The sequence below is a fragment of the Miscanthus floridulus genome, chromosome 15 (assembly GCF_019320115.1).
Source record: "Miscanthus floridulus cultivar M001 chromosome 15, ASM1932011v1, whole genome shotgun sequence".
Taxonomy (NCBI): domain Eukaryota; kingdom Viridiplantae; phylum Streptophyta; class Magnoliopsida; order Poales; family Poaceae; genus Miscanthus; species Miscanthus floridulus.
Window position 1 is genome coordinate 17966113 of NC_089594.1, and position 144179 is coordinate 18110291.

General features: G+C 44.6%; 1 protein-coding gene and 4 pseudogenes across 15 annotated transcripts; 3 read left to right on the forward strand and 2 right to left on the reverse strand.

Moving 5' to 3' along the window:
• Positions 1-451: 451 nt before the first annotated feature.
• Positions 452-3153, reverse strand: LOC136509110 (uncharacterized; annotated as a pseudogene).
• Positions 3154-27680: 24527 nt separating this feature from the next.
• Positions 27681-28467, forward strand: LOC136509028 (uncharacterized; annotated as a pseudogene).
• Positions 28468-29126: 659 nt separating this feature from the next.
• Positions 29127-45829, forward strand: LOC136506499 (putative disease resistance RPP13-like protein 2; annotated as a pseudogene).
• An 866-nt stretch (positions 45830-46695) lies between these two features.
• LOC136507114 (uncharacterized) lies at positions 46696-83249 on the reverse strand (annotated as a pseudogene).
• A 31237-nt stretch (positions 83250-114486) lies between these two features.
• Positions 114487-119406, forward strand: LOC136508600 (uncharacterized). Of its 15 annotated transcripts, none has more exons than XM_066503319.1 (7): positions 114487-115522; positions 115656-115718; positions 117688-117736; positions 117815-117917; positions 118845-118962; positions 119042-119122; positions 119227-119406. In XM_066503319.1, exons 1-6 carry the CDS (start codon positions 115470-115472, stop codon positions 119064-119066), a joined length of 411 nt encoding a protein of 136 aa, XP_066359416.1. In that variant the 5' UTR covers positions 114487-115469; the 3' UTR covers positions 119067-119122; positions 119227-119406. The 15 variants fall into 15 exon arrangements, 9 of the variants coding, with proteins under 9 accessions (XP_066359416.1, XP_066359413.1, XP_066359414.1 ...); XM_066503316.1 differs by having other exon boundaries at positions 114487-115356; positions 115449-115522; positions 118845-119122; XM_066503317.1 differs by having other exon boundaries at positions 114487-115201; positions 115449-115522; positions 118845-119122.
• Positions 119407-144179: the final 24773 nt, after the last annotated feature.

Sequence of the window (144179 nt, forward strand, 5' to 3'; positions counted from 1 at the left end):
AAAACATCACATAAATGATGTGCGATAATTCCACCGGAAGATTGAATTTGGGAAAAAAAATGTGTCAATTTCTACCTACTCCACTGCTGCCAGTTCCTTGCTTGCTGCCATATCCTCAGCTGTGACAAGGCTTTGGTTATCATGTACTGTTATATTCTTCTCATCTACACAATCTTCTCATACTGGACCAAATACTGCTGTCCCATTTCACAATGCATAACTTACATCAAAGGAATCTTTTACCTCAGCAGACCATACACGCACAGTTTTATTCACACAACTCAAGTCTGTTGATTTCTGAATCACAGCACTTGATCCAAACTGGCCCTTGTCTAATCACTGCCAAGTCAAAGGAAAGCAGCAATTTGCACCCAAAAGGGAAGCTATACTAAAAAATAATAATAATAAATATAAATAAATAAATTTAAACAACAACAGGAGAAGTATTTGCAGTTCACATCATATCTATGACACTATGACCAGTAAGTTCTAAAACGGCATCAGCCCAGCCCTAAAACCGTTATGTCAGAGGGCAACTCTTAAGCAACAATTCCAGTGCCACTTTCTTTTGCCTCAGGGGATCAATGCAAATGGGGGGAAAGACAAGTCTAACTACTACACAGAACCAGGAAGAGTTAAACAGCTCAGACCAAACCAAGGAGTCATCACAAAACCCTCATGCCTATTCTACAATTTTTCTAACCGTGACAACGGTCCTGCCTCTCTTGCAGGGCCAGTCACGTATAAGTTCGATACTAGGTGATTATTGTTTAATGTACAAAAGTTAGCACAAGGTGCTGCCTTTATAGCCTGATGAATGCCATGCCACCATCGAGTCATTGTCGTTGGGCAGACGGAGACTGCTGCACCTGCACTGGTGGGATGAACCCCATGCCTGCTGATGATTGGAAGAATCCTGCTGATGTGGGTGATTGCTGTAGTGCCTGAGGAGACTGCTGCTGCTGCTGGGGTTGGTTCTGAGCCGGTGGAAGCGGAGGTGGAGGTGGTGGACCACTTGGTCCTGGAAAACCTGCCGGCATAATGTGGGACATTGGAGGCGGAGGTGGCAGAGCTGGCCGTCATCCCGAAAGGTCCCATTCCCATCATTCCTCCAGTACTTTGACCAAATTGTTGCAGAAGCGGTGGCAAAAATGGCGGTGGAGGTGGTGCAAATGGACCTGGTACTTGGTTGATCTGCGCTGGTAGTTGCGTGGGCACTGCTCCAATCTGTTGTTGCATCTGTGGCACTTGCACAGAAAAGGGAGGAGCACCCATGTCACTGCCCTGTGCGGTTTTCTCAAGCCTAGGCCTCTTTTCAATCTGGAAGCCCGGCAGTCCTCCAGAGAGTTCTCCAGAAGGCGATCCACTATTCATGGAAGATAGTGAAGCGCCATGTTCAGCAACAAAAGATGATAAAATGGAGCTCAGAACCTGCACAGGTGCTGACAAAGATGCCAGCTTATCTGCCATTGCTGCTGCCGTTCTCTTGGGCTCATCTCCCACTGCACTGACTGTAGGGGCAAGTGAGGTTGCTGGATTCAGTGACTGTAACTGGGGAGACATCTGCCTTACTCCAGAACCCTGTATCATAGCAGCTGCTTGTTCTGTTGGGGTAATCATTAGCAGACTAGAACTAGATCCTGTGCCATTTGCGACAACGGCACCATCAAATCTTTGCCTAAGTTGAATGGCATGTTCAGCCTCTGCTCGAGCAACCTGTTATGGCAATCAGATAAGGGATTACCAATAATGTCATAAGACAGCTAAAAGATTGTTACACCATAAATATATTTCAGAAAAAAAAGAAAGGAGCTAATTGAGAAGCAGCAACTGGAATCAAGACATGCATGTCGGCATCACCCAAGGCACAAAACAGAGAAATGCAAAGGCCAGACTAGAAGGATGTGAAGACCACTCTGAAAGGTGATCAAACATCTCAAGTTGCTATGGAAGCAGTTTAGGTGGGCTTTTTCAATATAACTGGCTTAATCTCAAGGTGCTAAGAAAGAACTCTAGGTGGGTTTTCTCAACATAACAGACTTAAAGTTGTAATCAATAAATAAATAGTTCAAGTGAGCAGTGGAATTAATAAATAGTTTTAAGTGAACATGGGTTTGGCCAGGTAGGAATCAGAACTGGCAAGAGACATACTTGTGCCATAAAGGTGCTAGATGGCTCAGACAACACACATGCTCATGGCTTACTAGTGCAGGTGCCATTTATGAAAACAAGAATTCAGTTGGGAATGAACGGATTAGGTCTCTCCACTTGAAGTTCTACACATATCCTCTAATAGTACCCACTTTCAAAGCTGTGGACGGACATGATTGCAAGGAACAATAACAGATGAAAAGCCAACATGCAATAGGGCATAAAGAATAATTCTTACTTGCAACTGGCTGCGAAGAATTTCTGACTTTGACTCCTGTTATAGAAATAAGAAAGACAATTTTGAAAAGCATGAGTCATATGTAACTGAGATGGAACATTTGGAAGATAATGAAAGTGTGCATAAGACCTGTTCAATGAGAGCTTCTTTTAATTGATTTATCAGCGATATCCTCGCCACATCTACACTTTCAAGTTGTGAAATGCACTGCTTCAGGATAGTTTCCTGTTCTTGAAGATCAGAAATCATTGTTGAGGCAGGCTGATCACCTTATGAAAAACCATGCAGACCAAAAAAAAAGCAGAACAGATAAGAATGGTGTCAAACTTTCTTCCACAGCAGATATCCACAATGTTAATAACCAGTGAGCAAGATAAATCCTTACCTTTGGTACTAGCATCGTCTATATTTTTCTTTATCTTTTCTAGAACACTAACAGTACTCTTATATTTGTTCAAAGCTGTGTCTTTATCAAAATGTTGATCAAGCACAGCTTGGTATGCAGTCACAATCTTTTCAGGCATACCACCAACAGTCAGTTTCTACAGAAGAATTCAACAAGTTAATACTCTCATATCCAATTCAATATGTTTTCACCAAAAAAGGAGAGTGGTATAGGATAACTAGCAACTTACTTTTAGTACTGTACTGGAATCCTTCCTTGCAACTTTGGAATTTAAGGGCTTAGAGCTAGGATTTGAATTATTCTTATTCCCATTGTTATCGAATATAGGAAGGTTGTCACCAAAAATGCTGTCTTTCAAACTTTCAATATGGGTTCCAAAAACTTTGCGTTCATCCCAAATTCCTATCTGTAATTCCAAAAGATAAGTTAGAAACAATCTTTTTATTCTGGATTTCCAAGAAAAAATGAAGCAAATCAAATTAGCCATCAGTTATCCAGTATTTAGTCTAGTTTCAATAAAGTATCATGTCCTATTGGTGCACATTATCCCGGCAGATTTTGCAGCAAATTTCTTTACACAGTATTAATGAAGGACCAAGAAAACTATGATTAAAATTGAACGACCCTTCCAAATATTTATAACATCAGAAACACCAGTGGAAGAAAACCTGAATCACTGCTTCTGGCAGATGAGTAGCAACTTACGAAGCAAGACAGTGTTTAAGAAAACAAGATATTCATTAAACCCAACACTATTGGAAATGGAGGAAATTAGGCTACAAACTAAAAGGCTAAATGCTTTACTAATTGATTCTGTTCTAGTTAATTTAAGCTCTCAATTTCTGTACATACAATTATATATACCAAAATCGAATGCACCATGGACATGACCATGATCATAGCTTCAAAAGACATCAGAGCAAACAAGTACTATCTGGAATCCAGAAAAGTGCGCCAGGAGAGTAATAAGGATATTTGAATTACATAAAGCAACTAATAGCATATAACTCCAATAGTTTGCTACAATTAAACTGAATTGACCTTTGATTCAATGGTACTATAGTACTTTAATTGTACTAAAACATTTAGGTCCTCCTGCATTCTTGGACAAGGCTCTAGAACAACTCTAGGAGCTGCTGCACTGCTGAAGGACCGTAAACGGCGACCAGAGGGGGGGTGAATGGGAGCCGTAAAGACTGATGCTAGAATTACAGTCCGGAAATTCTCAAGCCTTCAACCGGAAATTCTGGGCTACAGAAAGAGCCAGATAGAGGGAGTTATCCGCACCACACCAGTGTCCTAGCAGAGCTCGGCTGGTGGTTCAACATACGCATGGTGTTGAAACATTCACCTCCTAGGTGCTGTGCACTCATGCCTACACCCTGCCGCAAATGAAAGGAACCAGTCGAGTTGCCAGTTGAAAATGAAATTAAATAATCCAACCACTATTGCTTGGTAGTGACAACTCAAGATTTGGAGAAGCAAATCACGTTCAAGCAAACACTTGCAGCTGTTGTGTTCATAACTTCATGGACTAGCATCGGCTAGAACTGGGAGGCGCTTGGCGCTGCAGCACTGCTGCTGGTTCTCCTACGTTTGGGCACGAGCGCGAACTGACGAATAGAAGAACAGAAGTTCGACAGCTCGACGAATCGAAAAACGTGGCCGCAAAGTAGACTAGAAATCGACCAATCAAAAGGAAAGGAGCAAACTGCTGCACTTGACGGTCATAGCACTGATGTGCTTGGAAGCCCTTTGCCCAAGTCGACACAGCGCACACAGAGAGAAATTGACGAGCGGAGCTGGGACGAACAGAGATACGACAGGCTACTAGCAGTCAAGACCGAGCGCCCAAAAATCGATGAAAGCGCAGCCATATCAAAAGCTCTTGACCCCAAATTTCACACAGGGGATCTTCATGATGTTGGTGAGCTATCCCTAAAGAATCATGGCTCGAACCCAACTAAATCTTCATGAGTTTCAGATCGTGGCCCAAAACGGAAAAAGGGAAAAAACTGAAGAACACGAAGAACGAAAATCACAGCTTGAAATGAGGAATTCCGGAGGACACGAGGAGGATTCGGGCCTCCATTCCCATACCAAAAATCCCAGAAAACAATCACGAATTTTTCCAGTACATGGACCTCTCTCTCAAGTGCAAAGGGAAGAAGAAAACCTAGCCTAAAAGGAAAAACGAAAAATGGGAGAGGTGAGGGAGATGGGGCTCCCTCATCCTATTTAACAGGGCTATTACACATTCCCAGTTTTGCCCCTGGATACAAATGAGTTGAACCGCTAAGCCCAAGGGCGTTGTTGTCCAACCCGGTATAATCTTGATCCGACGGCCACCGCGTCTTCTCACCGGTAGCTTCGCCTCGACGCGAACTCCCCGATGCCGCCACGTGCCATCCACCCCTCCTCGGAACCTCTGCCCGGGTTTTGAGGCCCAAACCCGTAAACCGTCCGCGGGTAGCGTACTCCATACGCGTTCCCCGCCATCCGACGCGTGTCACCGCCGTCCTCGATCGACCGGCCCGCCAAGTCCTCCTGAGCCTCGCTCGACTCATGTGTCCGCCGTCTTGACCCGGTCAACACCGTCACTCCATGTCTTCTTGCACTTGTTGATGTTCCAAGTGTCAGCCACCGTGGCTAGTCGCCCGGCCTCCCGGTCCCTCGGTCCAAGCCTCACATCCGTCCTTCACTGCTCCTGGTCTGTCGGCACGGCACGTCCTCCTTGACCTTCACCTCACCGTCAACTACCGACTCTGTGCTCCACACCTGCACACCACGAGCCAAGAGACATGCACACATAGCTTTCGCCATGGTAGAGTTAGTAACCGACTCAACCTATTCGTGGATCACGTTGATCAATCACTCATCACACAAAAACGAACACACAAGGGTACTTGTCAACCTTGTGTTCGCAATCTCCCCCTTGATGAGTGCATTGTCAACACCACCACACGAATAGCTTGAGCAAAAAAAGAAGAAAAGAAGGAAGAAGAGGAGAACTCATCCAAATGACCAAAAGCCAAAAAAAACAAAACGGGGTCATTTGAAATGAGCAAAGCTTGGTCCCCAAAGACATGGGCAATGGCTCAACACAACCAAGCAAAACACAGCTAGCCCTCAAGAAGAGGCAACGGACTCAACACCACTAGCAAAGCTCAAAAAAAATGGGAAAATTGCTAGACCCTCAAGAAGAGGCAAAGGCTCAACACTAGCAAAAGCAACTCGAAGTGCAACTCCCCCTGAACAGGTGCAATCTCACAAATGAAAGCATCTCTCAACTTTGGGTGGATTTTTAAAAATTTCTCCCCTTTGCTCAATATTTCTCCCCCTTGTTGACATATGCACTTATCAAGCTAGTGCCCAAAGATTGCATCTCCCCCTCAAATCATGCTATGAATGCAGAAATGCACGAATGCAGAAGCTTCAAGATTATAGCAAGTAGATTGAAAGGATGCTCTAGTTGATGCTATCATGTATATATATAGCAACACATACAAGTGCTAGCAAATGCTCAAAGTGACCAAATGAGACGAAATATGGCATTTAAGCAAGTTTGATCAAGTTTGAGCAATTTTAAAAGAAGGTTCACCACCAAAGGAGCACATAGCAAAAATAGACAGGAGATCGACCTTGTTCTACACATGTATGCAAAGTGAACTACCCCAAACAAAGTTCACACATCATGTCATGAGACAAACTTGTGGTTTGATCAAATTTTAGATACCAATTGAAATTTATCGGAGTTATGCAACTTATTACCAAAGTTTGTCAGACAAGTGTGTGCGGGAGGTTATCTGTGCCATCAAAACCTGATTTAGCGACCATGTCAAGCCTATGCCAAAGGCAATCAGGAGCTTAAGACAATGATCTCGGTATCCATTACAGAGCTCAAGTTCACCAATAAGTGCAATTTGGAGCTATCTCGATACTCTGACATAGGATAGTACAGACCCATCCTGATCTTTTCAATTCACTTAGTTTGTTTTTCAAGTTTTAGCACAAATTCAAGTTTCTCAAGCAAGTGTGTAACTCAAGGTATGAGCCGTAGCAACTAAGCATATATATGAAGCAAAGAAGATCTCGACACATTCTACACATGCTAGTTGCCACAAGTAGTGGTGAACACATTTCATGTTCCAATAAGTTTTAATCAAGTTCACAGTTTGGAAAAACAAGCTTAGCTCATAACATGCATCAATTGATCAAAAGGAGACTAAGCCAAAAGCACATCATGTATATTCATAACAACCCCAACAAGAGCATAGTGTCAATCTAGCTACGATAAGGATGAAGCTCAGGATGCAATATGATACATGATGATATGATATGCAAGTATGATATAAAAACAAAAACAAAGGCTAAACTACAAAGAAAAGCAAAACTAGAATACAACAACCAAAGTTCCCTTCCTCTAAAAAGGGAAACAAACTCCAAGCTCCCCTCGCAAGCGAGCAAACTGGGCTTAGTCAAGAGGCTTTGTAAAGATATCTGCAAGCTGGTTTTGGGTGGTTACATGGATGAGATCAATGTCGCCTTTTTCATAGTGGTCTCAGAGAAAGTGGAAACGGACCTCGATGTGTTTGGTTTTGGAGTGAAGCACTGGATTCTTTGCAACACTAATGGCACTCGTGCTATCACAGAAAAGTGGCACTCTCCTATACTTAAGTCTGAAATCTCTCAAAGTGGTAACCATCCATAGGAGCTGTGAGCAGCAAGCGGCAGCAGCAATGTATTTGGCTTCGATGGTGGATTGGGCTACACTGGATTGTTTGCGAGAAGACCATGACACCAAAGAAGAGTCGATAAATTGACAAGTCCTGGAGGTGGACTTGCGCTCAACTCGGCAACCAGCATAGTCGGCGTCCGAGTAACCACAGAGAGAAAGCAAAGAAGAAGCGGAAAACCAAAGACTAAATTCAGGAGTAAACCGGAGATACCTGAAAATCCGCTTGACGGCCTGCCGATGTGAAGTGCGCGGAGAAGCCTGGAAACGGGCGCACAAGCACACGGTGAACTGGATGTCGGGTCGTGTTGCTATCAAGTAGAGGAGGGAGCCAATCATGCTCCTGTACTCCTTCTGTCCACCGCCTCGCCTTCCTTGTCTTCATCCAAGGCTGTAGTCGTTGACATGGGTGTTGAGAGGGGCTTCGCCTCACCCATGTCAAACTTCCTCAACAAGTCTTTCGTGTACTTGCCTTGATGGATGAAGGTTCCTTCTTGCATCTGCTTGATCTGAAGTCCAAGGAAGAATGTGAGCTCGCCCATCATGCTCATTTTGAACTCCCTGCTCATCATTTCAGAAAACTTTGCAACAAGACCGTGAGAGGAGCCGCCAAAAATAATATCATCCACGTAAATTTGTACCAAGAGCATGTCAGTGCCATGCCTGAGGAGAAAAAGCGTCTTGTCTACAGAACCCATCTCAAACCCCTTAGCTAATAGGATCGACTTTAACCTCTCATACCATGCTCTGGGGGCTTGCTTCAGGCCATAAAGGGCTTTGTGTAGCTTGTAAACATGGTTTGGGTATTTGGGGTTTTCAAAGCCTGGAGGCTGCTTCACATACACCTCTTCTTCTATGTAGCCATTTAGGAAAGCACTCTTCACATCCATTTGGTAGAGTTTAAAGCCTTTGGATGCTGCAAAGGCGAGGAGGATCCTAATGGCCTCAATGTGGGCCACAGGAGCAAATGTCTCCTCAAAGTCTACTCCCTCTTTTTGGCTAAACCCCTGCGCTACCAGCCTAGCCTTGTTCCTCACCACAACTCCATCCTCACTTTGCTTGTTCTTGTACACCCACTTGGTTCCTATGGGATGACACTCGGGTGGTGGTGGAACTAAGACCCAAACTTGATTCCGCTCAAAGTTCTCTAACTCCTCGTGCATAGCATTGACCCAATCGGGATCAGAGAGTGCGTGTCCAGTACTTTTGGGCTCAAAGTTAGCGACAAAAGCTGAATGTGCGAAATGGGAAATATGATAAGACTTGGAACGCGTTACCCTTTCGTCAATGTCGCCGATCATGGTCTGAGGAGGATGGCATCGCTGGATGTGTTGAGGTGCACCCAAAGACGAAGTCGCCTCTCCCTCATCCACAGCTAGGGCCTCCTCAGTTGATTGAGGAAGCGGCTCGCACGGACCCCATGAAGTAGAGGTGGAGGGCTCGGGGCCGTGAGCCGAAGTGGTCGAAGCTGGCTCGATCGAGGCAGCCGGTTGAGATGGCTTGGGATCATCCCAATCGGCATCATCGTCGTCCTCAACGAAAATGTTGTCACCCATCTCTTCATCACATGCACATTCAAAGACAGAAATAGAAGAGGGCATGGTTTCGTCAAAGGTGACTTCACAAGTCTCCACGACACGGTTCGTCTCAAGATTAAGCACACGGTACGCATGCGAATGAGAAGCGTAATCGAGAAATATACCGTCTGAAGATCTAGATTCAAACTTGTCAAGATTACCTTGCTTAAGAATGAAGCACCTGCAACCGAAGACTCGAAAATGACTCACCTTAGGTGGACGCCCAAACTGCAACTCGTAGGATGTCTTCTTCAAGAAAGCACAAAGAAAAATGCGGTTTGAAACATGGCAGGCAGTGTTGATGGCTTCAGCCCAGTAATGCCTAGGAGTCCTATGCTCATCGAGCATCGTCCTGGCCATTTCAACCAAAGTCCGATTTTTGCGCTCGACAACACCATTCTGCTAAGGGACATAGGGCGAAGAAAACTGATGTTCAAGACCCAACGAAGCACAGAAGGTGTCAAACTATGAGTTTTTGAACTCAGTGCCATTGTCACTGCGGACAGCTCGTATGGCATTCTTTGGTAACTTAGTTTGCAACCTCAAGATCAAGTCACGAGCATGAGAAAACGCTTCATCCTTGCCCTCCATGAAAAACACCCAAGAATAGCGAGAAAAATCATCCACAATCACAAGAACGTACCACTTCCCTCCCTCTGACCGAACCCGAGCCGGACCAATAGTGTCCATATGGAGTAGCTCACCGGGTCTCGTGGTCATGACCTGAGTCACTGGAGGATGGGAAGCAGCCACCATCTTCCCATGGCGACAGGGATGGCATACCACATCCTTCTCAAACTTAAGTTTGGGCAATCCTCGGATCATGTCAAGAGAACTCAACCTCACTAGGAGATCGAAGCTCAAGTGACCAAGTCTCCTATGCCACTTCCACAAATCAGAAGAAGATCCGGCAACCAAACAGCGAGAAGAACCGAAAGACTGAGAGAAATCAGCTCTGAAAACTCGGCCAAAAGGAACGATCTGACAAACTAGATGTCCCTGAGAATCGAGCACATGAGAAAGTCCAGTCTTAAAGCGCACCTCAAACCCATCTTGAAGGAGTTGCGAAACAGAGAGCAAATTGAAATGCAGGCTTGAAACCAAAGCAACGTCCTTCAAGATAAAAGACTCATTGACCCGAATGGTCCCACGAGACAGAACCTTACCTTTGCTATTGTCCCCAAATGTGATGTACTCCTTGTATTGCATGGGGTCAAGGCTGGAGAACCATTGGGAACTTCCGATCATGTGGCGCGAACAGCCGGAATCAACAAGCCACGTGTTCTCCAGGCCTCCGCTCTGCATCAATAGAAAGATAGGGGGTGAGCAAATGGCACAACACTGGGGTTAACGAAATGAGGAGAATACCAGTGTTGAGTCATTTGCCCTGGAAAAGTGTTAGGAAAAACACCATACATGCCATGTCCCATTGAAGAGAAGCGATCACCACGTGGGGGAAAACGTGGTCCGCTAGGAGTGTGGGACTGAAAGCCACCGTCGTGAGGTCCAGAGTCATATTGATCATGACTTGGGCCACGCCGGGCACGACCACCTCGTGGTCTCGCCACCTGAGGCCTAGCACCTTGAGGCATTGCACCTCTAGGCCTAACACTGCGCCTCTGAACAGGTGGTACATGTACGCCATGGGGAGGATGGTACATGTTCCGGTTGTTCAACTCGTACTCACGCCGCTCATCTCTCTTCCTCCTAAAGCAAAACTCAGCCAAATGACCATCTCTATGGCAATAGTCACAGTGGTACCTCACCTCTCTCTTGGGTGGTGGTTGACTCACTCTCTTGTGGGTGTGGTTCACTCTCTAAGGCTTTTTGGCTTTAGGAAGGGGTGCACTAGAGATGTTGGGTAGAGTATCGAGTGAGTTCCGAAAGTGGTTTGGTTTGGGAACCCAAACTTGCTTGGATGGTGGAGCTTTTGGTGGTTCTTCAAACACACCATCTTTGATCATAGGCTTGGTAGGCTCTGGTGGAGGGATCTTGATCAATTTGGGAGTGTTGGTGGGTTTCTCACTTGGGTTCAAACCACTATGTTCACCAACTTTGCCATAGACATGCTCACCCTTCCCACCTATAGCAAAGCCTACTCCCGATGAGTCAGTTCCCCGCCTGAACTGGCTCACCATCATGCCCAACTGGGGCTCACTGCACGACACCTAGCTCAAGATGGACCGAAGGTGTGTGTTTTCCTCCTCGGTTCCCATCTTGTCGTGCCTGCAGGACTCAAGCTCCAACACCAAAGCTTCACATCAAACACATGTAGTGGTGGTGCTATCTGAGTTGACCTTCTCAAGCTCAGCAAGTTTGGCAACCTTCTCTGCCAACTCAGATTGCAAGCCTGAGCAGGACTTGCACGCACCGAGCAACCCAGAACGAGACTTCAGCTCATCACATTCATCAAGCAAAACAGCATACTTGGATTGCAAGTCAGAGAGGTTAGACATGTGTATAGCACACTCATTGCACTCCTCCTCCTCTGACACCACTACACCACTCTTGGCAAGCTCCAACTCCTTCAAAGCAACCTCTAGCTGGTCCTTAAACTCTTTTCTCTCATGGGCAGCACGCTTAAGCAACTTATCTTGACTCATCAATGTATCATTCATAGTATCAAGCTCAAGCATAAGTGAGTCAAGTGTGGGCGGTACCTCGTTTTCGTCGTCGTCGACGTCGACGTCCTTTTTGAGCTTTGCTCCACCATCAACCGCCATAGTGCAAAACCCACCACGGTTTGCACCGGCGACAAAGCAAAGACCGTTGAGCTTGTCCTCGTGCTTCTTCTCGGACTCATCGTCGGTCGAAGGAGAAGAAGAGTGATCATCGTCAGAGTCGTCGTCGAGGTCACTGAGGGAGGCGAGGAAGGCACATTCTTGAGCTTTGGCCTTCCTGCGGTACGCCTTCTTGATCGCCTCCTTGTCGAAGCCGCCCTTGGCCTTGTGCTTGCCGGAGGTGTAGTCGCGCTTATCCTTGCGCTTGCCGGAGTTGTACTTGTTGGTGAAGGGCTTCTTCTTGGGGCAGCGCGCGACAAAGTGGTCCGGATCTCCACATCCATAGCATCCCTCCTTCGGGCCACCACTGCGTCGGCGGTTCAAACGGTTGTTGTGAAACCAAGAGAACCGACTGATGACGAGTGCCAACTCATCATCCCCAAGAGACTCCAGCTGCTCCTCTGTGACTGACATCAAGCACGACAAAGAGAAAGAAGCTTGTGAAGGGTTAGTCAATGAACTTGAACCACTACCTGAGACCAAAGCCATGGTTGGTGTAGAAGGATTCTTGAGCTTGGCTTGGGTTTGGTAGTCGATCTCTGTGGACTTGAGCTTGCTGAAAAGCTCGTCGACGGTGAGGGTGCCGTAGTTGGCCGACTCGATGATCGCCGACACCTTCACATCCCATACCTTTTGATCAGGGGCATAGAGAAGCTTGAGCGCCCTCTCATGATCACTATAAGGTAGGTTGGCCTTGTTCCCTTTCATTTTGTTGACGATAGTCTGAAAGCGGGAAAACATGGCATCGATGGACTCGCCATCAAGCTGAGAGAAATTCTCGTACTCGTGCTTGTACGTCTCGTAGAGTCTGGTCTTGACCTGTGCGGTCCCCATGTGATAGCTCTGAAGCCTCACCCAGATCTCTCGAGCTGTAGTACAATCGGAGACACGCTCGAACTCAGAAAGCGAAAGGCTCGAGAAAAGCACACTGCGAGCTTTGCTATTTGCGTTGTGCCGATCCTTGTGATCCTGGGTGGTACGGGCCGCGACAGGGAGCACAACGTAAGTAGCATCCTCGCAAATTTCCTAGATGAGCCAATCAATCCCCTGGAGATGCGCAGACATGCGGATCTTCCAATAAGGATAGTGGGACCCATCGAAGTGCGGTGGTTTGCCAGAACCACGCTCTATGTCGCCTTCATGGATCACGGACCGATTAAGGTGGAATGATCCTTAACCGGCTCTGATACCAATTGAAGGACCGTAAACGGCGACCAGAGGGGGGGTGAATGGGAGCCATAAAATTTCTTTCGAAATATTTGGCCGTTGTCCCAACTTCACCGCCAAACGCGCAAATAAAACACCGTGATGTCCACAACCCAAATGAGTGGGTGGATGTTCCCTAGGAACACAGCGGAATACCACAAAACCATCACAGCAAACGGAAATCAGATCGGAGTTCAAATGTGCTAACCACAGACGAAAAGACTGATGCTAGAATTACAGTCCGAAAATTCCCAAGCCTTCAACCGGAAATTCTGGGCTACAGAAAGAGCCAGACAGAGGGAGTTATCCGCACCACACCAGTGTCCTAGCAGAGCTCGGCTGGTGGTTCAACATACGCATGGTGTTGAAACATTCACCTCCGAGGTGCTGTGCACTCATGCCTACACCCTGCGGCAAATGAAAGGAACCAGTCGAATTGCCAATTGAAAATGAAATTAAATAATCCAACCACTATTGCTTGATAGTGACAACTCAAGATTTGGAGAAGCAAATCATGTTCAAGCAAACACTTGCAGCTGTTGTGTTCATAACTTCATGGACTAGCATCGGCTAGAACTGGGAGGCGCTTGGCGCTGCAACACTGCTGCTGGTTCTCCTACGTTTGGGCACGAGCGCGAATTGACGAATAGAAGAACAGAAGTTCGACAGCTCGACGAATCGAAAAACGTGGCCGCAAAGTAGACTAGAAATCGACCAATCAAAAGGAAAGGAGCAAACTGCTGCACTTGCCGGTCATAGCACTGATGTGCTTGGAAGCCCTTTGCCCAAGCCGACACAGCGCACACAGAGAGAAATTGACGAGCGGAGCTGGGACGAACAGAGATACGACAGGCTACTAGCAGTCAAGACCGAGCGCCCAAAAATCGATGAAAGTGCAGCCATATCAAAAGCTCTTGACCCCAAATTTCACATAGGGGATCTTCATGATGTTGGTGAGCTATCCCTAAAGAATCATGGCTCGAACCCAACTAAATCTTCGTGAGTTTCAGATCGTGGCCCAAAACGGAAAAAGGGAAAAAACTGAGGAACACGAAGGAACGAAAATCACAGCTTGAAATGAGGAATTCCGGAGGACACGAGGAGGATTCAGGCCTCCATTCCCATACCAAAAATCCCAGAAAACAATCACGAATTTTTCCAGTACATGGACCTCTCTCTCAAGTGCAAAGGGAAGAAGAAAACCTAGCCTAAAAGGAAAAACGAAAAATGGGAGAGGTGAGGGAGATGGGGCTCCCTCATCCTATTTAACAGGGCTATTACACATTCCCAGTTTTGCTCCTGGATACAAATGAGTTGAACCACTAAGCCCAAGGGCGTTGTTGTCCAACCCGGTATAATCTTGATCCGACGGCCACCGCTCCTTCTCATCGGTAGCTTCGCCTCGACGCGAACTCCCCGATGCCGCCACGTGCCGTCCACCCCTCCTCGGAACCTCCGCCCGGGTTTTGAGGCCCAAACCCGTAAACCGTCCACGGGTAGCGTACTCCATACGCGTTCCCCGCCATCCGACGCGTGTCACCGCCGTCCTCGACCGACCGCCCGCCAAGTCCTCCTGAGCCTCGCTCGACTCACGCGTCCGCCGTCTTGACCCGGTCAACACCGTCACTCCATGTCCTCTTGCACTTGTTGATGTTCCAAGTGTCAGCCACCGCGGCTAGTCACCCGGCCTCACGTCCGTCCTTCACCGCTCCCGGTCCGTCGGCACGGCACGTCCTCCTTGACCTTCACCTCGCCGTCAACTACCGACTCCGTGCTCCACACCTGCACACCACGAGCCAAGAGACATGCACACATAGCTTTCGCCATGGTAGAGTTAGTAACCGACTCAACCTATTCGTGGATCATGTTGATCAATCACTCATCATACAAAAACGAACACACAAGGGTACTTGTCAACCTTGTGTTCGCAACTGCGAAGAATTAATCTCATCATAGTGAAACAAGATAATACTTACTAGTCTCGCCACTAGTTTCATTCCTTCTTCTCCCCCATTTTCATAGACATGTTTCAACGATCTGGGTAAAACCCTCCAGAACTCATGCACATAATCTCCTCCTTTGCGCTTACTGTTTTGCAAGATATCATTTGATAGAAATAGGAATGATATTTTCTTATCCTCTGTTGCACTACTGAACTGCTTTTCCCATGTGTCTACAACCCTTCTGGCCCTCTTGCGGTGAAAAATGCACCCTTGTGAAAGTGCTGCATAAGGGTTAAGGAATACAAGAAAGAACTGCTAATGCAATATTTAGATGCAAACTTACATAGGAAAAATATAAATTTCTAATTAAATTTGACATATGCACAGATAGAGGAAATGAGGAAATAAATAACCAAGTTGGCTATTTATTACTTAAAGCACACAAGGTATATAAACCACAAATTGAGTCCACCAACCATCAACATGAAAAAAAGGGGGAACATAGATACTAGGTATTATATAGGTGCCATCTATGAACTCTACCTACCCTGTAGACCATGGACATGACCATGATCATAGCTTCAAAAGACATCAGAGCAAACAAGTACTATCTGGAATCCAGAAAAGTGCGCCAGGAGAGTAATAAGGATATTTGAATAACATAAAGCAACTAATAGCATATAACTCCAATAGTTTGCTACAATTAAACTGAATTGGCCATTGACCTATGATGAATTTCCGGTAAGGATTTTGGAGACGGCAGAAAGGGTTACAAGGAGTCGAGTTATAAAGATGTGTAGTTGAGGCTACTTGGGAAAGAGAAGATGATTTGAGGAAAACATAACTGCAGCTTTTTGAGTAAGCACCGTCCGAATCTCGAGGACCAGATTCATTTTAAGGGGGTAGAATTGTAACACCCTAAAAATTGCATGATTTTAAAACAGGAGAAAATGATTTATTTATGTATTTTGTGAGCATTTAAATTTAGAAAAATAATAACTTTGTTAAAATTAAAATCAAATATAAGGTCCACATATATATATGTGCATACATGCTGCTGCATATTTTATTTGTGATGCTTTGATTTGGTCAAAATTTGCAAAAGGATTTAAGGTTGAATTCAAATTGGATTTGAAATGGTGTTTAAGAAAATAGAAAAGGAGTTTTATTTTTTTTCTCCCTCTCTTGAATTTGGCCGGAGCAGCTCAGCTCGGCTTGGCTTTCTGCGCGGTCGTTTTCCCCCTCCGGCCCAGATTTTCCCCGCCGCAGGCCGCTTCGGCCCATGTCTCCGCGCGGCCTGCTCTCTCTCTCTCTCCGCAGCGGCCCAGCATCGCCGCTCCGTCTCTCTCTCTCGCTGACTGGTGGGGCCCGCTGGACAGTCGTCTTCTTTCTCCCACGCTATCTGCGCCAGACACTGCCGCCGAGCCTGACTCCACACCGCCCCGGAGTCCACGACCACCACGTCTCCTTTGCCATGCGCGCCAAGGCTCCCCTCCCTCATAAATACCTAGCACCGTACCTCTCCGTTTCCATCCCAAGCCTCGGAGCCACAGCCACCTCGCCGAATCATCGCGCCGCCACGAAACCTAGTGCTGCCATGCTCGCTGTCCGCTCCACCACATCTCGCGTCGCCTCCGTGTCGTCTCTGACCGCTAAAACTGCCTTGGTGAGTTCGCCCTCCTTTTCTCTCTCTCTTGGTGCCCTCGCTGTTGTGGACCGTAGACCAAAAACCAAGAACTCCGGCGAGTTCTCTTTGCATGGCCATGGCGCCGCTGTGGGGGGTACAACCCCGGATACCCACGGCAGACCACATGGGCTGCGCCCCCAGGGGCGGCCCAGCCCACAAGACAAAGCCTTGCGGGGCACGATTCTGGTCGGCGCCTCCCGCAAGACACCGGGAAGATATCCTGAAGATACTATGAGATCTGTTAGGATACGTATGATCCCATGATTTCCGTAATCTGTTATTACTTTCTGGTTATCTCTCAGATCTAACCGACTTGTAACCCTGCCCCCCGGACTATATAAGGCGGGCAGGGACCCCCTCCAAACACACGCAATATCATATGATAGCCAATACAAACCAACAGAGCACAGGAGTATGGTATTATGTCATACTGACGGCCTAAACCTGTCTAACTCGTGTGTCTTTATTGCCTTCTTGTTCTTGATCTCACGCTCCTCTGCCGATCAATCTACCTTCGTGGGATACCCCTCGGAGGACTGCCGACGATATTCTGTCGACAGTTGGCGCGCCAGGTAGGGGTTTGCATGCTATTTCCTTGTCGAACAAGATGGCTTTTTTCGCAAGCTATTTGTCCCTTCTGTAGCCCGGCCAGATCTTCACGATCGGATCCATCTCGTGGGTTATCAACGCTGACGGAGTTACAGAGCTCATCGAGCCGGTGCAGATCGGTTCTATGCTGACCACCCCCGCACCTGCAACTGTAGATCCGATCTTGGAACCACTTCTGAGGTCGCCTTCATCAACGACCCGACGCCCGCTTCCTCGCTATTAGAGTAGGCAGATCAACAATGACGATCTGATCGAATCCATCGATCGGGTCGGTCTAAAGCTTGCCGATTGCCTCTCCGTCGCTGAGTCGGCTCTAGACACTTTCGTTCAGTGCCGACCACCCTCCGATCCGGATCTATCGGGGGCTGCTCGACAAACTCCAGGGGTTACGGCCCTACCCTTCGGGCTCACCAACGCCGCCGCTAACTACCAAGACGCCCTGAGGGGCAAATTCGCCGACCAAGTGGGGGATATTCATCCTCTCACCGACCAGATCGCCGACCAGCTCCCGCCGACGGTCAACATGCTGCACGCTAGCCGACGCCCCGGAGCATCCCTCTAGACCATCCTAGAGGAAAATCCGAACTCTGAGTCCCAGGGCTCTACGGAGACCCTCGCCGAAACCTTCACCGAGCAACCCCCTCTCCTACCTTTCTGGGGTGGCGCGATCTTCAACGTCAGCATCGATAGCCCCCCTCGGAACGGCGAAACCGATGAGGAACGCGCCGCTCGTGAGAACCGGAACGTCAACCGCGCACAGCGCCGTGCAAATGAGCATGCCCTTGCGATGGCCGAGGCTGCTCGCAACAACCAGTTCGACTCGCAAGGAAGGCCGCTCCATTGCAACCTCGACGAAGAGTTCCTCCGCATTGACGGCCATGACGTCTTCAAGACTCCAAGTGCCAATCTGGTAGTAGCCGCCAACGAGCTCGCCCGCCTCCCGCGGACGCCCGAGCTCGCCAAGGTCGCCGCCATGCTTAAAGCGGCACACTGTCAAGTCAATGAGATCCGCGAGGATCAGAGACCAGAAAGATATCCTGAAGATACTATGAGATCTGTTAGGATACGTATGATCCCATGATTTTCGTAATCTGTTATTACTTTCCGGTTATCTCTCAGATCTAACCGACTTGTAACCCTGCCCCCCGGACTATATAAGGCGGACAGGGACCCCCTCCAAACACACGCAATATCATACGATAGCCAATACAAACCAACAGACCACATGAGTAGGGTATTACGTCATACTGATGGTCTGAACCTGTCTAACTCGTGTGTCTCTGTTGCCTTCTTGTTCTTGATCTCACGCTCCTCTGTCGATCAATCTACCTTCATAGGATACCCCTCGGAGGACTGCCGATGATATTCTATCGACAGCCGCCGCCATTCAACTCGCCGCCGGCCACCCATCCCCTCTCGATCTATTCAGCACCGTCCGTCGTCAATCCGACGGCTTAAATTTGAAGATATCGCTTCGGCCGGCCTTTTTGCGAACAAGCCCCTGAAGTTTTCTATGTGTTGACCCACGGTCCAAAGAGTATTCCTAGAATACGTTTTCTTTTTTAGAAAGCGTAGTTTCTTTGATTAGATCTAAAATTCATTTTTATCTATTTACAGTTTTGCCACTAATCTTGTTTTAGCCCTAAAATCTTCGTTTTAATTCCGATTTGATCCGTTCAAGTTGCGTTAGATTCATAATTGCATAATCTACATGTTCGTCCTACTGTTAAGTATGTTTCCAACTTTTGAAATTCAATGTTAGATTTAATCTATTATTTTAATAAAGTAAATCTTGTTTAATTCATAACTTCTTTGTTTCAGCTCCGATTTTCGTGATCTTCGCGTTTGTGTGTTCGTAGCAAGACGTAGATTTGTTTTACAAAGTTTTTATCTTGATTTTATGCTGATTGGTGTACTGTTCTAATTTATAGCCTTAGTTTGCTATGCATGATTGCTTCTGGATGCTTGTATGTTGTTGTGATTATCGAGTATAGACGGTGAGCCATCCGTGGATGATCAAGAGTACTACTTTGACGAGCAGGATCAACAGAAACACTTTGTTCAAGGCAAGTATAGCATGAAATCATTCTTGTTTCCTATCAACTTTAATACATTTAATTCATGTTGCATGTGTCACCTTGATAGGGATTCCCTAGAGTTGAACTTATACCTTGTCTCCTATGGGATTTGCATTGGCTAGCTTTGCTAGTGCTCAATTAAACCATGATCTTATAACTTGACTAATGGTATATGCAATAAACATTAAAACATGACTTTTTAGCAACTTGGAAACAGGGGGCTGGAGTGTTTAGCTACTTTCTAAATACTTCAGATTCATCTCCCTAAGGACTTATCTGTAAGCGAACATTCAGGACTTACAGTACAGCTGTGAGGGCTACATGGCTCTGGCTTTAGCTCAGTATGAGGACCTTTTTCTAGTTTGTTAGAGGTTACCTTTATGGCGTAAGAATGGCTTGCCGAATCGGGTATAGTGCAGCCTTTGTCCCCTTGTGTATAGGCTGCGCGTCAATGTGCCATCGGGAAGGGGGGCTCTACATCTGTTTGCCGAGTGAATCTAATGGCCCTAACTTGTTAGACAACCCTTTGAAAGGCTTCATAGTGAACCATGCCTGCTCACCTTGGAATTGTTTTGGGAGTAACTAACCCGGGCATATGGGTATCACGGCTCACAGTGAAAGTGTACAACCTCTACAAAGTGTAAAACTGGTATATCAGTCGTGCTCACGGTCACGAGCGGCCTTGGGCCCTTATGGAATAGATGATCACTAAGAATTATCCGTTTATGCTATTAATTATTCATGTTTACATTGATCATGTGTTTACTATGGGATTAAAACAACTTGTTGCTACTCTTATGCTAAAATTGTGACAACAAAAAGCTGAATACTGTTGAACCTGTGTCAAGCCTTTTGAGCCTCATGAACCCCATGTTACACTTGTTGAGTACAACACGTACTTACGCTTGTTTATTTTCATTATTTGGATAAAAATCTCGGATGGGTAACAGATGGCTATGATAATGATGATTTTCTTGAGGATTACTAGACTTGTGGTCAACCAGTTGACGTCCTGTGATATGGAGCTTCCGCGAGAGATTTTTATTTATACTTCCGCTACATTTATGTGAAGACTCTGTCTTATTATACGTGATGTAATAAACACTTGTGATGATACTATTTATAATTTATCGGCTTATGTGTGTGACTGATCTCTGGGCGCATATAAGATTATGCATCCCATTTTATTCTTAAAATCGGGTGTGACAATAAACCAGAGGGAGTAGCACAGAGGAGGCAGAGGGTCCCATAGGATGAAAGGAAACAAGGGTTGTGCTGAGGATAACGGAACGAGACAGCAATAAATTTAGTAGTAAATAGTCAATAATTCATGATCATCATTGTAGTGCCCACCAGATATTTATTGGCCATACCCTGGGGCACGGTAGAATTACAATTAACCCGGTTGCAACTAAAGGCCCTCTTACATGGACACAGGGGCATTAAAGACATTTTATCCCCCGCTCTCAACTACCCATCTAATGTCCCAGGCTCCGCCCGATGGAACCGTCTTCTTCCATCTGTGGCAGTCCTGGCAAAGTTGGGAGGGTCACCTCTGACCTGTTGATTTCACGGACTGTGCCTGATCCTGCAAGGGCAGAGAATCGAAGCACTCCCAGCCACGGGCGTTTGTGAGGACGAGGCTTAAGATTGTGTCGAAGTTGGATGCTATATATGAGAGCATGAAGGGCCATCCTAGCATTCTCTCTAATATTTTGCCTGATCTGTTTGGTGATCGCAGCACAACAGTGGATGCCAATTTAACCAGTAAGAAGGTTTGTGGAATTGAATTTCATTTCATATTCAATTATACAACCAATCTGCATGTTTATTGTATACTATTCATGATGTTCTGTTCTTTTGATAGATTCGAGCACATCTAAGATCATTGAAACGTAGAGATAATGCCTGCAAACTTCTTGGAGAATTTAGTATCTGCATAGAAACTAAGTGCTCGAGACTGCATGTACATGTTGTTCCACGGTGCTTTCTCATTGGAATTTTGTAATTATGTATTTTGCCCTTTTTGTTGATGTCTCCCCAGATATTGTAGTAGCACAGAACTTGTATTGCGCTGGATATGCTGCAGCACAAGTGTGCTCGAGAGAGAGCTGATGAAGACTCATGTAATGGCGACGATTGGCTACAAAACAAAACGTTACAGACATCGCATTCAAAATAACATTTTTCTAGTCATAGCACAACACATGTTTAAACCTAAATTGTCATGGTATTATTTTATTCCAAAGAAAAAAAAAAGAAAACATAGGAGGGGCGTGACTCCCATTTTGTTCCGTTTTGGATTCCTACTAGGCATTGTAGTAGATAGGATACGTGGTCCGTGTTGTCTCTACGCTTCAGCATGTGGTACGGATATATAGGATCCATGAGTCTCGCGAGGCAAAGTGCATCATAAGAAAGGGTGTGGACTCAGCGTAATTAAGTTGTACACCTCCCTCAAGTTCACCATCAACGGCAACCATGGCGCTCTATATGACCACAAGGGGTGCATGCTTCAAGTCCTGCACCATCAAAGGCACCATTGACTTCATCTTCGGCTCCGCTAGGTTGCTTGATGGTGTAGAACTTGAAGTCGACGGTGCTCTTGATGGTGCAGACTTAAAGTATATATGCATCCCCTTGTGGTCATACAGCGCGCCTTGGCCGCCGTCGATAGATGGTGCACTTGAGGGAGGAGTAAACTTAATTATGTTGAGGCCACGCCCTTTCTCGGGACGCACTTTACCTCGAGACTCATGGATCCTATCCATACCACTTGCTAAAGAGTAGCGACAAGCCAGAGCACCTATCCTATCTACTATGATGCCTAGTAGGAATCTAAAAGGGAACAAGATGGGAGTCATGTCCCTCCTATTTTTTTCTTTTTTTTTTCTTTAAAACAAAATAATACCACGACAATTTAATTTTAAATATGGGTTGTGCTATTACTAAAAACATGTTATTTTTAGCATGATATCTGCAACATTTTGTTATGTAACCAATCGTCACTATTACCTTGGATCGCAGCACCCGCAGTGCAGGTGCCTCAGCCTCGCCATCCCATCTGTGGATCTCACCTTGTGCATTCAGCTTGGGTACCATGACCATAGAATCAGACTACTTCATCGCCTACAGGGTCGTTCCTGAACATGACGCCGCTGGCGATGAAGTAGTCGGACTCCACGGTCACAGTACTGCTGCCCTCCGTGCCGAGGGGATTGCTGTCGTCCTTGCCCGGGCATGGGCAGCGACGCGTCGATCCTGCTGCTGGCACAATGATGCATGGCGCCGGCAGCCAGGGCAGCACCAGGAGCAGGGACGACAAGAGTAGTTACTTCTTGTGTTGTCTACTCACCACCAGCATGGTCGACACATATATATATCATCCACTGGATCGATCTATATGTCGCTTTTTTGTGTAATTCCCTGCTTCTTCATTTCATTCCTCGATCAGCACCCTCCTTATATAGATAGATCCAGCGACGAGCAAATGCAAGCAAGCAGTGGTGCTCCAAAAGGAGCGGAAGGTATATATGGTCATTTTATTAGTGGCTATCCCTGATCGATATAATAATAACCTAACTAATTTTAGAACAATCCCAGCCAGTCCGCACGCATGGCGATGCTGCTGCATGCTCTCTTGAGTCTTGACGCGTGCCACCTACTCCCTCCGTCCCAGAATATCTGTCGTTCTCGCTTTCCGAGAAACAACTTTAACAAAATATATATTAAAAAATATTATTATTTATGATACATAATTAACATCATTGGAAAGATCTTTGAATCTAGTTTTTTAACAAATTTATTTGGAGACACAAATGTTGCACATATTTTATACAAATTAAGTCAAAGTCGTGGCACGGACACCGAAAACGATAGATAAATTGGAACGGAGGGAGTAGTACCTGAAAAATTCCCGTTCAATCTCTTGACGTCAACCAGGCGGACCGACACCCCGCCTGCGATGGTCTGCCTCCCGGCGTTTGAATTTGGGTTGCGGTTGTCCCGATTTTCTGCCGAAAACAGGGCTCACGTTCACCAAATGATACCCCTATGAGTGAGGGGGTAGAGGGTTTAGCTGAATTGAGGAAATAGACGTCTTAATAGGATAATCTCTGAAAGACCAACTATAAGAAGACTAGAAGACCAACTATAAATATCCATTTTCAGAGGGTGTCGAGACTGTTCGCATTTAGGTGATTCAAAATATGTACCTCTTAACATAAAAATCACAGTCTTCTATAAAATTATTTTGCAAAAAAAATTATTTTTATAGTAGACAAAATATCTACCCGGCTACCCCTTATAACATCAAAATCACGGTCTTCTAAATTTTTTTTATAGTACTGAGTTGATAGTGTATTGAAAAAAAAAGTTAAATGGAGATGCGAGGAGTTGAACCCCGATCCTTTAGAAAGCTTATCATAATGCTCTACCAATTGAGGTACATCCCCAATTTATATTTATATTTATCCTTTGGTTAAGTATTTTATTTATTTAGAATTACACGGTACAACACAGACGCTCATAACGCACGCACACTCACCACCTAGCTGTCGACCGGAACATTGCCTACCCACTGAAAGCACAACGTCATTAAAACCTAGAAAATTCTGGATTATTCAAACCCAGGAACTAAGGTGCTACTAAGACTCTTATAATCATTAGACTATATGCCCTTTCGCAGTATTTTCTTTTTTTTTACTTGCACTCCTAACGTCAAATTTATATAGTGCCCACCGAAAATACAACGTCTTTAAATCCTAGAATATTCAAACCTAAAAATTATGGTGCTACTAAGACTGATATAATCATTAGGTTACATATCCTTTCGTAGTATTTTCTTTTTTACCTGCACTCCTAACGTCAATATTATATAGTGAGTTTTTTTGTCGCAATTTTATATAGTGAGGCCTGGTTTAGTTCCCAAAAATTTTCACCCTAAAATATCACATCAAATCTTGCGGCACATGCATGGAGTATTAAATATAGACGAAACTAAAACTAATTGCACGGTTTGGTTGAAAATCGCGAGACGAATGTTTTAAGACTAATTAGTCCATGATTAGCCATAAGTGCTACAGTAACTAACATGCGCTAATGATGGATTAATTAGGCTTAATAAATTCGTCTCGCAGTTTCCAGGCGAGCTATGTAATTAGTTTTTTTATTAGTATCCGAAAACCCCTTCCGACATCCTCGAAAATCCAATGTGACATACAAAAATTTTCATTTCGCGAACTAAACATAGCCTGAGTTGATAGTGTATTTTTTACTTGCACCGCTAACATCAATTTTATAGTGAGTTGACAGTGTATTTAACAAAAAAAAAGTTACTAAATGGAGATGCAAGGAGTTTCACCCCAAACCATTGGAAGGCTTATCATAATGCTCTACCAATTGAGCCACATCCCAAATTTATTTACTTATTCACTATAAATATTTTTATAGTTAACTATTTTCTTTTTTACTTGCACTCCTAACGTCTTTACACAGTGAGTTGATAGTGTACCGAATAAAATATAGTTATTAATTGAAGATGCGAGGAATTGAACCCCTAAGCTGCTACATCTCCAATTGTTATTTACTTATATTTACTATAAATATATTTATAGTTAATTGCTAGCTTTCTTACTCGCACTCCTACCTTCAAATTTATATTGTCGTTAATTAGACATCGATATGAAGTCATCAATGAGATTGTGATCCAATAAAAGGAGTTGTAATTGTATTTAACAAAAAATAAATTAATTGGAGATACAAGGAGTTAGAACCCTGAACCATTAGATAGAAAGCTTATCATAATGCTCTACCAGTTGAGCTACATTCCCGATTTTATATTTAATTATTCATTAAAATATATTTTCTTTTTTACTTGCAGTTGTAACTTATAAGAATGGACAACCTCACAATTGTTGTCATGTTATTACACTAGATCATTAGTCAATTTGAAAAGAGGTTGAGCGAGTGATTAAATCGAAATAGTTCATTGGACATGCGAGGTATTGAACCCCAACTACTAACATGGCAACATTCCCTATTTTAGGTACTTTTGCACTATTATATAATTGATTTTCTAATCAAATACTTTTTATTGCACTCATTACTCATAAGGGTCGACAATATTGGAACAAGCGGCTTCAATTTTGTGCTCTAGATTATTAGAGAATATAAAAACAGATCGAGATGGTGATTAAATACACAAATAGCTCTTATTTCAAATGAAAAGAGTCGTTAATGTACTAACCAAAAAAGAATTTAATTAGATATGCGAGGAATTGAATCCCAATAGAAAGCTTGTCACAATGGTCCACTGATTGAACTGCATCCCAATTCTACTTATCTTTGCACTGTACAAATAATTTTATATCCAAAAACCCTAAACCCTAAACCCTAAAAAAATCACCACAGCTCGAGCGGACGCGCTCCGCTGTGACCGCGCTCTGCCGCGCCGCCTCGCCGTTCTCCACGGCGGCCGGGGACCCGACGGCTAGCATCTCCACCGTGCCCGAGCGCGACCACCCGCCTTCCTCCCTCTCCATCGCTCCTCCCAGCCGCCCGTCTTCCTTCCTCTCCACCACGCCTCCGGCCCGCCGTGGCCTTCTCTATCTCGCCAGCCACCTTCTCCACCGGAGCAGCGACAGCTCACGCGCAGCACAAGAGATTGGGAGCGCCAACATCCAGCGCCACCCCCCATCCACCTCGCCGGTCACGGAAGGGGATGTAGGGGAGGCTTGCGCCTACACCTGCGCCTGTGCCTGGGGAGGCTTGCGCCTGCACCTACGCCCCCATCCACCTCACATCGTCGGCAGGAATGGGAGGCCTGAGACACCGCAGTTACCCACTAGGTAGGCCATGGCCGCCGACGACGCTGTGTTTCAAGTGTTTCAGGGCATTTTTAGACATGTTGCAGGTCGATGTTACAAATATTTCAGTTGTTTCAGATGTATGTTTTAAGTGTTTAATACGGATATTGCAAAAGTAGATCGAAATATTGCATATTTTGCAATGGTTGTGCACTTATGTTGCAAGCATATGTTCCCAATGTTTCATCTGTCTTTCAGACGTATGTTGCAAGTGTGTTTATCTGGATGTTGCATATGTTTCACACATATGTTGCAAGTGTTTTATCTGGATGTTGCGTAATATTTGCAATGGTTTTCAAGTGTTTTTGGGTGCTTTTGCAAGTGTTTCAGACGCATGTTTCAAGTATTTCATCTCTCTTCTTTTGTATGTTGCAAGTGTTGCATCTGAATGTTTCAAAAGTAGATCGAGGTGTTGCACATGAAATGCGCGCATGAAAAGCGGGAGGGTCTAGTGGCGCGGGCAACGTCCGGGGCACGCGTGGGCCCGCTACTAGGGCGCTCGCTCGCAAGTCGAACGCTCCTAGGTCCGCTTGCTCGCTTGTTGCGCGGGCACCGTTCGACGCTACCACCCTGGATCGGACGTCCGGGCGCTAGCAAGGAATTGACAATGGAACAACTGGTGTCAGTTTTATAGTAGATTGTTAGTCTACATGAAAAGAGATAATTATAGTGATTGAACAGAAATACTAATTTTGATAATGTATTAAATAAAATAGAAGATGATTGGAGAGAGGCGAGATAGAGTAACTGAACACCAAAACTTTAGAAAGCCTATCATAGTAGCTATACACCCTCTATTTCCTTACTTTTGCAATCATTAAATTTATAATTGCTTATTTTGTACTTGCACTCGTGAATCATAAGAATCGATAATGGAAATGGTGATGTCAATTTTATACTTTAGATCATTATATTAGTCAACATGAAAAGAGGCTGAGATGGTGATTAAATAGAAAGATTTTCTTTCTTATAATTCAAATAAAAAGAGCTTCTGATAACATATATATATTAAACAAAAAAGAAGTTATATAGAGATGCGAGGAATTTAACCCAGAACCTTAAAAAAAGCTAACATAATGTGTAACAGCTCAGAACGGCAGGATCATCCTAGGGCTCTCTATTGGTGCAGTGCTTACAATGATCCCTGTATATTTTCTTTTTATATACACTTGGGGTCGCTATGGTTCTAAAAGAGATGTCCTCTAGTATTTGCTAGCTATGCATTACTGCTACTCCATTCGTGGAAGAAACTGTGTTGAAGGAAGAAGACAAGAAAGCAAAATCCACAGGGTTTATTGTCGCCACTCCCCCAATGGCTGCTAGCCTGCGACCGCATCATCCTGTTTGTTTTGGACGCGGCAAACAGCAGCCATTCCTTCCTCATCCGGGCATCAACGGATGCATCCTTCCCCTGCCTTAGCCGCGCGGCTAGTTATTTGAACCACTGCCGCCATGGCAGAAGGCCGGCCTCACACAAACTCACAAGAGTCGTCACAACCTAGAAGGAGGCAGTACAGTACACATGGCTCCCTCCGTGATGGCCACATGGCGTCGTCGGCCACCGACGCCGCTCCGTTCCAGGGGCTCAAGTCCACCGCCGGACTCCCCGTCGCCCGCCGCTCCACCAACGGCTTCGGCGACGTCAGCAACGGCGAAAGGATCAGGTGCATGCAGGTAACCTCGCTCGCTCTTTATATATTTGTTAAATGTCAGTACTATCCGTTGCTCATGCTGTCATGCAACACAACAATGCAACGACACGTGTGGCCGATCGAGGGCATCAAGAGGTTCGAGGCGCTGTCGTACGTGCCGCCATTGTCTACACAGCTGCTGAAGCAGATCTAACAACACAGCTGCTGAAGCAGATCGACTACCTGCTGCACTCCAACTGGGTGCCCTGCCTCGAGTTCAGCAAGGTCGGCTTGGTGCACCACGAGAGCGCGAGGTCTCCCGGGTACTACGACGGCAGACACTGCAAAAGATATTCTATTTTTTGACATTGTATATTTCTCGTAACATAGACAACTGATCTCATAGCTCACTATTTATGACATCTGTTTGACATGAACAGTCACGTCAAAAAATGGGTGTCGCGAATAACATTTTTTGACTTTTGTATTTTTCATGTTACTAATTTATAACATTGGTTTTTACGTCAGAAAAATATATGACATTGATTTTTACGTCACGGATACTTAGACCCTGCCACATGGATGCTGACATGACGCTGTGTTGTTAGATCATGAAAATGTCACAAAATTGAAATGTGGCCTATTAAAGCCCATATGACAAGCATGCTTGAAATGGGCCACAAATATATTTGAGCGATTTTTTTATCGTGGTCCATTATTGTATTAGACTTTTTGACCCATTTTGTTTCTCAGATCAGATCAGCCCATGCCACAATTTGAACTAGGCCCACGCCATAATTTTTTGGCCCATACAGTTTTTTAATATTATTTTCAACGCAATATTCAATATATACAGAACAACCCACTCAAGCGATTCCAAAAGGTGGTTACGCTCACAATTTGAGCTAGCTAGATGCATCCTTGGTTACGCTGCGTGTAGAAGCCCGGCTGTGCACGCAAAGAAAGGTATCATCGGCTAGCTTTGCCGCTCTTTCACCTCCGATTAGCAATGCCTATCTGAGCAGCGAAATTAAAGAATCAAATCAATCCCTATCTGAGCAGCGACTCAAAGCCCGAGATCAAGCATTTTGTTTCCACGCATGCACGCCACCGTAGCATATATACACACACACACACAAATGTGTACCTGCGTGTTGTCGAGCTCGTCCCAGGCAGCCAGCTGAGCTACGTACGTTCCCAGCAGACGCGTAGTAGCTAGCAGCTGGGTTTAGAAGGATGGCGGAGGCGATCATCGGGCCTCTGGTTGGGAGGCTGCAGGAGGTGGCCGTCGGCGAGGCCCGGGCGCTGGTGGGGGTGAACGCCGACATCCACCGGCTCCGGGACAAGCTCATGTGGCTGCAGGCCTTCCTCCGCGAGGCCGACACCAGGCGCCGGGCCGTCACCGACGAAGTCACCAGGGTCTGGACGCTGCAGACGCGGGACGCCGTCTTCGACGCCGAGGACGCCCTCGATCATTACCATCTCCATGTGGACATGTCCAGGTACCCACCCATCTTTAGTCAGTCGATCCGCAGCACACACTAGTACACTACTACGTAAAAACTTTTTTTTTTTGAGAAATACATAAAAACTTAACCAATCCGTTTGGTTTTTGGGCTCCGAGACAGTTGGGCCGGTTGCCCGTCTCGGTTATTCGTGGACGGATAGCCGGCCCAGCAACCGTCTCGGTTAATCATTAACCGAGGCGGACACCGTAAGCCAACCGTCTCAGTTAATCCACGATTAACCGAGACAGTTGCCTTATGACAACGGCCTCTGTTAATTGATTATTTTTTGAGACGGTCATTATAAGCACCCGTCTCCGTAAATTGATTTACGGAGGCGGACGTAGCAAGATGTTCGCCTCACTTAATGATTATAACAAAAAATAATTCATAACTTTTTCATATGAATTTGGATGAAGACAAATTTTATATCAAAATTATAGCTCTCGATGAGATCTATAATTTTGTAGTTGAAAAGTTTTCGAATTGAAACTGTTTAGGGTCCCAAAATATTGTTGTAAGTGCACAGATTTTGAAATTTAAAATTTAAAATTATCAAACGATCTCGGATGTTGACATGGTCTATACAAAAGTTATAGTTCTCAATAGAATCTACAACTTTGTAGTTGAAAAGTTTTTAATTTGAAGATGTTTAGAGTCCTAAATATGTGTTCGAATGTTATAGATTTTGAAATTTAAAATTTTGAATTCCTAAACGATCTCAAATGTTCACATAGTTAATAACAAAGTTCTAATGGCCTGACCTGCTCTACATGTTTGATATTGACAAGTTTTTGTTTTAAAGTCATTTAGTATCTCAAATATGTTTATCACAAGTTTATCACAAGCCCATAAACACATGATCAGGTAAACATGAACAATGAATAGCATAAACAGTAATCATTAATGAGCATCTTCATCATCCATATCATTAGTGATCATCTATTCCGTAAATGTTCCAAGGCCGCTCGTGACCGTGAGCACGGCTGATATACCAGTTTTACACTCTGTAGAGGTTGTACACTTTCACTGTGAGTCGTGATTTACCCTTTCGCCCGAGGTAGCTAATCTCTTGACCCACTTCCAAGGAAGGTCGGCAGGGTTCACTATGAAGCCTTTCAAAGGTTCGTCTAACAAGTTAGGGCCATTAGATTCACTCGGCAAACAGATGTAGGAACCCCCCTGTCGAATGGCACAATTCCATCACGGCTATACACATAAGAGTAGAGGCTGTCCTATACCCGATTCGTCAAGCCATTCTTACACCAATAAAGGTAACCACTAACAAGCTAGAAAAGGTCCTCATACTGAGCTAAAGCCAGAGCCATGTAGCCCTCACAGCTGTACTGTAAGTCCCAGATGATCACTTACAGATAAGTCCTTAGGGAGAGGAATCTAGAGCACCATAAAACAGCCCAATGCTCTAGCCCCCTTGTTCCATGTTGCTAAAAAGCATCTTTTAGTGTTTATTGCATATACCATTAGTCAAGTTACAAGATCATGGTTGTAGTTGAGCAGTGGCATCAAACTACCCAATGCAATACCCCATAGGTGACAAGGTACAAGTACAAAAGACTAGGATATCCTTAGTGGTAGTCAAGGTAGACACATGCAGTATGAATTGAATGATTAAAGGTGAATAGGACAACAAGGAAGATCCCATGCTATACTTTCCTTAAAACACCGATCCTTCGGTAAGCTTTAATCTTCAATGTTCTTCTTCTTCTTCTTGATCACCACGTATACCTCACCGACTGGACTTAATCATAAAGCACCACACAAGCATCCATACAATCATACACGAAGCAAACAATAGATCTAAATTAGAACAATACACCAATCATAAAATCAAGATGAAAAGTTTGTAAAACGAATCTACGTCTCGCTACGAATACACAGACGCGAAAAGCACACTAATCGGAAATGCGGTGAAAAAGATACATCTACCGAAAGATTTGCTCATAGGAGAAAATATAAAACTATTAGCTTCATGTGTTTTAAATATATAAAAACGTATATAAGATATTTCATAGAGATTATAATTTAAGTCAAATTTAGATTTGATTTATAAAACTAAAGTGAAACAAACCATATTCTATTTATAAAATCTAGTTGCATAATTGTTATTTAAGATATGATTCAAACCATGAAATTCTAGTATTAGTGACATGATAAACACTATTACTAACGCATAGATCTTAATGCTATGAATCTAACGCAACTTGAATGGACTAAAACGGATCTAGGACGCAGAAGATATGATGTAAACAAGATTTCTTTTAATCGAATAATAGATTAAATCTAATCACGAATTTTTAAAGTTAAAAACATACTGAACAGTAGTATGAACATGTAGATTATGAAATTACGAACCTAACGCAATTTGAACGGATCAAATCGGAGTTAAAACAGAAAAGTTATGGCCAAAACAAAATCAGTGGTAAATCTGTAAATAAGTGAAAACGTATTTTGGATCTAAACCGACGAAACTAAGCTTTCCAAAGAGGAAAACAGATTCTGAAAAAGTGCTATGGGCTGTGGGTTTGAAAATAGAAAACTGGAGGGGCTCTTTTAAAACAAACCAGCGACGGCGGCGACGGTGATGGCGACGGTGACGGCGACGGCGACGGTGACGGCGAGAGAAAGAGGAGAAAAATATAATTTACTACACGAGGGATTTCCCAAACTAGGGGGCTCCCCATACGGTAGTTTTGGTGTGCTTTGCCCAAGGGGTTGGTTGATATATATAGGAAGAAAAACTCTCCACATCCACGTCAACTAGCGATATGGTACTAATTGATGTTACCCTTATTTGTAGCTATATGTGAGATTTGACTTCCTGGGCTCACATATGGTGTGTATCTGGTTTTGTTCTTAAAACCGGGTGCTACACCCAGCAACCGCCTCGGTTAATCACTAACCGAGGCGGACACCGTAAGCCAACCGTCTCAGTTAATCCACGATTAACCGAGGCAGTTGCCTTATGACAACCGCATCCGTTAATGGATTAACCGAGGCGGGCACCCTCGGTTAATTGATTATTTTTGGAGATGGTCATTATGAGCACCCGTCTCCATAAATTGATTTACGGAGACGGCGTAACAAGATGTCCGGCCCACTTAATGATTATAACAAAAAATAATTCATAACTTTTATATATGAACTCGGATGAAGACAAATTTTATATCAAAATTGTAGCTCTCGACGAGATCTACATTTCGAATGGAAACTGTTTAGGGTCCCAAAATATTGTTGTAAGTGCACAGATTTTGAAATTTAAAATATAAAATTATCAAACGATCTCGAATGTTGACATGGTCCATACAAAAATTATCGTTCTCAATAGAATCTACAATTTTGTAGTTGAAAAGTTTTTAATTTGAAGATGTTTAGAGTCCCAAATATGTGTTCGAAGGTTATAGATTTTGAAATTTAAAATTTTGAATTCCTAAACGATCTCAAATGTTCACATAGTTAATAACAAAGTTCTAATGGCCTGACCTGCTCTACATGTTTGATATTGACAAGTTTTTGTTTTAAAGTCATTTAGTATCTCAAATATGTGTTTGAAATTCATATGTTTTGAGACTTAATTTTTGAATTTTTCAAAATATCTCTGATTTAGATACATCCTATACCAAAGTTGTATTACTTCACAAGATTTAAAACGTTGTAGTTAAAAGTTTTTTCATTTGAGTTCATTTAGTAGCTAAAATATCAAATATAAGATTACGGAATATTGATATAAAAAGATGGCATATTATATATATAGACATGAATGAGTGTGTGGTGCTGTGGTATTAACGGAGACGGGCATTTTAAGACGCCCACATCGGTTAATGGGATTAACGGAGTTGGACACCTTAATGCGCCCACCTCTATTAATTGATTAACCGAGGCGGGCAAAGCAACCGCCTCTGTTAATCCACGATTAACCGTGACCTTCGGATAGAGGTGGTTGCAATGCTCGCCTCAGTAATAAAAAATATCTGCCTCGGAAAAGATTTGTGTAGTAGTGATAGAGCTTTAAGTACCAACAAGTGATAGTACTCCCCAAACCCCAATGCAAGTATGTTAGTCCCAACCAAGGTCGTGAAATATTTCCTCAGTTCCAAATATAAGACGTTTTAGCTTTCTTAACTACTACATAGCTTTCTCTGTGGAGTCAAAACATCTTATAATTTGAAATGGATGAAGTAGATTTGCAATACACTACCAGAAAAACGATTCTAGAAGACTGCCTCTCTAATTAACATGAAAGGGCTATGCAAAACAATTACAGTAGACAATCATATAGAGCAGTCTGATCATGACCCTACAATCCACAAAATTGATGGCCGAATGGTTGCAACAGATCAGACAATTGATGTGGAGCAAATCTGGAATAATGTATCCTTAGTTTTTTCATTGTAATATCTCTACATTTTTTTGTTATGAACAGTGCTTCTTTTATATTTGCTCCAGCTCCACATAGGTTCACAAGAGTCTTCTCTAATTTATAATATGCCATATATGCATTCTGAATGTACCCAAGGTGGGCTCGTCCTACTATGATATATCTTGAAACATTCACAATTCAAGTACGGATGAGACGCGGCCTATCTAGAAAAATTAGAGCCATCAACATGAGCCTTGATGGCATCATTGAAAACAAAGATAAATACAAGATAGAGGATTCCAACAAGAAGACAGATGTGACATGGAAACCTTCTAACTCAACATCTATAAATTACACTCATAGGAAGTTGTAAGTAGAAAGAATTACCTTTTGTACTTAACTATATTCTATCGCTGATTTCACTTATGTCATTTCTAGGGTAGGGAGTAAGAAATCACTAATTTTGAGACAAGATCACTAGACTATAGATTTCTTGTCTATGAATAATCCAAAAGAGATGAATTATTTGCCTTCCAACTTCCATCCTCTTGCTTTTTTTAGTAAAAAGAAATGAAGAATGAAATGGGTGAATGCCGATTACACTTGCATTTGAGGATAATTTTGTGCCTTACTTGATTGATAGGGCACATTAATTATGTTGTCCTGGTCAATGGGATAGATAGATAAAAAATCTCATTTGATTAAATTGAGTTTAACTTCCCATCTAAGGATACACACCATAGCTGCCTTGGTGAGTACAAATGGAGGACCTTACTCTTCGGGTGGGTTATAACTCCAACATATTGTCTTAAGTACATTGGTATCATCTTATAGTCGGTGTGATGTTGTGCCACATAGTCTTGAGATGACTCAACAGGCAACTCATATAATGTGTAGTCTTTTAGGTTGTTTTGTGTTAATTCCAAACAACCGCCTCTTTCCCTCACCCCCTCCCGTTGTCTCTCATCCGCATCATCCAAAATCCAATGTGGCATTGGATAGGCATGAGCATAATTAACTAAAACCAAAAAACCGAACCGAAAGAACCAGAACTGAAAAATTCAGTTCCTGATATTGAGGAACCTAAATAGCCGAAGAAAATTCGGTTCCTACTCTCGGATAATTGATTAATCGAAAGAACAAAATTACATGAATTATACTTCCTTCACTTGCATTTTATAAGATTATGTTTGGTTTATGTGTGATGTTTCATATTTGAACTGCTATATATTTATGTTCTTATATTGCTATTGTTCCATTTTAAATTATTATTATCGAAAATGGATGCAGTGTTGCATAAATTTGCTTTAGAACACACATACTTATTGTTATCTTAACCTCTCCTGAAAAAGTTTGGTTAGTTTGGCTAGAACCGGAACCAAACCAAAATATCCAAAAACCAATCGAAATGGCCAGTTCTGATAATTTTTTAGAACAAATCGATTCTCATTTTCTAAGAACCGAATGTTGGTATTTTATAGTGTAAGTAAGAAATTAAGAATTTTGCAAGCGCACAGATATACCATTATAGCATTTCACTAGGAGTAATCCGGGTATCATTATTTATATTTTACCACTAGGAGGAAAGATGGCAAGGATGGTATTGATAAATATTTATTCATGATAAAATCATTAACTTAAACACTTACTCTTATACAGGGGTAAGTTTAAGATATTCAGTAATATAAGTTCATAACAATTCAGAGAGAAGTAGATACTGATAAAATATTATATATAGCTAAGAAAGATTTCTCATTTATTTCTAATTAACAAGTCACAAAAATATACACACTAAAACAATAATCAACTTCTTATTTATATATAAGGGACATCATTAAAGAGAGATATAATAATATAACTACTCAATTAATGACTACGGTACTACTAAACCTACATGCCGAGCTTGGACTACAGAGAATCAATGAGAAAATATCACACACATTGATCTACCAAGTCTCAGAATATAAGTAGTATCCATAGGCAAAACTATGTCTAAGCACCATGCTCACAAAGTTCGGCTACTCAACTCACTCGAGTACTGAATTGAGCGCTCTATGAACTCATGTATAAACTCAAAGGTAACTAAAACTATACCATGCATATACTTGAAATAAACTAAAAACATAATAAAGAGAAACACAATATAAATTAAGATCAAAGTCACAATAAGAGATAAAGGATACATTAACTTTACCAAGTCTTCCGGAGACAAATCCGGAACCCCGAGTAATAGCACTAATCTACTTGAATCTTACTTATGCTAACTAATGATATCTGGAGTTGTACTTTCCTCTTCTGAATTGGATCTCTGAATGAATCAGGATGCTCTCCAGGAGGGGTCTTGGGCTCCTTTTATAGGAGGGTTTGAGTAGGGAGCAAGTAATCACCATGTCATCGATCCTCACCAATTCTAACGCCCACCATTGGATCAAACCGACTTGAATAAAGGGTGGAGATTGATCCTCAAAGTCGGTGGAGGAACGCGGCGCCGACAAGTGGGTCCAGGGGGGTCGCTCGACCTATAGGTGGGGTCAGCCGACCACACCATGGCCCCGTCCACGTGGAATTTTATCTCTATCCCATGAAGGGGATGGTTTGGGGTCAGTATAGTTGGTTTCGTCGCGATTGGATCTGATCTCTTGTGATATTATGGTCTGCTTTATCTTATTTTTTGAGTAAATTCACCTGTAATTATAAAATCAGCAAAACTCATGGAAATAGTTAATTTAAATCACTACACCTATGTTGGTGATTAATTTTAAGAATGAATTAATGGTAAATTGATGGTTTATAATCATCAATATTGACCGTCAACACCGAATTTCTTCAAAAAGCCGAGAAACCGAACCAAAACGGAACCGTAAACCGAATGCCCAGCACTAGCATTGGATGAGACAACATATATATAAGACTGCTTACGTGTACTAATCACCAATGTACTTGCCCTTAGGTGGTAACAACCTAATTCTTGTGTGGTGGTTGAGTTGTGAGGGTGTGACTTAACCACTATGGTTGAAATTGAATGGTTTTAGGAGTTTATTTGTAGGCATGTGATAGTAGCATCCGTGAGTATGAGATTGTGGTATGCCATGTGGGGAGGAGATTATTACGAGAAATGTCACCATTGTAACTGCAAGAGGAAACAATTGTTCTTTGGTGCATGCGCAGCAACAGTTTTCTTATAAAGGAACGACTTAACTATACTTTTAGAACATTAATGAGTTTTGAGAACTCTAACATGATTCAAGTTTTAGAGATGTTAGACTAATTGTTTTAGTTCATTTTAAAGTTGAAACTTCAAGAATTCAAAAATATGATTCTTCTGTTTCAAATATAAGATTTCAAGTCTTAGAAAGTGTCAATGATTAAAAAGTTTACAATGCAAAATATTTTTATTAAGTAGGGATTTCTTGTCACCAAAATAGTGTATCGAACATGAAAACACAATAAGTTATGTAGATTTAGGATTCCCAAGTGGTAATATCCCTACATCTAGTATTTTTCTTCATTATATCAAAAGAAGATTATTGCAACATGTATGTTTTAGATCTAATCATATGACCTCATGTAAAGTCCTAAATGTGTAGTCAGAAGGTTCTTGATTTGGATATGATATGGTGTCTTATCGGCTAGCTTCTAGTCTTTTATGCAATCTAACTGTGACCTCCCTGTAATGCACCCCACCTAATGCTTTTATAGTTGGGTTAAGGGGAGATATGTTATACATGGAGTTCCAAGTGAAATAGTTTGGATCATACTTTTTAGAATATTTAGGAATATTTCTTTGTCTAAGGATATCTTTTGTATAACATGAATAATAGCAAAACTACCTACATGTACCTTGTTTTTTTCTACCATTATAGTTGGCAATTACTAGTAATAATGAACATATGAGGGTATGCCCAATAATTATTAGGTTGGTTATATATGCTTTGGATCTAGAGCTAGATAGTAACACAAAAGACACAAATTTAGACAGGTTCGGGCCCTCAGAATGGTAATACCTTATGTCTTGTGTTTGGTGGTTTATATTGCTTGTTTTCATATGTAGATGTGGATGTTTTGTGGCCTCTATTGGCTCAGTCCTGACCTAGGGACCCTACGTGCCTTATTTAGCTTGGGGGTAGGGTTATATGGTCGATTTTCTTTCTTAGTCGGATAAGGTATGCTTCCTATTGATATAGAATCCATTTCTCAAAGTAATGGAGTCATTCTCTTATAGGAAATGGTTCAAAAATCGATATTCACTACTACACAAACGAATATGCGCAGCATTGCACTTTTGCACTCCGTGGCGGGCAACTATTTTTGCCCGTTGCGGTAAATCCCACGATTTACCGCGGCGGGCATTTTTTATTTACCGCAGCGGGCTCTTTTGCCCGCCACGGTAAATCGATTTACCATGGCAGACATATTATGATGCCCGCCACGGTAAATACCCTATTTACCGTGGCGGACAACGTTAAAAGCCCGCCATGGAAAAGGCCTAGGCCCATCAGGCCCAAGCTGGCCCGATATTCGTCTACACGTATATATAGGTATACTTAGGGTTTCAGGGGGCGCAGTCAGCCTCCCCACTCTGTTCCTGTCGCGCAGTCGGCCTCTCTTCCTCCCCACTCTCTTCCTCCCCACGTGCTCCAGGTCAGGCCGCCCCGACGGTGGCGGTGGAGGCCCCGACGACGCCCCTTCCTCTCCCTCCTTCAGCCGGCAGTGGAGGCCCCGACGGCGCCCCTTCCTCTCCCTCCTCCGGCCGGCGTGGAGGCCCCGACGCCGGCATGGAGGCCCCGGCGGTGGCGGCGGATCCGGCGCAAGGTGTGGAGCCCTCTTTCATCTCTCTCAGATCAATGGTGGATCTTGTCCCTCTCACACTCGCACCCTTGCAGATCCCCGACGACGGTGGCGAGCAGCGGCGACGGGTGCTCCTCCACGCACGGTGGCGAGCAGCGGCGTGGCCCGTCCGGCGCGGATCCACGGCGGGGTGGTGCCAACCTGCCGCGATGGCATGGATCCACGGAGGGGCGGCCCCAACCCGCCACGATGGCACGGATCCACGGAGGGGCGGCCCCAACCCACCACGACGTCGCGGATCCACGACGGGGCGTCATCTCCCTCCCACCCAATCGACGGCGGCGCAGATCCGGTGGGCGTGGCGCCCACCCCAGCCCTTCCTCTCCCTCCGGCGGTGCAGCGGGTTGGAGCTGCAGCGGATCCAATCGACAGCGGTGGATCGACGGCGGCGGTGGGATCTAGGTTCAGTGCGGCCCGGATCCAAGCCCGTGTGGGCTTTTTTTTCCTGAACGATTTGTCGCGGCGGGCGTTCTTATGTGGCCGCCGCGGTAAATCGATTAAATGCGGCGGGCAAAGCTGTCCGCCGCGGGAAGCCACGATTTACCGTGGCCTTTCGGTGGCGGCGGACCGGTTTGCCCGCCGCGGGAAACCCAAAACGCCCGACACGGATAAATATTCTGTAGTAGTGATTCCACCTTTTAGGTTAAGGTATCATGAAAAGTGATACATGTGAAGATCGTGTATTTTAGTCACATTCAGATCTATTTTTTGAGTCCATGATATCACTACATTGGATGGATCTTCCACCTATTTAGCTAAGAAAGAATAGACGCAGAGGTGGATAATATATGATATGAAGATCATGAGTTGGCGCATAATGAAGATGCCAGTAGTCGTGACTATCTCCTTCATTCCCTAATCCAAGATTAGAAAAGAAGACTAAGAGGGGCCTATCGAGAACAAATAGTTAATTAAGTTTAGAAGGCTATTCCATAATTCAATTCCCATTAAAAAATACTTAGTCTCTTAAACAAGACATTCTCAAACTTAGAGAATTCAAGTCATTAGGATTTCCTTTTATATGAAGTAAGCGATATTTGAGAATTTCCTATAAGCATTGGTTTTATTTGGAATTCAATCAATCAATCAACTACGAAACAAGAGAGCTCTTTTATTTTAACAGAAAGAAACACAAATTAACAAAAATAGATACAAAATTATTATAAACTAAAATGAATCAAACTTGTTTTATATTTTAATATTTTTAACCAAATTCTTTGATTAACCTTTTGAATTTAAGCAACTAAACTCATTCTCAATTTTGGAACATGAAGAGATATACATGCTAGTTATCTCAACGACGACTTGAGGTGTTCTAGGTGGCACTATGACCCTAGACCAGCCCTAGGTCCGATAGCCACAACATAGTCCCTTCGGGGTAATCGTTCACAGGTTTTCATGATTATAAGTGAAAATTGAATAGTCCAGTTTTATAAAAGAAAAAGTAGCATTCAGTTTCTACAGGAAGAGCCACAAGTTTGTCGGTTATGATTTATCCATACATTGATGTGTGCTCAAATTTTGCGCCAACACATGGGTTCTTAAAGGCAACCAGCCCATCACTACTAAAAAAGGATTTTCGAGAGTCCTCCAATTATTCGTAGATAGCGTTTAACTTCCATTCAATGGGTCCAAGGACCCATCCACCTCTGTAAATCGATTTATAGAGGTAGTGTGGCAGCAGTCTTAAGATGCATGCGTCTGTATTGTGCATGTGGTATTATAGTGGTATCCCTTCTCACTTTTATTGGCTGATTGAGGCATATATTGACTGAAAGAAATGGAAGATTATTTTCACCTTTTCTGAAAAAATATCGATGGGCAATGGATAGATTATATTTGGCACTATGTTTGATCAACTTACTCTTCAGACTAATCTTACTGGTACTAACCACTATACAATGGTTGAATCTCAGGGATGATGTTGTCACACCCAATTTTAAGGATAAAATTGAATGCACTAAACTCGTGTGTGCCCAGGAATCAATCACACACACAAGCTGACAAATTACAATAGTATCATCACAGTGTCTCATACATCAGAGTTATAATAGAACTTAGTATCATACATCACAGCGGAATAATAAAATAGAATGCACTCTCGTGGCCGTCATCACAGGGAAGGTCAACTGGTTGACCACAAGCCTAATAATCCTCCGGGAAATCCTCATACCCGATGTCATCTGTTACCCATCCGGGATTTTTATCCAAGTAAAGAAAATAAACAAGTGTAAGTACATTCCGTACTTAGCAAGCTAACATGGGGTTATGAAGCTCAAAAGGATAGACTCTGGTTTACTGCAGTTAGCATTTTTAATGGGTCAAACTTTTATTCTCAAGTATTATCAAGTTATGCTTAAGCTCCCATTTAATTCCCATGAGAACAAATATCAAGGTCAGGTGTACCATATGTCATCATAGAACAACTTAATTGATCATCATCAAGTATCCAGTTATTCTGTGAGTTTTCCGGGCCGCTCGTAACCGTGAGCACGGCTGTTATAACAGTTTGTTACCCTCTGCAGAGGTGGTGCACATTCACCGCGAGTCGTGATCCCCATATGCCCGGGTTAATTACTCCCATGTCACTTCCAAGGTGAACGGGCAGGGTACACTATGAAGCCATTTCATAGGTTTCCCTAACAAGTTAGGGCCGCTAGGTTTCCTTGGCAGGCAGATGTAGGGACCCCCCTTTCCTATGGCACAAATCCATCACGGCTATACTCATAGGAACAGAGGCAGCCCTATACCCAAAGTGGCAAGCCCCATTTGCGCCAAAAAGGTAACCTCTAACTAGTTAGGAAAGATCCTATTACTGAGCTAAAGTCAGAGCCATATGACTCTCCCGGTTGCACTGTCAGTCCCAGCTTTTGCCGACAGATAAGTCCTTATGGAGGGCCGGGAGCAAAATGAACAAAGGTCATTTGCACTTTCGCCCTATGGAACAGTTGTTATAATTCATGTTACTCACTTTGTTCCATAGTATCATTCATCAATATGTATATCAAGTTCAGTTAGAGCACTAGCAATCTACCCATATGCATTTAACCCATAGGAGACAAGAAACAGGATAACAATCACTAGGATGTCCTTACGGGTATCAAATTTAGACACATGCAAATGAGTAATTGCTTAAAGTGAAATAGGACAACAAGGAAGGCCCATGTTATACTTGCCTTGGTTCACAAACTCGTGCTGGTCCTGCTGGTCGTCGAAGAGTTCTTGGTCTCCAACGTTTTCCTCACCGTCTGAACGCGTCCAACACGGCAACATACAACATTCCAAAAGCATTCATGCAAAGCAAACACTCCTATCATTAGAACAGTACACCAACAGTATTGAAATAAAAATAAAATGTTTGTAAAACTAATCTACGTTTCGCTACGATCACGTCAACGCGAAGTTCACGAAAAACGGAGCTACAATGCGAAAGTTATGATTAAAACGGGTTTTCCAATAGCCCTATATTTAATTAATTCTAATCATGAAATTAAAAAGTTCCAAACTTGACTAACAGTAGCTCCAACATGTAGCTTATGAAATTACGAAGCTAACGCGATTTGAATGGATCAATTCGGAGTTAAAACGACAATTCTATAAGCGAAACAGTTCGAATGGCATTTCTGTAAATACTGAAAGCGTACTTTTGACTTAAACAGCGAAGTTTACGCTTTCTAAACGGGTTTGCGCATTCGGGGAAATACGCTAAGGACGGCGGGTTAGGACTTAGAAAAATCCATGGACTCTTTAGCAAATTTACCCCCGAAGGGGTATCTTCTATTTTCGGCCGTTAGATCCAGATCGGACGGTTCGGATTAGCCTGGGGGGTTTTGGCCGGCCGGAACAGTGACTCAGGCGAGGCATGCCATGGCCGGCGGCGTGAAGCACACTGGCGCGCGCGGTTCCGGGGCTAGGGGCCACGGTTCGGAAATCCGGAAGCACCGGGAGAAAGCTGGGGAGGAGGGGAACTCGCCCAGGCCATCACGACGGCCGGAGGAGAAGGTTGGAGCGGCGGCCGCCATGGCCGACGGCCAAGAGCTCACGGCGCTCGCGGATTGGGCGATACAAATCACGAAACGCAAAATGAATCGCATGGGGAGAGAGAGGGGGCCACGGCGAGCTCACCACGGGCGAGAAACGGAGGTGGGGACGGCTCGGAGACGACGGCGACGCGGACGGCGAGGTCGGAGATCGGCGGGGCTCCTCCGTGCGGCAGTTTCGGCCGGGACGAGGCGAAAACGGAGCGGAGCAGCAGGGGGCGCGCGAGGGGGGGGGCTCGGATGCCTTTTAACGAGGCCGAGGCAACGGGAGGACTCCCACGACGCGCGACGTGGGCGCGGTTGCGCAGCGGCTTGAGCGGGCGGTTGCCGAAGGAAGGGGGCGGAGCTGATGCGTGGGGCCGTGCGGTCAGCGACTAAGGGAAGGAGGAGGGCACGGCGGCAGTTGCCAGGCCGACGCGGAGCGCGCGGCTGCTGGGCTGGGCTGAGCGCGTGGCTGGGCCGAGCGGGGGAGGAAATCAGCGCGGCTGGGCTGGTGGGCTGGCGCGGAAAGAAAGGCCTGCGGGCCGAAACCGAGGAAGGGAGGGATGGAAGGAAATTTTTCTTTTTCTTTTTATAAATAAAATTTTCAAACTCAATTTCAAAAGGTTTTTAAGATCTTTTAGCATTTGAATAAAACACCCGTCACAGAAATAAATACGCAATAGCATGAATGCATCACATGTTTCTATTCTTGCATTTTCTTTTAATTTTATAAAAGAATTATTACTTCCTAATTTGAATTGCACATATAATTGCATATTTAAATCAAATTTACTATTTTAAAAAGAATTCAAATTTTTGGGTGTTACAGATGTCCATGATTCAGATGCGGTGATATATGTGGAGGAGCACAAACAATTAGAGGATGCCCTTGTTAATAACCTAACTGAACACCAAGTGGGCAAAGAACACTATCCAGTCATGATCACTGTGTTAGGAGAAAGTGGTATTGGGAAGACAACTCTTGTGAGACATATACAAAAAAATGGAAAAGAAGAAAGTGTTTCAAGTGCAAGCCATGGAAAGTTTTGCACCTTATTTGACTGCTGCTAACATCCTTCAACAAATTACTCAGCAACAGAAGACGACACGAATTTCCCTAAAGAAATGGCACAGAAGATGCTGCAAAATAAATTGAAAAATAAGAAATACTTGCTCGCGATAGATGGTGAAGTCAGTGGTACTGAGTGGAAGCACTTTTTGACTAGCATCCCAGTTGGCACTAGGGGTAGTAGAGTAGTGCATATCACACAAGGTAAACCAGAAGAGCCACCTAGCAGCTACCATCATGTCACCATTCAGTTAAAAAAACTTACAGAAGATGCTTCCATGTCATTGTTTCGTTAGAGGCTACCTAAGGAACTGCAAGATAAAAACCTTAAGAAGTACCAAAAGAGTATTTTCAAAATCACCCAAGGGTTACCTTTGGTGGTTGTTCTTTTATCAGGTCTTGTGCAAACCAAGGTGTTCCCAAGTGAGTGGGTGAAGGTTTTTCAGTACCTTAAGTCCAAGCCATCAGCGAATCTTGAAAACATGTTGTCAGTTTGCTTTGATGATCTTCCACATGAGCTAAAATGTTGCTTCCTCTACCTTGCTGCGTTGCCAACCAACACTACAATTGAGGCACGCAGCTTGGTATTTATGTGGGTTGCAGAGGGATTTATAAGTTCAAAGGGAGGGAAGACAATGGAGAAGATTGGCTACATCTACCTATCTGAGTTGATTAATCGGAATCTTGTCAACCGAGTGAAAATGGATGATGATTCCAGTTTCGGCAGTATGTCGGTCACAATCCAAACCAAAGTCCATGACATTTTGCAGATAGAAGCACATGAAGCAAGCTTCGTGGAGGTCCATAGCCATGATGCTATCCCTACATTAACTAGTGCTCGCCGCCTCTCTCTGTAGAACTACACTGACAAATATGCTGTCCTAGCCCATCCATTGCCAAAGCTACGATCCATCTTCTCTCAGTATGAGCAAGAGCCTAATAAAGGTGATCAGGGGCACAGGTCCAAAGGAAGTCAGGCATATATGTTTCATTTATCTCAACGAAGGGCAATCTCTAAGATGAAGAAAGACATCAGATCTCACATCAAGGAACTGTTTCATGGATCTGAGTTTCTCCGTGTCATCAATCTGCAAGGCATTGAGATTGGTGAGACTTTGACAAGTGCAATTGGCAATGTTGTGCACTTGCAGTACCTTGGCATCACATCATGTTCACTGAAACATATCCCATGGTCCATCGGAAGACTCACTAGCCTCCAAACATTGGATGTGAGGGAAACTAATGTCCGAGAGCTCCCAAGGTCCTTTTGGATGATTAAGACCCTGAGACATGTCCTTGGCTTTGTCCTCAGACTGCCCAAGCAAATTGGCAACTTGAAACAGCTGCATACAATTGACTCCATAGATTGAAGAAGTTTCGGAGGAGCTGACTTTGGAAAGGACACTAGGAGAGATGATCCATCTTGAGTTCTTGTCAATCAGGGATATCTCACATGTCAATGTGAAAGCTCTTTCTGGTGCTCTAGAGAAACTTGAGAGCCTTAGGACCCTGATCTTAGAAGGTAAAATTATTCCTTCAAATGTCTTCACCACCGCTTCCCTTCAACGTGTCAAGTTTATGTTCCTAAGTGGGGATCTGGTACATTCATCTGATCTAGATGGTAGTGAATCCTTTTGTCTCCCTAATCTCATCATGCTTTCTCTGGAGAAAACATATGTGACTCAGGAATTCATTAGCAAGCTGTCTGAGCTGCCATTTCTTGCCACCCTTGCATTGTACACTGGCTCGTACAAGGACAAGAAACTTGTATTTGCTTCATCCAAATTTTCACGCCTCAAAAAGATCAAGATGATTGACGTGGAAGTGCTGGAGATTGTTGAAGTTGAGGTGAGCATGGTTCCTGAGCTCAAAGAGTTGGAAATTCACTCCCCATTCACAGGTTGTTATCATGATATTGACCTAGGTAATGACAAGAAATGTTCTAAAAAACACAAGGATCGTGGTTGATCTTAAGAAAGAGAATAATGATGTTCATGAAGAAAATGATGATATGTCTGAATGGTGGATGATATTCGCATGAGTCATGGTAAGGTAAAATTGGCACCCACCGCAGCCATGCAAGTATTGTATATAGATTAACATGCCATCGTTCCTATGAGCTACGTGCTTGTATATGGCCACTGTGTATGGGGTATTGTGTGTTCCCTGTGCACTCTCTTAAATATGTTGTGTTGTTCGTGTTGAATGATTGTAATTTGTAAATATTTGGATGGAGTCGTTATTGTCGGTGTTGTTCTATGTACAAACTAATATGTAGTAATAATGTGGCAAAAGTCATGACCCTTACACTGCCAAGAGCCATACATAAATGTGTGCCACTATAATAAAAATGCAGTGAACGTTTACCTGCAGAGCCGCAGAAGCATCAAGAATATGAAGTTGAACATATGTTACCATTATTTTTAAATAAAAAACATCACATAAATGATGTGCGATAATTCCACCGGAAGATTGAATTTGGGAAAAAAATGTGTCAATTTCTACCTACTCCACTGCTGCCAGTTCCTTGCTTGCTGCCATATCCTCAGCTGTGACAAGGCTTTGGTTATCTTGTACTGTTATATATGCTTCTCATCTACACAATCTTCTCATATTGGACCAAATACTGCTGTCCCATTTCACAATGCATAACTTACATCAAAGGAATCTTTTACCTCAGCAGACCATACACGCACGGTTTTATTCACACAACTCAAGTCTGTTGATTTCTGAATCACAGCACTTGATCCAAACTGGCCCTTGTCTAATAACTGCCAAGTCAAAGGAAAGCAGCAATTTGCACCCAAAAGGGAAGCTATACTATATATATATATATATATATATATATATATATATATATATATATATATATATATATATATATATATATATATATAAACAACAACAGGAGAAGTATTTGCAGTTTACATCATATCTATGACACTATGACCAGTAAGTTCTAAAACGGCATCAGCCCAGCCCTAAAACCGTTATGTCAGAGGGCAACTCTTAAGCAACAATTCCAGTGCCACTTTCTTTTGCCTCAGGGGATCAATGCAAATGGGGGGAAAGACAAGTCTAACTACTACACAGAACCAGGAAGAGTTAAACAGCTCAGACCAAACCAAGGAGTCATCACAAAAGCCTCATGCCTATTCTACAATTTTTCTAACCGTGACAATGGTCCTGCCTCTCTTGCAGGGCCAGTCACGTATAAGTTCGATAATAGGTGATTATTGTTTAATGTACAAAAGTTAGCACAAGGTGCTGCCTTTATAGCCCGATGAATGCCATGCCACCATCGAGTCATTGTCGTTAGGCAGACGGAGACTGCTGCACCTGCACTGGTGGGAAGAACCCCATGCCTGCTGATGATTGGAAGAATCCTGCTGATGTGGGTGATTGCTGTGGTGCCTGAGGAGACTGCTGCTGCTGCTGGGGTTGGTTCTGAGCCGGTGGAAGCGGAGGAGGAAGTGATGGACCACTTGGTCCTGGAAAACCTGCCGGCATAATGTTGGACATTGGAGGCGGAGGTGGCATAGAGCCGGCCGTCATCCCGAAAGGTCCCATTCCCATCATTCCTCCAGTACTTCGACCAAATTGTTGCAGAAGCGGTGGCAAAAATGGCGGTGGAGGTGGTGCAAATGGACCTGGTACTTGGTAGTTGCATGGGCACTGCTCCAATCTGTTGTTGCATCTGTGGCACTTGCACAGAAAAGGGAGGAGCACCCATGTCACTGCCCTGTGCGGTTTTCTCAAGCCTAGGACTCTTTTCAATCTGGAAGCCCAGCAGTCCTCCAGAGAGTTCTCCAGAAGGCGATCCACTATTCATGGAAGATAGTGAAGCGCCATGTTCAGCAACAAAAGATGATAAAATGGAGCTCAGAACCTGCACAGGTGCTGACAAAGATGCCAGCTTATCTGCCATTGCTGCTGCCGTTCTCTTGGGCTCCTCTCCCACTGCACTGACTGTAGCGGCAAGTGAGGTTGCTGGATTCAGTGACAGTAACTGGGGAGACATCTGCCTTACTCCAGAACCCTGTATCATAGCAGCTGTTTGTTCTGTTGGGGTAATCATTAGCAGACTAGAACTAGATCCTGTGCCATTTGCAACAACGGCACCATCAAATCTTTGCCTAAGTTGAATGGCATGTTCAGCCTCTGCTCGAGCAACCTGTTATGGCAATCAGATAAGGGATTACCAATAATGTCATAAGACAGCTAAAAGATTATTACACCATAAATAAATTTCAGAAAAAAAAGAAAAGAGCTAATTGAGAAGCAGCAACTGGAATCAAGACATGCATGTCGGCATCACCCAAGGCACAAAACAGAGAAATGCAAAGGCCAGACTAGAAGGATGTGAAGACCACTCTGAAAGGTGATCAAACATCTCAAGTTGCTATGGAAGCAGTTTAGGTGGGCTTTTTCAATATAACAGACTTAATCTCAAGGTGCTAAGAAAGAACTCTAGGTGGGTTTTCTCAACATAACAGACTTAAAGTTGTAATCAATAAATAAATAGTTCAAGTGAGCAGTGGAATTAATAAATAGTTTTAAGTGAACATGGGTTTGGCCAGGTAGGAATCAGAACTGGCAAGAGGCATACTTGTGCCATAAAGGTGCTAGATGGCTCAGACAACACACATGCTCATGGCTTACTAGTGCAGGTGCCATTTATGAAAACAAGAATTCAGTTGGGAATGAACGGATTAGGTCTCTCCACTTGAAGTTCTACACATATCCTCTAATAGTTCTACACATAGCTGTGGACGGACATGATTGCAAGGAACAATAACAGATGAAAAGCCAACATGCAATAGGGCATAAAGAATAATTCTTACTTGCAACTGGCTGCGAAGAATTTCTGACTTTGACTCCTGTTATAGAAATAAGAAAGACTATTTTGAAAAGCATGAGTCATATGTAACTGAGATGGAACATTTGGAAGATAATGAAAGTGTGCATAAGACCTGTTCAATGAGAGCATCTTTTAATTGATTTATCAGCGATATCCTCGCCACATCTACACTTTCAAGTTGTGAAATGCACTACTTCAGGATAGTTTCCTGTTCTTGAAGATCAGAAATCATTGTTGAGGCAGGCTGATCACCTTATGAAAAACCATGCAGACCAAAAAAAAAGTAGAACATATAAGAATGGTGTCAAACTTTCTTCCACAGCAGATATCCACAATGTTAATAACTAGTGAGCAAGATAAATCCTTACCTTTGGTACTAGCATCGTCTATATTTTTCTTTATCTTTTCTAGAACACTAACAGTACTCTTTCATTTGTTCAAAGCTGTGTCTTCATCAAAATGTTGATCAAGCACAGCTTGGTATGCAGTCACAATCTTTTCAGGCATACCACCAACAGTCAGTTTCTACAGAAGAATTCAACAAGTTAATACTCTCATGTCCAATTCAATATGTTTTCACCAAAAAAGGAGAGTGATATAGGATAACTAGCAACTTACTTTTAGTACTGTACTGGAATCCTTCCTTGCAACTTTGGAATTTAAGGGCTTAGAGCTAGGATTTGAATTATTCTTATTCCCATTGTTATCGAATATAAGAGGGTTGTCACCAAAAATGCTCTTTCAAACTTTCAATACGGGTTCCAAAAACTTTGCATTCATCCCAAATTCCTATCTGTAATTCCAAAAGATAAGTTAGAAACAATCTTTTTATTCTGGATTTCCAAGAAAAAATGAAGCAAATCAAATTAGCCATCAGTTATCCAGTATTTAGTCTAGTTTTAATAAAGTATCATGTCCTATTGGTGCACATTATCCCGGCAGATTTTGCAGCAAATTTCTTTACACAGTATTAATGAAGGACCAAGAAAACTATGATTAAAATTGAACGACCCTTCCAAACTATGATTAAGCATTGTGACAACTGTAATCATTATTACCACAACATTAAGAACCACCTAGTCCACAACCCATACAAGAAAATAAATAACCTGCAACATATGGGAAACTAAGCTTAGACTCTACTAGGCAGTCTACTACTGAACCAACGACCAGAGGTCATTCCCTCCATGCTTAAAGATCAAGCACAACATCCAAACAACCATCCACATGAGCATTCCTAGGGAGGGAGCTCTAGCATGCTGGTTTCCCCTTAACTTGCTCTAGTTGTGCTTCTCGTCGCTGCAGAAGCAGATAAGGCAGGGCTGCTTGTAGTTGATGCAGGAGGGGAACTCCTTGCTCACCATGCAGTACCTCCAGCACCTTTTGCAGCCACCGAGCACCAGCACCAACCTTTCATCCAATGAAATGTCTGATGATACACATGAGCTAGACGACGATGAGTCATTGTTGTTGCCACTATCAACCTCTACCCTCCTTGTGGGTAGTGCCAGCGTAGCTGCAGGGCCAACTGTGTGCTGCTCGCACAACTGCCACCAGAGATGCACTTCTGCTAGAATGGTGCATTTGACCAAGTTGTTGGCAGATGGTCTTTTGAAGAAGGTAATTAAATGCAAAAAAATCCTTTTAAATGCCAGGACAAATGTTTGTTGGATTGGTTTGATAGGATGGCATCACCAAATAAATGCAGAAGAACCCAAGGATCTATTCAAATTCATAGTAATATGTTTCAAACAAACCTTGAAAAGATCTTATTAATTAGAGAATCGTGACTACTATAATCATTACTAACATAGCATTAAGAACCACCTAGTCCACACCCCATACAAGAACATAAAAAGCCTACAGCATATTGGAAACTAAGCTTTGACTCTACCAGCCCACTACTAGACCAAATTGATGCACTTCTGCTATAGATCTAATTCCCCTCATGCATCTGCTCCCATGAATATTGTTTTCCTACATTCATGTGCAGGGACATCTACTATCACCACATTTTTCAAATTTGTGCTTGATCAACATTTTGATGAAGACACAGCTCTGAACAAATGTAGGAGTACTTTTAGTGTTCTAGAGAAGATAAGGAAAGATATAAAAGATATTTCTATCAATGTAAGGATTTATCTTTCTCACTAGTTATTAACATTGTGGATATCTGATGAAGATAGTTTGACACCATTCTTATTTGTTCTGCTTTTTTGGATTGCATGGTTTTTTGTAAGGTGATCTCAACCTACATCATAATTGATTTCTGACATTCAAAAACAAGAAACAAACTTGAAGCAGTGCATTGTACAACTTGAAAGTGTAGATGTGGCGAGGATACCCTTGATGAATCAATTAAAGGACGCACTCATTGAGCATGCCTTGAGCTAGCACATTTTCCATTATCTTCCAAATGTTTTGTCTCATTACATATGCCTCATGCATTTCAAAACTGTCTTTCTTGTTTCTATAACAGGAGTCAATGTCAACAATTCTCCTCTACCATGCTTGTAACACCCTAAAATTTGCATCACTTTTAAATAGGTGAATTGAATTTAGTTATACAATAGTGTGTGCATGCAACATAGAAAAATAATAAATTTTATCAAATTAAAATCAAATATAAGGTTTACCTACGTGTCTATGAATTCATGCTGCTGTATATTATTTTTGAATTATGTGATTTGAAATCAAACTTCAAATTGATTTAAATTTGCATTTCAAAATTTGGTTTGGAAAATTAGAAAAGGAAAATGAATTTTTCTGCCTTCCCTTCCCTGCTTTCGGCCCGCAGCCAGCTTCCGCGTGGCCTGCCTCTCTTCTGCTTCGGCTCTTCCCCGTGGCCCAGCGAGCGTCGGCCCAGTCTCGTCCGCACACTCCACTTCTCCCGCAGTGGCCTGGTCATGGCCCAGCAAACCGCACGTCGCGCCGCGCCCTCCTTTCCCTCTCCCTGACATCACAGCCCGCACCTTCTCTCTCGCTGACAGCCTAGGTCCACCTGTCAGCCGCGTCATCCTCCTCAAGCTCGTGTTTGAGCGGGACACCGCGCCACCGTGTCTGCCTCCGCTATGAGCCCTCGCGGGTGGCGTGCTCCCCACGTCGCCCCGCCTCATAAAAGTCGAGCCTGTGTCCGCTGCCTTCATCTAGTCGCATCGAAGTCGTCGCCCTTGTTCCATGCCACAGCGAAGCCGCCGCCGTCATAGGAGATCCGCCGAGAGCAATTCAATGCCGCCGTGCCGTCACGCCGTTCCTCCATCTCTGTAAGTACCTACTCGAGCTCCTAGTCAAGTTCGCGAGCATGCCTAGCCCCTTAATTTCCTCTCTCTCTCTTTGTGTCGCCTTGCACCGCTACGCCATCGCTCCGCCGCCGCCATAGCCCACTGCCCGCAGCCTCTGCTCGTTTTTAGCTGCAATTGATCGCCTAGGTGAGATTGCCATGGCCCAAGATAGCTCCCAGAACCATAACTCGAGCTTAATCGAAGCCCTACCCGCTTTCCCCAATCACTCTGGTGAGCTCGAGACACCCTATCTAGCACCGCTTCGCCACCGTGCCATTGCAGCCGCCCTAGTTCCTTCCATCGAGTTCGTCTTGAGCTCCTCTTGCTCCCTGACCTCCTCCCGAGCCAAACGGTGGCCTGAGTCATTGATTTGCCTAGCTCCGGCGAGGTCCCGTCATTGGCACCGCCGCCTAGGTTCGCCGCCGGCCTCGTCGTCCGTTCTCTCTCTCTCTCTCTCTGGAGTATTCCCAACCGTCCGATTCAAAATCAACGGCTGAGATTAGAAGATACCCCTTCACTTGCAATTTTGCAAAGAGGCCCTTACAATTATTTGGATCTTAACCCGTCGTCCCTAAACTTTTGCTAAAGAGCCACAGTCTTTTCTTCAAATTGTGGCCGCAGTCCCTGGTTCGGTTTTAAATCAGATTTTGATTATTTTAAATTCAAAAATCAAGTTTCCTTTATTTACAGAATTGTCACTACCTTCTATAGGCCATATAATCTTCGTTTTAACTCTGATTTGATCCGTTCAACTTGCGTTAGGTTCGTAATTCCATAATCTACATGTTCATACTACTATTAAGTATGTTTTTGACTTTTAAAACTCAAGGTTAGATTTAATCTATTATTTTACTAAAGGAAATCTTGTTTAATTCATAATTTCTTCGTTTTAGCTCTGATTTTTGTGATCTTCGTGTCTGTGTGTTTGTAGTGAGACGTAGATTCGTTTTACAAACTTTTCATCTTGATTTTATGTTGATTGGTGTACTGTTCTAATCTATAGATTTTGTTTGCTATGCATGATTGCCTCTGGATGCTTGTATGTTGTTGTGGTTATCGAGTATAGACGGTGAGACATACGTGGGTGACCAAGAGTATTACTTTGACGAGCAGGATCAGTAGCAGCGCTTTGTTCAAGGCAAGTATAGCATGGGATTATCCTTGTTTCCTGTCAACTTTAATACATTAAATTCATGTTGCATGTGTCACCTTGATAGGAATTCCCTAGAATTGAACTTATACCTTATCTCCTATGGGATATGCATTGGGTAGCTTTGCTAGTGCTTAATTAAACCATGATATTGTAACTTGACTAATGGTATATGCAATAAACAATAAAACATGACTTTTTATCAACTTGGAAATAGGGGGCTAGAGCATTTAGCTACTTTCTAAATGCTTTAGATTCCTCTTCCTAAGGACTTATCTATAAGCGAACATCCGGGACTTACAGTACAGCTGTGAGGGCTACATGGCTCTGGCTTTAGCTTAGTATGAGGACCTTTTCTAGCTTGTTAGAGGTTACCTTTATTGGCGTAAGAATGGGTTCCAGAATCGGGTATAGTGCGGCCTCTGTCCCCATGTGTATAGGCTGCGTGTCAATGTGCCATTGGGAAGGGGGGCTCTACATCTGTTTGCTGAGTAAATCTAATGGCCCTAACTTGTTAGACGAACCTTTAAAAGGCTTCATAGTCTGTCTGCTCACCTTGAAAGTGTTTTGGGAGTAATTAACCCGGGCATATGGGTAACACGAGTCACAGTGAAAGTGTACAACCTCTGCAGAGTGTAAAACTGATATATCAGCCGTGCTCACAGTCACGAGTGGCCTTGGACCCCTATGGAATAGAAGATCACTATTAATTATTTGTTTATGCTATTCATTAATCATATTTAAATGGATCATGTGTTTACTGTGGGATTATGACAACTTGATGCTATTCATATGCTAAAATTGTGACAACTAAAAGCTAAATGTTGTTAAACCCATGTCAAGCCTTTGAGCCTCATGAATCACATGTTACATTTGTTGAGTATGACACGTACTTACGCTTGTTTATTTTCATTATTTGGATAAAAATCTTGGATGGGTAACAGATGGCTATGGTAATGATGACTTTCCTGAGGATTACTAGACTTGTGGTCAACCAGTTGACGTCCCTGTGATATGGAGCTTCCGCGAGAGATTCTACTTTATACTTCCACTACACTTATGTGAAGACTATGTCTTAATATTCGTGATGTAATAAACACTTGTGATGATACTATTTATAATTTATCGGCTTATGTGTGTGACTGATCTCTGGGTGCACATAAGATTATGCATCCCATTTTATCCTTAAAATTGGGTGTGACACATTGGTATCAGATCCGTGTTGACTGTAGGATGCAAGCCTAGTTAGCAGTGGTTGTTTTAGCTTCTTTTGTTTCACTTATTTCATGCTTCCTGTCTCACCCTTGTTATTTGCTAAAGTTTTATGCTTCTTTTGCCTCACTCTATTATGAAAATTATTGCTTCTAATCTGACTAAATCTAATTCTGTAGATGCCTCGTGCCAATAAGACCGCTTGCATAAGCACAGGAGGCTACTACCCGCCTCATGGCTTGTCCATGGAGCCACATCAGGAGGAGGAACCCCTGGAACAAGAAGTTGACTCGCCTACACCTGCACCTACGCCTGAGCTATTCTAGGAAGAGCCTAAAGAAGAAGAACCCGAAGAAGTGGATGTCGTCGTATTGTCTGATGATGAGGAGGAGGAGGAAGACGCCGTTCAAGAGGATGAGCCAATCCCTCCCCTAGAATGGACTATGAAGGTTTGGTACAAGCTGGGGTGTGAATCTTCAGTCTCACATCACTGACTTATGGGGATTCTTCAGACCTACTATGTTGATTGGGACGCAGCTGTGGAGTACGTCTGCACCGAGCGTACGCACCCTCTAGAGGACACCTATTGGAAGACCAGGGTGTGCATCTCCATCAAGGGTGAGCAAAAGGACGCATACCAGCTAGACTCAAACTATGCGCATCATGCCCACTATGTCACCAGGGAAGATAGCATAGAAGATGCGGCCGCTGTAGCTTGCATGGGTCTTCGTGGTCATTGCTTTGAGGATATGAAGGAGGACCAATATCAATTCCTCTCTCGCCAATACCCTGAGTTGGAGTGGGCAATGATGGACCCACAAGGCAAGGATCCAACTACCCAAGTGATGGTACACTTTGGCTGTGAGTTAGTAGCGAAGATTTAGCGACTGGAAGATTAGTTGAAGGCACAACAGAAAACCCTTAAGGGATACCGACAAGTGATAGATGAGCAAAAGGTGTGCCTCAACCTACCAAGGATATATGAGGAGCTTCCCCATAAATTTCGCCCATAGGTGTTGGAGTCCTTTTTATGTAATAAGACGTTAGTAGAACGGGTCAAGTTGAGTCCAGTCGAGTCTAGAAGTGTGGTGTGAACTTTGGTGTGCCTAGTTGATTTATTATTACATTTATGTGTGAGTTGGATTTTTGTAATGAGTGCTGGAACCTTGTGGGCATATCCGCAAGTTCCATAGTAAAGAATATTAAAGTTTGAGTCAATAAATAAATAGTTGGGTTTGGTATATCATGTTCTCTCGGATCTGTTTTTTGGAGCAGTCTGCCCTTATCTCAATGCCAATCTAAATCTACTTGGGAAAAAATTATGAAATTTTTATGGCAGCAACTAGACTTAAGTATCTTTCCAATACCTCTGGAATCACCTTTATATCTGATCTGGTTTGTGAGATATGGCTGTTTCAAATTAAAGTTTTTGCGCAGTCTAGAATCTGGAATAGTTTTGGTTGTATCCTATTTTTTAGTAAACTAATGACATAATCTGGAAATGTGGTCTGAATAAAAGTTGTAGAAAATTTCTTAAGATTTCAAACCATGTAAAGAACGCCTCTTTTGGGTATTTGGAACTTGAGATATGACTGTTTTACCGAGCTGCTAATATTGGAACTCGTCCAGAAATTTTTCAGAATGTCTTCTATATCTCTATAAGTGCATATAACTTGGAAATCTCTAAATTTGAACATTTTCTGTTGAATGTCAGATGTCTGGAAGAGGAAGAGGCCGAGGTCATGGAGGTGTTCCCCCACATCCACCACCACCACCACCGCTGCCTACTATTAAGCAGCTCTTGGTAGTGCAGACACAGCTTATGCAAGCTCTGGTGCAGAATCAGCAAAATCAACCAATTGGTGGAGCACCGCGTGACAAGCGTGGTGAATTCTTGAAGGGCCGTCCCCTAGTGTTTTCTCATGCCACTGATCCACTGGAAGTGGATGATTGGCTTCGTGCAGTGGAAAAGCAACTCAACATAGCACAGTGCGATGACCAACAGAAGGTGTTGTACGCGTCAGGACAACTTCAGGGAGAAGCTCAAGACTAGTGGGAGGCATTCAAGTATGGACATCCCACCAATGCTCCTCCTATCACCTGGCAGGAGTTTAGAGAGAATTTCCAATCCTACCACATACCCGAAGGATTGATAGAGCTCAAGTAGGAGGAATTTAGAGCTCTGAAGTAGGGATCTATGTTCGTAGTTGAGTATCATGACAACTTTGCTCAGTTGTCATGTTACGCTCCGAATGAGGTGGCTGATGATGCTAATAAACAACACCACTTTCTCAAGGGTCTGTATGATGGTCTACAACTCCAGCTTATGTCCAATACATATCCCAACTTCTAGACGTTGGTGAACCATGCCATTGTTATTGACAACAAGCGCAAAGAGATGGAGGACAAGAAGAGGAGGCTTCAGGGACAAGCCTCTGGAAGTAATACTCATTCACGCACCAACCCTCAGCAAGGCTTCCAGCAGAGGTACTAGGGACCACCCAATCAGTGGAATCGTGGTCAGTACCCTCAGTGCAACCCGAACCAGCAGCGTCCACCGTATCAGCAGCAGAATGGCAATCAATGTCCCTAGCAGCAGAGTGGTTAGCAGACACCACAATAGGGAACACCCAACAACACCCCCATGAAGGCCAGTGCCCCTAGCACTCCTAACAAGTGTTTCCATTGTGGAAAAGAGGGTCACCTGTCGTATAACTGCCCTGAGAAGCCAAACTAGTAGACCCCACAGAGGCAGAATAGTTATTATAAGCCAGCGCCCAACACAGGAAAGGTGAATCATGTGTCCACAGAGACGATGCTTGCAAAACCAGAAGTCATGCTCGGTACGTTCGATGTCAATTCCACTCCTGCCACTGTTCTTTTTTATTCTAGAGCTTCACATTCATTCATATCACAAGCATTTGTTAGAAACCATAGCATACCCTTATGTGCCATGCAAAATCCCATATTAGTAAACTCACCAGGAGGTAGTATGCAAGCTTCTTATCGATGTCTTTCGACTAATCTATCCTTAAGGGGGGTAGAGTTCAAAGTGAGCCCTATTATGTTGAGAACATCTAACATTGATGTGATTCTGGGTATGGACTGGATGAAACAAAATCGGGCAGTCATTCAGTGTTAAGAGAAGGTAGTTGTTGTGACCGCACCGAATGGGGAAAGAATCAATGTTGATGTTGTAGTATAAGCACAACTGACAGCCATAGTAAATCAGCTTGATGATCTTGTCAACAAGGAGGACCCAGTGGTGGATGAGTTTCCAGATGTGTTTCTCGATGATTTGCTAGGTATGCCACCTGACCGTGACATTGAGTTTGTTATTGAATTATTACCTAGAACTGCACCTATGCTGAGCATCCATATAGAATGGGGGTTAATGAATTAGAGGAACTTAAGAAACAAATAAAGGAGTTACAGGAGAAAGGTTTTATTCGTCCTAGTTTGTCACCTTGGGGAGCATCGGTTATATTTGTTGACAAGAAAGATGGTACCTAGAGAATGTGTGTGGATTATTGATCACTAAATGAGGTTACTTTCAAGAACAAGTATCCGTTGCCTAGAATTGATGACTTGTTTGATTAGTTTAGAGGTGCTTGTGTTTTCTCTAAGATTGATCTTCGTTCTGGTTATCATTAGTTGAAGATTCGTGCAACTGACATACCCAAGATAGCCTTTACTATGGGGTATGGTTTGTATGAGTATACCATTATGTTCTTTGTGTAACACCCTAAAATTTGCTCCTTTTGAAAAATGTAGTTAAATTGATTTAATTTTGTATTTTTGTGCTCATGAAACATAGGAAAATAATAATTTTCATTATTTTAAAATTTATCATAGGGCTTAGCAACATGGTTGTGCATACATGCCGGTGCATTTGATTTATTGTAATGGGTGGTTGAGTCCAAAATTTGAAATGAATTTCAAATGCTTTTGAAATTGGCTTTGAAGTGAAAGAAAAGAAAATTAGGAAATAAAAGCATTTAAAAAGTTGTAAAAATTATTTTTGAAAAGTTACCAAAATTTCTCATTTTTATTTAAAAGTGTATTTTAAACTCTATTTGAATTTGATTTGGGTTACATTTGGATTAGGTTTTGAAAACAAAATAGGGAAAAATGTTTTGGAAAATGGAAAATCTGTTCTCACTCAACCTAGCCCACTAGCTTCTCTTTCCCGTAGGTGGCCCAAGCCGCTCGGCCTCGTTTCCCCGCTGGCAAGATGGCCCGCTTTTCTTTCTCCCGCGCATGGCCCAGCTTTGCTCCCGCACAACCGTAGCCAACCCACTTTGCCTCTGCGCCGGCCCGTTGGCACTAGCCTAGTAGGACGCAGCGCCCGCGCGCATCCTCTCCCTGGCTGATAACCCTGGTCTGCATCCACTCTCACTGACCGGTGGACCTGCCTTGTCAGGCTCTTCCTCTACCTCGCGTAGCCGGTTCGGACTCCACCGAGCAGTCCGTCGCCGCCCCGCCTCGCTCGGTTGCCATGTGCCCCATGTTGCTTCCCCGGTCTTAAATAGGAGCACCGTTCCGCCTGCATCCACCTGAGCATCGCCATCCCCATCCTACTCATGCTCGTAGCCGCCTCGCCCTAGCACCGTCGCCGTGCCATTGGGTTCAAGTCGTTGCTACGCGCCGTTGCTGGTTCCACGCTCGCGTTGTTGGTCTCGGTGAGTTCACCTAGAGCTTCTCTCTCTCCCCGTGTCCTTGGATCTCTCGGTAGTGGACCGTAGGCTCCTCCCCAAGAACACCGTCGTGCTCATCCATGGCGCCGTCGTGGACAGCTCGCCGCCATGCCATGTTGGGCCACCCTGATGCCCTCATCGGGTTTGCCATCTCCTCCTCTTGCTCCCCGTCCTCTTCCCGTGTCTCATGGGGGTCAGATTTGCCCAAACCGAGCTCGCCGTGAAGCTTCTCGTCGTTGTCAATGGCGCGCCACCATGCCGGCCACTGTTCCAGTGGCAGCCTCCTCCCTCTCCCTTCCCGATCGAATCTTGGCATCTGACCCAACGGTCGATATTCCTCCATACCCCTTTGGTTGGCATACTTGCTAAAGAGGCCTCTCTTTTCTACTAATTTAATCCACAGTCCAAAACATGTTTACAGATTTTGTTTTCTTCATTTGAAAGCGTATTTTGTTTCGGTTAAGTCTAAAATACGTTTTCAGCTATTTACAGAATTGCCACTGATTTTGTTTTGGTCATAACTTGTCCGTTTTGACTCCGATTTGATCCGTTCAAATTGCGTTAGGTTCATAAATTCATAATCTACATGTTTATACTACTGTTAGATGTGTTTTCAACTTTTAAAATTTGTGATTAGATTTAATCTATTATTGTATTAAAGGAAATCTTGTTTAAATCATATGTTCTACATTTCAACTCCGTTTTAGTCCATTCAAGTTGCATTAGATTCATAGCAACAAGATCTACGCATTCGTAACAGTGTTTACCATATTACTATTTCTGAAATTTCATGGTTTAGATCATATCTTGATTAATGATTATGCAACTGGATTTTATAAATCAAATATGATTTGTTTTACTTTAGTATTATATTTCAAACTTAAATTTGACTTAATTTCTATTATCTATAAAATATCTTATATATGTTTTCATATAGTTAAAACACATGAAGCTAGTAGTTTTATGAGTAGATCTCTCGGTAGTTGTATCTTTTCAACCATAGCTCCGATTAGTGTGCTTTTCACGTCTGTGTGTTCATAGCGATGCGTAGAATCGTGTTTCAAACTCTTTCACTTATTTTTTCTATGATTGGTGTACTATTCTATTTTAGATCTATTGTTTGCTCCTGTATGATTGTATGGATGCTTGTGTGGTGCTTTATGATTACGTCCAGTCGGTGAGATATACATGGTGATCAAGGAGAAGAAGGAGAATGTTGAAGATTAAAGCTTACCGAAGGATCGGTGTTTAAGGCAAGTATAGCATGGGATCTTCCTTGTTGTCCTATACACCATTAATCACTTATCATACTGCATGTTACTACCTTGACTGCCACTAAGGATTTTCTAGTGATTTGTTACCCTATACCTTGATACCTATGGGGTATTGCATTGGGTAGTATGATGCTAGTGTTCAACTACAACCATGATCTTGTAACTTGACTAATGGTATATGCAATAAACATTAAAAGATGCTTTTTAGCAACATGGAACAAGGGGGCTAGAGCATTGGGCTATTTTTATGGTGCTCTAGATTTCTCTCCCTAAGGACTTATCTGTAAGTGATCATCCGGGACTTACAGTATAGCTGTGAGGGCTATATGGCTCTGGCTTTAGCTCAGTATGAGGACCTTTTCTAGCTTGTTAGTGGTTACCTTTATGGCACAAAAGGGGCTCTGGTTTGTTTGATCTCGGCTTGCCAAGAGGGTGCACTTTGGTTTCTTGGTATTTTGTTAGTCACTCCATGGACGGGGGTTCATGCTTACGGATGGGGAAACCTTAGCGGCCCTGACTTGTTAGACGAACCTTTGAAAGGCTTCATTGTGAAACCTGTCGACCTTCCTTGGTAGTGGGTCAAGAGGCTGATCACCTTGGGCGAAAGGGTAAATCATGACTCATAGTGAAAGTGTACAACCTCTGCAGAGTGTAAAACTGGTATATCAGCCATGCTCACGGTCATGAGCGGCCTTGGAACATTTACGAAATAGATGATCATGAATGGTTAATGGTGATGAACACAGATGATACTGATGATGAAGATGCTCACTAATGATTACTGTTTATGTTGTTCATTATTCATGTTTACCTGATCTTGTGTTTCTAGGTTTGTGATAAACTTGTTGCTACTCAATTGCTAAAATTGTGACAATTAAAAGTTAATCGCAGATAACCCAGTGTCAGCCTTTTGAGCCTCATGAACCCCATGTTATATTTGTTGAGTACGACATGTACTTACACTTGCTTTACATTTTAAATCTTTGGAAAAATCCCTGATGGGTACTAGATTGCTAAAGTTTGGAGGAATTAGGCTTGTGGTCAACCAGTTAGTTGTCCCTGTGGATTTGGAGTCTTCGCCTAAAGATCGGAGTTGTCTTTCCACTGTCTATACTCTGAGGTTATATTCTTTATACTAATACGTTATGTATTTAAGCATTGCCTATTGATATTACCCTTATTTGTAGCTATATGTGAGATTTGACTTCCTGGGCTCACATATGGTGTGTATCTGGTTTTGTTCTTGTCGACATAGAGTTTTTGCCTCTGCGCCGAGGACACACACAGCAAGCTAGAAGGGCCCGCTCAATGGAGCAGATCCACCTGGCTTTAGCGCAAGGGTGGTCGATCCTGCGCAATCCTCCAGAGACGTGCCAGTCAATTTGACCCTGCAATTGACAAGGAGAGAAAGCTTATCAGTAATTAAGGGCAGAACATGCCGGTGTTGCCAGACAGTCCCGAATGTGCGGCTCTGAGAGTCAATATGAGAGGAAATCGACTAAATAGCCAATCCCAGCATGTTCACAAGAATGAATCGATTAAAGCTCATGGGGTTGTATAAGAAGAATCAGTTATCATTCAGGATAAATGTTATTTAAGCAAATATTAATCAATGTCAATAAGATATCAATGATGATTGGTTTATACTAAGCCAATGATTACAAGTAACCAAACTCCTTTTATTTAAAGAAACAACTCAACACCTCTTAACCATTTAATAAAGGTAAATCTAATGAACATGTTAGATCTCATCTATCACCATGACCAGTGGGGCATGAGGCAGAATCATGCAGGCCGTAGAAACAACAATAGACTCGACGACCCTAACTCATTACTAATATCAGTGGGGCATGAGGTAGAATCGTGCAGGCCACAATACCATAACAAGATCATGGGGCTAACGCATCTTTCAACTTATCTCTACTTCAATGATCTCATAATGTGAACTGTTCGTGAAAGCATTCGATATCGGCTAAATAGCCGATTCAGGCATAGCGCACAGTTAAGGTCATGCCTTCTCAGGAATAGGTCTACTAACTAACGATCCCCACTCCACGGTGCCAACAGTGGGGTGAGAGGCAGAATCCCACAGGCCATGATGACAGGCCATGGAACGGTTTTCATTAACTAATAGATCTACTCAAGATCGGACATGCCTTAACTGCACGCCATGCACGATTAAGATTGACGCAAAATAGCCGATAAAAAACATAACTCATCGCTTAAGATGTAGATTAACTCAGTTTTAGATTAGCAAATGATGAGTTAAATAAGATATAAGGCCGATCTAGATCAATCTCAATCGGGCAGAGTGATATTGCTATAATTAGATAAACAATAAAAGCAATAAGCAATATCGATAACTTAATGAATCTACAAAAGACTGCCATACTAAGGTAGAGCCGATAACTTGACCTTGATCTAATTCAAGCAGTGGGGTGTGAGGCAGAATCATACAGGCCATACTTGAATTAGACAAGAATCGATAACTAGCCTATACCAGAGTCGCAGTGGGGGTCGACCGGATCGATGCAGCCATACGAACAGAGGTATAGACCATGACGGTACTTACAGACAAGTAGTGGAGGTCGACCGGATTGATGCAGCCGTACTCACTGAAGAACTCACCGAGATCTACTCTACTCCTACTCCTAAGGGGTGGCCGGAGCCAAAAAAAGTAATTGACTTTGTATTTGATTGATTGTTGTTTTTACAATAGCAGGGGTTTGATATTTATACTCGGAGTCTAAACATGAACCTTACTCGAGTATGACTCAATACAATCTTTGGTATAATGAAAATATTCCTAATTTAAGATAACTTGGACTCTAATCTTTCCCTTTTTGTAGAGTCCAGCATGTCTCGTCCTAGCGCCAATCATAGCCTCTGTCATTGTCTGCTGGTGCTATTTGAAGAAAGCCGATTCTAGTGCTGCATCCGAATCAGCTGGTTCCGACTCGCACGCAATCGATTCCTTGCTGACATGATTTTGGGAGTTCTCGAGCTCTTGAGATCCTCCTTCCAAATTCTGGTGTAAATAGTTCTTAAAACCGGGTGCTACACTTTGGTTTGACCAATGCACCTGCATACTTTATGTACTTGATGAATAAGGTGTTCATGGAGTTTTTGGATAAGTTTGTGGTGGTATTTATCAATGATATACTGGTATTCTCCAAAACGGAAGAAGAGCATGTTGAACATCTAAGGTTAGTCTTGCAAAAGCTCAGAGAACACAAGTTATATGCTAAGCGAAGCAAGTGTGAATTTTGGTTGAAGGAAGTTTCATTCCTAGGCCATGTTGTCTCTAATGGTGGAATATCAGTAGATCCAAGCAATATGAGAGATGTGTTGAATTGGAAACCACCAACCAATGTGGGAGAGATTCGTAGTTTCTTGGGATTGGCTGGATACTACAGAAGGTTCATCGAAGGTTTTTCTAAACTTGCCAAGCCTATGATAGCTTTGTTGGAGAAAAATGTTAAGTTTGTTTGGCCCGAGAAGTGCCAGGCTAACTTTGAAGAATTGAAGAAGAGGTTGACTACCACCCCAATGTTGGTTTTGCCAGATTTGAGCAAGAGCTTTTCTATCTACTGTGATGCATCTCGTTAAGGTCTCGGATGTGTTCTTATACAAGAAGGAAGAGTTGTGGCCTATGCATCCCGACAATTGAGAAAGTATGAGCTAAACTATCCTACTCATGATTTGGAATTAGCCGTCGTGGTTCATGCTTTGAAAATATGGAGACACTATCTTATCAGACATAAGAGTGATATTTATACTGATCACAAGAGTCTAAAGTACATTTTCACTTAGACAGGTCTAAATATAAGACAACATTGATGGTTAGAGCTAAATAAAGATTATGATTTGGAGGTACACTATCATCCTGGAAAGGCGAACGTTGTTGCCAATGCTCTTAGCAGGAAGAGTTATGCCAATAAGGTGCAGGTGGCACCTATGTGAAGTGAATTGTGTGCTGAATTTAAGCGACTGAACTTGAGTTTTGTCACAAATGCAGTAGAGTTGGTGATAGAACCTACACTGGAGAAAGAAATACGTAAGGGCCAGTTACAGGATGCGAGGTTGAAAGAGATAGTGGAGAACATAGTGATTGGCAAGGCACCAGGTTTTCATATGGATGACAATAGAACTCTTTGGTTTGGGAAAAGGCTATGTGTGCCTGAGAATAAGGCGATATGAGATGCAATTCTTCATGAGTCACATGAGTCTACTTACTCTATTCATCCCAGAAGTACCAAGATGTACTTGGATCTGAAAGAGAAGTATTGGTGGTACGGACTGAAGAGAGATGTTGCTGAGTATGTTGCTATATGTGATACTTGTCATAGAGTTAACGCAAAACTTCAAAGACCTGCAGGACTGCTACAACCAATGAAGATACCTGAGTGGAAGTGGGAAGAAGTCAGAATGGATTTTATTGTTGGGTTACCACGTACTTAGAGAGGTTATGATTCAATATTGGTGATAGTGGACCGGTTAACTAAAGTTGCTCACTTTATACCGGTCAAGACACATTATAAAGGACTGAAGTTGGCCCAATTATATATGAAGAGGATAGTGTGTTTACATGAAGTTCCCAAGAAAATTGTGTCTGATCGAGGTACTCAATTTACATCTCATTTTTGCAGCAAGTGCATAGTTTGTTCGGAACAATATTGAATTTTAGTACAGCCTATCATCCTCAGACAAATGTACAAACTGAGAGGATCAATCAGATACTAGAGGATATGCTGAGAGCTTGTGCATTGTAGTATGGTACAAGTTGGGACAAGAGTTTGCCTTATGAAGAGTTTTCATATAACAAAAGTTATCAGAAGAGTCTCAATATGGCACATTTGGAAGCTTTGTAAGGACGAAAGTGTAGAACCCCGTTGTTTTGGAATCAAATGGGAGAAACCCAAGTGTTCGGACTGAATGTTTTATGAGACGCAGAGGAGCAAGTAAGGATGATTATAGATAACTTAAGAGTGGCACAGTCTCATCAGAAGAGTTATGCTAACACTAGGAGAAGGGAATTGGTTTTCAAAATAGGTGATTATGTTTACCTGAAGGTGTCACCAATGAGAAGTATGACAAGGTTTAACATGAAAGGAAAGTTAGTACCAAGGTATATTGGGCCTTTCAAGATTTTAGAGACGCGTGGAGAAGTGGCTTATCAGTTGGAATTGCCTGAGACCTTGTTAGGTGTACATGATGTGTTCCATGTGTCTCAACTGAAGAAGTGTTTGCGTGTACTAGGGGAGCAGATACCGTTAGAAGAGCTTACAGTTAAGGAAGATCTTACCAATGAGGAGTTTTTGGTAAAGATTTTGGAGACGACACAAAGAGTTATGAGGAGCTGAGTTATAAAGATGTATAAGGTTTAGTGGAATCGGTATACAGAAGATGAGGCTACTTGGGAAAGAGAAGCAGATCTGAGAAAAACATACCCGCGGCTTTTTGAGTAAGCATTGTCCGAATTTTGAGGATGAGATTCATTTTAAGGGGGTAGAATTGTAACACCCTAAAATTTGCATCACTTTTAAATAGGTGAATTGGATTTTTTTATGCAATAGTGTGTGCATGCAACATAGAAAAATAATAAATTTATCAAATTAAAATCAAATATAAGGTTTACCTACATGTCTATGCATTCATGCTATTGCATATTATTTTTGAATTATGTGATTTGAAATCAAACTTTAAATTGATTTGAATTTGCATTTCAAAATTTGGTTTGGAAAATTAGAAAAGGAAAATGAATTTTTCTTCCTTCCCTTCCCTGCTTTCGGCCCGTAGCCAGCTTCCGCGTGGCCTGCCTCTCTTCTGCTTCGGCTCTTCCCCGCGGCCCAGCGAGCGTCAGCCCAGTCTCATTCGCGCGCTCCACTTCTCCCGCAGCGGCCCGGTCATGGCCCAGCAAACCGCATGCCACGCAACGCCCTCCTTTCCCTCTCGCTGACATCGCGGCCCATGCCTTCTCTCTCACTGATAGCCCAGGTCCACCTGTCAGCCGCGTCATCCTCCTCTAGCTCGTGTTCGAGCAGGATACTGCGCCGCTGTGTTCGCCTCCGCTATGAGCTCTCACAGTGGCATGCTCCCCACATCGCCCCACCTAATAAAAGCTGAGCCTATGTCCGCCGCCTTCATCTAGTCGTGTCGAAATTGTCGCCCTTGCTCCGAGCCGCAACGAAGCCGCTGCCATCATAGGAGATCCGACAAGAGCAGTTCAACGCCATCATGCCGTTACGCCGTTCCTCCATCTTTGTAAGTACCTACTCGAGCTCCTAGTCAAGTTCGCGAGAATGCCTAACCCCTTAATTTCCTCTCTCACACTTTGTGTCACCTTGCACCACTACGCCGTCGCTCCACCGCCACCATAGCCCACTGCCTGCAGCCTCTGCTCGTTTTTAGTTGCAATAGACCAACTAGGTCAGTTCACCATGGCCCAAGATAGCTCCCAGAACCATAAACCGAGCTTAATCGAAGCCCTACCCGCTTTCCCCAATCACTCCGGTGAGCTCGAGCCACCCTATCTAGCACTGCTTCACTAGCATGCCATTGCCGCCACCCTAGTTCCTTCCATTGAGTTCGTCTTGAGCTCCTCTTGCTCCCTGACCTCCTCTCGAGCCAAATGGTGGCTTGAGTCATTGATTTGCCCAGCTCCGGCGAGGTTCTGTCAATGGCGCCGCCGCCTAGGTTCGCTGCTGGCCTCGCCGTCCGTTCTCTCTCTCTGGAGTATTCCCAACCATCCATCCGTTCTCTCTCTCTGGAGTATTCCCAACCATCTGATTCAAAATCAAGGGCTGAGATTAGAAGATACCCCTTCGCTTGCAATTTTACAAAAAGGCCCTTGTAATTATTTGGATCTTAACCCACTGTCCCTGAACTTTTGCTAAAGAGCCCCTGTCTTTTCTTCAAATTGTGGTCATAGTCCCTTGTTCGGTTTTAAATCAGATTTTGATTATTTTAAATTCAAAAATCAAGTTTCCTTTTTTTACAGAATTGCCATTACCTTCTACACGCCATAAAATCTTCGTTTTAAGTCCGATTTGATCCGTTCAACTTGCGTTAGGTTCGTAATTCCATAATCTACATGTTCATACTACTGTTAAGTATGTTTTTAACTTTTAAAATTTGAGGTTAGATTTAATTTTTTTTCTAAAGGAAATCTTGTTTAATTCATAACTTCTTCGTTTTAGCTCCGATTTTTGTGATCTTCGCGTCTGTGTGTTCGTAGTGAGACGTAGATTCATTTTACAAACTTTTCATCTTGATTTTATGCTGATTGGTGTGCTGTTCTAATCTATAGCTTTTGTTTGCTATGCATGATTGCCTCTGGATGCTTGTATGTTGCTGTGGTTATCGAGTATAGGCGGTGAGCCTTACATGGGTGACCAAGAGTATTACTTTGATGAGCAAGATCAGCTGGAGCGCTTTGTTCAAGGCAAGTATAGCATGGGATTATCCTTGTTTCCTATCAACTTTAATACATTAAATTCATGTTGCATGTGTCACCATGATAGGAATTCCCTAGAATTGAACTTATACCTTGTCTCCTATGGGGTGTGCATTGGGTAGCTTTGCTAGTGCTCAATTAAACCCTGATCTTGTAACTTGACTAATGGTATATGCAATAAACATTGAAACATGACTTTTTAGCAACTTGGAAACAGGGGCCTAGAGTATTTAGCTACTTTCTAAATGCTTCAGATTCCTCTTCCTAAGGACTTATATGTAAGCGAACATCCGAGACTTACAGTACAGCTGTGAGGGCTACATGGCTCTGGCTTTAGCTCAGTATGAGGTCCTTTTCTAGCTTGTTAGAGGTTACCTTTATTGGCATAAGAATGTCTTGCCGAATCGGGTATAGTGTGGCCTTTGTCCCCATGTGTATAGCCTGTGTGTCAATGTGCCATTGGGAAGGGGGGCTCTACATCTGTTTGCCGAGTGAATCTAATGGCCCTAACTTGTTAGACGACCCTTTGAAAGGCTTCATAGTGACCCCTTCCTGCTCACCTTGGAAGTGTTTTGGGAGTAATTAACCCGAGCATCTAGGTAACATAACTCACAATGAAAGTGTACAACCTCTATAGAGTGTAAAACTGGTATATCAACCGTGCTCACGGTCACGAGCAGCCTTGGACCCTTATGGAATTGAAGATCACTATTAATTATGTGTTTATGCTATTCATTAATCATGTTTACACTGATCATATGTTTACTATGGGATTATGACAACTTGATGCTATTCATATGCTAAAATTGTGACAACTAAAAGCTAAATGCTGTTAAACCTATGTCAAGCCTTTGAGCCTCATGAACCCCATGTTACACTTGTTGAGTACGACACGTACTTACGCTTGTTTATTTTCATTATTTGGATAAAAATCTTGGATGGGTAACAGATGGCTATGGTAATGATGACTTTCCAGAGCATTACTAGACTTGTGGTCAACTAGTTGACATCCCTGTGATATGGAGCTTCTGCGAGAGATTCTACTTTATACTTCCGCTACACTTATGTGAAGACTATGTCTTAATATTCGTGATGTAGTAAACACTTGTGATGATACTATTTATAATTTGTCGGCTTATGTTTGTGACTGATCTCTGGGCGTAGATAAGATTATGCATCCCATTTTATCCTTAAAATCGGGTGTGACAATGCTGGTTACCCCTTCACCATGCTCTAGTTGTCCTTCTCGCCGCTGCCAAACCAATAAGACAGGGCTGCTTGCAGTTGATGTAGGTGGGGAACTCCTTCTTGCTCACCATGCAATACCTCTAGCATCATTTGCAGCCACCGAGCACCAGCGCCAAGCTTTCATCCGATGAAATGTTTGATGATACACCTGAGCTAGACGATGATAAGTCATTGTTGTTGCCACTATCAACCTCTAGCCTCCCTGTGGGTAGTACCAGGCGTATCTACAGGTCTAACTATGTGCTCCTCGCACTACTTCCACCAGAGATACACTTCTGCTAGAATGGTTCATTTGACCATGTTGTTGGTATGTGGTCATTTGAAGAAGGTAAATGCAAAAAAAATCCTTTTGAATGCCATGACAAATGTTTATTGGATTGGTTTGATAGGTTGGCATCACCAAATAAATGCAAAAGAACCCAAGGATCTATTCAAATACATAGTAATATGTTTCAGACAAACCTTGAAAAGAACTTATTAATTAGAGAATCTTTACAATTATAATCATTACTACCACAACATTAAGAACCACCTAGTCCACACCCCATACAAGAATATAAAAAGCCTGCATCATATAGGAAACTAAGCTTTGACTCTACCAGCCCACTACTAAACCAAATAGGCGAACTCCTCTGCTATAGATCTTATTTCTCCTCAAGCATCTACTCCCATCATCAATATTGTTTTCCCACATTCATGTGCTGGGACATTTACTATCACCACAATTTTCAAATTTGTGCTTGATCCACATTTTGATTAAGACACAGCTCTGAACAAATGTAGGAGTACTGTTAGTGTTCCGGAGAAGATAAGGAAACATATAAAAGATGCTGGTACCAAAGGTCAGGATTTATCTTGCTCACTAGTTATTAACATTGTGGATATCTGATGAACATAGTTTGACACCATTCTTATTAGTTCTGGTTTTTTTGGATTGCATGGTTTTTTCTAAGGTGATTAGCCTGCATCATCACTGATTTATGACATTCAAGAATAGGAAATAACCTTGAAGTTGGCATTGTACAACAAGAAAAGTGTTGATGTGGTGAGGATACCCTTGACGAGTCAATTAAAAGAAGGTCTCTTTCAGCAGGTCCTGAGCTAGCACTCTTTTCATTATCTTCTAAATGTTTTGTCTTGGTACATATGTCTCATCCTTTTTCAAAACTGTCTTTCTTGTTTCTATAACAAGAGTCAATGTTAGATGTTCTGCTCTAGCATGTCGGTCTCTCCTTCACTTGCTCTAGCTATGCTTCTCGTTGTTGTAGAAGCCGATGAGGCAGGGCTACTTGCAGTTGATGCTAGTGGGGAACTTCTTCTTGCTCACCATGCAGTACCTCCAGCACCATTTGCAGCCACCGAGCACCAGCATCCACCTTTCATCCAATGAAATGTGTGATGATACACATGAGATAGATGATGATGAGTCATTGTTGTTGCCACTATCAACCTCTACCCTCCTTGTGGGTAGTGCCAGGCATAGATGCTAGTCCAATTGTGTGCTCATTGCACAACTACCACCAGAGATGCACTTCTGCTAGAATGGTGCATTTGACCAAGTGGTTGGTAGGTGGTCTTTTGAAGAAGGTAAATGCAAAAAAGTCCGTTTAAATGCCAGGACAAATGTTTGTTGGATTGGTTTGATAGGATGGCATCACCAAATAAATGCAGAAGAACCCAAGGATCTATTCAAATTCATTGTAATACGTTTCAAAAAAACTTGAAAAGAGCTTATTAATTAGAGAATCTTGACAACTATAATCATTACTACCACAACATTAAGAACCACCTAGTCCACAGCCTATACAAGAATATAAAAAGCCTACAACATATAGGAAACTAAGCTTTGACTCTACCTGCCCACTACTAGACCAAATAGACACACTTCTGCTATAGATCTAATTTCCCCTCATGCATCTGCTCCCATGAATATTGTTTTCCCATAGTCGTGTGCAAGGACATCTACTATCACCACATTTTTCAAATTTATGCTTGATCAACATTTTTATAAAGACACCACTCTGAACAAATGTAGGAGTATTGTTAGTGTTCTAGAAAAGATAAGCAAAGATATAAAAGATGCTAGTACCAATGATAAGGATTTATCTTGTTCACTTGTTGTTAACATTGTGGATATCTGATGAAGATAGCTTGACACCATTCTTACCTGTTCTGCTTTTTTTGGATTGCATGGTTTTCTGTAAGGTGATCAGCCAACATCATAATTGATTTCTGATATTTAAGAATAGGAAACAAACCTGAGGAAGTGCATCATACAACTTGAAAGTGTAGATGTGGCGAGGATACCCTTGATTAATCAATTAAAAGACGCTCTCATTGAGCAGGCCTTGAGCTAGCACACTTTTCATTATCTTCCAAATGTTTTGTCTCGTTACATATGCCTCATGAATATGAAAGCTGTCTTTCTTGTTTCTATAACAAGAGTCAATGTCAGATGTTATGCTCTAGCATGTTGGTTTCCCCTTCACCATGCTCTAGTTGTCCTTCTTGCCACAGCAGAAGCCAATAAGGTAGGGCTGCTTGCAGTTGATGCAGGTGGGGAACTCCTTCTTGCTCACCGTGAAGTACCTCAAGCATCATTTGCAGCCACCGAGCACCAGCACCAAGCTTTCATCAGATGAAATGTCTGATGATACACATGAGCTAGACGACGAAAGTCATTGTCGTTGCCACTATCAACCTCTACCCTCCCTATGGGTAGTGCTAGGCGTAGCTATAGGTCCAACTGTGTGCTCCTTGCACAACTGCCACTAGAGTGCACTTCTTCTACAATGTTGCATTTGACCAAGTTGTTGGTTGGTGGTCTTTTTAAGAAGGTAAACGCAAAAAAATCCTTTTAAATGCCAGGACAAATGTTTGTTGGATTGGTTTGATAGGTTGGCATCACCAAATAAATGCAGAAGAAACCAAGGTCTATTCAAATTCATAGTAATACGTTTAAAAAATACCTTGAAAAGAGCTTATTGATTAGAGAATCTTGACAACTATAACATTACAACCACAACATTAAGAACCACCTTGTCCACACCCCATACAAGAATATAAAAAGCCTACAACATATAACAAACTAAGTTCTGACTCTACCAGCCCACTACTAGACCAAATATTCACACTTCTGCTATATATCTAATTTCCCCTCGTGCATCTGCTCCCTTGAATATTGTTTTCCCACATTCATGTGCAGGGACATCTACTATCACCACATTTTTCAAATTTGTTCTTGATCAACATTTTGATGAAGAAAACGCTTTGAACAAATGTAGGAGTATTATAGAAAAAGATAAGGAAAGATATAAAAGATGCTAGTACCAATGGTAAGGATTTATCTTGCTCACTTGTTGTTAACATTGTGGATATCTGATGAAGATAGCTTGACACCATTCTTATCTATTCTGCTTTTTTTAGATTGCATGGTTTTCTATAAGGTGATCAGCCTACATCATAATTGATTTATGACATTCAAGAACAGGAAACAAACTTGAAGAAGTGCATCGTGCAACTTGAAAGTGTAGATGTGGCGAAGATACCATTGATGAATCAATTAAAAGACGCTCTCATTGAGCAGAGCTTGAGCTAGCACACTTTTCATTATCTTCCAAATGTTTTGACATGTTACATATGCCTCATGAATTAAAAAACTATCTTTCTTGTTTCTATAACAGAAGTCAATGTCAGATGTTCTGCTCTAGCATGCTGGTTTCCCCTTCACTTGCTCTAGTTGTGCTTCTTGTCGCTGTAGAAGCCGATAAGGCAAGGCTACTTGCAGTTGATGCAGGTGGGTAACTCCTTCTTGCTCACCATGTAGTACCTCCAACATCGTTTGCAGCCACCGAGCACCAGCACCAACCTTTCATCCGATGAAATGTCTGATGATACACATGAGCTAGATGACGACAAGTCATTATCGTTGCCACTATCAACCTCTACCCTCCCTGTGGGTATGCCAGGCGTATCTTCAGGTCTAATTGTGTGCTCCTCGCACTACTTCCACTAGAGACACACTTCTGCTAGAATGGTTCATTTGACTATGTTGTTGGTAGGTGGTCTTTTTAAGAAGGTAAATGCAAAAAAATCCTTTTAAATGCCAGGACAAATGTTTGTTGGATTGGTTTGATAGGTTGGCATCACCAAATAAATGCAGAAGAACCCAAGGTCTATTCAAATCCATAGTAATATGTTTCAAACAAACTTTGAAAAGAGCTTATTAATTAGAGAATCTTTACAACTATAACCATTACTACCACAACATTAAGAACCACCTAATCCACACCCCATACAAGAACATAAAAAGCCAACAACATAAAGGAAACTAAGCTTTGACTCTACCAGCCAACTACTGGACCAAATATACGCACTTCTGCTACAGTCTAATTTCCCCTCGTGCATCTGCTCCCATGAATATTGTTTTCCCACATTCTTGTGTAAGGACATCTACTATCATCACATTTTTCAAATTTGTGCTTGATCAACATTTTGATGAAGACACAGCTCTGAACAAATGTAGGAGTATTGTTAGTGTTCTAGCAAGATGAGGAAAGATATAAAAGATGCTAGTACCTATTGTAAGGATTTATCTTGCTCACTGGTTATTAACATTGTGGATATCTAATGAAGATAGTTTGACACCATTCTTATCTGTTTTGCTTTTTTGGATTGCATGGTTTTTTGTATGGTGATCAGCATACATCATAATTGATTTATGACATTCAACAACAGGAAACAAACTTGAAGCAGTGCATTGTATAGCTTTAAGTGTAGAAGTGGTGAGGATATCCTTGATGAATCAATTAAAAGACACTCTCATTGAGTAGGTCTTGAGTCAGCATACTTTCCATCATCAATGTTGGTAGGAGTGATGTGGTAAAAACCAACAAGTACATCAGTAGGAGTTGAACATGTGGCTTCTTTATGCTCACAATACCTGCATTGTGGATCTAGCATGCTTGACCACCAGCTTGTAACAAATAAGATGAGGTGATCAAGAAACCTTGCCATTGAGATGGTTTATGAAACTTTTGAAGAGCAATTGGTGGGGTTTGAACCTAAAAAATAGAACAAATCTTCTAGGATCTAGTGGTGATACACACCCTTGCGTGCACAACATAGCACATGCACATGTGCGCACAAAAGCACAAGATCTAGTGCATCGATCACATTCTAAACTCATTAAGAGCTCCACAACCATCTAGATTCATAAGTCAAGAAACAACAATTATTGTAAGTTAAGAAACTAGTAACTATGCAAGTAAGGAATCATGCATAATTCAGCTATTGGTGGTTCCATGTGGTGAGGGGAACAAGCAAGGTCACCATCATCAATGTTGGTAGGAGTGACATGGCAAAAAACAATAGGAACAACAGTAGGAGTTGATCCTGTGGTTTCTTTATACTCACAACAGCTGCATTGTGGATCTAGCATGCTTGACCATCAGCTTGTACCAAATAAGATGAGGCGATCTAGAAACCTTGCCATTGAGATGGTTTATGAAACTTTAGAAGAATAGTTGGTGGGGTTTGAAACTAAAAAATAGAACAAATTTTCAAGGATCTAGTGGTGATACACACTCGCGCGTGCACAACACACACATGCACACGCGTGAGCACGTAAAAGCAAGATCTAGTGGATCGATTACATTCTAAATTCATTAAGAGCTCCACAACAATCTAGATTCATAAGACAAGAAACAATTTTTATTATAAGTTAAGAAACTACTAATTTTGTGATTAAGGAATCCTACTCTAGTCACCTCTTGGTGGTTCCATGTGGTGCAGGGAAGAAGCAGCGCCACCATCATCAATTTTGGTGGGAGTCTCATGCAAAAACCAATAGGTACAACACTAGGAGTTGAACCTGCGGCTTCTTTATGCTCACAATAGCTGCATTGTCTGGCATGCTTGACCACTAGCTTGTAACAAATAAGGCGAGGCGATCAAGAAACCTTGCCATTGAGATGGTTTGTGAAACATTTGAAGAGCAATTGGTGGGGTTTGAACCTGAAAAATATAACAAATCATCTAGGATCTAGTGGTGATACACACCCATGCGTGCACAACACACGTAGACGCGTGCGAGCATGAGCAAACTCAAGATCAAGTGGATCGATCACATTCTAAACAAATTAAGAGCTCGACAACCATCCGGATTCATAAGTCAAGAAACAACAATTATTATAAGTTAAGAAACTAATAATTATGCGAGTAAGGAATCATGCATTATCACCTCTTCGTGGTTCCATGTGGTGAGGGGAAGAAGCAGCGTCACCATCATCAATGTTGGTAGGAGTGACCTGGCAAAAACCAACAGGTACAGCAATAGGAGTTGAACTTGTGGCTTCTTTATGCTCACAATAGCTGCATTGTGGATCTAGCATGCTTCACCACCAGCTTGTAGCAAATAAGATGAGGCGATCAAGAAAACTTGCCATTGAGATGGTTATGAAACTTTTAAAGAACAGTTGGTGGGATTTGAACCTAAAAATAGAACAAATCTTCCTGGATCTAGGGGTGATACACACCCGCGCATGCACAACACACACACACGCACATGCGTGCGCAAACACAATATCTAGTGTATGGATCATGTTGTAAACTCATTGAGAGCTCCACAATCATCTAGATTCATAAGTCAAGAAACAAAAATTATTGTATGTTAAGAAACTACTAATTATGTGATTAAGGAATCATGCATTATTCATATCTTGGTTGTTCCATGTGGTGAGGGGAAGCAGCGCCACCATCCTCAATGTTGGTAGGAGTGACATGGCAAAAACCAACAGGTACAGCAGTTGGAGTTGAACCTGTGGCTTCTTTATGCTCACAACAGCAGCATTGTGGATATGGCATGCTTGACCACCAGCTTGTACTAAATAAGATGAGGCGATCAAGAAACCTTGCCATTGAGATGGTTTATGAAACTTTTGAAGAGCAGTAGGTGGGGTTTGACCCTAAAAAATAGAACAAATCTTCCTAGATCTAGTGGTAATACACACTCGTGCATGCACAGCACATACACATGCAAACATGCCAGTGCCGGCCATAGGGGGAGGGAATGGGGTGCGATGGCCGAGGGCCTAGGCTATGGAGGGGCTCAAGCCCAAGTATACAAACCCGAGGCCCTATAGTCCATTAGGCATCATCGACAAACTAATGAGAAGACATAAGAGAGGTAGAGAACTGGCCAGACGGCCCAAGAAGACAATGTCGGTGTTTCTTTCCCAGGCAGAGAGGAGGCAACGAGCCAAGCCACACACTCTGATCGCAAGTTCATGACACCGATGCACACACGTGGAGCTAGCATGCCACGCCACCACGGAGAGCTAGACTGTCGAAGACACAGACACAGCGCATGACGACGCCGACCAGGCAGGGCTCCATGACAACGACATCTTGGTTCCTGCCTTCTTGCGAATTGCAATCACCAATCAGTTGTTTCAGTTCATGTCTAGGCCCTGGGTATTTTTTCCTTATTCATTTTTAATCCAAATTAATTATTTGTATAGTATTCCAAACTTCTAGTATTTTGTACTCATATAGTCATGTTTTTCTTCTAATTTAGGTGTTAGATTCAAAATATATTATTGGTTTGTTTTTGCTTTACAAGTAAAATTAGCGCCTATATATTATAAGATTTTAGAGAGGCCATCGCGATGAGTTTGCAAGAGGGCCCTCAAAATCCTAGGACTAGCACTGAAACACGTGCGTACAAACGCAAGATCTAGTGGATCGATCACATTCTAAACTCATTAAGAGCTCCACAACCATCCACATTCATAACTCAAGAAACAACAATTATTTTAAGTTAAGAAACTACCTATTATGTGATTAAGGAATCATTCATTATTCACCTCTTGGTGGTTCCATGTGGTGAGGGGAAGAAGCAGCGCTACCATCATCAATGTTGGTAGGAGTGACATGGCAAAAACCAATAGGTACAACAGTAGGAGTAGAACCTGTGGCTTCTTTATGCTCTCAACTGCTGCATTGTGGATCTGGCATGCTGGACCACTAGCTTGTTCAAATAAGGCAAGGCGATCAAGAAACCTTGCCATTGAGATGGTTTATGAAACTTCTAAAGAGCAATTGGTGGGGTTTGAACATGAAAAATAGAACAAATCTTCCAGGATCTAGTTGTGATACACACCCATGCGTGCACAACATAGCACACACACATGTGCACGTGCAAGCGCAAGATCTAGTGCATCGATCACATTCTAAACTCATTAAGAGCTCCACAACCATTGAGATTCATAAGTCAAGAAACAGCAATTATTGTAAGTTAAGAAACTACTAACTATGCACGTAAGGAATCATGCATAATTTAGCTATTGGTGGTTCCATGTGGTGAGGGGAACAAGCAAGGTCACCATCATCATTGTTTGTAGGAGTGACATGGCAAAAAACAATAGGAACAACAGTAGGAGTTGAACCTGTGGTTTCTTTATGCACACAACCGCTGCATTGTTGATCTGGCATGCTTGACCATCAGCTTGTAACGAATAAGATGAGGTGATCTAGAAACCTTGCCATTGAGATGGTTTATGAAACTTTTGAAGAGCAGTTGGTGGGGTTTGAAACTAAAAAATAGAACGAATCTTCCTAGATCTTGTGGTGATACACACCCGCATGTGCACAACACACACATGCACACGCGCACGCACGTAAAAGCAAGATCTAGTGGATCGATTACATTCTAAATTCGTTAAGAGCTCCACAACAATCCAGATTCATAAGTCAAGAAACAATAATTATTATAAGTGAAGAAACAACTAATTATGTGATTAAGGAATCCTACTCCATTTACCTCTTGGTGGTTCCATGTGGTGCGGGGAAGAAACAGCGCCACCATCATCAATTTTAGTGGGAGTCATGTGCCAAAAACCAACATGTACAATGCTAGGAGTTGAACCAGTGGCTTCTTTATGTTCACAATAGCAACATTGTGGATCGGGCATGCTTGACCACTAGCTTGTAACAAATAAGGCGAGGCGATCAAGAAACCTTTCCATTGAGATGCTTTATGGAACTTTTGAAGAGCAATTGGTGGGGTTTGAACCTAAAAAATAGAACAAGTCTTCTAGGATCTAGTGGTGATACACACCCATGTGTGCACAACACACGCACATGCACGCGAGCACAAGCAAACTCAAGATCAAGTGGATCGATCACATTCTAAACAAATTAAGAGCTCGACAACCATCCGGATTCATAAGTCAAGAAACTACAATTATTATAAGTTAAGAAACTAATAATTATGCGAGTAAGGAATCATGCATTATCACCTCTTGGTGGTTCCATGTGGTGAGGGGAAGAAGCAGCGTCACCGTCATCAATGTTGGTAGGAGTGACGTGGCAAAAACCAACAGGTTCAGCAATACGAGTTGAACTTGTGGCTTCTTTATGCTCACAACAGCTGCATTGTGGATCTAGCATGCTTGACCACCAGCTTGTAGCAAATAAGATGAGGCAATCAAGAAACCTTGCCATTGAGATGGTTTATGAAACTTTTAAAGAACAGTTGGTGCGATTTGAACCAAAAAATAGAACAAATCTTCCTGGATCTAGTGGTGATACACACCCGCGCGTGCACAACACACACACACACACGCGCGCAAATGCAAGATCTAGTGTATGGATCACGTTGTAAACTCATTGAGAGCTCCACAATCATCTAGATTCATAAGTCAAGAAACAAAAATTATTGTAAGTTAAGAAACTACTAATTATGTGATTAAGGAATCATGCATTATTCACCTCTTGGTGCTTCCATGTGGAGAGGGGAATAAGCAAGGTCACCATCATCAATGTTGGTAGGAGTGACATGGCAATAAACAATAGGAACAGTAGTAGGAGTTGAACCTGTGGCTTCTTTATGCTCACAACAGCTGCATTGTGGATCTGGCATGCTTGACCATTAGCTTGTAACAAATCAGATGAGGCAATCTAGAAACCTTGCCATTGAGATGGATTATGAAACTTTCGAAGAGCAGTTGGTGGGGTTTGAAACTGAAAAATAGAACAAATTTTCAAGGATCTAGTGGTGATACACACCTGCGCGTGCACAACACACACATGCACACGTGCGTGCACATAAATGTAAGATCTAGTGGATCGATTACATTCTAAATTCATTAAGAGCTCCACAACAATCCAGATTCATAAGTCAAGAAACAATAATTATTATAAGTTAAGAAACTACTAATTATGTGATTAAGGAATCCTACACTATTCACCTATTGGTGGTTCCATGTGGTGCGGGGAAGAAGCAGCTCCACCATCATCAATTTTGGTGGGAGTGACATGCCAAAAACCAATAGGTAAAGTACTAGGAGTTGAACCTGTGGCTTCTTTATGCTCACAATAGCTGCATTGTGGATCTGGCATGCTTGACCACTAGCTTGTAACAAATAAGGCGAAGCGATCAAGAAACCTTGCCATTGAGATGGTTTATGAAACTTTTGAAGAGCAATTGGTGGGGTTTGAACCAGAAAAATAGAACAAATCTTCTAGGATCTAGTGATGATACACACCCATGCGTGCACAACACACGCACACGCGCGCGAGCGCGAGCAAACTCAAGATCAAGTGGATCGATCACATTCAAAACAAATTAAGAGCTCGACAACCATCCGGATTCATAAGTCAAGAAACAAAAATTATTGTAAGTTAAGAAACTACTAATTATGCGATTAAGGAATCTTGCATTGTTCACCTCTTGGCGGTTCCAAGTGGTAATGGGAAGTTGCGCCACCATCATCAATGTTGGTAGGAGTCATGTGGCAAAAACCAACAGGTACAGCACTAGGAGTTGAACCTGTCACTACCGGAGATGACTTCTTTGCCGAGTGTCCCAGACTTTGCCGAGTGCTTTTTATCGGGCGCTCGGCAAAGAGGCTATTTGCCGAGTGCTAGAGAGAAAGCACTCGGCAAACAACTGGCACTCGGCAAAGAGGTAGTTTGCCGAGTGCCGAGCACTCGGCAAACAATAACACTCGGCAAAGACCAGGTTTGCCGAGTGTTGGGCACTCGGCAAACCAGAACACTTGGCAAAGGCCCGCCGTCGTTAACGGCTGACAGCCGCCATTAACCCTTTGCCGAGTGTCTTCTCCTGACACTCGGCAAAGCGTTGATTTGCCGAGTGTCATTTTTTGACACTCGGCAAGCCATATTTTTTCACTTTTGACCTCCAAACTTTTTCTGCAGTCCTCATACAATACCTGGTACTCCATGTTCTAATGTGGCACATTTCTCGGACTTTTTCTATATTTCTTTAATTTATTTCATTTAATTGAATTTTCTTGGATAATTCAAATTATAATTGCTAGTCATTCGAATAATGAAAAAATGAATGGAAAAATGATATTCATGTTATTTAGTATAATGTGAGGCCGTATCTAGGAACAGACCACCAATTTCGAACATCTTGTTCACAAAACATGACCGCAAACTTGCGGTCGAGTTGTTTTTAAATTCTACAAAAAGCAAGCGAAGACCGAAAATCTTGAAACTTGTCGAGATGTCATGATATCATATGTGGAGGCTGTGATAAAAAATTAAGAAGATTTCGCGCAAGTTGTCACGTACAATGCTTGCAACCCAAAGAATCTCCGAGAAGATTCTTCGGTTTGCAAGCATCGTACGTGACAACTTGCGCGAAACCTTCTCATTTTTTTATCACAGCCTCCACATATGATATCATGACATCTCGACAAGTTTCAAGATTTTCGGTCTTCGCTTGCTTTTTGTAGAATTTAAAAACAACTCGACCGCAAGTTTGCGGTCATGTTTTGTGAACAAGATGTTCGAAATTGGTGGTCTGTTCCTAGATACGGCCTCACATTATACTAAATAACATGAATATCATTTTTCCATTCATTTTCTCATTATTCGAATGACTAGTAGTTATAATTTGAATTATCCAAAAAAATTCAATTACATGAAATAAATTAAAGAAATATAGAAAAAGTCCGAGAAATGTGCCATATTGAAACATGGAGTACCAGGTATTGTATGAGGACTGCAGAAAAAGTTTGGAGGTCAAAAGTGAAAAAATGGTTTGCCGAGTGTCAAAAAATGACACTCGGCAAATCAGCGCTTTGCCGAGTGTCAAGAGAAGACACTCGGCAAAGGGAAATTTTTTTAAAAAACCCTCTTTGCCGAGTGCCGGTCCGGGTGGCACTCGACAAAGAATTTAAAAAAATAAAAAAAATACTTTGCCGAGTGCCAGATCGGGGGCACTCGGCAAAGGGGGGATTTAACCCTGCCGGCCCACACACACCGCACACACGCACACACGCACATAGGCACGCCCGCGCCAACACCGCCCGCGCCACCCGCGCCCGCATGCGCCCGCGCCCGTGCCACTGGAGGAGGAGGAAGGAGGAAGAAGGAGGAAGAGAAGTAGGAGGAGGAAGAAGGTGTAAGGAGGAAGGAGGAGGAGGAGGGGGTGCCCCGGCCACCATTGCCACATCCCCGGCGCTTCCCCAGCTGTCGCCTTGTCCACCGGCGCCCTGGCCCCTTCACCACCGCTGCCCTACGACACCCACTAGGTATGCCCTACCGTCATCATCGTCGTAGTATTACTAGTAGTTGCGGTAGTAGTAGTGGTAGAGTAGTAGTGGCGGTAGTCATAGGAGTCATAGTAGTGGTTGTGACATTGTTATATATATGTGGTTGGATATAATCTTGTGCATGTCGGCCATCATGCCGTTCATATATATGTGCATGTCGGCCATCATGCCGTTGGTTTTCTTGCAGGTTTTGGAAACCTCACCATGCAGGGGAGGTGCTGCCGAAATTTTGTATTGACAGTTTTATGTTTCTTTTTTGAAGAAAAGAGCCCGTCGGAGCGGAGTCGGAGTACCTCGGCGACCCCGATCGCCTTCCTCGCCGCTACGGGTCTGCCTGCACCGCGTTGCCTCGCCATTGCACCGACCCGCCATGGCCCCGCTAGCCTGACTCCACCGCCACCCTAGGTATAACCCCTCTTTCCGTATCATGGTCATAGATCACGTAACCCAGTTAGGCGTCTCCCGTTCGAAAGAGATACGGTTAGAAATATGCATATATTTCCATATCTAAAACTGTACCTGTTTTGAATTGTCCATGTTTTTTGGACAACCCGTGGATGCGTAGGTGGGGTTAGTTTCCATGGTCTGCTCCGATCCGAGACAGAGTTTTGGCATCATCTCCCTATTGTTCTCCGGATACACACTCTCCCTGGCAGGCCATGTATTTGGAGAACAGCGGGGAGGTGCTGTCGAAATTCTATCTCGGATAGGAGTAGAGCATGGAAACTAACCTCATCTACGGATCTATGGGTGGGATTAGGACCTATCCTCACCTATTAGATAGTAGGAACGTCATGTAGATGCAATTGATTGTAACACCCAAAATTTCGCACATTTTGAAATAGGAGAAAATTGGTTAATTAAGCATTTTGTGGGAACTTGAACCTAGGGAAAATAATAATTTTATTAAAAATAAAATTAAATATAAGGTCAACAACAATGAGTGTGCATTCATGCTGTTGCATAATATTTTGTATTGGTTGGTTTGAAGATGGATTTCGAATTGAGTTGAAATTATATTTTGAATTTGCTTTGGAAAACAATTAGGAAAAGAGAAAAATATATAAATCACCTTTCTCCTTCTTCTGTTCGGCCCGTGGGCTTGCTTTTGCCATGGCCCACTCTCTCCCGCGCCGCGAGCCACTAGCGCCAGCTTCGCAAGGCCCACCAGCGCAGTCCTTTCTTTTCCTTCCCGGGCCGCTGCACACCCTCTCTTCTCCGCTTGGGCCGAAGCCCAGCTTTGCCAGCCCATCCTAGACGCGCCCACGCCCGCGTGCCTTCTTCCACCACTGACAGCCTAGGCCTGCTGGTCAGACCCTCCTCCTTCCTCACGTCGTGGCCGGCTCGGACTCCTCTGCACCAATGCCGAGGCCGGTGCTGCTATGCTTCCCGTGATGCCGTGAGGCCCAAGAACCTGGCCCCATAAATAGCGCCGAGCCTCCTCCGCCTTCCTATCCCATCGGCCGCACAGTTTTTTGCCCTAGCAAGCTGTAGCTGCGCCTCACCCTTGCACCGCCACAGCCATCGTCGACCACCGAGCGCTGCGCCGCCTCTACTGCTTCCCGGTCCTCCGTTTCAGCTCCGGTGAGGTCCCCAACCCCTCCTCCATCTTTTGGTGTGTTTTTCTTGTTGAACCGCGTGGGTTTGGCCAAAAGTCGAAGCTCCATTTGGCCGGCCATGGCGCCGCCGTTGCTCACTGCCGCCGGCACTGTTCTGGTTGAATTTTTCTCTCTCCCCACCAGATTAGATCTCATCTGTCTATTTCTAATCCGGCGGCCCAGATTGAAGGATACCCCTTCGCTGCCAATTTTGCAAATACGCCCTTACAATTATTTTTGGCTTAACCCGTAGTCCAAAGCGTGTTTACAGATTCTGTTTCCTCCTTTTGAAAGCGTATTTTGGTTCGGTTATATTGAAAATACGTTTTCAGCTATTTATAGTTTTGCCATTCAACTTGTTTTAGCCGTAAAATCTCCGTTTTAACTCCGATTTGATCTGTTCAAGTTGCGTTAGGTTCATAAATAAGTGATCTACATGTTCATGCTACTATAAAGAAGGTTTCCAACTTTTATAATTCGAGCTTAGATCTAATCTATTATTTACCTATAGGAAATCTTGTTTAATACATAACTTTTCCGTTTTAGATCCGATTTTTGTGATCTTCGCGTCTGTGTGTTCGTAGTGAGACGTAGATTCATTTTCCAAACTTTTCATCTTGATTCTTTGCTGTTGATGTACTGTTCTAATCTATAGCTTTGTTTGCTTTGCATGATTACTCATGGATGCTTGTATGTTGCTGTGGTTATCGAGTATAGACGGTGAGCAGTTTGTGGGAGACCAAGGGTACGACTTTGACGAGCAGGACTAGCAGGAGTACTTTGCTCAAGGCAAGTATAGCATGAGATCATCCTTGTTTTTTATTCACTTTAATTCATTAAATTCATGTTGCATGTGTCGCCTCGATAGGGATTCCCTAGAATTGACCTATTACCTTATCACCTATGGGTTATGCATTTGGGTAGCTTTGCTAGAGCTCAATTAAACCATGATCTTGTAACTTGACTAACGGTATATGCAATAAACATTAAAATATGGCTTTTTAGCAACATGGAAACAGGGGCTAGAGTGTTTAGCTACTTTCTAAATGCTTCAGATTCCTCTCCCTAAGGACTTATCTATAAGTGATCATCCGGGACTTACAATACAGTTGTGAGGGCTACATGGCTCTAGCTTTAGCTCAATATGAGGACCTTTTCTAGCTTGTTAGTGGTTACCTTTATTGGCGTAAGAATGGCTTGCCGAATCGGGTATAGGACAGCCTCTACTCTTATGTGTATAGCCGTGAAGGAATTGTGCCATTTGATAGGGGGGTTCCTATAACTATTTGCCGAGTGAATCAAATGACCCTAACTTGTTAGACGAACCTCTGAAAGGCTTCATAGTGACCCCTGTCTGCTCACCTTGGAAGTGTTTTGGGAGTAATTAACCCAGGCATATGGGTATCACGACTCATAATGAAAGTGTACAACCTCTGCAGAGTGTAAAACGGGTATATCAGCCGTGCTCACAGTCATGAGCGGTGTTGGAACATTTACCGAATAGAGGAACACTAAGTATTATTTTTTTTATGCTATTCATTAATCATGTTTACATTTGATCATGTGTTTTGCATTGGGAATTGAAACAACTCGTTGCTATTCTTAAGCTAAAATTATGACAACTAAAAGCTGCATGCTGTTAAACCTATGTTAAGCCTTTTGAGCCTCATGAACCTCATGTTACACTTGTTGAGTACAACATGTACTTACGCTTGTTTATTTTTGTTATTTGGATAAAAATCCTGGATGGGTAACAGATGACCATGGGTATGATGATTTTCCTGAGGACTACTAGTCCTGTGGTCAACCAGTCGACGTCCCTATGATATGGAGCTTCCGTGAGAGATCTTTTTATTATTTCCGCTATATTTATGTGATAACTCTATCATATTCGTGATGTAATAAACATTTGTCGACTTATGTGTGTGACTGATCTCTAGGCGCACATAAGATTTTGCACTCCATTTTATCCTTAAAATTGGGTGTGACAGATTGGTATCGGAGCTGTGTGGACTGTAGGATGCAAGCCTAGTTAGCAATGGTCGTTTTTAGCTTCTTTTGCTTCACTCGTTTCATGCTTTCTATCTTATCCTTGATATTTGCTAAAGTTCTATGCTTCTTTTGCCTTATTCTATTATGAAAATTATTGCTTCTAACCTAATCTAACTAAGTCTAATTCTGTAGATGCCTCGTGCCCACAAGACTGCCTGCGTCAGCACTAGAGGGTACTACCTGCCTCATGGTTTGTCCATGGAGCCAGAGGAGGAAGAACCTAGGAATAGGAATTCAATCCGCCAACACCGCCAACACCAGTACCTACGCCTGAGCCTGTTCAGGAGGAACCCCAAGAAGTCGAGGTCGTCCACTTGTCTGAAAATGAAGAGGAAGACATTGTTGAAGAAGATGAGCTGATCCCGCCCCTGGGGTGGACAACAAAGGTGTGGTATAAGCCGGGGTGTGAATCCTCCATTTCACATCACCGACTCATGAGCATGCTTCAGACCTATTACAGCGACTGGGATGCAGTTGTAGAATACGTCTATGAAGAACATACGCACCCTCTTGAAGACACCTACTAGAAGACTAGGGTGTGCTTCACCATCAAAGACAAATAGAAAGGCGCATATCAGCTGGATTCAAACTATGCACACTATGGTCACCGAGGTACCATGGAGGAAGGCATAGAAGATGCAGCCGCTGAAGCTTGCATAGGCCTCCGTGGTCGCCGATTCGAGGACATGAAGAATGATCAATATCGATTCCTCCCTCACCAACACCTAGAATTGGGATGGGCGATGATGGACCCATAGGGCACGGATCCAACCACCCAAGCGATGGTACACTTTGGCTATGAGTCTGTGTAAAAGATTCACCGATTGGAGAATCAATTGAAGGCGCAGTAGGAAACAATCAAGAGGCACCGGTAGGTGATAGACGAACAAAGGGTGTGCCTCAATTTGCCAAACATGTATGAGGAGCTTCCCCATAAGTATCGTCCATAGATGTTGGAGTCCCTTTTTATGTAATAACCCGATAGTAGAACGAGTAAAGTTGAGTCTAGTCGAGTCTATTAGTGCGGTGTGGACATTGGTGTGTTTAGTTGATTTGTTATTATGTTTATGTGTGAGTTGGATCTTTGTAATGAGTGATGGAACTTTGTGGGCATGTCCGCAAGTTCCATAGTTAAGAATATTAAAGATTGGATCAATAAATGAATAGTTGGCTTTGTTACATCCTGTTCTCTCGGAATCTGTTTTTTGGAGCAGTCTGCCTTTATCTTAATACCAATTAAACTCTACATGACCAAAAATTATGAATTTTTTATGGGAACAACTAGACTTAAGCATATTTCCAATGCCTCTGGAATCACCCCCATATCTGATCTGGTTCGTGAGATATCTCTGTTTCAAGTTAAAGTCTCTATGCAGTCTGGAATCTGGGAACAGTTTCGGTTGTATCCTGTTTTTGAGTAACCTAACGATAGAATCTGGGAAAGTATTCTAACTTGGAAATTTTTAAATTATGAATATTTGATAGCAGATATCTGGAAGAGGAAGAGGCCGAGGTCGTAGAGGTGTTCCCCCACATCCGCCACCACCACCACTGACTATTGAACAACTCTTGGCAATACAAACACAGCTCATGCAAGCGTTGGTGCAGAATCAGCATAACCAATAGGGTGGTGGAGCACCACGTGATAAGCATGGTGAATTCTTGAAGGGCCGTCCATCGATGTTCTCTCATGCCACTGATCCACTGGAAGTGGATGATTGGCTTCGTGTAGTGGAGAGGCAGCTCAACATAGCACAATGTGATAATCAACAGAAGGTGTTGTACGCTTCAGGATAGATCCAGGGAGAAGCTCAAGACTGGTGGGAGTCATTCGAGTATGGACGCCCCACCAACGCTCCTCCTGTTACCTGGCAGGAGTTCAAAGAGAATTTTAGATCTTATCACATACCAGAGGGACTAATAGAGCTCAAGTAGGAGGAATTCAGAGCTCTGAAGCAGGGATCCATGTCCGTCGCTGAGTACCGTGACAAGTTTGCTCAGTTGTCATGTTATGCTCCAAATGAAGTGGCTGATGATGCTGACAAGCAATGCCGGTTTCTCAAAGGTCTGTATGATGGTCTGTAGCTCTAGCTTATGTCCAATACCTACCCCAATTTTTAGACGCTGGTGAATCGCGCTATTGTTATTGACAACAAGCGCAAGGAGATGGAGGCCAAGAAGAGGAGGCTTCAGGGATAGGCCTCTGGGAGCAATACTTGTCCGCATACTAATCCTTAGCAAGGCTTCCAGTAGAGGTTTCAGGGACCACCTAGTTAGCGGAATCATGGTCAGTATCCTCAGCGCAACCCGAACCAGCAGCAAGTTACCAATCAATGTCCTCAGCAGCAGAGTGGACCGCAGACACCATGGTAGGGAACACCCAACAACACTCCCATGAAGACTAGTGCACCTAGTACCCCCAATGTATGCTATCGTTGTGGAGAAGTTGGGCATTATGCTAATCATTGCCCTAGGAAGTAGAATCAGCAGACACCCAAGGGTCAGCAGAGTAATCAGAATGGAACACCGTAGAAGCCAGCACCCAACACAGGGAGGGTGAACCATGTGTCTACCGAGACAGCGCTTGCTGAACCAGAAGTCATGCTCGGTATATTCAATGTCAACTCAACCCCTGCCACTGTTCTTTTTTATTCTGGAGCTTTGTATTCATTCATATCGCAAGCATTTGTTAGAAATCATAGCATACCATTATGTGCCATGCAAAATCCCATATTAGTAAATTCACCGGGTGGAAGTATGCAAGCTTCATATCATTGTCTTCTGACTAGTCTATTCTTAAGGGGGGTAGAGTTTAAAGTGAGCCCCATTGTGTTGAGAGCATCTGGTATAGATCTGATTCTAGGTATGGATTGGATGAAGGAACAACAGATAGTGATCCAGTGCAAAGAGAAGGTAGTTGTGGTGACCGCACCAAATGGAGAAAGAATCAATGTTGATGTTGTAATACAAGCGCAGCCGACAGCCACAGTGAACCAGCTTGATGATAGCGACAACATGGAGGACCCAGTGGTGGATGAATTTCTAGATGTGATCCCTAATGATTTGCCAGGTATGCCACCTGACCGTGACATTGAGTTTATTATTGAATTATTACCTAGAACTGCACCTATAGCTAAGCGTCCATATAGAATGGGGGTTAAGGAATTAGAAGAACTTAAGAAACAAATTAAGGAGTTACAGGAGAAAGGTTTTATTCGTCCTAGCTCATCACCTTGGGGAGCACCGGTTATATTTGTTGATAAGAAGGATGGTACTCAGAGGATGTGTGTTGATTATCAGTCACTCAATGAGGTTACTATCAAGAACATGTATCCGTTGCCTAGAATTGATGACTTGTTTGATCAATTGAGAGGTGCTTGTGTTTTCTCTAAGATTGATCCTTCGTTCTGGCTACCATCAATTGAAGATTCGTGCAACTGACATACCCAAGACAACTTTTACTATGAGGTATGGATTGTATGAGTACACTGTTATGTCCTTTGGTTTGACCAATGCACCCACCTACTTTATGTACCTGATGAATAAGGTGTTCATGGAGTTTCTGGATAAGTTTGTGGTGGTATTCATCGATGATATATTGGTATTCTCCAAAATAGAAGAAGAGCATGCTGAACATCTGAGGTTGGTCTTGCAGAAGCTCAGAGAACACAAGTTGTATGCTAAGCGAAGCAAGTGTGAATTCTGGTTGAAGGAAGTTTCTTTCCTTGGCCATGTTGTCTCTAATGGTGGAATCACAGTAGATCCAAGTAAGGTGAAAGATGTATTGAATTGGAAACCACCAACAGATGTGGGAGAGATTCATAGTTTCTTGGGATTAGCTGGATACTATAGAAGGTTCATAGAAGGTTTCTCTAAACTTGCCAAGCCAATGACAGCTTTGTTGGAGAAAAATGTCAAGTTTGTGTGGTCCGAGAAGTGCCAGGCTAAATTTAAAGAGTTGAAGAAGAGGTTGACTACAGCACCAGTATTGGTTTTGCTAGATTTGAACAAGAGTTTTTCCATCTGTTATGACGCATCTCGTCAGGGTCTCGGATGTGTCCTTATGCAAGAGGGCAGGGTAGTGGCTTATGCTTCCCGTCAGTTGAGAAAGCATGAGTTAAACTATCCTACTCATTACTTGGAGTTAGCAGCAGTGGTTCATGCTTTGAAGATTTGGAGGCACTATCTCATTGGACATAAGATTGACATCAATACTGATTACAAGAGTCTGAAGTACATTTTCACTCAGACAGATTTGAATATGAGACAGCATCGATGGTTGGAGTTAATCAAAGATTATGATCTGGAGGTGCACTATCACCCTGGAAAGGCGAATGTTGTTGTCGATGCTCTTAGTAGGAAGAGTTATGCCAATAAGCTGTAAGTAACATCGATGTCAAGTGAGTTGTGTGTCGAGTTTGAGCAACTAAATTTGGGCTTTGTCACTAATGCAGTGGAGTTGGTGTTGGAGCCTAAATTGGAGCAAGAAATACATAAAGGACAGTTATAGGATGCGAAGTTGAGAGAGATAGTGGAAAACATAGTGATTGGTAAGGCACTAGGATTCCATATGGATGACAATGGAACTCTTTGGTTTGGGAAAAGGCTATGTGTGCCTGAGGATAAGGCTTTACGAGAGGCAATTCTTCGTGAGGCACATGAGTATGCTTACTCTATTCATCCTAGAAGTACTAAGATGTATTTAGATTTGAAAGAGAAGTATTGGTGGTACAGACTAAAGAGAGATGTTGTTGAATATGTTGCTTTGTGTGATACATGTCAGAGAGTCAAAGCTGAACATCAAAGACCTACAGGATTGCTACAACCAATGAAGATACCTGAGTGAAAGTGGGAAGAAGTTGGTATGGATTTTATAGTTGGGTTACCCCGCACTCAGAGTGTTATGATTCAATTTGGGTAATAGTAGATCGATTAACAAAGGTTGCTCACTTCTTACCGGTCAAGACTACCTATACTGGTCCCCAATTGACTGCGTTATATATGGAGAGGATAGTTTGTCTACATGGGGTTCTCAAGAAAATTGTGTCTGATCAAGGTACCCAATTTATATCTTATTTTTGGCAGCAAGTACATAGTTCGTTGGGAACCAAGTTGAATTTTAGTACAACATATCATCCTCAGACAGATGGCCAAACTAAGAGAATTAATCAAATATTAGAGGATATGTTGAGGGCTTGTGCGTTGCAGTATGGTACAAGTTGGGACAAGAGTTTGCCTTATGCAGAGTTCTTGTACAACAACAGCTATTAGAAAAGTCTCAATATGGCCCCTTTCGAAGCTTTGTATGGACAAAAGTGTAGAACCCCATTGTTTTAGAATCAAAAGGGAGAAACTCAAGTGTTCGGACTAGATGTTTTGAGAGACGCAGAAGAGCAAGTAAGGTTCATTAGAGATAACTTGAGAGTGGCTCAGTCTCGACAGAAGAGCTATGCCGACACTAGAAGAAGAGAATTGGTTTTCGAAGTAGGTGATTATGTGTATTTGAAGGTGTCACCTATGAGAAGTGTGAGAAGGTTTAACATGAAAGGGAAGTTAGCCCCAAGGTATATTGGGCCTTTCAAGATTTTAGAAAGACGTGGTGAAGTAGCTTATCAGTTGGAATTGCCTAAGAGTTTGTCAGGTGTGCACGATGTGTTCTATGTGTCTCAACTAAAGAAGTGTTTGCGTGTGCCTGAGGAGCAGATACTGTTAGAGGAGCTTACAATTAAGGAAGATCTCACATATGAGGAGTTTCCGGTAAGGATTTTGGAGACAGCAGAAAGAGTTACAAGGAGCCGAGTTATAAAGATGTGTAAGGTTTAGTGGAATCGGTACACAGAGGATGAGGCTACTTGGGAAAGAGAAGAGGATCCGAGGAAAACATACCCACAGTTATTTGAGTAAGCATTGTCCGAATCTCGAGGATGAGATTCATTTTAAGAGGGGTAGAATTGTAACACCTTAAATTTCGCACATTTTGAAATAGGAGAAAATTGGTTAATTAAGCATTTTGTGGGAACTTGAACCTAGGGAAAATAATAATTTTATTAAAAATAAAATTAAATATAAGGTCAACAACAATGAGTGTGCATTCATGATGTTGCATAATATTTTGTATTGCTTGGTATGAAGACAGATTTTGAATTGAGTTCAAATTGTATTTTGAAATTGCTTTGGAAAAAATTACAAAAAGAGAAAAATATATAAATCTCCTTTCTCCTTCTTCTGTTCGGCCGTGGGCATGCTTCTACCGTGGCCCACTCCCTCTCATGCTGTGAGCCGCTGGCGCCAGCTCCACAAGGCCCACCAGCGCAGCCCTTTCTTTTCCTTCTCGGGCCGCTGCACTCCCTCTCCTCTCCGCTTGGGCCGAAGCCCAGCTTCGCTGCCCCATCCTGGACGCGCCCATGCCTGCGTGCCTTCTTCTGCCGCTGATAGCCCAGGCCTGCTGGTCAGACCCTCCTCCTTCCTCATGTCGTGGCTGGCTCGGACTCCTCCTCCGCACCGATGCCGAGGCCGGTGCTGCTACGCTTCTCGTGATGCCGTGACGCCCAAGAACCTAGCCCCATAAATAGCACCGAGCCTCCTCTGCCTTCCTATCCCATCGGCCGCATGGTTTTTCGCCCTAGCAAGCTGTAGCTGCGCCATGCCCTTGCACCGCCACAGCCATCGTCGACCACCGAGCGCCGCGCCGCCTCTACTGCTTCCCGGTCCTCTGTTTCGGCTCCGGTGAGGTCCCCAACCCCTCCTCCATCTTTCGATGTGTTTTTCTTGTTGAACCGTGTGGGTTTGGCCGAAAGCCGAAGCTCTGTTTGGCCGGCCATGGCGCCGCCGTTGCTCACTGCCGCCGGCACTGTTCTGGTTGAATTTTTCTCTCTCCCCACCAGATCAGATCTCATCTGTCTATTTCTAATCCGACGGCCCAGATTGAAGGATACCCCTTCGCTGCCAATTTTACAAATACGCCCTTACAATTATTTCTAGCTTAACCCGTAGTCCAAAGCATGTTTACAGATTCTGTTTCCTCCTTTTGAAAGCGTATTTTGGTTCGGTTATATTGAAAATACGTTTTCAGCTATTTATAGTTTTGTCATTCAACTTGTTTTAGCCGTAAAATCTCCGTTTTAATTCCGATTTGATCTGTTCAAGTTGCGTTAGGTTCATAAATAAGTGATCTACATGTTCATGCTACTATAAAGAAGGTTTCCAACTTTTATAATTCGAGCTTAGATCTAATCTATTATTTACCTATAGGAAATCTTGTTTAATACATAACTTTTCCGTTTTAGATCCGATTTTTGTGATCTTCGCGTCTGTGTGTTCGTAGTGAGACGTAGATTCATTTTCCAAACTTTTCATCTTGATTCTTTGCTGTTGATGTACTGTTCTAATCTATAGCTTTGTTTGCTTTGCATGATTGCTCATGGATGCTTATATGTTGCTGTGGTTATCGAGTATAGACGGTGAGCAGTTCATGGGAGATCAAGGGTACGACTTTGACGAGCAGGACCAGCAGGAGTACTTTGCTCAAGGCAAGTATAGCATGGGATCATCCTTGTTTCCTATTCACTTTAATTCATTAAATTCATGTTGCATATGTCACCTTGATAGGGATTCACTACAAGAAATATGTGGTTTTTTGACGTATTTAGCATGACAACATGTCAGAATGTCATTATATCATCCGATTTATGACATTCTATTTTAGGCACTTCGACTTAGTGACAAAAAAAGTTGTATGTCATAAAAAACGTCATATAGCTAGTCCAATTCCATCCGGTGACAATATTTGCTACGTCATAGAGGCATTTTCTACGTCACAAAGTCTAATTTATAAATGGCATCAACCTATGACAAAGTTTGTGTGTCAAAAAGTAATTTGTTAATTTTTTTAAACATTGTTGTCCATGTTGGCATGTTTCACAGCCATGTGATTAGGTAGGTACATATTCTTTTTTATTTTAATTGTTTTTTTCAACATATTTTAGTACACTGTTGTCTATTTATTTTATATACGCCTAATCACTACAATAGAAAAAATAAGCAAAATGACACATATTATCTTGGAGAAAAAAATAAAATACATTTCAAAAATTTATGAGCAAGGGTGTTCAAACCTAGGATCAGACAAAATAAAAGCAAGAGTCTTACCATTGGGCTACAAAGAAGTTTTAATTATCTTTTCCAGATCATTCTATATTATAGTTTGTATAGAAGTGAATTGACTTAGGCTCTAGAGCACAGGCGCCGAAAACTGACTGCGGCCATACACGTATACAAATAAAACTGAAACATGTGGTTCTGTTTATATAAAAAAAAAAGCAAAAATTAAGCCAAAATAGAATTAAAAAATACCTCTCCTGAGCCCAATTTTTTCTCTTGTGCAGAAATTAGAAGACCTCCTCTCTTTCTCTTGGGCCTAAACCACCCTCCTCTCTTCTTTTTGCAAGCCCAGCTCGGCCCCTGAGTGGCCAGCCCAACGCCCTTCCCTTCCGTCGTGGCGACCACCTCTGGCCCAGGCTCGTCCCTTCCTCCAGCTCAGGCCCGTTCAGAAGAAAAAAAAATTATCAAAACAAGTGTGGCATTGGGGAGTTCGAACCGCGAACTCGTGACTGAGAACAGCTGGCCTTACCAGTGCACCAGTGGTTCGGTTACATACAGCATGATTCTTCTTTTGTTTTGAATTGTTTATGTAGGAGCAAGTAAAATAGCAAAAAAACAAACCTTACCACTGCAGCTGCTTGGTCTTCATGTCCAAACTAGTTCCTTAACTCCTTTAGTATATATACACGTACATGTTCCTCACATACGAAGGCGGCAGAGTTCAGTCATGTAGAAACAAAGTCACGATGACATCATGAACGTAAACTTTAAAAATAAAAAATAAAAACACCAATACACCGTATATACTAATGCTTGGACCCTACATGTCATTCAGACATGACCTTTTCATATAAGTTTTCAGTAGAAAAATAAATTGCTTAAATACTGGAAAATCAAGAAGATGAACACAAGCTTTTCTTTTTTTAATCTGTAGTCAAAATTTGTAACAAGTCTTTCTCCCTCATGCTAACTCCAAATGAGGTGATTCTTTTTCCTAAATTTTTCTAAAATCATGCTCTATCCATTTGTTGTATTCTTACAGCTATTATTTTTGTTAAACTTTCATGTAACTTTGTTTTATCAATTGAAAATTTGAATTTTAAAAAATGACAATTTCAAATAACATTTTGAAGCAGTAAGTGATTTGATCTGAAAAAATCATGAACATAAAAGTTGTAGAATTGATCAAGATCTACAACTTTTATTTTAGTCATTTGTTCATCAGACAAAGTGATAGTAACATTGTTCACAAAATTTACATATCTCTCTCATAGTTTATGAAACCATACGAGAGATGTAAAATTTGTCAACAATGTTACTATCATTTTGTCGGATGAACAAATGACCAAAATAAACATTGTAGATGTTGATGACTTCTACAACTTTGTTGTTGATGACTTTTTTCAGATGGAATCATTTACTCTTTTAAAATTTTGTTTGAAGTAGTCATATTTTAAAATTCAAATTTTGCATTGTTCAAACAAAGTCAGATGGAGAAATGATAAAAATAAAAGTTGTAGATCTCGATGAGTTCTAAAACTTTGTAGTTGACAACTTTTCCGTTTGAATTCATTATAGCCTAAAAAACTTTATTGTTGACTGCTTCAAAATCACCTAAAGCTTAGAAAATAGCAAATCACATCCAAAATTATTAAAAATCCTAGGCAACACCTTAATTTTATATATTTGTTTATCAACTTAATTTGGTTGCATTATTTCAATATAACAATATATCTTTCAAGAATTTACACTCATTTCTACCCTAAAGAAAATGAGAAAACATTTAAAAAAACTTGGGCTAAGACACTTTTAATTTGGCCCAATACTCCTGACCGTGAGATTGGCCCAAAAAATATGCAGGCCCAGCTGAAACCTTCCTCACCGTGAGCTGTTCATCTGTAGATCCAATGGTTGAGATTTGGTATGCCTCTCACAAACCCTAGTATATAAGTAGGTCCAGAGGATTCCTGTCCCTGCGCATCCATCCCCGTCTCCGCTGCCTCTCGACAGATCCCATCCGCCCCCCGAGAGCGCGGACTCCAGCAAGCCTCAAGCGCGAGGCCGCGCCGCCCCGAGTCCCGACCCCGAGCGTCGAGTGTTGTGCTGGGCTGTGGCCTCGTTGTCGCCGAGCCTCAGCTGAGCGTGGCAGCCGCGCCCCGCGTGCGCGTGGTTGCACAGGCCGCAGGCTGCGCGCCGCCACCAGGCACTCTGCGTGCAGTCTGCTGTTGTCGTGGAAGAGGCTGCCATGGCGGCGGGCGGGGATGGCGTGGCTCGGCAGGCGGAGCTCCGCTGGGTCGAGGGGAACGTCTGCTTCAAGAAGGTGCCCTCGTCGATGCAGGAGCCACCTTCTCTTCCAAAGCCGCCTCCTCGTGCCCTGATGCGTGCGCCCCCATCCACGCCGCCATACATGGTTCAGGTCACGATTCTACCCCCTCCCCTGCCCTTGCTCCGGCTGTTAGCTTTTTGCCAAACTGTGACCCCGTGCTATATCCAAAGGATTTCGGGGGTGGTGGTCACCTGATGTGCAGCCTTGCCGGTCGCTGCTCCCTGCGTCACTGCGGCGTCATGTAGCTGGATCTGGCGGGGCTCTATCTCCCGGTGTGAGCCAGCGAATCTTCTCTGTCCCTTAGCCTCTCTCTCTATCCCCTCACACGGTCCACCTTGTAGGTACCAAGATCCGGCGTGGACAAGGGCCACAAGGCCTCCGGTGACTCTCTGCGCGTGCGCGAACCAGACAGTGCTCAAGCGTCCTAGGCAAGTGCCTCCGTTGTCGATGGCAAGCTCTTCAGCAACTGACTGACATCCGTTTGTGTTGTTCAGGTACGAGCAGTAATAACATTCAGCCTCATGCCTTTTTCCTTTGCTGAAATTGGTGCTAAGTGTGATTTATAACTCTTCTGTTGTTCTGGTACAAGTTTCTCCACCTTTTTCTTGCTTGTCGTGGATGCATATATATAATAGAGTATTGTTGTTTCAGCAGATCGATATGATGACAGTAATTTTACTCGATGGAGAGTTTAATTTGTGAAATCCAAATTTCATTGTCATGTTCCTCGATTAGACTCCTTTACTATCTATTATCCGGGCCTGCAGGTATTGGAAAGTGCTTTTAATGATTAGATTAGATATTAGAAGAGGGCAGTATTTTTGCAGTGAAAATAAAGCAGCAAACACTGGTTCTAGTCTGTTGGTCGACTGTATCATTTTCCTTTCTGAAAATAAAACAGCAAACCCTAGGCTTAGACTGTTGGTCGATAGTATGAAATTCTGTTGGGATTGAAGAAAACATTCTGTTAGGACTGCATATAAGATTATGGTAACTAGCTGCTGCTTACTGCTTCAGCAATCTATTTATTCAATTTCTTGAATCAAAGTTCCAAATTTCTGACTGTTTCTATGGCAGGTTCTTTTATGCATCAAGTGCATGTGCGGTTGTGCCTACATCTACCTTATTTGAGCGGTTGGAAACTGAGTTAGTGCTTTCTTATTATATGACTTGTGTAATTTTGATGGTGTTTTTTCGTCTGATTTTAGGAAAATCCAGAAAACTTGATTGCGCTGGTCCTTGTGTTGGAAGATATGGAAGATTCCTGCAGGTGTTTTGTATAGGAAAATAGGTCTTGATAGAATAAGATAATGTTTTTGTAATTTTAGTTTTGATCATTGTTAAAATGCCACTGGATATGTAAATTATGTGTATTTGCATTGTTGATTTATTATATTGATCTCGGCCTTTAGTAATGTAAAGTGTGCTGGGCCAATATGTGATTTGTGGGCTGCAAAAAAATGTCGGCTGCAAAAAAATGTTTGGGCTGAAAAAATATATGGGCTCAATTGTGTGGGCTGAAAATTGTATGGGCTGCAATCCTAAAAAATATAAAAAACGAAAATGAATAATGGGCCAGCCAGCAACGGCCCAAAAAATATTTGTGGCCCCTGAGCTACGTGGGCTTTAGCAGGCCAAATCTAATTTTGTGACTTTTTTTTTCTGGCCATTTCAGCTGCCATGTGGCAAGGCCTAGAATTTTATGACAATAAAGCAATATCATAAGCTTGTGACAATAAATATACAAACGTCATGTGATCAATTTGTGACGCTGGTTTTTTGACGTTTGAATTTTTGTCAACTTAAAGTCATAAATCTTAAGTTGTGACAATAATTCCATATGTTTTGAAATAAATAGAATGTCAAAAAACCACACATGTCTTGTAGTGATTCCCTAGAATTGAACTATTACCTTGTTACCTATGGGTTATGCATTTGGGTAGCTTTGCTAGAGCTTAATTAAACCATGATCTTGTAACTTGACTAACAGTATATGCAATAAACATTAAAATATGACTTTTTAGCAACATGAAAACAGGGGGCTGGAGTGTTTAGCTACTTTCTAGATGCTTTAGATTCCTCTCCCTAAGGACTTATCTGTAAGTGATCATCCGTAACTTACAGTATAGCTTTGAGGGCTACATGGTTCTGGCTTTAGCTTAGTAGGAGGACCTTTTCTAGCTTGTGAGTGGTTACCTTTATTAGCGTAAGAATGGCTTGCCGAATCAGGTATAGGACAGTCTCTACTCTTATGTGTATAGCCGTGAAGGAACTGTGCCATTTGACAAGGGGGTTCCTATAACTGTTTGCCAAGTGAATCTAATGGCCCTAACTTGTTAGACGAACCTCTGAAAGGCTTCATAGTGACCCCTGCCTGCTCACCTTGGAAGTGTTTTGTGAGTAATTAACCCGGGTATATGGGTATCACGACTCACAGTGAAAGTGTTCAATCTCTACAGAGTGTAAAACTGGTATATCAGCCATGCTCACGGTCATGAGCGGCCTTGAAACATTTACGGAATAGAGGAACACTAAGTATTATTTGTTTATGCTATTCATTAATCATGTTTACATTTGATCATGTGTTCTGCATTGGGAATTGAAACAACTTGTTGCTACTCTTAAGCTAAAATTATGACAACTAAAAACTGCACGCTGATAAACCTATGTTAAGCCTTTTGAGCCTCATGAACCCTGTGTTACACTTGTTGAGTACGACATGTACTTACGCTTGTTTATTTTCGTTATTTGGATAAAAATCTCGGATGGGTAATAGATGACCATGGGTATGATGATTTTCCTGAGGACTACTAGTCTTGTGGTCAACCAGTCGACGTCCCTGTGATATGGAGCTTCCGCGAGAGATCTTTTTATTAATTCCGCTATATTTATGTGATTACTCTGTCATATTCGTGATGTAATAAACATTTGTGATGATACTCGTCGCTATGTGTGTGACTAATCTGTGGGCGCACATAAGATTTTGCACTCCATTTTATCCTTAAAATTGGGTGTGACATTGATGTTTATATTACTCGTCGCTATATATGTTAGAGGATGGAGGACCGTGAGTAGATGTACACGGGCTGCGCAAGTCAGGGTCAGGTCACCAATGAATGGATCGACAAGACCGATGCTTTCTTGGAATGGGCATTTGGCGTGGCTGCTAAAAGAGCGAGTAAAATTTGTTGTCCCTACATCAAATGTGTAAACAGGAAAAGACAAACGAAGAAGGTCATGGGGGAACATATTTGGAAGAATGGATTTATAGCAGACTATACCCGATGGGTCTACCATGGTGAAGCCGATCGTATGAGAGAGGAGGTGGTGAGACCATGTGTCGAGGACTATGATGCTGATATCGGGGTAGCAGACATGTTAAATGACTATCACGAGGCACAGTTCGCTGAAGGACGTACGGAGGAGGAGCCAGAAGCAACCGCAAAGGCGTTCTACGACATGTTTGCTGCAGCACAGAAACCCCTTCATGGCCAGACAAAGGTTTCTCAACTGGATGCCATTGGACGCATAATGGTGTTAAAGTCCCAGTATAGCCTGAGTCGAGACGCCTTCGATGGTATGTTGACAGTTATTGACAGCCTGCTTCCGGAGGGTCACCTTCTGCCAAAGAGCATGCATGACTCACAAAAACTCCTTCTTGCACTTAAGATGCCGTATGAGCAGATACATGCTTGCCCGAAGGGGTGCGTCCTATTTAGGAAAGAGTACATGGAAGCAAAGTACTGTCCAAAGTTTAAATCCTCTAGGTTCCTAGAGGTATATTCTAGTGATGGACAGAAGAGGCAGCTTGATATTCCCATGACAATCCTACGGCACCTTCCATTCATACCGAGGATCCAATGGCAATACATGACCGAGGAATCCACGAAACAGATGACATGGCACAAAAATGGCAAATGATACAATCCTGACAGGATGGTACATGCATCCGATGGTGAAGCATGGACCCACTTTGATGGCAGTCATCATGAGAAAGCTAAAGAGGCTCGTAATGTACGTGTTGCGCTGGCAACAGATGTGTTCAATCCTTATGGAATGATGGCTGCCCCATACACATGTTGGCCCATGTTCGTTATCCCCCTCAATCTCCCCCCGGCGTATGCTTTCAATGACAGAACGTATTCTTGTCGTTGATAATTCCTAGACACCTAGGGAATAATATGGGTGTGTTCATGGAGCCTATGATTGATGAATTGGTCCGTGCTTGGGAGGAAGGGGTATGGACATACGACCGAGCTACAAAGAAAAACTTCAAAATGCATGTTTGGAACCACTACTCCCTGCATGACTTCCTAGCGTATGGGATATTCTACGCCTAGTGTGTTCACGGGAAGTTCCCATGCCCAGTATGCAAGGAAGGTCTGAGGTTCATTTGGTTATAGAAGGGTGGCAAGTATTCATCGTTCGACAAACATTGGCAATTCCTCCCTCTTGACCATGCATTCAGACGAGACATCAAGAACTTTATGAAAGGTGTCATAGTGACAGACCCTGCACCACCGATAATGACTAGTGCCGTGGTTCGTGAACAGATAGATGGTCTCGTGGTCAATCCAAAAGGTGGTTTTGTGGGATATGGTGAGCAACATATGTGGACTCATAAGTCGGGCTTGACTCGGCTCCCCTATTTTGATGACCTTCTCCTTCCACACAACATTGATGTAATGCACACTGAAAAGAATGTCGCCGAGGCACTTTGGGCAACAATCATGGACATTCCTGACTAGTCAAAGGACAACGTTAAGGCTAGAGTGGATCTAGCAATGTTATGTGATAGACCAAACCAACATATGAAGCTTCCTAGTCACGGCAAGACATGGAGAAGGCCTAAGGCCGATTTTTTCTTGAGCAAGCCCCAAAGGAGGGAAGTACTAGAATGGATCCAGACGTTAATGTTCCCTGATGGGTATGCAGCTAATCTGAGGAGGGGAGTGAACTTATCTACTATGTGAGTCTTAGGGATGAAGAGTCATGACTACCACATATGGATTGAGCGGCTTCTTCCGGCGATGGTTCGAGGCTATGTCCCTGAGCATGTCTAGCTAGTGCTGGCAGAGTTGAGCTATTTCTTTCGCTAGCTTTGTGCCAAGGAGTTATCTCGGACCATGATTGTTGACTAGGAAAGAATGGCACCTATGTTGCTCTGTAAGTTGGAGAAGATCTTTCCACCTGGCTTCTTCAATCTGATGCAGCATTTGATTTTGCACCTCACAATGAGGCATGGATGGGGGGGCCCATGCAGGGCCGTTGGTGCTATCCAATCGAGAGATGTCTAAAGGTTCTTCAGAAGAAATGTAGAAATAAATGCAAAATTGAGGCTTCCATTACAGAGGCATACATTCTGGAGGAGGTGGCGAACTTCACAACAACATACTATGGTGACAACCTCCCTAGCGTGCATAATCCACCCCCTCATTACAATGCTGGCAAAAATGAATCGAACCTCAGCCTTTTCCGAGGGCAACTTAGAAACGCAAGTGCATCGACCCCCAAGACCTTGAATCATGAAGAGTGGTGCCATATCATGCTATACGAGTTGGCCAACCTTGACGAAGTGGCACCGTACATGCAGTAAGTTCTCAACGAACTTGTTAAATACACTGTCACTATTCTGCATCCAACCCCCTTGTTTCTTGTTGGTACAAGGAATTTCTTTATGAATTCTGGTGTCAATCAAGGGATCCTACCCCACAGCAGCTAGATACCCTTCTTGGACAGGGTGCGGGAAATGGAATGCCCGATTTCATTTCTTAGTTCAAACAGAAGGTACCGTCGAATTTAGCTCGTACTTAGTTTGACATTCCAAGTTACTCATACATGCGAATAATATAACGATGTATCCTGCTTGAGCTTGCAGGGCCAAAGGGATGCGTTTATGTGTGCCGAGTTGAGACAGGTTGCCGGTGGCTTTGCCTATAGGGTCAGGTCATTTTCTGGTTATGACATGAATGGATATCGCTTTCGTACAACAAGCTACGAGCAGAGTTGGCCCAATCGAAGAACCACAAGTTCTGGAGTTTTTATGCCCAACGTTGATGAGGTCGAGTATTATGGAAGAATTGAAGAAATATACGAACTCAAGTTTCATGGTTCCAAACCTTTTAATCCCATCATATTCAAATGTCATTGGTTTGATCCTGAAGTAACGAGACGGACATATACTAATCTTGGGCTAGTCGAAATTTGACAAGATTCTGTCTTACCAGGAGACAATGTCTATATTGTGGCCCAATAAGCCACACAAGTTTATTATCTCCCATATGCGTGTCCAACCCAAAGGCATCTTAAGGGTTGGGATATTGTGCATAGGGTATCGCCACACGGTAAAGTGCCTATCCCAAACAATGAAGATTACAACTTAGACCCAAACACATATGATGGAGAGTTCTTTCAAGAAGAGGGACTAGAAGGGAGGTTTGAGATAGACTTAACCAAAGCGATCGGAATGGAAGTAGACAATGAAACAGTTATTGAAGAGGACGCTGGAGATGAGGTGCAAAATGTGAAGGACTTACAAATGCTTGAGCGATTACATTTAGATAATGACAATGGCAACATTGCTCATTCGGATAGTGTTGATTATTTCAACATGATTGATAGTGATGATGAGACTTATGATCCAGCTAATCCCGATCATGAAGATTATTTCTAATACATGTAATACTATGTTATTTTGTAATTACATTTTGTTTATTTTGCATCTCTTTCTAAGTACTTCTTGTTTATCTGTGCTTATTGGTTTACTCTTTTTAATTGCAGGTGATTGAACAAAGATGGTGGGTGGTGGGATGAGGAAGCTAGCATCCTTGTACGGAAGGACAACGACCGCTGCACAGGGGGAGAGTAGGAGGAGGAGCAGCCGCAGGAGGGAGCCGTCGCCTACCGCCCATCACGTGAGGAGGAGGAGCAGGTGCCCCAGGAGGACGCCGAGGAGGCGTAGGAGGACGCACAGGAGGAGGTGCAGGAGGACGTGCAGGAGGATGACGATACAGCAGGAGGTTCTACTTCCTCTAGTTCATCGAGCATCTACTTGCGAGGTCCCGCGAGCCTCCCTCAGCGACCGATGCCTCGTGAGAGACACCCGCTGATTCGACCTGAGGGGGAAAAGTAAGTAACTTTAGATGTTATCACTACTTTATATGATATGTTGAAAATCAAACTAGAAACTAATAATTTTTCTTAATCACTTGGGCAGGACCTGGACGATTGTGGCTTGTGGAGGTGCTCACACACGCTAAGACAATGGCATCCTCGGTCTTCTGTGCAAGGAGCACTTCCCTAGACTGGTTGAGTACATCGGAGTGATAGGGCCAGCCAACTCATTTGACCAATACGCCGCCGCCCCCGATGCTGCAGATCGAGACCGCAGGGTATTCAACAACAAGGCGGAGCAGGTGAAGCAAGAGCTGTGGGTAAGTCTTCCTCGCACTACATTGCTCAATACATTGCATTCATTGGACATTCTTGAAATAATGAATGGATACATCGTGTTTGTATGCATGATTTCTTTAGATGCCAGGACGGACATGAGGCCAGGGTGGATGCGGTGGCTACCAAATGCTACAAAAAAACTGGTCGTGGACATGCATTACGAGGCGTGCATCCAAGTCGTTGTAACTTACCACGGGACCGTCCTTGGAATGAAGGTCACCAAAAGGGACGCAAGAACCATGATGCTGACCTAGGACCAGTACCTGCAAGTAAATATAGAACATTAATACTGATTCCTTTTGAGATTAAGTAGGCTTAATTTAATCTTCTGATATGTCATGTACTTGATGGCGTGTAGATGATTCCTTATTGGTGCGTCGCGCATCCCCAATGCTCAGTATAGATGGTGGACAAGCGGTGCTCACACAAGTGGGAGGAGACGCACAACTTGTGTCGGGTGTGGCATTTGATGATGCCAGGTGTAGCACACCATCAAGGCAGCCGTAGCCTCAGCGAATACGCAGAAACATGGGTACGCGAATTCATTTATTTATTATAACGCTCAATTTTGCATGATTTCTAATCATCTTGCTATTTTTCTCGCAGTCGGCATCACATGGTGGCTAGCCTTGCTCCATCTTCAAGGCATTTGCTATGGCCCACAAGGGCAAGGCGACGTCCGATGTCGACTACAACCTGGAGGATGGGCCCAAGGCGTACAGCAATGCGACCGTCCACAACCGCCTTAGTGAGTACACATCGATGGCAAGGGAGGTCCATGGGCCAGAGTATGATCTGAGCACTGAGGACCTTGATGGAGAAGTCGTCATGAGGGTGGGAGGAGGCAAGAAGCATGGGCGGTACTGGATTGGCGATGGTGCAATCGACTCGGCCGCTACTCCTAGTCTCTCCTAGATTTGAGCAAGAAGCACGAGCATGAGCCCAGCCATATGACCTCAGCAGGACACTTCACACCACCAGGTGGAGCACTTGAGGTTATTACTGGTTTATTCGTTGTTCATTGTTTTTTTTCATACCTTTCCTTTGCATTATTGTAACATTGGGGTGAATATATTGTAGGCCCAGCTAGAACAAGAGAGGAGGATACAGGAGCAGATGCAGGCGAAGATGGAGAGGGTGGAGGCCGAGTGGGAGGCCGAGCAGCGGAGGATGGCGGGCATTGTTCAGTACATGCAAAGTCTTGGTGCCGCTACGGGTGTAGTTCCGCCACCTTCGCTATTCGCTCCACCTCCACCTCCACCTCCTCACTATTCTACTCCTGTGAGTATAAATGTTTTAGTTTGTATGTTCATGCTTATGGTCAAACCTAGTGGAGTATGAAAGTTTTATTCATGTATGGTATATATTTATCTTGTCTCACACATGCAATCTCTTCTCCTTTGTGCAGAATCAATTGGCGGCATCGAACGATCCTCATGCTTCAGCGAATCCTTCACCAAATCAGTCTCATTCGCCATCTTGGTGATGATACTTGTGGTTGTTAATGGTACTTCTATATGCAATTGTGGTTGTAGATGATGGAGCACTTGGATTACTTATGAACTTATTTGTGATATATTGTGAGACATGTGACGTTTGTGATATATATGTGACGTTTGTGATATATATGTGGTGTTGGTGATATATATGTGCTGTTGATGACATATATGTGATGTTGGTGATGTTTGTTATATATATCTTCTGTTTGTTTGGATGGGATGTAAAAAACAAATAAAAGGCTATTTTCAGTCACTTTGCCGAGTGCAATGGCCATGACACTCGGTAAAGTCACTACCTAGGAACATGCTTTGCCGAGTGCAAAGGCCATTGCACTCGGCAAACATCATAGATTTGTCGAGTGCCACGGGCAAGGCACTCGGCAAAGGCGCCTGTTTGCCGAGTGTCTTGCCGGTGGCACTCGGCATAGTGGCCACCTTTGCTGAGTTTCTGAGTCAACGGTGCTCGGCAAAGCAACGCCCTTTGCCGAGTGCTTGACCTTTACACTCGGCAAAGCTACCGTCATGGTGACGCTCGCCATCACAGCAACTTTTCTTTGCCAAGTGTCAGATTAGCACTCGGCAAAGGCTTTGCTGAGTGCCCAATAAAGTGCACTCAGCAAAGAGGACTTTGCCGATAAACTATTTACCGAGTGCCCTTTGCCGAGTGTAACACTCGGCAAAGGCTTTGCCGAGTGCCTGAGACACTCGACAAAGAAGCTGAATCCGATAGTGTGTGGCTTCTTTATGCTCACAACAACATCATTGTGGATATGGCATGCTTGACCACCAGGCTATACTAAATAAGACGAGGCGATCAGGAAACCTTGCCATTGAGATGGTTTATGAAACTTTTGAAGAGATATTGGTGGGGTTTGACCCTAAAAATAGAATAAATCTTCCTGGATCTAGTGGTAATACACACTCGCGCATGCACAGCACACACACACATGCAAACACGCCAGTGCCAGCCATAGGGGGAGGGCATGGGGTTCGACGGCCGAGGGCCTAGGCTGTGGAGGGGTCCAACCCTAGGTATACAAATCCCCAGGCCCTATAGTCCATTAGGCATCATCGGCAAACTAATGAGAAGACATAAGAGAGACAGAGAACTGGGCAGACGGCCCAAGAAGACAATGTCGGCGTTTCTTTCCCAGGTGGAGAGGAGGCGAGGAGCCAAGCCACACACATTGTTCACGACTCGCGAGTTCGTGACGCCGATGCACGCACATGGAGCTGGCGAGCCACGCTGCCGCGGAGAGCTGGACTGTCGAAGACACAGACACGGCGCACGACGGCGGTGACCAGGTAGGGCTCCACGACGATGACATCTTGGTTCCTGCCTTCTTGCGAATTGCAATCGCCGATCAGTTGTTTCAGTTCATGTCCAGGCCCTAGGTTTTTTTTGCTTATTCAGTTTTTAATCCAAATTAATTATTTGTATAGTATTCCAAACTTCTAGTATTTTGTACTCATATAGTCATATTTTTCTTCTAATTTAGGTGTTAGATTCAAAATATATTATTGGTTTGTTTTCGTTGTGCAAGTAAAATTGGCGCCTATATATTATAAGATTTTAGAGGGGCCATCGCGATGAGTTTGCAAGAGGGCCCTCAAAATCCTAGGACCAGCACTGAAACACGTGTGTGCAAATGCAAGATCTAGTGGATCGATCACATTCTAAACTCATTAAGAGCTCCACAACCATGCACATTCATAACTCAAGAAACAACAATTATTTTAAGTTAAGAAACTACCTATTATGTGATTAAGGAATCATTCATTATTCACCTCTTGGTGGTTCCATGTGGCGAGGAGTGACGTGGCAAAAACCATTATTTTAAGTTAAGAAACAATTATTTTAACTCAAGATGCAGCGCTACCATCATTAATGTTGGTAGGAGTGACGTGGCAAAAACCAATAGGTACAACAGTAGGAGCTGAACCTGTGGCTTCTTTATGCCCACAACTGCTGCATTGTGGATCTGGCATGCTGGACCACCAGCTTGTAACAAATAAGACGAGGCGATCAAGAATCCTTGCCATTGAGATGGTTTATGAAACTTTTGAAGAGCAGTTGGTGGGGTTTGAACCTAAAAAATAGAACAAATCTTCCTAGATCTAGTGGTAATACACACTCGCGTGTGCGCAACACACACACGCAAATAGGTGCGTGCAAAGGCAAGATCTAGTGGATCGATCACATTCTAAACTCATTAAGAGCACCACATTCATAAGTCAAGAAACAACATTTATTATAAGTTAAGAAACTACTAATTATGTGATTAAGGAATCATGCATTTTTCACCTCTTGGTGGTTCCATATGGTGAGGGGAAGAAGCAGCCCTACCAACATCAATGTTGGTAGGAGTGACATGGCAAAAACCAATAGGTACAACAGTACGAGTTGAACCTGTGGCTTCTTTATGCTCACAACAGCCGCATTGTGGATCTGGCCTGCTTGACCACCAGCTTGTAACAAATAAGATGAGGTGATCAAGAAACCTTGCCATTGAGATGGTTTATGAAATTTTTGGAGAGCAGTTGGTGGGGTTTGAACCTGAAAAATAGAACAAATCTTATAGGATCTAGTGGTGATACACACCCTTGCGTGCACAACATAGCACACGCACACGTGCGCGCGCAAGCGCAAGATCTAGTGCATCGATCACATTCGAAACTCATTGAGAGCTCCACAACAACCTAGATTCATAAGTCAAGAAACAAAAATTATTGTAAGTTAAGAAATTACTAATTTTGCGATTAAGGAATCTTGCATTATTCACCTCTTGGTGGTTCCATGTGGTGATGGGAAGCAGCGCCACCATCATCAATGTTGGTAGGAGTGACATGGCAAAAACCAATAGGTACAGCAGTATGAGTTGAACCTATGGCTTCTTTATGCTCACAACAGAAGCATTGTGGATATGGCATGCTTGACCACCAGCTTGTACTAAATAAGGCGAGGCGATCAGGAAACCTTGCCATTGAGATGGTTTATGAAACTTTTGAAGAGCAGTTGGTGGGGTTTGAACCTAAAAAATAGAACAAATCTTCATGGATCTAGTGGTAATACACACTCATGCGTGCACAGCACACACACACGCAAACACACCAGTGCCGGCCATAGGGGGAGGACATGGGGTGCGACGGCCGAGGGCCCAGGCTGTGGAGGGGCCGATGCCCCGGTATACAAACCCCCAGGCCCTATAGTCCATTAGGCATCATCGGCAAACTAATGAGAAGACATAAGAGAGGCAGAGAACTAGCCAGACGGCCCGAGAAGACAACGTCGGCGTTTCTTTCCCAGGCGGAGAGGAGGCGAGGAGCCAAGCCACACACACTGATCACGGCTCACGAGTTCGTGACGCCGATGCACGCACATGGAGCTGGCGAGCCACGCCGCCACGGAGAGCTGGACTGTCGAAGACACAGACATGGCGCACGACGGCGGCGACAAGGTAGGGCTCCACGACGATGACATCTTGGTTCCTGCCTTCTTGTGAATTGTAATCGCTGATCAGTTGTTTCAGTTCATGTCCAGGCCCTAGGTTTATTTTGCTTATTCAGTTTTTAATCCAAATTAATTATTTGTATAGTATTCCAAACTTCTAGTATTTTGTACTCATATAGTCATGTTTTTCTTCTAATTTAGGTGTTAGATTCAAAATATATTATTGGTTTGTTTTCGCTTTGCAAGTAAAATTAGCGCCTTTATATTATTAGATTTTAGAGGGGCCATCGCGATGAGTGTGCAAGAGGGCCCTCAAAATCCTAGGACCAGCACTGAAACACGTGCATGCAAACGCAAGATCTAGTGGATCGATCACATTCAAAACTCAATAAGAGCTCCACAACCATCCACAATCATAACTCAAGAAACAACAATTATTTTAAGTTAAGAAACTACCTATTATGTGACTAAGGAATCATGCATTTTTTCCCTCTTGGTGGTTCCATGTGGTCAGGGGAAGAAGTAGCGCTACCAACATCAATGTTGGTAGGAGTGACATGGCAAAAACCAATAGGTACAACAGTACGAGTTGAACTGTGGCTTCTATATGCTCACAACTGCTGCATTGTGGATCTGGCATGCTGGACCACCAGCTTGTAACAAATAAGACGAGGCGATCAAGAATCCTTGCCAATGAGATTGTTTATGAAACTTTTGAAGAGCAGTTGGTGGGGTTTGAACCTAAAAAATAGAACAAATCTTCCTAGATCTAGTGGTAATACACACTCGCGCGTGCACAACACACACACACATGCAAACACACATGTGCAAACGCAAGATCTAGTGGATCGATCACATTCTAAACTCATCAAAGAGCTCCACAACCATCCACATTCATAAGTCAAGAAACAACAATTATTATAAGTTAAGAAACTACTAATTATGTGATTAAGGAATCATGCATTTTTCACCTCTTGGTGGTTCCATGTGGTGAGGGGAAGAAACAACGCTACTAACATCAATGTTGGTAGGAGTGACATGGCAAAAACCAATAGGTACAACAGTACGAGTTGAACCTGTGGCTTCTTTATGCTCACAACTGCTGCATTGTGGATCTGGCATGCTGGACCACTAGCTTGTAACAAATAAGACGTGGTGATCAAGAATCCTTGCCAATGAGATTGTTTATGAAACTTTTGAAGAGCAGTTGGTGGGGTTTGAACCTAAAAAATAGAACAAATCTTCCTAGATCTAGTGGTAATACACACTCGCGCGTGCACAACACACACACACACATGTGCAAACGCAAGATCTAGTGGATCGATCACATTCTAAACTCATCAAAGAGCTCCACAACCATCCACATTCATAAGTCAAGAAACAACAATTATTATAAGTTAAGAAACTACTAATTATGTGATTAAGGAATCATGCATTTTTCACCTCTTGGTGGTTCCATGTGGTGAGGGGAAGAAACAACGCTACTAACATCAATGTTGGTAGGAGTGACATGGCAAAAACCAATAGGTACAACAGTACGAGTTGAACCTGTGGCTTCTTTATGCTCACAACTGCTGCATTGTGGATCTGGCATGCTGGACCACCAGCTTGTAACAAATAAGACGTGGTGATCAAGAATCCTTGCCAATGAGATGGTTTATGAAACTTTTGAAGAGCAGTTGGTGGGGTTTGAACCTAAAAAATAGAACAAATCTTCCTAGATCTAGTGGTAATACATACTCACGCGTGCACATCACACACACACACACGCAAACACGCACATGCAAACGCAAGATCTAGTGGATCGATCACATTCTAAACTCATCAAAGAGCTCCACAACCATCCACATTCATAAGTCAAGAAACAACAATTATAATAAGTTAAGAAACTACTAATTATGTGATTAAGGAATAATGCATTTTTCACCTCTTGGTGGTTCCATGTGGTGAGGGGAAGAAGCAGCGCAACCAACATCATTGTTGGTAGGAGTGACATGGCAAAAACCAATAGGTACAACAGTACGAGTTGAACCTGTGGCTTCTCTATGCTCACAACAGTTGTATTATGGATCTGGCATGCTTGACCACCAGCCTGTAACAAATAAGATGAGGGGATCAAGAAACCTTAGCATTGAGATGGTTTATGAAATTTTTGAAGAGCAGTTGGTGGGGTTTGGACCTAAAAAATAGAACAAATCTTCTAGGATCTAGTGGCGATACACACCCTTGCGTGCACAACATAGCACACGCACATGTGCGCGCGCAAGCGCAAGATCTAGTGCATCGATCCCATCCTAAACTCATTGAGAGCTCCACAACCATCTAGATTCATAAGTCAAGAAACAAAAATTATTGTAAGTTAAGAAACTACTAATTATGCGATTAAGTAATCTTGCATTATTCACCTCTTGGTGGTTCCATGTGGTGTGGGGAAGCAGCGCCACCATCATCAATGTTGGTAGGAGTGACGTGGCAAAAACCAATAGGTACAGAAGTAGGAGTTGAACCCGTGGCTTTTTTATGCTCACAACAGCAGCATTGTCGATATGGCATGGTTGACCACCAGCTTGTACTAAATAAGAAGTGGCGATCAGGAAACCTTGCCATTGAGATGGTTTATGAAACTTTTGAAGAGCAGTTGGTGGGGTTTGAACCTAAAAAATAGAACAAATCTTCCTGGATCTAGTGGTAATACACACTCGTGCATGCACAGCACACACACACGCAAACACGCCAGTGCAGGCCGTAGGGGGTGGGCATGGGGTGCGACAGCCGAGGGCCCATGCTGTGGAGGGGCCCAAGACCAGGTATACAAACCCCCAGGCCCTATAATCCATTAGGCATCATCGGCAAACTAATGAGAAGATATAAGAGAGACAGAAAACTGGCCAGACGGCCCAAGAAGACAACGTCGGTGTTTCTTTCCTAGGAAGAGAGGAGGTGAGGAGCCAAGCCACACACTCTGATCGCGACTCGTGAGTTCGTGACGCCGATGCACGCACGTGGGGCTGGTGAGACACGCCGCCGCGGAGAGCTAGATTGTCGAAGACACGGACTTGACGCACGACGGTGGCGACTAGGCAGGGCTCCACGATGATGACATCTTGGTTCCTGCCTTCTTGCGAATTGCAATCGCCGATCAGTTGTTTCAGTTCATGTCCAGACCCTAGGTATTTTTTCCTTATTCATTTTTTAATCCAAATTAATTATTTGTATAGTATTCCAAAGTTCTAGTATTTTGTACTCAAATAGTCATGTTTTTCTTCTAATTTAGGTGTTAGATTCAAAATATATTATTGGTTTGTTTTCGCTTTGCAAGTAAAATTTTCGCCTATATATTATAAGATTTTAGAGTTGCCATCGCGATGAGTTTGCAAGAGGGCCCTCAAAATCCTAGGACCAGCATTGAAACAGATGCGCGCAAGCGCAAGATCTAGTGCATCAATCACATTCTAAATTCATTAAGAGTTCCACAACAATCTAGATTCATAAGTCAAGAAACAATAATTATTATAAGTTAAGAAACTACTAATTATGTGATTGAGGAATCTTGCACTATTCACCTCTTGGTGGTTCCATGTGGTGCGGGGAAGAAGCAGCTCCACCATCATCAATTTTGTGGGAGTCACGTGCAAAAAACCAACAGGTACAGCCCTAGGAGTTGAACCTGTGGCTTCTTTATCCTCACAATAGCTGCATTGTGGAACTGGCATGCTTGACCACTAGCTTGTAACAAATAAGGCGAGGCGATCAAGAAACCTTGCCATTGACATGATTTATGAAACTTTTGAAGAGCAATTGGTGGGGTTTGAACATGAAAATAGAACAAATCTTTGAGGATCTAGTGGTGATACACACCCATGCATGCACAACACATGCACACACGCGCGAGCGTGAGCAAACTCAAGATCAAGTGCATCAATCACATTCTAAACAAATTAAGAGCTCGACAACCATCCGGATTCATAAGTCAAGAAACAACAATTATTATAAGTTAAGAAACTACTAATTATGCGAGTTGGAATCATGCATTATCACCTCTTGGTGGTTCCATGTGGTGAGGGGAAGAAGCAGCGTCACCGTCATCAATGTTGTTAGGAGTGACATGGCAAAAACCAACAGGTACAGCAATATGAGTTGAACTTGTGGCTTCTTTATGCTCACAATAGCTGCATTGTGGATCTAGCATGCTTGACCACCAGCTTGTAGCAAATAAGATGAGGCGATCAAGAAACCTTGCCATTGAGATGGTTTATGAACCTTTTAAAGAACAGTTGGTGGGGTTTGAACCTAAAAAATAGAACAAATCTTCCTGGATCTAGTGGTGATACACACCCGCGCGTGCACAACACACACAAGCGCGCGCAAATGCAAGATCTAGTGTATCGATCATGTTGTAAACTCATTGAGAGCTCCACAACCATCTAGATTCATAAGTCAAGAAACAAAAATTATTGTAAGTTAAGAAACTACTAATTATGCGATTAAGGAATCATGCATCATTCACCTCCGGGTGGTTCCATGTGGTGAGGGGAAGCAGTGCCACGATCATCAATGTTGGTAGGAGTGACGTGGCAAAAACCAACAGGTACAGCAGTAGGAGTTGAACCTGTGGCTTCTTTATGCTCACAACAGCAGCATTGTGGATATGGCATGCTTGACCACCAGCTTGTACTAAAAAAGAAGAGGCGATCAGGAAACCTTGCCATTGAGATGGTTTATGAAACTTTTGAAGAGCAGTTGGTGGGGTTTGAACCTAAAAAATAGAACAAATATTCCTGGATCTAGTGGTAATACACACTCGCGTGTGCACAACACACACACACGCAAACACGTGAGTGCCGGCCATAAGGGGAGGACATGGGGTGCGATGGCCAAGGGCCCATGCTGTGGAGGGGCCCAAGCCCAGGTATACAAACCCCCAAGCCCTATAGTCCATTAGGCATTATCAGCAAACTAATGAGAAGACATAAGAGAGGCCAAGAACTTACCAGACAGCCCAAGAAGACAACGTTGGCATTTCTTTCCCAGACAGAGAGGAGGCAAGGAGCCAAGCCACACACTCTGATCCTAACTCGTGAGTTCGTGATGCCGATGCACGCACGCGAAGCTAGCGAGCCACGCCACCACAGAGAGCTGGACTGTTGAAGACACGGACACGGCGCACGACGGCGGCGACCAGGCACGGCTCCACGACAACGACATCTTGGTTCCTGCCTTCTTGCGAATTGCAATCGCCGATCAGTTATATCAGTTCATGTCCAGGTCCTAGGTATTTGTAACACCCTAAAACTTACAAGGTTTTAAAATAGATAAATTTGATTTAATTTGGTATTTTGTGAGCATTTAAACCTAGAAAAAAATATATAATAAAAACTTTGTTAAAATTAAAATCAAATATAAGGATTAGCAACGTGTTTGTGCATACATGCTGGTGCATTAGAATTATTGGAATGTGTGTCTTTGTCTAAAATTCAAAATGATTCAAATGGATTTGAGAAACATTTAAAAAAACTTAACTTCCCCTCTCTTCCCTCTCCCTGCTGGAAGCCGTCCTGCGCAGCCCAGCAGCCTAGCTCCGCTCCACCGTGCAGCCAGCAAAGTCAGGCCCAGCTCTTCATTCCCGCATCGGCCTAGCGCCACCTGCTCCCTCTTCCCTTTACTTCATGCTCCGCCCTGTGGGCCGGCCCAGTCAAAGTGAAGCCGCACAGTCACTGTCCTAGCGCGAAGGCCGCCGCTCCCCTTCTCCTCTTCTTTCGCTGACCAGGGGCCCCGCCTGTCAGCCGCTTCTTCTACCTTGCCATCGTTTCCGGTATGGACTCTACTGCCACAGAGTTTGTGTTCGGCCCGCCTCCTCGTTGCCATGCGCCGCAAGCTCCTCAACACTCTTAAATACGGGCCAGGACCCGTGCTGCCTCCTCGTCCAGCTTGGAAGCCAAGCCGTAGCCGCCCTTCGCTCGAGTCGCCGCCGCGGACGCCTTCTGCTGCTTCGCCGTCGTGCCTAGACCATTGCCGAGTCTCGCATCTAGGACGACAGAGCCATCCCGTCGAGCCCTAGGACGTCCCCGTTTCCTCCGAGCCACCACAAATGACCCATGTGAGTACTCCGTGCTTCCTCGTCTCTCCCCATGCTTGTGACGGTATCCTCTGAGCTCCAGTTCGCTAGCAATGGCGCCACCGCCTCCCACTACGTGAAAAATGGTTTGTAGCAACGACATAAATTTTTTGTTGGGGCGGCTGGTGATGGAACCGCCCCTACAGTGACATGTTCGAAACCCCAGAGACCAGCCGCCCCTACAAATGAAATAGCAGGGGCGGCTGGTGATACGAGCCGCCCCTACTAATAGTCTGATTTGTAGGGGCGGTTCGTATACCAGCCGCCCCTGCTGTCTCCATTTGTAGGGGCGGCTGAATCACCAGCCGCCCCTAGAAATACCCGCGGTATATATAACAGCCACCTCCGGCCCGAGAAAAAAAATTCCTAACCCTAACTCCCTCTCGGGCATCCGCATCCGCATCCGCCCCTCCCTCTCCCTCCTCTCTCGACGGTGGCTCCCTCTCTCTCTTGTCTCCGCTCTCCTCCCTCCCTCTTCTCTTAGCGGCTCCCGGCTCCGCTCCCAGATCCCGCCGCGCGCGCGAGCGAGCCCCGAGGAGTTACCATGGAGGAGCCCACTCCGAATGGCGCGGAGGATCTCCGACCAGGCCAGCCGGTGCGGAGGATCTCGCGAACGGCGCGCGAAAGCCGAAGGGGCCTCCGCCGGAGGTTGAGGAGGAGGAAGTGGAGGAGTCGAAGAGGGCGCTCGGGTCCGAGGGGTCCCGTCCGTTCACCATGCGGGAGCTCCTCGGCGAGCTCAAGGAGGACGGCGAGATAGCGGCCGGTGGCAGCAGCGCGAGATCTGCGTTCGGCGATGGGAACGGGGTCAGATCCGCTGATGCCGAGGGCTCGTCCTACAGGTTTGTGCGTATTCGCTTCATTTAGATCTCACTTCATGTACTAGGTCACTGTGGCTTGGTTAGGTTTGTGGCATGACCGGATCACGTCGCCTTCTCCACGCTCTCCCTCGCCGCCGCGGGCGCGGTCTACCTCACCACTGACAACCTCGAGGAGACGCTGCAGCGGTCCAGGGACTCCGCGGGCTGCGTCGTGGAGCGGATGCAGCACACGTGGATGGCCGCACGGGTTCTCTGGAAGTCGCTCCTGTCCATGCTCTCGTCTGCCAACCATGAGGTGCGGTCCGGGTTCGAGCTGCGGGTCGCCGCGCTGCTCGCCGACATCTCTGCGGGCGGCGGCGCCGTCCTTGACTGGCTGCTCGAGAGCGTCGTGCGGGGGGCCACGCAGGCCGAGGGTGCCAGGGCGCTCGCGCACCTGGTGGCTGCTCGAATGTTGTTGTGCCTGCCCACTCAAAAGTTTCATTTTGTTCCAGTGGACCTGTAACCTACATGTTCTACTTAGTGAACTGGTTTCTTCCTTGCAGCATTTTCCAGTATGAGGAGTAATGGTGATCAAGCAACTGTTCCTTTGGAAGAAGATGAGTCGGGAACATCTGAGGTTTCCTTCTTTTCTTATCTGCCTTAGTGATTTAGTTTGGAACATTCATGGAATTATGTTGTTGAATGTGGCGCACTGTTTTGCCATGATCTTTATAACTGATTGCATTGTTGTTCATGATGTCACCAATTAGACTGGTACCTGTGGTTGAGGATGAATCCAACAATCCGACTCTACCAGATAAAGATGATTCGTCAGACACTACCGGAAACCGGCGATTTGCCGAGTGCCGAGGCTTTGCCGAGTGTATTTTATCGGGCACTCGGCAAATACCGTGTTTGCCGAGTGCCAAATAAAATACACTCGGCAAACAAAAACACACGGCAAAATACGTCTTTGCCGAGTGTTTTTTTCTGGCACTCGGCAAAGAAGCTTTTTGCCGTGTGCATTTTTTTTTGCCCTCGGCAAATCATTTTTTCGAAGCAATTTTTGAGGCCCTAAATGAATTCAAATGAAAAACTTTTCAACTACAAAGTTGTATAACTTCTCAAGATCTACAAAGTTTATTTTGGTCATTTCTTCATTTGACAAAGCGACAATAACGTTGTTCATAAAATCTACATATCTCATATCTCTCATATTAATTTCATGAAAGTAGAAGATACATATATAAGATTTGTGAACAATGTTACTACCACTACGTCGGATGAACAAATGACCAAAATAAACTTTATAGATCTTGATAAGTTATGAAATTTTGTAGTTGGCAACATTTTGATTTGAAATCATCTGGTCATGCAAAAACGACGTTTGAATTTGAAAATTTTAAAATTTGAATTTTTCAAACGACCTCGGATGAAAAAACTTCCTAAATGAAAATTGTAGATCTCCAAAAGTTATGAAACTATGTAGTTGACAACTTTTTGATTTGAAATCATCTTATCATGCAAAACTATGTTCGAATCTCTCAAATTTAAAATTCAAATTTTTCAAACGACCTCGGATGGAAAAACTTACTAAATGAAAATTGTAGATCTCAAAAAGTTATGAAACTTTGTAGTTGACCACTTTTTGATTTGAATTCATTTAGGGCCTCAAACAAGCAATTTACTCTCAGTTTGCCGAGTGCCTTTTTTCTAGCACTCGGCAAAGCCGTATTTTGCCGAGTGCCTATATTTTGGCACTCGGCAAAGAGGTATTTTGCCGTGTGCATTTTTTTGGCCCTCGGCAAATCAGTTTTTCGAATCAATTTTTGAGGCCCTAAATGAATTCAAATGAAAAACTTTTCAACTACAAAGTTGTATAACTTCTCAAGATCTACAAAGTTTATTTTGGTCATTTCTTCATTTGACAAAGCGACTATGTCGGATGAACAAATGACCAAAATAAACTTTGTAGATCTTGAGAAGTTATGAAATTTTGTAGTTGGCAACATTTTGATTTGAAATCATTTTTCATGCAAAAACGACGTTTGAATTTGAAAATTTTAAAATTTGAATTTTTCAAACGACCTCGGATGAAAAAACTTCCTAAATGAAAATTGTAGATCTCCAAAAGTTATGAAACTATGTAGTTGACAACTTTTTGATTTGAAATCATCTTATCATGCAAAACTACGTTTGAATCTCTCAAATTTAAAATTCAAATTTTTCAAACGACCTCGGATGGAAAAACTTACTAAATGAAAATTGTAGATCTCAAAAAGTTATGAAACTTTGTAGTTGACCACTTTTTGATTTGAATTCATTTAGGGTCTCAAATAAGCAATTTACACTCGGTTTAGTATAATATATTGGGAACTAAAACGGAATCTAGACACAAGTGACAGTGTGGTGTAGTGGTAGAGGAGGTTTGTGCGCAGCGGGAGGTCTTGGGTTCGAATCCCGTCGGCCGCGTAGCCGTGAAATTTACGCGAAAAAAGCCGGAGATGGATGGGCGCTGACCGGTGGGGGCCTCCACCAATTAAAAAAAAAATTTCATTTTTTTTGGGTAAAAATTTCCATTTTTTCCGGCTTTTTTTCGGTTCCAACTTTGCCGAGTGTCGGCACTCGGCAAAGGCTTTGCCGAGTGCCCGACAAAAGACACTCGGCAAAGACGTCTTTGCCGACTCTTTTTTTGCCGAGTGCTCTTTGCCGAGTGCAGCACTCGGCAAAGCCTTTGCCGAGTGCAAATTGGGCTTTGCCGAGTGCCCCTGGCACTCGGCAAATTCACTGAGTCCGGTAGTGAGACAATGTGGTTGAGGATGATGATCATATTTCTAAGTTTGAGAAAGAGGTTATTACATATATGTGATTAAGAAATACGTACTTCCATGTCTTGTTGCCCATTTGCTGACTGGTTTTCCCAGTTTAGGTGGAAGAGACGTTCCAGCGAGCTCTGGGTGGTGGCGTTAATCGAGATAATTTGATACTAGAGATTAATGGCCTAAGGTGCAAGATCGTTCCTCTCTTATCAGGCAAGCACTAAGGAACTGCCTTTGTAGATGGCAGTGGAAGCTTGGATTGAACTGAGTCCAAAATATTACTTGAACAATCATCCTTGTCAGGCCTTAAGTACGTATTTTAAATTGACACATGAAATAATCAGTCTCTTAAATACACTTTCTCCTGTTAGTTAATCTAAATCTCCCTTTATCTTACCAGCAATGTAAGAAGGGGAAAATGAGCTTTTATAGCAGAATGTACTTTATAGTTTATTTAAAACTGAATGTTGGATCACCAATGTATTGCCTGCCTGCGAATTTTCTCTTGTTGTCTAGGAAAATTTAAGCTACATGTTATTGGAAGTAAGTAGGTTTGTTGATTTTATGGCGTCCTGGTTGTCAGTGATTTCTTTTCAGATGACTTTACTATTATTCTGTAATGGTTTGATAGATGCAGTTTTTTCCATCTAGTTTCATCTTTTGCATTATCAATTCTGTGATTATAGCAACCATGTTTGATTGCACTGCCTAACATAATCATTCCCAAAATCCATTTGCACAAACTGCTTTTAAAACTGTTAGCTAGTTTAAACCCTATTGGCTTATTCCTAGCAATCTTTCTTCACAATTTAGACTTGTTTTATTTGGTTGATATCTGGTCTAGAGAATACTTGAGCGGATCTGTTTAATGATTTTCCTGGTGGTCCAAAGTGTGGTCTGCGATGTTGTAAAAAAACGTGTGGTCTCTGCTTGAATATTAATGCAGTTGCACAGTAAAATTAATGGAAGTAAATAATTTGGTTAGGTTTTCATGTTTTTGTCTAAACCTGTCCGGTTTTCTGTCACTTAAATCCTGTTTCCTTTTCCTTTTGGTGGCCAATTTGCATAATTCATTTACAAAATGGAGGTAGTTTTTGGTGTTGCAAAAGGTGACTGATTTCAGAGGTTTCCTGGAAATAGAGCACCAGAGCTACCGACCCTACAACCGTCAGAGGGAGGTCTTGGAGAGGGATCCATCACCTTTGTCCTTTGGGGGAAACCTTTTATGCCATGAAAGCTTCGTCATCCTCTTCTGCTGGTCAGAGCTTATTGTAGTGTCCTTTACTTTATGGCACATGGTGCATTTTTTGGAGTTAATTGTATACTTGTCTTCACAGGTCCTCAACCAATGGAAGTGATTGAGATCTCTTCTGACATGGAACGAAGTATTGCCTCAGGGGCGGGCTCTTGGTCTCCAGGTTAGAGTTTTACATTCTTAATTTCCTTTCCCACTTAGGTGGACTAACTCTTACCATAACGTGGTATTAGAAAATTGTCCAACTCATGTGTACTTCCTTTTCAGGGCAATCTGAAAGTTCTCATATTGCAGGGCCTCGGTCTTAGTGGTCACCATGATGAAGAAAGTTATCTTGTGCTATATAGTTGTGTGAGAGAGAGGCAAGTGGGTCTGATACTTTTGTTTGCTTTAAGATACATTGTGTTGCTGCACTGTGAGCCATCCATCGAGATGGCTCTTTGTTAATTCGGTTGAGAGTGGATAGAATACTTTGGCTTGTTTTAAGATACTTCTGAGCAGTTGTACTGTGGGCATGAAAAATATATGTTCTGGTCGAATTTGAATTGTAAATTTATTTTTTTTTGTGGGAAAATGATTTGTAGGGGCGGTTGGTACTGTAGCCGCCCCTACAAATCGATTTGTAGGGGCGGCTGGTGTTCCTAGACCGCCCCTATAAATTGATTTGTAGGGGCGGCTACAGTACCAACTGTCCCTACAAATCAATTTGTAGGGGCGGTTGGTAACACCAGCCGCCCCTACAAATCGATTTGTAGGGGCGGTCTGGGAACCGCCCCTACAAATACAAGATTTGTAGAGACCCTTGCATAGGGGCGGTTGGACAAACCGCCCCTATAAATGATCTACAGCCGCCCCTAAAAATCCTTTTTGACGTAGTGTCCCACACCGGTGCCAACTGATTCAGCGGCGCCGTGCCTGACCCACAGGCCACAGCCGAGATGAGCGCACAGCTCCCTGCGCTCCCTCTACACGCATGCGCAAGAACGCTGCTGCGTCAAAGCACCGGCCATGCACCACCGGCCGTGAGCCGTGCATGTGTTGCTGTGGTTCAAGTTGCTAGCTAAAGCTTGATGACATCATCTCCAATGTCATGCTCTATTTGTGGCTGTTTTCCTTTACAAAAACAAAGCTAGAAATACAATAGAAATACACAATCATTCTTAGCCGTCCGCGTTGAGATCAATGGCCCAGATTAGAACGTACCCCTTTGCTGTTCTTTTTGCTAAAGAGCCCCTTTGTTTTTGGCAAATTAACCCGCGGTCCAGCGTAATCATATATTACGTTTTCTTCTTTGGAAAGCGTAGTTTCTTCGGTTTAGATTCAAAATACGTTTTCACTTATTTACAAATTTGCCACTGATTTTGTTTTAGCCATAACTTCTCCGTTTTAACTCCGATTTGATCCGTCCAACTTGTGATAGGTTCATAATTTCATAACCTACAAGTTCATACTACTGTTTGATATGTTTTCAACTTTTAAAATTTGAGGTTAGATTTAATCTATTATTTTAATAAAGGAAATCTTGTTTATTTCATATCTTCTGCGTTTTAGCTCCGTTTTGACCCATTCAAGTTGCGTTAGATTCATAGCAATGAGATCTATGCGTTAGTAACAGTGGTTACCATATTACTATTTCTAAAATTTCATGGTTAAAATCATATCATGATTAATAATTATGCAACTAGGTTTTGTAAATAAAATATGATTTGTTTTACTTTAGTTTTATAATTCAAATCTAAATTTGACTTAATTCAATATATATATATATAATTTAATATAGTTAAAATAAATGAAGCCAATAGTTTTCTTTTTCGCGTATAAAGTAAATCTTTTGGTAGTCATATCTTTTCAATAGTAGCTCCGATTAGCGTGCTCTTCGCATCTGTGTGTTCGTAACGAGACGTAGATTCGTTTTACAAATTTTTCATCTTGATTTGATGTTTGGTGTATTGTTCTAATTTAGATCTATTGTTTGCTTTGTGTATGATTGTATGGATGCTTGTGTGGTGCTTTATGATTACGTCCAGTCGGTGAGACATACGTGGTGATAAAAAAGAAGAAGAAGAACGTTGAAGATTAAAGCTTACCGAAGGATCGGTGTTTAAGGCAAGTATAGCATGGGATCTTCCTTGTTGTCCTATTCACCTTAATATCATTTAATTCATACTACATGTGTCTACCTTGACTGCCACTAAGGATTTCCTAGTACTTTGTACCTTGTGCCTTGTCACCTATGGGTTATTGTATTGAGTAGTATGATGCTAGTGCTCAACTACAACCATGATCTTGTAACTTGACTAATGTAATATGCAATAAACATTAAAAGATGCTTTTTACCAACATGGAACAAGGGGGCTAGAGCATTGGGCTATTTTATGGTGCTCTCGATTCCTCTCCCTAAGGACTTATCTGTAAGTGATCATCCGGGACTTACAATACAGCTGTGAGGGCTATATGGCTCTGGCTTTAGCTCAGTATGAGGACCTTTTCTAGCTTGTTAGAGGTTACCTTTATGGCACAAGAGGGGCTCCAGTTTGTATGATCTTGGCCTGCCAAGAGGGTGCACTTTGGTTTCTTGGTATTTTGTTAGTCACTCCTTGGAGGGGGGCTCATGCTTATTGATGGGGAAACCTTAGTGGTCCTAACTTGTTAGATGAACCTTTGAAAGGCTTCATAGTGAATCCCATCGACCTTCCTTGGTAGTGGGTCAAGAGGTTGGCCGCCTCGGGCGAAAGGGTAAATCACGACTCACAGTGAAAATGTACAACCTCTGCAGAGTGTAAAACTAGTATATCAGCCGTGCTCACGGTCACGTGCGGCCTTGGAACCCTTATAGAATAGATGATGAACACAGATGATACTGATGATGAAGATGCTCACTAATGATTACTGTTTATGCTATTCATTATTCATTTTTACCTGATCATATGTTTATGGGCTTGTGATAAACTTGTTGCTACTCAATTGCTAAAATCATGACTCACTAAAAGCTAATCATAGTTAAACCAGTGTTAGCCTTTTGAGCCTCATGAACCCCATGTTATATTTGTTGAGTACGACATGTACTTACGCTTGTTTTATTTTTCAATTATTTAGATAAAAATCCTGGATGGGTGCCAGATTGCTAGAGTTTGGAGGAATTAGGCTTGTGATCACCAGTCAGCTGTCCCTGTGGATTTGGAGTCTTCGCTTGAAGATCGGAGTTGTCTTTCCGCTGTTTGCTATCTAAGGTTATATTCTATATACTAAGTACATTATATATTGAGCATTGTTTATTGATATTACCCTTATTTGTAGCTATATGTGAGATTTGACAACCTGGGCTCACATATGGTGTGTATCTGGTTTTGTTCTTAAAACCAGGTGCTACAATATTTTTTCCTTATTCATTTTTTATTTGTAAAGTATTCCAAACTTATAGTATTATGTACTCATGTAGTCATGTTTTTCTTCTAATTGAGGTGTTAGATTCAAAATATATTATTGGTTTGTTTTTGCTTTGCAAGTAAAATTAGCGCCTATATATTATAAGATTTTAGAGGGGCCATCGCGATGAGTTTGCAAGAGGGCCCTCAAGATCCTAGGACCAGCGATGAAACACGTGCGTGCAAACGCAAGATCTAGTGGATCGATCATATTCTAAACTCATTAAGAGCTCCACAATCATCCACATTCATAAGTCAAGAAACAACAATTATTATAAGTTAGGAAACAACTAATTATGTGATTAAGGAATCATGCATTATTCACCTCTTGGTGGTTCCATGTGGTGAGGGGAAGAAGCAACGCTCCCATCATCAATGTTGGTAGGAGTGACATGGCAAAAACCAATAGGTACAACAGTAGGAGCTGAACCTGTGGCTTCTTTATGCTCACAACTGCTGCGTTGTGGATCTGGCATGCTTGACCACCAGCCTGTAACAAATGAGACGAGGCGATCAAGAAACATTGCCATTGAGATGGTTTATGAAATTCATGAAAGCAGTTGGTGGGGTTTGAACCTAAAAATAGAACAAATCTTCTAGGTTCGAGTGGAGATACACTCCCACATGTGCACAACACACGCAGACACACACACGCGTTCAAATTCAAGATCTAGTGGATCAATCACATTCAAAACTCATTATGAGCTCCAAAACCATCCAGATTCATAAGTCAAGAAACAACAATTATTATAAGTTAAGAAACTACTAATTATGCAAGTAAGGAATGATGCATTATTCACCTCTCGGTGGTTCCATGTGGTGAGGGGAAGAAGCAGCGCTACCATCATCAATGTTGGTAGGAGTCATGTGGCAAAAACCAATAGGTACAACAGTACGAGTTGAACCTGTGGCTTCTTTATGCTCACAACAGTTGTATTGTGATCTGGCATGCTTGACCACTAGCTTGTAACAAATAAGGCGAGGCGATCAAGAAACCTTGCCATTGAGAAAGTTTATGAAACTTTTGAAGAGCAGTTGGTGGGGTTTGAACCTAAAAATAGAACAAATCTTCTAAGATCATGTGGTGATACACAACCACGCATGCACAACGCACGCACACGCGCACGCAAACTCAAGATCTCGAGGATCGATCACATTCTAAACTTAAACCATCCAGATTCATAAGTCAAGAAACAACAATTATTATAAGTTAAGAAACTACTAATTATGTAAGGAATCATGCATTATTCACCTCTTGGTGGTTCCATGTGGTGATAGGAAGAAGCAGCGTCACCATCATCAATGTTCTTAGGAGTTACATGGCAAAAACCAACTGGTACAATAGTAGGAGTTGAACATGTGGCTTCTTTATGCTTACAACAGCTGCATTGTGGATCTGGCATGCTTGACCACCAGCTTGTAACAAATAAGGCAAGGCGATCAACCATTGAGATGGTTTATGAAACTTTTGAAGAGCAGTTGGTGGGGTTTAAACCTGAAAAATGGAACAAATATTCCATGATCTAGTGGTGATACACACCCGCGTGTGCACAACAAACACACACGCGCACGCGCACGCGCCCAAATGCAAGATCTAGTGGATCGATCACATTCTAAGCTCATTAAGAGCTCCACGACCATCCAGATTCATAAGTCAAGAAACAACAATTACCATAAGTTAAGAAACTACTAATTATGCAATTAAGGAATCATGCATTATTCACCGCTTGGTGATTCCATGTGGTGAGGGGAAGAAGGAGCGCCACCATCATCAATGTTGGTAGGAGTGACATGGCAAAAACCAATAGGTACAACATTAGTAGTTGAACCTGTGGCTTCTTTATGCTCACAACAGCTGCGTTGTAGATCTGGCATGCTTGACCACCAGCTTGTAACAAATAAGAGAGGCGATCAAGAAACCTTGCCATTGAGATGGTTTATGAAACTTTTGAAGAGCAATTGGTGGGGTTTGAACCTGAAAAATAGAACAAATCTTCGGGGACCGAGTGGTGATACACACCCACGCGTGCACAACACGCACACACGCGCGCAAACTCAAGATCTAGTGGATCGATCACATTCTAAACTCATTAAGAGCTCCACAACCATCCAGATTCACAAGTCAATGTTAAGAAACAACAATTATTATAAGTTAAGAAACTACAAATTATGCGAGTAAGGAATCATGCATTATTCTCCTCTTGGTGGTTCCATGTGGTGAGGGGAAGAAGCATTGTCACCATCATCAATGTTGGTAGTAGTGACATGGTTAAAACCAACAGGTACAACAATAAGAGTTGAAAATGCGGCTTCTTTATGCTCACAATAGTTGCATTGTGGATCTGGCATGCTTGACCACCAGCTTGTAACAAATAAGACAAGGCGATCAAGAAACCTTGCCATTGAGATGCTTTATGAAACTTTTGAAGAGCGGTTGGTGGGGTTTGAACCAACATGCGTCTGTGATAATGAATAAAAAATAAAAAAAAATATAAATCCTCAATGCCATGCTCTGGAATGGCTATTATTACATACTAGCATGCAAACATGACATGCAAATGATAGTGGATAAAGTTATAGTACCACTGTACTATCTAGTGTACCAAACACTATAGTACTTAACCTAGAACATTTTAGTACAATAGAGATGCATGCAGTTTGTAGAAATCCACATAAGAACTAGGTATACAGAAAATGCATACTCAAACAAATTAATAGATCAAACATAGTCTAGAAAAACCTTATATTTGTAGTCAACAAACACATTGTAGACTAGAATAACCTTATATGCATTTGCAAATTAACTAGCATTCTTCCCTTCTTATCTAGTTCTATGAAGTACCTTAAGATTTTATTTGTTGTCGATCAAAGCATCTTTTTTTGGTGTGAAACAAAAGTAGACTACCTGATGACTTACATAGAAATATCATAAGTGCTAATTCAGAAAAGATAAAGGCCTGTTTGGATCCTATGAATTGGAACTAATATCTACCTTCCAGTGACATGCCATTTTTTCAGTCACTGTAAATTCAGTACAAATTTTGACACAAATAGAGATGTTTAGTCACAACAAATTCAGTGCAAAATTTGACTCATACCTACTTTCATGAGCAAGGAAAAATTCAGAATATTACTAGGCAGCTTGAAAAAATGCTATTCAGTCGAACAAATTTGCAATGGATAGTTCCCTTCAACTATCACTATTTTGTACCTGCCAAAGTCATGGTAATTAGCAATCAACAAGCATCACATCCATACCCATACTTTAACTGAAGCATTTAAGGAAAGACAGTATTAATCAAGTCTTACCCATGGAAAAAGACAGCACTAATCGATTCCAAAATTAACTAAAGCAAGACATTCAATTGCTAATTAGGAAACCTACTTCCTACTTGAACTAATAAGAAGCCAAGACATTTGTAAAAGAACTCTTTGTAAAATACACAAAATTTTTCTGGTACACACAGGTAAATTCACAATAGAACATATTAACAGCATGAATGAGTAGGTGAGCAGATCTACACAAATTAAAATAGTTCCAAATCCTAACTAATCTTACCTAAAGCAAAGAGAGAGGCCACCAAAATCAGGGCAGGGCAAAGCTGACAGCAAAACTGAGATAAGAAGATGAGGCACAGGGTACCTGCATATTAGGGCGAACCTCCCACAGATGAGGGAGAGCGTGACGATGCAGCAGAGCTACTCCTCGTGGGTGGCATCCACCTCCCCGTTGCGCACCTTGTCGATGAGCGCCCGCAGCGTTGCTACCTCTGATGATCGATCGGCTGCCGTGACTGGGGCCGCCTCTGTGGATGAGCATGCCCTCCGTAGACTCCATCTCTACCGGTCGTAGTCATGGGGTCAAGGGAGGAGCCCATCGGTCCTTGTTGGATTTGGAAGAGGGAGGCGGTGCTAATTAGATCTTGGTAGAGGGAGCGGGTAGAAGAGGAGACGAGAGAGGTGGTAGCGGTGGAGGGACACGAGTTGAGAGAGAGAGAGAGGTGTCGGTGGTAGAGGGGATGCGCTCCCAATCGATGAGAAATGAGGGAAGGGGATGAAGTGGGGAGACGACGGTGAGATCCTAAAGTTTCGACGTCGGTGAGCAACGGCGGCAGCGCGCAGCTAACCCTAACACAGGAGAGGAGAGGGAAGGAGAGGAAGGAGGGTGGGCGAGTCGGAGACAGACGTGATGCGAGGCTCTGGGGAGGGGAGGGGCTGGCGGATGTGAGTCTTGGAGTTAGGTAGATTTCATCTTTTTTTTGGGTTCGAGATAAAACACCGCAGACGTGGATGGCACTAGACGCGTCTTAAACATAAAAACCATACTACAGATGCGCCTTCTGGACACGAGTATGTAGTAACCCCGTCGGACTAGTGACCCTGGCCAGCGACTTCTTACAGACGCACGTCTGTGAACTCATATGACAGACGCATGTTGTATGGCATCTGTAGGGGGCCCTGGTAGATATTACAGTTTTTACATAGTGGAATGTTATAGACACACTTGGGACCTTGGTTCATACACACGGGACGACACATAAGGGACCTCCCGTTAAATGCACTTGTAGCAATGTTAATTTTAGGACAATTCTTGACTTTTATCCTAATTGATGTTTTGCAATGATTTAAATTGTCTAGAATTAGTTAGCACTAAGTCCAAATTATTAGAGGAGAAATAAGTATTTTATAAAATTAAATCAAACATGATATATGTTATAAAAAAGGAAAATGCTAAGTAAAGAGCGCACACACTCACTCGGTTCCGCCCACACACACCCGCCCGCACAACCTTTTCCTCTCCCAGGCGCTTTCTCTCCTCGACTCCTCCGTCCTCCTGGCTCCCCACCGCACACCACTCTCTCTCTCTCTCTCTCTCTCTCTCTCTCTCTCTCTCTCTCTCTCTCTCTCTCTCTCTCCGGCGAGCACCTCACCGGCGGCCTCTGCGCCCGTGCCCACGCCCCACCGGCTCCGCGCCCGTGCCCCACAGCCTCCTCCGTGCATGGCCATGGCGGATCTAGCCGTGGCGGCGGCGGATCCACCGCCAGGTAGGCCCCTCCTCCTCCTCCTGCTGCTGTTGCTGCTGGATCTGGCTTCTAGGGTTCCGGCGAGCTCTCTCTCCCTTCTTCTCCATCTCTAGTGGGGTATAGAATGGCCGTCCAGGGAAGGTAGGTAGGCCAAGCGGTGGGGATGGTTGGCGGGCGGTTTAGGGGAGCTGGCGGCGGCCAGGCCAGGTCAGGGTGGGGGTGGCTCACCGGAGCTAGAGAAGATGGCGGTGGAGCGAGCTCATCGGAGCTAGAGAAGATGGCGGCGGTGGGGGGAGGGGAAGAGGGCGGCCGCCGTGGGCGCTAGGGTTCGCCCACGGTGGGGCGGTGGCCACTGGTGGGGGCAAGGGCGTCAGAGTTGTAAAAGAGAGCTGATGTGTTTTTATGCGACTAAAAGGTACTGTGCAAGGTGTGCGCGCTGGAAGTTGAAATCCTACGTGGGCACGCCGTGGTAAAGTCCTATAAAAAATTGTGCCATTCATTTTGTCGGTGTTTCGAACAAACACCGGCTAGTAAATTTATGATTGTTGCGTGTTAGGCCCGGATGGTGCACTAAAGGACACGAGGTTTATACTGGTTCGGGCTGAATGTCCCTACGTCCAGTTTGCTGCTGCTGCTCGTGTTATTAATACCAAAAATGTTTCATAGTAGGGGGTACAAACAGTCGAGAGAGGGACGAGTCCCAAGTCTTTGATGGAATGATTGAAAAGGTCGCCAAGAGCTTGGTCGCTGCTCAGCTGTGTGTGAAACATTGTGTGTTCAACTTATCTATCAAGAGTTGATCCCCTTAGTGGGGGGCCCTGCCCTCCCTTTTATAGATCAAGGGGGGAGCGGGGGTTACAGATGGGAGAAAAACCAGAGGCCAAGAAGCCCCTTCGAAGGTGTTGGGCCCTCCTTTTCTGCTGAGCCAGCCTTGCTGACACGGCCAGACGGTGTCAGGGATTGGCACGTTCGCCGGGTGCCTGTGTCATGGCGACGCCATGCCCTTACCGGATCAGCAAGTGGCCACGTCCTGTCCTGCCCCTCCGGGCAGTGTGTCGAATAAGGGTGTTGACCTGTAGCCCTGTGGGGAGCGAATGGCACGGTGACGGTACGTCCATCACTGTAGAGGGCACGAGTCTCTTCCTGGACCATAGTGGTTGTCATATGTCTATGTCAGGTTTTGTGTCCGAGGGCTGAAGGCGGCGCCTACAACACTATTCAGACTCTGCCATGCCAGAATGGTCTAAAGCGCCCATCCCGTCGTACCCTGGAGGTACTTTCCTGCCACGGCGCAGGGCATGGTCCTTTGTGCTGCGTTTGACTCGAATGTCATGTCGTATCCTGTGCTCATCTTTATGAAGGTGCAGGGTGTACTTGTCAGGTGAGGCGGAGTCTACCCTTGGCCGTCGGGCAAGGCAGAGGAGGCCCTTGGCCATCGGGCGAGGCAGAGCCCGCCCTCGGATGTTGGGCGAGGCGGAGCCTAGCCATCAGGGGTTGGGTGAGGCGGAGCCTAGCCCTCAAGGGTCGAGCGAGGCGGAACCAGTCTTCCGTCATTCGGATAAGAAACGCAGTAGCATTCCCGTCTCGATGGCTCAAGTGATAGGTTCGGGGAGCTCTTATTGGATATGTTCGAGTGAAATCTAGGTCCATCATTCGTGATGGAGTTGGCATGACCTGCATGGAGCATCCTACTACTCCTTGCCTACCAAGCGGATATGTTTTGACTTGTGAGCCTTGCCTTGCTTTTCTCCATAGGTCTCCTGGTTTCGACCGAGCGGGCGTCCCTGGTTGGATGGCTCCAGTCGGCTCTGAGTGTGCCAGTTGGAGAAGAGTGGTGAGCAGGGTTCCCACGAGCCCCAATCAGAGAGACACGGGGTCAGAGTCGGAAGTATCGCTTTGGGCTAGGCCTTCCGATCGGAGAGGGCGTTCGGAGGCGTTTGGAGGCCGAAGCAAGTGCTCTGATCAGAGTGGTGGGCCGAAGGGGTCGACGAGCGAGCGTCACACCTTTTGGTCTAGACCTTCTGGTCGGTGACTGGGTCATCCTTCTGGCCTATTGTAATTAGACTCTTGGGTCGAGGCTTGGTGTGGAAGCCGGTCCCTGAGGGACCCTAGGTTTATGAACCTGACAGAAGCCCCCGAGCCCCCGGGCGATTCGGGTCGAATCGCCTGGGGGTGTTTCGGATCGCTAGAGGGTGCGCGCGAGCGCACCCGACGGGTGTAGCCCCTGAGCCCCCGGGTGATTCGGGCAGAATCGCCCGGGGGGTGTTCCCCCGAGCCCCTAGGTGGGGTGCTTCGGACCCTTCATGGGTAAGGCTATGAGACTCAGTTTTTGTCAACTGGATAGTTTTAAGGGGACCCTGGTATCCCGTTCGCTGGGATTTCGTCTAGGGTCAGCCTGGTTGGGGCTTGACTGTAGACTGAGGCCCTACTGTTGTTCACGTACCTGGGTCTTAGTCGCCCGTGGGCCCGTCCCTCGTTGGGATGGCCATCGAGACCGTCGGGCTGACCCTTGGGCTTTCTAGGCCCACCTAGGCCGGCGAAGAGATTTTCTAGCCCGTATCCCCTCCGCGGGGGGAGAGTCCGATCCATTCGGGAAGGCGAACCGTCCGGGGCAATTTTTGTGGGAAAGGATAGGGATCATGGGCGCGTATCCCGTGACATGACATGGCGGCATGTCGTGGTGGGCTCAGAGATTGAGGCGGACGGTTGCGCCTCTCGCATCCGTCGCCCCTATAAAACCACGGGGTTCGCCCCTAGGGTTCCGTACTCTGCCTTCTCACCTTCGCATCGCCAACCTCCGTCGCCAATCGCTAGGGCCTCCCACACCAGTACTGCCACCACCGTCGAGCTTGCATCCGCATCACAGCCGCTGTCGAGCTTGCATCCGCATCGCAGCCGCCATCGAGCTTGCATTCGCATCATAGCCACCGTTTTAATGGAGCCATGGTGCAGATCCAATATTACCTCTTAGCGCTTGGAGGGCCTCGTCCGCTGTGGCCTAGTGATGAGGACGAGCCATCGCCACCCAAGGGATATGTCGTGTCCTTTGCTCTCTTCCATGAGCGGGGATTCGCCGTCCCTGCCCATACGTTTCATCGGGGGCTGTTGGATTACTACCAGGTGGAGTTGCAGCATCTTAATCCCAATGGGATCCAGCATATTGTGGTGTTCGTCGCCTGTGTGAGGGGTTCCTAGGGATTAGTCCCCACTTCGATCTATGGTGGCACTTCTTCGCCGTCAGTTTGTCGAAGAAGCGGGTTCGGAAGCAGGAGCTGAGCATGCCGATAGGTTGTGCCAGCATTCATCTATGCAACACCTAGGCGACCGACTACCCATTGATGCGCTTGTCGACCTCCAACAAGGGGTGGCACTCGTAGTGGTTCTACGTTAAGAATGACATGATTGCCCCCTTGCCGGTGTACACCGGACGCCTCATCGAACTAGATCTGGGGTCGTGGAGGTGGGGTGTCCCGGACAAAGATAAGAAGAGGATCAAGGACCACCTCGCCGCCCTCCAAATTATGAAGAATAGGGGCATGAAGGGGGCGAGGATCATCGGCGCCTACCACGCACGGAGGGTAGCGCCGCTGATGAGCCGTGTTCTCCCTCTGTACCTGATGGCGCTTGGGGCGTCGCTTGAAGGGACGACGCTCGCCGATGGAGCGCTCCCTCGCACCAAAGTGGCACAGCGGATCAAGGAGGCAATGGAGCCTTCGAAGGACATCGACGGCATTGTCCTTGAATTTGTGTATCCAGTGCCGGGACATCCTCTGATGCGGCCGGAACCAGGGTTCATTGATTTCGTAAGTTCTCCTTTCCTGTGTCTTTTTCTTTACTTGAACTTCTGACCCTTTGACGCTGACCTCGGGATAGCGGGACCAGCCAAGGAGTCTTGTCCTCACAGATAGCCTGACTCCACTGTCGAAGGACCGGATCCTGGCGGCCATGAATCGTATCGCAGCTTCCTGGGACAAAAGGACGAGGGAGCTCCAAAAGAAGGAGCGGCTACGGAAGCAGCAAGCGCGTGATTGAGGAGAGGAGACAGACAATGATGACAACAATGACGATGATGAGGTAGCCACTGGCGTGGATTGGGACATCCTAGAGGACAAAGATATGCTAACAGTCGCCCATCGACCCATGCAGGGACCCCTCCCCTTCCATGTGGATGGAAGCGAGTCATCGGGGCTGGTGGGAGCCAGAGAATCTGCCGCCCCATCCGGGGTACCTGCGGAGGATCAGTGGATGGGGGGAGATGGGTCGCCCGCCGCCCCCATGGTGCTGATGGAGGGGGGTGGTTTTGCTTCTGCGCTCCATGAGCTGACGGGGGCGGGCGGGTCCACCTCCATGCCCGAGGCATCGACAGACAGGGGTGGCTCCGTTGCCACGCCCTCGGAGATAAGGGAGATGAGCCCCCTGCACGGGAGTAGGGGGCAGGCTCGAAGTGGTCCCGCCCAGATGAGTCGGGGCGTGGGTCTGGGGGTTTGTCCCCAAAATGTTCCCGCCGCCCAAAGGCATCAGAGTAGGCCACTGACTCCCCTATTTTTTCCCCTTTTTATTTTTCTATTTTGACCTTATGCCTTTTTTCCTCTTGCAGATTCTTATGACGGGGTCACTCTCTAGGGCTGGCACCCAAGAAGAGCCTTGCCCTTTAGGCAGGACGGACAGCGCTGCCCGACATCGGCCCTATTTCGGGTAGGAGCAGCGCTGATGCTGTGGCCTCATCGGCCGATCCGGCGGCGCCCGTGGTGGCACCGGCGACCTCGGCGGTTGTCGAACGGGCGGCATCTTCCATGGCAGGTGTGGCACCGCTAGCCAAGGGTCCGATGTCGCAGGTGGGGGTGGCCGCGACCGCTCCAAGCCAGGAGCAGCCGCACACGGCCATGGTGGTGTCCGAGGGGGCGGCGCAATCCATGCTTCCGACGGCCCAAGCGACGGCGCTCGACGTGGGCTGGGTGGAGGAGGACGCAGCCGGAGGGTCCCCAACCCCGACGAGCTAGGCGCAGTCGGATGCAGCCGTGATGGCGTCTGAGGGGGCGGCGCAATCCGCGCCATCGGCGGCCTAGGCTGCGGTGTCCGAGGTAGGCCGGATGGAGGAGGACACGGCCGGAGGGTCTCTGGGCATCGTGGCGGTGGTGGAGAGGACTCGTAGGAGGTCGCCCCCAGCCCTGTTGTCGGGGGCAGCTACTCCCCGACGTGGAGGGAGCCGCCGCTCCAGTGGATGGCCGCCGAGGACCCAACATCGGCTCTTTTCTCGCTTGACGATGCTGCCGAGAGCTTGGAGCGGGAAAATCTTGACATTGGGTTCTCGGCTATGATGGATGCCTTGAGTTAGGCCAGTGGTGCCCTACGTGAAATCCTCGTTCTTACTGGCCAGGTATCCGTTTGATCTTCTCCCTCATTTTCTTCTTTCTTCAGGTATTTTTGTGTTTTCGTGTTCTTGATACAGGTCCACTTTTCAGTGTATTGTTGCTCGTAGCCAGAACAAGTTCTGGTTCCTCCATGAGCAAAAGGAGGAATGGGACCGCCTTATTGAGGAGGCCCAGCTGCGGGGAGATGTGCGTGCGTAGCTTGCTGCCACCCAGCAGCGGGAGGCCGAGGCGCGTCAGGACGTGGAGGAGATCCATAGGATGTTCGAGGACTTGTCGGTGAGGGTGAAGCTGGACGAGGAGGCGGCCGCCAGGATCCGAAAGGAGCGAGACGAGCTGCTCCAGAAGGATGCCACGGCCAGTGAGTGGGCCATCGAGGTCCTGGCTGAGCTAGAAATGGAGCGGGATCTCAGGCGGAAGGCCAAGGATAGGTCCACGGCCCTACAGCAGAGGGTGGACCGGGACATCGAGGTGATCGCCCGGTTGCGCGGGGAGCGGGATGAGCTACGTCGAACCAAAGAAAGACTTCGTTCGGAGCGCGGCATGGCCCGCGTGGAGCATGATCGGGCTGTTCGAGAGCGCGACGAGGCGCGTCAGGTGGTCAACTCCCTCTGGGGGGATCTCGAAGCCGCAGTGAGCCAGAGGTTGGACGCCAAGAGTGTCTCGGCCAGACTAGGCAAGGAGCTCGCCGAAGTGTGAGGGATCCTTTAGACCGAGAGTGACGAGCACGACCTTCTGCAAGCCGCTGTCGGGGTGGTCATCGATGCCCTGAGGGTGGCACAGCTAGAGGGAACCAGCTTGCTTGCGGCACGTGCCGCGGTTATCACGGTGCTGGTAGGCCAACTTGAGGAGGACGCCTTTCACGCCAGGATTACCCAGGCCTTCATCGTTGCCCGTTCTCATTATGGTCGGGAGATCAACTTGGAGGTAATGAGCCAAAGCTTCACGCCTGTCTATGAAGATGCTGAGCTGGAGGAGATGGAGAGGGCGGTGACTCCCCTGGCGTGGAACCTAGTGAACAGGCTGAAAGAAATGGTTCTCCCTCCACGGAAGTAGTTAGTTGAATCAGTTCGATAAACATTTATCCATAATATGTGAACAAGTGTTGGTTCTTTTGTGTCTGAAAATGGATTCGTGGCTTTGTTTCGCAATTTCATTTCGATTGTTTTGATCTTACCTTCTTCCCTTTTGGCGATGAAAAAAGATTTACGCGATCGACCCTTCTGTTTGTTAAGACCGTAGGGCTCGAGGTGTTTAGGGGAAATTTTGATTGTGCTGGTGAGCAAAATTACCGTAGCCGTCTGGGCGTGGGCCTTTTGTGGTCTTGCCAATCTGTTCCCCCGAATTTTGCCGCCAGTCTTGATGCGAGGAAGAGGTCTGATGTAATGACTTTTTCAAAAAAAGAAAGGAGGTACCCATACCTTTATCAGCCCCCGAGTGAGATCCGAACTTATGTTTGTATTCGCTTGTACCCCGCGTGGTGGGGATTCGGTCAAGGGTCGGTTCGTCTCATGACTGTCGCCCCGTCCATAGCTTTTCTCAGCTGGAGGGGTTAAGGCGACGTCACGTGCCTTAATGGCTCAAGTGACGTGCTTCATGAGCTTGCTAACAGGGATGTTCGGGTGGAATCCGATCCCATTGCTTTGCGACAGAGTTAGCAAAGCCCTCATGTGGCATTCCGTTGCTCCTTGCCTCGCCTTCCAACAAATTCCCCCTCAATGGGGTTTCTATGGGCTCGGCTAGGGGTTGGATTGAACTAGAAGGTTGAGATGACCCTATCTACCTCAATGCGGGTTGGACGAAGGCCGCTGAGGCTCATCTATGTTTTCTCCCCTGGCTCTTGTTCGACGCAGGGTGGCCCTGGACCCTTCGCGAGTTAGCCTTCGAACCTCGGTCTCTCGATCTTGGATCGAGCGGCTCGAGCCCCTGAGCCCCTTAGAGTTTGATATGGGCTGGCCATGTTTCACACGTTACCCTGTCCTCGATTTCCGCAATCGGAGGGGCTAAATTGACGATACTTGCCTCAATGGCTCGAGTGTCGTGCTCAATGAGCTCGCTAATGGGTATGTTTGTGTGAAATCTAGGTCCATCATTTGCTGATGGGGTCGGTAGAGCCCTCATGTGGCATTTCACTACTTCTTAACCCGCCTCCCGGCAGATGCCCGAGCCATTTGATAGGCTCAGGAGGCCCATTGGCCTCTCCTTGATGGAGATTCTGTGGGTTTGGCTCGGGGTTAGAATCGAACGAGAAAGGTCGAGGCGTCCATGCCTGCTTCTAAGTGGGGTCGCGCAAGGCTGCTGGGGCTCATCTTTGTTTTTCTCCTCTAGCTTTGTTTGATGCGAGGCGGCCTCAAGCCCTTTGCGGGCTGGCCTTCGAACCTCAGTCGATCGCTGCTCATATTGAATGAGGCAGCTACCGCTTCGTGACACGACATGAAGCATTGAGATGTAGAGATTTGCATATGCAATGTTTGGACGTATGGATTTAGTGTATCACTTAATTGAAATGAAAGTGGGATTTGGTAACGTTAATTTGGCAATATGAGCAATGTGAAGCTCCTACCAGATGTGTTCGTGTGGGGTTCGAGCATGATGTTTGTGATGAGGTTGGCGTAACCTGCATACGCATTGCTAGTTTTCATTTTTGTCCCTCGGCGGTGATTCAAGCCGCTCGATTGATTTAGTCGACCTGATAGCTTCTCCTTGAAGGAGGTTCTATAGGAGGACCCCTCCAAACCCTTCTTGGGAAGGCGGGAGCCAAGGCTTGCGATGCGAGGAACTGTGAGATTTAGTCGACCTGACTGCTTCTCCTTGAAGGAGGTTCTGTAGGAGGACCCCTCCAAACCATTCTCGGGAAGGCGGGAGCCGAGGCTTGCGGTGCGGGGAACTGTGAGTTCGATTTATGCTGGTGAACAAAAAACACTGTAGCCACCGAGGCATAGGGTCTGGCGGTTCGTCCAGTTGTATTCAAAGTTTTATACCCACACACCATGCTTCTGGTTTTTTTAAACGTAAGGAGGGGTCAGGCAAAGTGGGTGTCTAAACAAATAGACACCCTCTGCAACCCCCAAGCAATGTCCGTGCCTTTGCTATTGCTGGGGTCGGAGACTCAGTAAAGAAATTAACACTCAAAGTAAGTAAATAGAGGTGCTTATCTTTCAGCGATCGTTCGTTTGTTGTTTTGCCTAGGCTGTCCGATCGACCTAGGAGGCCCGTTGGGCTCCCCCTGGATGGGAAGTTCTTGTCCCAACTCTTCGCCAGCCTCTGAGCTGCCACCTCTTCTCCTTCCTTTCCACCGAATGCAGCGGTTCCTAAGTAAGAGAGGGTAATGCCAGGGAGAGAAGAACTCACAGATCTGTTCGTGAATCTGGAGCTCGATGTCGAGCTGGAGGTCATCCAATGTAGATGAGATGGTGTGGGTCGCCTGTGCTATGGAGGAGCTGCTGCTGCCGAAGGAGGAGGAGCGCTGGAGGGTGCCGAACGTCATCGGCCTTGCCGTCATGTGTTGCTACCTTCCTTCGGCGGGAGGCGCCCCCCACCTAGACGCCATTGTTGGGGTTGTGGCTGATGACAATGGCGTAGTCCCTGGATGCCCTGATGGAGGGGCACTGTAGTTGCCGGCTTGGTGCTCGACATTGCAGATGATGGCGCCTTTGAGGATCCCGTAGAGCGGTAGGACGTCGCCAATGGAGAGCATGGCGTGGCGACCGCAGTAGTACTCGTAGTAAAGCTAGGTAGAGGCTGTAATTGAATAAGTTTGTTGGGGAGCCCTCGAGTAAATAGTCCTTTGAATTTAAGAGTATATTAGTCCTTTTCGTGATGAAATCACTTTGTAAGTGGCAAATTTGTGCAAAGAATGAACGAATTTTCATCTTTTGTTACGGCAAACAGTCTTTTCAGCTTCCTCTCTTTGTAGAAGAGGTTTCGGTTCCCTCTGACCCTTCCCATGGCTTAGGTTGTAAAGGCTAAGAGTGCGGGTGAAATAGTTCTGATCACGTTGGTGAGCAAGGAGGTCGTAGCCGCTGGGGCATGGGTTTCCCGTAGTCCTACCAGTTGTACTCAGAATTTGTTCCCAAAATTCTAGCCCTTAGGACTTGTTACGGGAAGAGTGGAAAACTTAGAGAATGTTTGCAAAGGTAACACAGGAAGTGTTTACAAGATAAACATACTTGTATCATTTGTATCAGCCCACGGGTGAGGTCTGACCCCTCACAATTTGCAGGGGCCGGATGTCACTAAAGATCAGGGATTTGTAAAGACAAAAACTAATAAGGAGAAGTATGTGTTTATTTAAGGATAAAAACGATGTAGCTACTAAATGTTCCAGGCGTTGGTGAAGACCTCGCCGTTGATGAGTTTCCACTTGTAGGTGCCTGGACGGAGTACTTCCACGACGACGTATGGCCCCTCCCTAGGTGGGGAGAGCTTGTGGTGTTCCTTGTTGCTCTACACGAGGCAGAGGACAAGGTCCCCAATGTTGAAGGCTCGGTCCCGCACCCATCGGCTATGGTACCATCGCAATGCCTACTAGTACTTGGCCGAACGGAGGAGGGCGATGTCGCGGGCTTCGTCTAGTTGGTCCATGGCATCTTGGTGGGATGCCTCGGCTCCCTGTTCGTCATATGCTCTGATTCTTGGCGCTCCATAGTCAAGGTCTGTTGGGAGAACAGCCTCGGAACCGTAGACCATGAAGAAAGGTGTGTAGTCGGTGGCCCGGCTGGGAGTTGTCCTTAGGCTCCGGAGCACCATTGGGAGCTCGGCGACCTAGTGCGGGCTAAACTTGTTCAACCGGTTGAAGATCTTGAGCTTGAGGCCCTGTAGGAGCATGCCGTTTGCACGCTCGACCTGCCCATTCGTCTGGGGGTGCGCGATGGCCGCCCAATCGATTCGGATGTGTTGTTCATCGCAGAATCGAATGAATTTCCTGCCGGTGAACTATGTGTCGTTGTCTATGATGATGGAGTTTGGTACTCCAAAGCGATGGATGATGTCGAGGAAGAACAACACAACTTGCTTGGATTTGATCGTGGAGATCGGTCGAGCTTCGATCCATTTTGTAAACTTGTCTATGGTGACAAGCAGGTGGGGTGAAGCCCCCGGGCGCCTTTTTTAGTGGCCCAACCAGGTCGAGCCCCCAGACCGCAAAGGGCCACATGATGGGGATCATTAGGAGTGCCTGGGCTGAGAGGTGAGTCTACCGAGCATAGTACTGGAACCCTTCGTAGGTGCGTATGATTTGCTCGTCGTTGGCTACTGCAGTGGGCCAGTAGAAGCCCTATCGGAATGCGTTTCCAACCAAGGTCCTTGGCACGGCATGGTGACCATAGACCCCACCATGGATGTCGCTCAGCAGAAGTCTTCCCTGTTCGTTGGCGATGCAGAGCTGTAGGATCCCGGTGTGGCTCCGTCTATAGATTTCACCCTCTACAAGAACGAAAGACTTGGTGCGACGTGCGAGCCATCGAGCTTCTGTCTTGTCCGTCGGCAGTGTGTCATGGAAGAGGTAGTCGAGGTAGGGTGTTCTCTTGTTGTCCAGAGGGTCGGGCTCTGCAGCTAGATCCTCTTCAAGCTCCATGACCTTGGGGTCAGACGGAGCAGTCGGTGGGTCAGCCCTCGGGGCCGAATCAGACGGGCCATCTTTGGCCTGTTCCGACCCTTCGTAGTGCACCGAGGGTTTGTGTTGGTCACTGGCGAAGATGCCTGTTGGTACTGGCTCTCGACCAGACGCCGCCTTTGCGAGTGCGTCAGCTGCCTCGTTGAGGCCCCTCGGGACGTGATTAAGTTTGAGGCCATCGAACTTGTCCTCCAACTGTCGGACTTCTTGGTAGTACACAACCATCTTGGCATTGTGGTAGCTGGACTCCTTCATGACTTGGTTAATGACCAGCTGAGAGTCACCCCAAATGTCGAGGCGTCGGATGCCCAGTTCGATGGCGATGCGTAGGTCATTGACGAGTGCCTCGTATTCGGCCATATTATTTGATGAGGGAAAATGGAGCCGAACCATGTACCTCATGTGGACCCCGAGGGGTGATACGAAGACCAACCCCATGTCGGCGCCCTTCTTCATTAGTGAACCATCGAAGTACATCGTCCAGTACTCTTGATCGATGACCGCCGGTGGCATCTGGACCTCGGTCCACTCCGTGATGAAGTCAGCCAGCACCTGGGACTTGATCGCCGTTCGGGGGGCATACACGATGCCTTGATCCATCAGCTCGAGTGCCCACTTTGTGGTTCTTCCTGTTGCGTCCTGGCTATGGATGACCTCGCCGAGGGGGAATGATGTTACGACAGTCACGGGGTGTGACTCAAAGTAATGGCGTAGCTTCCTCTTGGTGATGAGGATGGCGTATAGGAGTTTCTGGATTTGGGAGTAGCGGGTTTTGGAGTCGGATAGTACCTCACTGATGAAGTATACAGGGCACTGCACCTTGAGGGTGTGCCCCTCTTCTTCCCGCTCTACCACTAGGGCAGCACAGACCACTTGCGTGGTGGCCGCTATGTATAGCAGGAGGGATTCTCCGTCGCTTGGAGGAACTAGGACCGGGGGTTTTGTTAGGAGTAGTTTGACCATGTCAATCACCTCCTGGGCCTCGGCTGTCCACTCGAAGCGATCGGCTTTCTTTAGGAGTTGATAAAGGGGGAGTCCTCGTTCACCGAGGCATGAGATGAATTGGCTGAGGGCGGCGAGGCACCCTGCGACCCGTTGAACCCCCTTTATGTTCTAGATTGGGCCCATCCTTGTGATGGCTAAGATTTTCTCTGGGTTGGCTTCGATGCCACGCTCGGAGACGATGAAGCCGAGCAACATGCTCCTTGGGACCCCAAAAACACATTTCTCGGGATTGAGTTTGATGCAATTTGTCCGGAGTTTCGCAAAGGTTTGCTCAAGATCGGCGACAAGGTGCTCAGCCCATTTGGACTTAACTACGATGTCATCGACGTAGGCCTCAATGGTCCGCCCGATGAGGTCCCTGAAGCAATTGAGCATACAGTGCTGGTAAGTGGCCCCATCATTTTTCAGACCGAACGACATTGAGATGTAGCAGAACGATCCAAAGGGGGTGATAAAAGACGTCGCAAGTTGGTTGGATTCTTTCATCATGATTTGGTGGTAGCCGAAGTACGCGTCAAGGAAGCTGAGGGTTTCGCACCCTAAGGTAGAGTCGACTATTTGGTCTATGCGTGGTAAAGGAAATGGGTCCTTTGGGCATGCCTTGTTGAGACCCGTGTAGTCAACACACATCCTCCATTTCCTGCTCTTATTTCATACAAGAACAGGATTTGCTAACCACTCTAGGTGGTGTACTTCCCTGATGAATCCGGCGGCCAACAGTTTTGCTATCTCTTCACCGATGGCCCTGCGCTTTTCCTCATCGAAGTGGCGCAGGTGTTGCTTCACTGGCTTGGAGCCTGGGTGGATTTTCAAGGTATGCTCGTCGACCTCCCTCGAGATGCCTGGCATATCCAAGGGTTTCCATGCAAAGATGTCTTTGTTATCGTGGAGGAAGTCGACGAGCGCGCTTTCCTATTTGGAGGAGAGCGTGGTAGCAATGCGTACTGTTTTACCCTCAGAGCTGCTAGGGTCTATGAGGACCTCCTTGGAGCCCTCTGCCGATTCGAATGACTAGGTTGATTTCTTCGCGTCGGGCGCTTCTTCGGCGACCTCCTCCTTGAGGGTGGCGAGTTCCCCAGAGGCAACGATTGCTGTGGCGTGGCCACAGCACTCGACCTCGCACTCGTAGGCCCGCTGGAAGGAGGTGCCGACGGTGATGACCCTATGTGGGCCTGGCAACTTCAGCTTGAGGTAGGTGTAGTTGGGGATGGCCATGAACTTCGCATAGCATGGACATCCCAGGATGGCGTCAAAGTTCCGGGGAACCCTACTACCTTAAAGGTGAGGGTCTCAGTCCTATAATTGAACTAATCCCCAAAGATAACAGGCAGATCAATCTGTCCGAGTAGCATGGCCTGCTTTCTAGGGACGACGCCATGGAAAGGCACTCGGATTGGGCGGAGGTGTGTTCGGTCGACGCCCATTACGTCGAGCATCTTTGCATACATGATGTTGAGGCCGCTGCCTCTGTCCATCAGAACTTTGGTGAGGCGCTTTGGGCCGACGATCGGGTCGACGACAAGCGGATACTTTCCCGGGTATGGGATGGTGTCCGGATGGTCGGTCCGATCGAAAGTTATGGCGGACTCCGACCACCAGAGAAAAAGAGGTGTGGCCGGTTGGGCCGTGTAGACTTGGCGGCGTGTGACCTTCTGATGATGTTTGGAGTCATAGGCCTTTGATCCTCCGAAGATCATGAGGCAGCCATCTGGCGTTGGAAAGTCGTCGTCCTTTTCCTCGGCGTCGTCGGCAGTGGGGGCAGGCTCCTTCCCCTGGTCCCCCTTGTTGGCGCTTCCGGCCAAGAACTTCCGCATGAGGCCATAGTCCTTGAGCAGATGCTTTATGGGGAAGGCGTGGTTCGGGAATGGCCCCTCGAGCATTTTCTTGAAGTGGTTCGGAGCGCCCTCCATGGGCTTCCGACCACCCATGCGGTCAGCAGCAGCCACGAGTGCGTCCTCGCCCGTTGCTTCTTTTTTTCCTTTTGGCAGAATGATTGGAGATGCCTTCGCTGGCACCCTCGTTCCGCCTTGCCTTGCCCTCAAGGTGATCGAAGATCGCTCTGACCGCCTCTTCTCCTGAGACGTGGCTGGTGGCGATGTCTAGGAGCTCCTTGGTGGTCCGTGGGCCCTTGCGTCCCAGCTTATGAACCAAGGACTCACAGGTGGTTCCAAACAGGAAGGCTCCTATCACGTCGGCGTCGACGACGTTGGGAAGCTCGTTGCACTACCGGGAGAAGCGTCGGATGTACCCGCGAAGGGTCTCACCGACCTTCTGGTGACAGTTCTTGAGGTCCCATGGGTTCCCAGGGCGTTTGTACGTGCCCTGGAAGTTTCCCACGAAGATCTCCTTTAGATCCGCCCAACTCTGGATTGCGTTGGACGGCAGGTGTTCCAACCATGCCCGAGCCGAATCGGCCAAGAATAATGGAAGGTTGCGGATAATGAAGTTGTCATTATCCGCACCACCGGCTTGACAGGTAAGCCGATAGTCTTCAAGCCAAAGCCTGGTGTTTGTCTCCCCGGAGTACTTAGGGATGTTGGTAGGTGGTCGATACCTTGGTGGGAACGCAACGTTGAGGATGTGCCAGCCGAAGGCCTGAGGGCCTGGCAGGCCGGGGCTCAGGCTCCGGTCCTTGCCGCTGTCGTAGCGTCCACCGCATCGAGGATGATAGCCACGGTGGGCTCCTTCCCTTGGGTCGCTATAGGCACGTCTGCGGGCGTCGAGGGTGCTATGTGCGTCGTGGTTGTGGCCGAGACGTTGATGCACCGGGATTGCAGCGTGCGGCCCGTCGCCTTGCGGTGCCTGGTGGACGGATGCGTCCCTGGTGGGATGTACCGAGGGCGTACGCTGGCTGGTGTCGGGCTCGCATCGCTGAGACAACGAGCTCTCCGCCTGTTGTGCTGTCACACGCTCAAGTAACGTGCGGATTTCACGGTGGGCCCAGCGATCCTCGGGCATCGTAGCCTCTGGAAGGCCACGGAGCAAGGCCATTGCAGCGGTGATGTTCTGGCTTGCTCGAGCAAAGTGGGGAAGGGTTTCATCATCGGCGATGATCCTTCGGTTTACGTCGCAGGCCACGGCACGCGCGTGTCCTCCATCTCCGTGGCACCTGATCTCCCCGTCGATCTTCTCATACTCCCGAACAAGTTGTTGTCTGTCCTCGTCTATCTCCCGCTTTCAGGCTCTTAGCTGCTCCACCCCAACGTGAGGTGGGGCGGCTGTCCCTCTCTCGGTTCCGCCACCGTGGTTGCCTCCTGGGGTAGTCTCCTCCGTGGAGACGCTTTCGACATGTCCCTCGAAGGTTTCCGCCATGAAACATTCCCGGGAGGGATGATGGCTTCCCCTGCTAGAGTCAGAGTCAGAGTCTGACCCTAGCCCCTCCACGAGGAGGCCATGGAGGGATTCCGTAGCGCTCTTGATCATCCCTACGAACTCATTGTTCGAGGGGGACAGGATCATGCATTGTGCCACAAGGTGGCTAACGGTCGTCGCGGCGTTGCGGAGACCGAATGGAAACGTGGTCGGGGCGCTCCGTGTGGAGTGTTCCGGAGAGAGGGTGAGGCAGCGCGGGTCCTTCCCAGACGGCTGTGGTCCAAGGGAGAAGCCGGGCTGGCACTCAAGCCTCCTGTTGTTGACGTTGATGGAGGGAAAAGACTGGACGGCCGCGTGGGCCAGCGCCAACTCTCCTCACAGTGTCACAATGAAGTCTAGGTCACCGAAACACACGTGTGCGCCCGGAACCCAGCTGATTGCGTGGTTAGCCATCCGTGGCCTGATTTGGAACACGCAAAGACCCCTACCTGGCGCGCCAACTGTCGGTGTTTCGAACAAACACCGGCTAGTAAATTTATGATTCTTGCGTGTTAGGCCCAGATGGTGCACTAAAGGACACGAGGTTTATACTGGTTCAGGCTAAACATTCCTACGTCTAGTTTGCTGCTGCTGCTCGTGTTATTAATACCGAAAATGGTTCGTAGTAGGGGGTACAAACAGTCGAGAGAGGGACGAGTCCCAAGTCTCTGATGGAATGATTGAATAGGTCGCCGAGAGCTTGGTCGCTGCTCAGCTGTGTGTGAAGCGTTGTGTGTTCAATTTATCTGTTAAGAGTCGATCCCCTTAGTGGGGGGCCCTGCCCTCCCTTTTATAGATCAAGGGGGGAGCAGGGGTTACAGATGGGAGAAAACCAAAGGCCAAGAAGCCCCTTCGAAGGTGTTGGGCCCTCCTTTTTCCGCTGAGCCAGCCTTGCTGACACGGCCAGACGGTGTCAGGGATTGGCACGTTCGCCGGGTGCCCGTGTCCAGGCGACGCCATGCCCTTACCGGATCAGCAAGTGGCCACGAGCCGTCCCGCCCCTCTCGGGCGGCGTGTCGGACAAGGGTGTTGACCTGTGGCCTTGTGGGGAGCGGATGGCGCGGTGATAGTACATCTGTCACTGTAGAGGGCGCGAGTCTCTTCTTGGACCGTAGTGGTTGTCATATGTCTATCTCAGGTTCCGTGTCCGAGGGCTGAAGGCGGTGCCTACAACACTATTCGGACTCTGCCATGCCGGAATGGTCTAAAGCGCCCATCCCGTCGTACCCTGGCGGTACTTTCCTGCCGTGGCGTAGGGCATTGTCCTTGGTGCTGCATTTGACTCGAATGTCATGTCGTACCCTGTGCTCATCTTTATGAAGGCGCAGGGTGTACTCGTCGGGCGAGGCGGAGCCCACCCTTAGACGTCGGGCGAGGCGGAGCCTAGCCCTCGGGGGTCGGGCGAGGCGGAACCAGTCTTCCGTCGCTCGGA

Excerpts from the sequence above, each read along its gene's own strand:
- LOC136508600 (XM_066503311.1), top strand. The coding sequence starts at position 114,882 with ATGGGAACGGGGTCAGATCCGCTGATGCCGAGGGCTCGTCCTACAG. Across the intron at positions 114,928-114,990 it reads GCCGAGGGCTCGTCCTACAG|GTTTGTGGCATGACCGGATC; the intron begins GTTTGTGCGTAT and ends TGGCTTGGTTAG. Across the intron at positions 118,963-119,041 it reads TTCGTCATCCTCTTCTGCTG|GTCCTCAACCAATGGAAGTG; the intron begins GTCAGAGCTTAT and ends TTGTCTTCACAG.